The sequence below is a fragment of the Balaenoptera borealis genome (genome assembly GCF_965194805.1).
Source record: "Balaenoptera borealis genome assembly, chromosome: 7".
Classification (NCBI taxonomy): Eukaryota; Metazoa; Chordata; class Mammalia; order Artiodactyla; family Balaenopteridae; genus Balaenoptera; species Balaenoptera borealis.
In genome coordinates, this window is record NC_138864.1 from 78,983,700 (window position 1) to 79,127,878 (window position 144,179).

Here is a 144,179-nt window from a genome sequence, read left to right on the forward strand (position 1 = left end):
TTTGATGTTTCAATCTGTTCTAGTTACTGTGGTAGGCAGAATAATGCTCCCCAAATATGCTCATGTCCTAATGCCAGGAATCTGTGAATATGTTACATTACATGGCAAAGAGGAATTAAGGTAGCAAATGGAATCAAGTTTGCTAACCAGTTGACTTTAAAATAGGGAGATATCCTGGATTACCTGGGTGGGTCCAAGTACTCACCAGGGGCCTTACAAGTGGAAGAGGGAGGCAAAAAGAGGAGGTGATGGGATGTGAGGACTACCACTGCTGGCTCTGAGACAGAGGAAGGGGGTCGTGAGCCAAGGAAGGCAGGCAGTCTCCAGAAGCTGGAAAGGCAAGGAAACTGATTTTTCCCTAAAGCTTCCAGAAAGGAATGCAGTCCTGCTGATGCCTTGGTTTTAGGTCAGTGAGACCTGTGTGGGCTTTTAACCTACAGAACTGCAACTCTGTTGTTTTTAAGCTGATAAACTGTGGTAATTTGTTACAGCAACATCAGAGGGTTAACACAGAGGGTTGCTATCCTTATTGATGCCCATATTGATCCATCCTTGGCCAGTGTTATCCTTTGCAAATTGGCTTCCAACTCCTTGAATTTTCTTGCTTTCTAGTATGACAAGATGCCACAGGCCCACCTACTGGTAAACTCATAGAATTTGGCTTCTATCTCAACTTCTCTTGTTCGCTTTACTGTAACCAATGATTTTAAACAGGAAAATCCAGTACTTATCATTTTTGTCTTCTCTGCACACTTTACTCCTTTCTTTTCCAAAAGGCTTCCATCTTTCCCTATGATATCACCAAAGAATCCTGTTCCATTGCCCTCTTTGTCTTCCTTCCTAACGCCCTAAGCCTGTCCTCGGGCCTCATTTCTTCTTTCTCCACACACTCTTCCTCAGTATCCCATCCATGCAATAATCCCCCGTTCCAAGGGCTCCTAAAGATTTATTTCTCTCCCTTATCTCTCCTGGTACCAATACAGGACATCATTTCCAACTGCTCGTTGAGAGCTGCCACCTGTACAAACAACCTACACCTCAAATTCATGGCAAAATTTTTATTCCCATTGTCCCCCAATGCTTTCGTTACTGGCTTTTTTTCTGTGAATAGTCCACTCAGATTCAAACTCTGGTGGCTATTTTAAACTCTTCCTTGTCCTCTGACCCTCCTAAAATAAGAAATATAGCTGCCACCAAATAATTATAATATTTTTACTTTTGTTTTGCTATAATAAATGAGATTTTTTAAAGTTTGTTTTGCCCTCGATTGTCCATCCACGGACACAGACCCCCGTGAGAAGCCAAATAATCATCAGAGGTTGCTTGTGAGCACAGAACTAGAGCACGGGGGTGACATGGTTTGAAGAGTTAATGTCTCCAGCTAAGATGGTGTGGTGTGTGGGCCTTCTCATGGGATTACAACACCTGAAGTCTTCGCTAAGGCTCCCTCTCCCCTGAGAAAGCTTAGGTGGTCCCTACCAACCTTTCTTTCTATGCCTCTCTGCCTGGCAACATTCTTTTGATTTCCCTAGAAATATTAATATCTTCAAACTGGTGGCAGACTATCTTACAGGCACATAAAGTCACAAAATTAAATGAGATGGGTATCTCTATCTATCTAGAGTTAGATCTACCTAGGAGAGTAGCTATGTCTCTGCTTAACACTTGGTATGACCTTTAAGAAATATTACTTGAAAACAACTATTTGCGTATATGCTGTGATGCTAGATGTGGGCCTGAGTGGCCTGTGCATCACTATGGAGCTTAGCGCCCTCTTGTGTTCACTACGAAGTCAAGCACAGAGGGCTCTCCATGATTTACCAAAAGTATTTTTAACTGCATCTTTATGGGAAGTGTCTGAATTTGGCTTCCAGTTTTTAAAAGGATTTGGCACCCTGAGAATCATATGTACACAGAGCCAACTTTAGGAAAAACCGAGAATGTAAAATTCTTTAGATACCTTATTCTCTTTCTTATTTTCTCTTTCTTTTCATCCCTTTTATTTTTCTTTCATTAGATCCTTATTCACCCCAACACTTTCCTTTCCCCCATTTTATTCCCTCCAGAGCTCCTAGATCATATTTGATCCTGTAACTTACTATTAAATAATCTAAATTTAAATTTGTGTAATTTTTATGCTTCCAAGAAATATTTTGATACATTAGTCATCAAAATATGTTGTTTAGATGGAAAGACGAAACTAAAGAGAGCTCAGTTGCATCAGAGAAATGCAAATCAAAAACACAATGAGGTATCATCTCACACAGGTCAGAACGGCTATCAACAAAAAGTCTACAAAAAATAAATGCTGGAGAGGGTGTGGAGAAAAGGGAACCGTCTTGCACTGTTGGTGGGAATGTAAATTGGTGCAGTCAATATGGAAAACAGTATGGAGGTTCCTCAAAAAACTAAAAATAGAGTTGCCATATGATCTAGCAATCCCACTCCTGGGCATATATTCAGACAAAACTATAATTTGAAAGATTGCAGCACTATTTACAATAGCCAAGACATGGAAACAACCTAAATGTCCATCGACAGGTGAATGAATAAAGAAGACGTGGTATACACATATACAATGGAATATTACTCAGTCATAAGAAAACAATGAAATAATGCTATTTGCAGCAACGTGGATGGATCTAGAGATTATCATACTAACTGAAGTAAGACAGACAGAGAATGACAAATATTATATGATATCACTTATTTGTGGAATCTTAAAAAGGATACAGATGAACTTATGTACAAAACAGAAACAGACTCGGGGACTTCCCTGGTGGCGCAGTGGTTAAGAATCCTCCTGCCAAGGCAGGTGACTCGGGTTTGATCCCTGGTCCGGGAAGATCCCACATGCTGCGGAGCAACTAAGCCCATGTGCCACAACTACTGATCCTGCACTCTAGAGCCCATAAGCCACAACTACTGAAGCCCGTGTGCCTAGAGCCCGTGCTCCGCAACAAGAGAAGCCACCGCAATGAGAAGCCCACGCACCACAATGAAGAGTAGTCCCTGCTCACTGCAACTAGAGAAAGCCCGCGCACAGCAAAAAAGACCCAACACAGCCAAAAAAAATCCACCAAAAACAGACTTACAGACATAGAAAACAATCTTACGGTTACCAAGGGGAAAGGGGAGGAGGATAAATTAGGAGTTTGGGATTAAAAGATACACACTACTAAATATAAAATAAATTCTACTGTATAGCACAGGGAACTATATTCAACATCTTGTGATAACCTCTAATGGAAAATAATCTGAAAAAGAATATGTATCTATATATAATCATTTTGCTGTACATCTGAAACACAATATTGTAAATAAACTATACTTCAATTAAAAAAAAATTTTTTTTAAGGTGTCACAGCTCTAGACTCCATTGGGAAAAACGTTTACCCTCAGAAATGAGTTGGGTTTTTAGTAAAAGACATGAAACTGATTGTGAAGAGAGAGGCAGATTCAAACTCTTCCAGAATCTCAAAATGGCAATGACCCCTACAAATCAAAGAATAGGGCATTTATACCCTAGCTCAATGTTAAGACCCAAACAATTATCCAGGATACACCAAACAGGATTAAATACACATAATCATGAAATTCTTCTGAGTCTCCCTTCAGATAACATAAATAAACATTTATTTTGAACCCTGTGTAAGGCACTTTACAGACATGCCAATCACAGGGCTGTCAGGCCCATCAACTACTTCCGAGGCAAAGTACCTTCCTGACAGCCCCGAGCTAACTGAAGTGGGCCATCCCTATGTTGTTTTTGTAGTAAGAGAAGCCCTCTGATTAGGACAGAAGTGGGCACCTGGAAACCTCTGAAGTGGCTTGGTTTAAAAAGCTCTATCTATCAGGGATAATAGAGCCAATTGGATTTTCTCCCTCAGGTAGTTGAATGGGGAAGAGTCAGCTAGTTGATAACAGGTGGTAGATAAGACATAAAAGAGAAGCAAAGTCCAAAAGAGGAGTCATATGAATAGCAGCATATTAATTAAAGAGCCAAAAAAATTTGCTGAAAGGGCAAATGTTAATCTGGTCCCTAAAGCTGGTTTAGATTGCGAATGGAGCTACTCTTGGAAGGGAAAGTGATACCAGCTTCCCTCTTTGCAATGAAGTTTATTCCAATAAACCCCCATTATCTGAGATGGTGTGAGATCTCTCGTTCATACAAAGAAAATTAACAGCAGTGTGGGGAATAAAAGTTAAAGGAGATAGTCTCTGCTATCATAGAATTTGAATTGTAGTTGGGAAGATCATGCATATTAATGCATGGAATATTTATTAGTTTCCTACTGCTGAGTAGTATATTAAGTACTAGAGATACAAAGATAAGTAGAACATAGACCCTGTCCTCCAGGGGCTCAGAGACTCCAGTGGGAAGTGGATGGTGTGAAAGTGATGTCCAGAATGCAGAGGGAATAGGGGAGGAACTGAAGATGCTTCTAAAGTCCACTTACTGCTTCCTACCATTAGAAAAGAACATTGCTCAATGTTTCTGTCCATGTGGAGGAAGCTCAGTTAAGATAAATCATGGCCTCTTCCATTCCCCTACTCCTTCCTCTGGGGACGTTTAATCTTAGGAAGAATTAAAATTGGCAGGTGTGGACCAAATCTTCTCTTCTTCCTTTTGGGATCTAGGATATTCTAACTCTGGTCCAACATTGCCTACAAGTGGTACTTAGGTCTGCCTAACTTTGGGGTTCAGTAAGTAGGCCTACTTGGCTCTTCGTCTAAGCTTCCCAACTTCATTTTCTCAGCAAATACAGTGGTATTTAATTTCCCATCTGCCTTGTTCTTGTATTTTTCCTTTTGTTCAGTTCCTGTGTGGGGAAGAGAAATTATTATGTGAACCCCCTGGAGGCAACAACCCACATGGAGGTCATGTGGGTTGTTGCCTCCCCAAGACCCCAATATGCACTCCTCCAACCACTGTTGTCTAGACCATTGGTGGAACTAGACCAAAGCCAAAACTGGTCAGGAATACGTGACTGAAAGTCTGAAATGAAAAAAATGAGCTTGGGCCAATTGTATTTTGTACTGAAAGCTAAAAAAAAAAAGAAAAAAGAAAAAGAATTTTCCAGTTGGCAGCAGGACAGAAGGACATGTGGAATATGGCTGAATCCCAATAATGGTAGTGCTTTAGCATTAAGAACCCCAAACTCCTGCCATCTTTTAGCTCTAGTCTCAGTGAATCCCAGCCTCATTCTTGGATTTTCATGAAATTCTATGAGTATGTTTGGAGGCAATTCTCCATGGGTCTCTCATGTTTCTACTTACTTTGTGAACAGAGGCACTGTTTTAAAGGACAGACCCTTTGCCTGTGCTTTTCAAGGATATTTGTATAATGAACAGCCTTGGAAGATAGAGATAGTGTGCCCTTCTGAAGCAAAGGGCAGGTTTGTTTACTGACTGGTAAAATAAAGACATTATCTCCCAAAGGTGCAAAGGTTAGGCAGTCTTTGGCCCATAATAAAAGATTTGGGTTCCCTATGTCCTGGGTCCTGCATGTAATGTAAACCACTACATGTGCAGGTTTTATCTGAGCCTCTTGGTGATGCCCTGTGGGAACTGGGGTTTGGGCAACTGACACAACAATGCTGATACTCCAGCTTCTGCTACTGCAGCAATTAATAAACTATCCTCTGCCTCTAATCTGGAAGTCTAATGTCTTTTTCCAGCATCCATGAAATGGCAGCAGGCTGACTTGTTAGCTTGCAAGTAGGGGAAAATCTCTGACTGTTCACTAGTGATAATATACCTTATAAAAACAAAACGAGCCTTCAAAACTTCCCTTTATCTGAGATATCTTGATAAAGTCTCTTTTCCTTGCTAGGAGCCCTGACTAGAACATGTTTAAAACAAATCATTCTGGCAAACTGAATGGGAGAAAGTATTTGCAAATTATATATCTGATAAGGGGTTAATATCCAAAATATATAAAGAAGTCATACAACTCAATAGCTAAAAAACAAACAATCCAGTTAAAAATTGGGCAGAGGATCTGAAAAGATATTTTTCCAAAGAAGACATACAAAACAGGTGCATGAAAAGATGCTCAAAGTCACTAATCATTTGGGAAATGCAAATCAAAACCAGAATGAAATATTACCTCACACCTGTTAGAATGGCTATTATTAAAAAGATAAGAAATAAGTGTTGGTGAGGATGTGGAGAAAGGAGAACTCTTGTGTACTGTTGATGGGATTGTAAATGGGTGCAGCTACCACGGAAAACAGTATGAAAGTCCCTCAAAAAATTAAAAATAGAACTACTGTATGATCCAGCAATTCCACTTCTGAGTATATATATATATCCAAAGGAAATGAAATCACTATCTTCAAGAGATAAATGTACCTCATGTTCATTACAGCATTATTTATAATAGCCAAGCTATGGAAACAACCTAAATGTCCACTGATAGATGAATGGATAACGAAAATGTGGTATATTTATCTAACGGAATATTATTCAGCCATAAAAAAGAATGAAATCTTGCCATTTGCAACAACATGGATGGATCTTGAGGGTATTATGCCAAGTGAAATATGCCAGACAGAAGTAGACAAATACCATATGATCTCACTTACATGTGGAATCTAACACCCCCTACACACACACAAAACAAAAAACCACTGCCAAACTCATAGATACTAAGAACTGATTGGTGGTTGCCAGAGTGGGGTATGGGGAGGTGTGGGGGGCGGGCAAAAGGGTGAAGGGAGTCAAAAGGTACAAACTTCCAATTATAAAATAAGTCAGTGGGGACTTCCCTGGTGGTGCAGTGGTTAAGAATCTGCCTGCCAATGCAGGGGACGTAGGTTCGAGTCCTGGTCCGGGAAGATCCCACATGCCGCGGAGCAACTAAGCCCGTGCACCACACTACAGAGCCTGCGCTCTAGAGCCCGCGAGCCACAACTACTGAGCCCGCACACCACAACTACTGAAGCCCACGTGCCTAGAGCCCATGGTCCGAAATAAGAGAAGCCACCGCAATGAGAAGTCTGCGCACCTCAACAAAGAGTAGCTCCGCTCTCTGCAAAAAGAAAAAGAAAAAAAGAAAGCCCATGTGCAGCAACGAAGACCCAGCGCAGCCCAAAAAAATAAATAAAAATTAAAAAAAGAAAAATAAGTCAGGGGGATGTAATGTATAACATAGTAACTATAATTAATAATACTGTGTTGCATATTTGAAAGTTGCTAAGATAGTAGGTCTTAAAAGTTCTCAGCACAAAAAAAATTTTTTTGTAACTATCTATGATGATGAATATTAAGTAGATATTGCAGTGATCATTTTACAATATACACAAGTATTGAATCATTATGTTATACACCTGAAATTAATATCATGTTTTGTATTGATTGTACTATACCTCCATAAAGAAAAATCATTCTGGGAAAAAAGGCAATTGTAACTACAGGAATGACATAAAAGTTAATTAGGGTTAAGAACTAAGAGCACAAGCAGACATACCCAGAACTGAGCCCAGGGTCTTCCTAATAGTATTTGCGTGAGCCACAATTTCACTTCCTCACCCACACCTTTTGCTCCTCAGATTTGCATAATCCAGGTAAGGCCAATAGTTCCCTTAGACCCCAACAGCAAGTCACTAATGTTTGTACCAAGAACCTGTATACAGTTGACCCTTGAACATTATGGGTTTGAACTATGTGGGTCCGCTTATATGTGGATTTTTTTCAGTAGTCAATACTACGGTACTCCTCGATCCATGGTAGGTTGAATTCAGGATTGCAAAACTGCAGTTATGGAGGAACCGTGGCCAAGAGAGCCAACTGTAGGTTATATGCAGATTTTCAACTGCTTGGAGGGTCAGCACCCCTAACCTCTACTTTGTTCAAGGGTTTCCTGTATTTTTCTTTTTAGAGACCACAAGGTACATAAGAGCCTCCAATCTTCTTCGTGTATTCTCAGTCACTAACTAGTTCTTAGGCATTATATTCTTAAATTTTATTATTGGCCTCTAAAAATGTTCTGTGCGTCATTGCATTTTAACTGTTCAGTCAAGGTGATGGGCTATTCAGAACCATCCACAATCTAATCAGGGGCCCACAGGTGCTTACAATGACTAGGTGGGGTTGAGGTTAGAAATTGTTTGTGGCATCAGACACTGAGAATTACAGGTCAGGAGGTAGAACTGTATTAGAAAGATTAAGGGCTTTGGAGTCAGAGAGACCTGTCTGAATCTTAGCTCTACCACTCACTGATGAGGAATTTAACGTCTCTCAGCTTCTTTCCTAATAAGCAAAGTGCAGTCAATAATTACCACTCTACCCTCCAGCCCTCCAACCCCTGCGCTCTCTTGCACAGGATTGTTGTGTTAATTAAATGAGACCAGGCATAGAAAACACATGATACTCATGCCAGTGAAGCACAAAGTTTCAGAGCTATAAAAAGCTACCATTATTGTTTTTTTAATTAATTAATTTGTTTTTATTTTTGGCTGTGTTGGGTCATCACTGCTGTGAGTGGGCTTTCTCTAGCTGTGGTGAGCGGGGGTTACTCTTCGTTGTGGTGTGCAGGCTTCTCATTGTTGTAGCTTCTCTTGTTGCAGAGCACGGGCTCTAGGTGTGTGGGCTTCAGTAGTTGTGGCACGTGGGCTCAGTAGTTGTGGCTTGCGGGCTCTAGAGCACAGGCCCAGTAGTTGTGGCACACGGGCTTAGTTGCTCCGTGGCATGTGGGATCTTCCTGGACCAGGGCTCGAACCCGTGTCCCTTGCATTGGCAGGCAGATTCTTAACCACTGCACCACCAGGGAAGCCCCCATTGTTGTTTTTTAGTAAGGATCTTTGACCCTGCTTACCAAAATTGTCACAAATCACTCATTTACAATTCAGAGGAAAGAGAGCAACCTACAAGAGTGCTTGCTATCAAGGCTTATATTTGCAGAATAAATTGAAAAACAGAATGCAATATATCTGGGAATGTCAAAATGAGCCTTCTTTAACGACCAATTTGGAGCTGGCACAGCACTTAGTCCAGAATTATCAACAAGGAGAAAGGAGTTAGAGAGCCACAAAATAAAATCACAGGATTTAGAAAGCAGGCAATCCTGATTTTCAGGAAAACTAAGAAAGCCCAAGTATTATACACTCTGGCCTGGGATGCAGAATGAGGCTAGTTTGGGGGTTGGGACGTATAAACAGTACCGAGATGCTGTTAGATTGTGGGGAAAGAGAGAATGTCATCCCTGTTATAAAAGCAGAGCTCAGATACCAGGCAAGTTCTTTACCTGAAGGTCCAGGGTAGAGAGGGCGAGGGGAGCAGTTGAGGAGGCCTGGTATCCACTTCTCTCTCGTGTGTGGAGCTAAAATGAAGTCGCTTGCAGCTGCTGTTTGAAGATAATGTGGAAGCAACCAAGACTTCATAACGTAAAATCTTGGAGAAGAGAGAACTGCAGGGAAAGGTAAGGTAACAGCCTGCAGCTGCATTTTCCCTCAGAGCAATTAACCATTCTGGGTGTGGGGCAAAAATCTAAGAAGCCAAGAGAAGGGCTTGGGCAGAGGGCCTCTACTAAAAGGCAGAGAAACTTCTCAGGGAGGAAGAAATGAAAAACAGAGGCTTGAAAGGTGAAGGTCTCAGTAAGAAGGAAGGGGTAAAGTATGTGCCCAACACCCAGCCCTTAAGACATTTGCCAAATTTTCAAATTGAACAAGGCAGGAAGCTAGGAAGCCAAGCAGAAGGGCTCTGAAGAACAGAATCAAGTTTGTGTCAGTCTTGTACTACTGAGGAGACAAGGGTAGAAATCAAGACTCACCTTGGGATGAGCCCAGTCAACTCCCCAGATTCTGCTGCAGCCCTGGAAGGCTATACTTTTGGATACGTTAGGTTTGAGGTGCCTATGTTAGTTTCCCAATGCTGTTGCGAATTACCACAAACTTTATTATCTTGCAGGTCTGGGGGTCAGAAGTCTGAAATGGGTCTCAGTGGGCTAAAATCAAGGTGCTGGAAGGGATAGTTCCTTCTGAGATTCAAAAGGGGAATCTATTCCTTGTCTCTTCTAGCTTCTAGAGGCTGCCAGCATTCTTGGTTGTGCCCACATCACTCCAGTCTCTGCTTCCATTGCTACATTGCCTTCTTCTCTGACTCATCAAGCCCACCTGAATAATCCAGGATAAACTCTCCATATCAGCATCCGTAACTTCATCACAGTTGTAAAGTCACTTTTATGATAGGTTCCAGGGATTAAGGCATGGACCTATCTGGAGGAGGCCCTTATTCAGCCAACCACAATGTCTGGGTCGGGTGTTGGGGGGACCCAAATAAAGATGTCTAAAAGGCAGTTGAGTATAAGGCTTTTGAGCTCAAGGGTATTTGGACTACAGATATAGCTATGAAGTCACTGGCATGTGTGTGCTAAAGTCATGGGTGTGGATATTGCCAAGGGGACAAAATGTAAAGAAAGGCATAACTTTGGGGAACACTAATATAAGTGAAACTGAGGGAGGTCATCAGATCCCTTAAATCATAACTTGCTTGATAAATAATATCTTGTAACCTGTCTTCAATCAAGCTTGCCTCAATTGTTCTTGCAGATTGCATACCCTTCAAGCTTCATGTAGCTTAGACAATATATCACAAGACTCCTTAGATCACCTCCTACAGATAACACCTCTGATATATGAGTCACTATAGTAACAGTTGCTCAAATTGTTTTTCAGGAACACGGAGCTTGTCTTGCCCAGATCAAACCAGTCGAGACCATGGACTGGGTGACTGTCCAGTGGATAACCTTTTGACATCAGAAGGCCAAAAACTTCACCCTCAGATCATGTAAATGCCACCATTTTCTGAACATGCATCCCATGAAGAAGCACGTAACGCAGATATGCCTGTACAGAACCCCAATTACTGTACATTTTTTTTACCTTTAATCATCTTTCCCCACCCCTCAGACCACCCTGCTTCCTTATCCTGTAAGTAGCCTGTGCCCCTCACCTTCATGAAAGTGGATTTAAGACTTGTTCTCCCGTCTCCTCGCTTGGCTGCCTTGTGCATAAATCGTTTCTCTGCTGCAAACCTTGGCGTCTCAGCATTTGGCTTGCTGCGAGTCGGGCAAATGAACCTGGTTTGATAACATAAGGAGTGGGTGTATCAGCTAGGATTAGAATCAGCTGCATGAAACAGAAACAAACAACAATGGCTTAAATAAGAAAGACGTTTATTAAATTGTTAAAGAAGTCTGGACTAGGATGGCAGCTTCACCAGATCACCTATACACCAGTTCCACCTATCTTTCTGCTCTGCCATTCTCAGGTGCATAGCTCCATCCTCAATGGTGCAAGCCAAGATGACTGCCAGAGGAGTTCTGCAATACCATCCAGGTTCTAGGCAGGAAGAAAAGGGACAAAAGGGCAGTTCTCCTAGCTGAGTCAGCTCTTCCCAGAAGTCCCACATGACTCACTTTCATTTGACTCACTGACCACACCTAGGGAGGCTGGACAGTGTAGTCTTTTATAGGTCCATTACCACCCTAAAAAAAAATAAATAAATAACCAAGGTTCTGTTACTAGAAGTGAAGAGGAAAGTGGATATCAAGGAGGCAAAAAACAGTCTCTTCCAGAGTGGACAAAAAGAAACCTACAAATGAAGTTAAGAAGGAATGTTCAGTGAAATACGAGAGGAACCAAAAGTAGGGAGCTTGTGGCTGTGTCCTGAAGGGCAGTTCCCCATCTTCCAATGAATTAAAAAAGAAGGTGGATTTAGATATGGCACCTGCTGTGAAGAATGCCAAAGAAAAGCATTACCTCTCCACTTTCAAGGTATTCTGCTGGAGAACAGGCTTGGGTAGAGGGGGCAACTGCTCCCCCTGAGAGGATCCATTAGAAAATCACATACTGGGCTTCCCTGGTGGCGCAGTGGTTGATAATCTGCCTGCCAATGCAGAAGGCGTGGGTTCGAGCCCTGGTCCGGGAAGAGCCCACATGCCGCGGGGCAACTAAGCCCGTGCACCACAACTACTGAGCCTGTGCTCTAGAGCCCCGCGAGCCACAACTACTGAAGCCCGCGTGCCACAACTACTGAAGCCCACAAGCCACAACTACTGAGGCCACGTGCCTAGAGCCCGTGCTCCGAAACAAGAGGAGCCACTGCAATGAGAAGCCCGTGCACCGCAACAAAGAGCAGCCCCCCACTCGCCACAACTAGAGAAAGCCCGCGTGTGGCAACAAAGACTCAACACAGCCAAAAATAAAATAAATAATTTTAAAAAAATCACATACCTTTCCTGAATTTTTTGTATTTACTAATATAGGGCTTGGTTGTGACCTGCCTGATTAACTTTAGTGTGGAAAATAGAAGAAAGCTATCAAAATCTTCAGGCATGATAGCTACAAAAAGAATCTGGCATATATTACAGCCTACATTTTGTTTTATTATGCTAAAAAAAGAGTACTCAAGACCTTGATTTATGATACAAAAGGCCCTTCTTCATTACCTATCTTGAGAGATAGTAGGTTGAGAAGGGGTGAAAACGGCAGGCCCTTCCTGTCTTTTCCCACTAAGCATTGATTCTTCTTTTTTTTTGAAAGCAAAATATTTTTATTCCATATTCTGGAGTTAAAAAACAGCTTTTGGTGTTGTTTTTCTCTAACATTCCACTACTTATCCTTAATAGAGTCTCCGTAGTCCCACTCCCGTTGAAAAACCAGTTAGCTCATCATCTCTCTGTGGTGATAAGGAAAAGAGGAGTATGGACAGCAAAATCTATTAGTAATTCTTAAATCTTATTTTATGCAGATTTTTTTCTTTTTTTGAAGTATAATTGACCTACAACACTGTGTTAGTTCCAGGTGCACAACATAGTGATTTGATTATTTCTATACATTACTAAATGATCACCATGATAAGTCTAGTTACCATCTGCCACCATACAAAGATATTACATTATACTGACTATATCCCCATGCCGTTCATTTCATCCCTGTGGCTCATTTATTTTGTAACTGGAAGTCTGTACCTCTTAATCTTCCTCACTTATTTCACTCATCCCCCACCACACTTCTGACAACCACCTGTTTGTTCTCTGTATTTATGATCTGTTTCTGTTTTACTATGTTTGTCCATGTGTTTTCTTTCTTAGATTTCACATATAAGTCAAATCATATGGTATGCGTCTTTCTCTGACATTTCACTTAGCATAATACCCTTTCGACCTATTCATATTGTCACAGATAGCAAGATTTCACTCTTTTTTTATGGCTGAGTAATATTCCATTGTGTAGCTATAGCACATCTTCTCTATCCATTCATCTATTTATGGACACTTAGGTTGCTTCCATATGTTGGCTATTGTAAATAATGCTTCAGTGAATATAGGGGGGCATATATTTTTTCAAATTAGCGTTTCTGTTTTCTTCAGAAAAATACCCAGAAGTGTGGAATTGTTGGGTCATATGGTAGTTCCATTTTATAATTTTCTGAGGAAACTCCATACTGTTTTCCATAGTGGCTGCACCAACTTACACTCCCACTAACAACACACACGTTCCCTTTTCTCCACATCCTTCCCCAACACTTGCTATTTCTTGTCTTTTTGATAATATCCATTCTGACAGGTGTGAGGTGTTAGCTCATTGTGGTTTTGATTTGCATTTACATGATGATTAGTGATGTTGAGCATCTTTTTTGCACCTGTTGGCCATCTGTAAGTCTTCTTTGGAAACATGCCTATTCAAGTCCTTTGCCCATTTTTCAATCAAGTTGGGTTTCTGTTTTTTTTTTTTATGTTGAGTTGTATAAGTTATTTGTATATTTTGGATATTAACATCTTATCAGATATATCCTTTGCAAATACCTTCTCCCATTCAGTAGGTAACCTTTTCGTTAACAGTCTCCTTTGCTGTGCAAAAGCTTTTTAGTTTGATGTTGTCCCACTTGCTTACTTTTGTTTTTGTTGCCTTTGCCTTAGGAGACATTTCCAAAAGAATATTGTTAAGACTGATGTCAAAGAGCATATTGCTTACATTTTCTTCTAGGAGTTTTATGGTTTCAGGTCTTACATTTAAGTCTTTAATCCATTTTGTGTTTATTTTTGTGTATAGTGTGAGAAAGTAATCCAATTTGGTTCTTTTACATGTAGTTGTCCAGTTTTCCCAATGCCACTTATTGAAGAGGCTGTCTTTTCCCCATTGCATATTCTTGCCTCCATTGTTATAGATTAATTGCCCATGTAAGTGTGGGTTCATTTCTGGACTCTCTATTCTGTTCCATTGATCAATGGGTCTGTTTTGTGCCAGTACCATACTGTTTCAATGACTGTAGCTTTGTAATATTGAAATCAAGGAGTGTGATACCTCCAGCTTTGTTCTTTCTCAAGGTTGTTTTGAGAAAGACAAAACAAGTTGGGGTCTTTTAGGTTTTCATACAAATTTTAGAATTTGGTCTAGTTCTGTGAAAAATGCCACTGGTATTTTGATAGGGATTGTATTGACTCTCTAGATTGCCTTGGGTAGTATGGTCACGTTAACAGTATTAATTCTTCCAATCCATGAGCACAGTATATATTTGTGTTGCCTTCAATTTCTTTCATCAATGTCTTACAGTTTTCCAAGTACAGGTCTTTTACCTCCTTGGTCAGATTTATTCCTAGGTATTTTATTCTTTTTGATGCAATTGTAAGTACGACTGTTTTCTTATTTTTTCCTTCTACCAGTTCATTGTTAGTGTATAGCAATGCAACAGATTTCTGTATATTAATTTTGTATCCTGCAACTTAATTCATTTATTAGTTCTAACAGTTTTTTGGTGACATCCTTAGGATTTTCTAGATATAGTATCATCATCTGCAAATAGTGAGTTTTACTTCTTTCCTTACAATTTGGATGCCTTATATTTCTTTTACTTATCTGATTGCTGTGGCTGGGACTTCCAATACTGTTAAATAGAAATGGTGAAAGCGGGCATCCTTGTCTTGTTCCTGAATTTAGAGGAAAGGCTTTTAGCTTTTCACTATTGAGTGTGATGTTAGGTGTGGGTTTGTCATAAATGGCCTTTATTTTGTTGAGATATGTTCCCTCTATACCCACTTAGATGAGTTTTTATCATGAATGGATGTTTAATTTTGACATCTATTGAGAGGATCATGTGATTTTTATTCTCCATTTTGTTAATGTGGTGTATCCCATTGATTTATTTGCATATATTGAACGAACCTTGCATCCCTGTAATAAATCCCACTTGATCATCATATATGATCCTTTTAGTGTATTGTTGAATTCAGTTTGCTAATATTTTGCTGAGGAGTTTTGCATCTATGTTCATCCGTGATATTGACCTGTAATTTTTTTTTTTTTTTTACAGCTTTGTCTGGTTTTGGTATCAGGGTGATGCTGGTCTCATTGAATGAGTTTGGAAGCATTTCTTCCTCTTCAATTTTCCAGAATAGTTTGAGAAGGATGAATTAACTCTTCTTTAAGTGTTTGGTAGAAGTCATCTGTAAAGCCATCTTGTCCTGGACTTCCGCTCATTAGGAGTTTTTTTGTTTGTTCTTCTTTTTTTAATTACTGATTCAATTTCATTACTGGTAATTGGTCTGTTCATATTTTCTACTTCCTCCTGACTTGGTCTTGGGAGTTTGTATGTTTCTAGGAATTTATCCATTTCTTCTCAGTTGTCCATTTTATTGGTGTATAGTTGTTCATAGTAATCTCTTATGATCCTTTATATTTCTGTGGTGTCAGTTCAAAGAGGCTTCTCGTTCATTCTTGATTTTACTTGGGCCCTCTCTCTTTTTTATTGAATGAGTCTGGCTAAAGGTTTATCAATTTTGTTTATCTTTTCAAAGAACCAACTCTTAGTTTCTTTCTTTCTTCCTCTCTTTCTGTCTGTCTCTATTTCATTATATCTGCTCTGATCTTTATTCCTTCCTTCTACTAACTTTGGGTTTTGTTTGTTCTCCTTTTTCTGGTTCCTTTAGGTGTAAATTTAGGTTATTTATTTGTAAGCATTGGTTCTTTAAATATCTTTTTTCCCCTTATTATTACGTGCATACCAAAAAATTAAGTCTCCTAAGCTAGTCTGATTCAGGAGGCTCGTAAGTTAAAAATCTTTCCCATAGATCTCTTCCCAGTCTCTAACCTGTGTACACAGCATACAGTGTTTGTTTGGTTAGCATAGTGATATTTTCTTATATCACACATGCCCCATCCAAGAATTATATGAGGTGCTGGTTTCCAGAACCAACATTCTTTAGCCCTATAACTACTGAATATTGCTCAAGACAAGTTAGCAACCATTGTGAGGTAAGAAGCTTACAGGTGGACCCTGCTATCACCTGGATTAAGCCTACAGATAAATCTTTCTGGGACAGGGAATAGTGGTGGGCTGGAGCCAGCCTCCTAAACATTTCCTAGTCTAAACTGCCTCTAATGCATGTATTTCCATATTGATTTGTCTCCTTTCTTGAGATTACCCTCAAAGGTTCAGGACAAGTTGGCTAGGGCTGGCATAATCCTAGTAAATACAGTATTAAAAACTATGTCTTTGTTAGGTTACTGGAAAAGTTAGACATATTTAGACGATGAGTCTATGGAAATTAGGTGCCCATTTAACCTTTTGACCAAATGTCTCAGACCCCCTCAAAAAAGCTCTCAAAGTAAATGGCATTGGTGAAGGTTGTACTTCATTGATTCTTGGTCCTGGTCACTAACAGAGAATGAGACATCACATAATGAGTGAGTTATTAGAATTATGGACCTGAGCCATGGAAATAAATCTCTAATTCCAGACACTTCTCTCCCACTAAATCACTTCAGTTAAAAAAGTCATCCCAGTAAGTGTCCTCTCCCTTCCACGCAATCTGCCCAACTGCTAATTTGACAAATTGCCCTGTCCAACCAGTTCAAAATTAGCTAACATTTAAGGATTTACTGAGTGCAAGGCAACACGCCAAGCACATTCACTTGTGTATGCCTCACAATAATCCTAAGGACTAATATAATTAAGGTCAGTTTGCAGATGAGGAAACTTAAGGCACAGAAGAGCTAATGTGTCTAAGATCCTGTTAAGCAGCATCAGCAGAGAAATCAGACCCTTAGGCTGTCTTCTTCCAACACTAACCAGTAAAAAGAACAAGAAATTCTTGTCTTACAGACAATACCGTATGCCCCAACTCATGCCATAGGCAGGTGACTCAGAAATCTATAGATTTCCCCTATCATCCCAAACTGGAAAGATTTGTCATCTCTTGGTCCAGACGTATTACCCCTGCCTGATTCAGGTAGGTGTCCTGAATTTCATTAAACTTATAAACTGAATAAGAAAAGCCATAATTTCCAGAACTTAGGCAGTGAATTTGTTCTGTTGGAGTGTAGCTCTCAATGCAAAGTTCCTGCACTGAAATGAAAGCAAGCATTTATCTCTTTCATTTTCTATGGGAGAGGGAGGCAGAGGACAAGGGGGTTGGGAATGGGTGTTAGATTGACCATGCTGGGGCGTCCGTAACATATGGAGCTACGTTTTGATGTAACTGAACATTCTGAATCATATCTGAATTAAGAACAACATTGTTGAAGGTAGGGACAAAGGTTTTATGATGTCAAAGGTTTTGACAAAATCCTTCCTTGTACTCAGGAAGTAGAGAATTCCTATCTGAAATGGGAGGCAAGGCCATCTGCTGTGAGAGCAGGGGAGACCAGTGAGATAAGCTTGAGGAGCATGATGACCTTCTAAATTAACCACGAGGAAAACAGGGAGAGAAAGAATATATAAAAGGACAATTGCACAGGGTTTCTGCTGATTCAGTTGAATCAAAGATAAGTTTACAGGGGTGCAATCAATAGAAGTGTGTGATTTTCTCAAACGGTACCCAGATCAGGTGTGGAAATGGAGAATGCAGATCTGGAAGATACCAAGACCACAAAGCCTCTGCTGTGGACAGTGTGAAGAACATGCAGACTCCACTTGTGAGGGCTGCATTACTGCAGAGGCCTGGAGAAAGCCCTGTCTCTAGCAACAAAAGGAGGTGTGGGAGTTCCATAAAGAGGCTAATAGGGACTTCCCTGGTGGCGCAGTGGCTAAGAATCTGCCTGCCAATGCAGGGGACACAGGTTCGAGCCCTGGTCTGGGAAGATCCCACATGCCACGGAGCAACTAGGCCCGTGAGCCACAACTACTGAGCCTACGCTCTAGAGCCCGCGAGCCACAACTACTGAGCCCGTGTGCCACAACCACTGAAGCCTGTGTGCCTAGAGCCCGTGCTCTGCAACAAGAGAAGCCACCGCAATGAAAAGCCCGCCTGCCGCAATGAAGAGTAGCCACCGTGAGCCACAACTAGAGAAAGCCTGCAAGCAGCAAATGAAGACCCAATGCAGCCAAAAATAAATAATTAAAAAGAAAAAAAAGACTAATAGAGATGACTCACTTAACGTAAGTTTCATAACCATGAAAAGGCAGTGTCAGTACGTGTGATACTACCAAGGTAATGTACCTGTGTCTGTGTGACCTCTGGCAGTAACAACCTGAGCCTATTTACTTAGCTATAAAATAGGGACAATTCTTGTTCCATATACCTTATGAGTTAGTGAGGATGAAATGAAATGTGAATATACCTTATAACTATAAAGCAATTTAGTGATGGGACTAGAATTTGGGTAAAATGTCATGCTGATTTGGATTACTAACAGACAGTTACAGCTATATGCGTATAAAGGTTTTATGATGCCCATGTATTTTATTCCATGAGTATGTGAAATTAATTTAAATGAGGGAGGTAAAAAAAATAAGAGCAGTCTAGGGTGTCAAATGTCCTAGAGTCATCAGAGCCATTTGAGAATAGAAAAGAAAGCCAGACACAACAATTAGGTAACTGCTAACCTAATTTTCCACTATGTGACTTTCAAGGAATTTGATGAGGATATAAAATAAACAAATTATTCCAGTGCTTACCAGTTAAGAGCTTTCAGAGGCCACTCAGTGAACAATCAACAGCAATCTTATGAGGTATAGGTTATTCCTATTCTCCAGATGGCAGAAAAAAAAGTAACTGCAAAGCTCTAAACCAGGGGCCGAGAACTTCTTTCTGTGAGCACCAGTCACGATTTTAGGCTTTGTGGGCCATACAGTCTCTGTTGCAACTACTCAATTCTGATGTTGTAGCACAAAAGCAGCCCTAGTTAAGACATAAATGAATAAATGTGGTCATGTTCCAATAAAGTTTTATTTACGAAAACTTTGGGACAATGGGCTGCTTACTAACCCCTACTCTAAACACATATTTTCCAATCCCAAACCCAGCATTCTTTGTTACACCACAAATAAAATTAACTAGTCCAATGGTCGTTTTTCAAAGGACACTGTTCCAGCTATAGACACATATTTAATGGCACCAATGTGAACACAGGCACATTTCTAATGAATAAAGAAAGAGCAAAAACGAAGCAGCCCATTAAAATGTCTGGTAAAACTGGGTTAGACTAAGACCAAACTGTGGTCAAAGTATCTTGGTGGTGGTTTCAGCTATGTCACTCACCTAGTTTTTTCCAGTGTGGACAATCTGTTTTTTTTTTCCTTCTTTAATCTTTCTTAGTATACATTTTAACATCTTTATTGGAGTATAATTGCTTTACATTGTTGTATTAGTTTCCGCTGTATAACAAAGCGAATCAGCTATACGTATACATATATCCCCATATCCCCTCCCTCTTGCGTCTCCCTCCCACCCTCCCTATCCCACCCCTCTAGGTGGTCACAAAGCACCGAGCTGGTCTCCCTGTGCTATGCGGCTGCTTCCCATTAGCTATCTATTTTACAGTGTAGACAATCTTTATTGGCAGGTGTTGAGTGCAAGAAAAATGGTAACAAATCCAGAGGGATGGAAAAGGAGGCAGTGCATGCTCCCCTCCCCTGAGGACTTTATAACCAGGTCACTGGAGCAAGAGCACCTGACTGTGGCCACTTTGGGTCCAGAACCCCTCAAGTGAGCTCCCAGGCAGGAGGGCTCCTCACATGTGGGAAGGGAGCAACACTCTGGAAAAGGGTATGGGCTATGTCCCACCCCAGGCTACTTGCCTCCTGCCCACAGCATACCTCAGCCCCTCAAGAGGAAGGCGTCACAGCTCACTGTAGGGGTGTTTCAGGACCGAGTTACTAATAGGTGTTACTAACCCTTTCCCTCTCCAAACCCAGGTATCTGCCATATGCCTCAGTTCCCCTGCTCTGTGATTTGCTAGGTTGGACTACCAGGTCCTGTTAGTGGTCCAGCTCAACTGAGTAGTTCCCATAGTTCCCTGAGCCTAAATAAGGTTAATTTCACCTCTCATCTGTATAATAGTGCAGTTGGAGTCTAAGAGTCTCTAAGATCTCTTCCAGTTCCAATACTGAGACCTCTAATGTGACTAAAATAGCCAATTTTAGTTCATATAGGCATCAGCCTTGCCTGTATGAACTGTACCTTAATAGCCACTCTTATTCTGTGCTCAGCAATCTTACTTGGTATCTCAAGGTACTCTAATATGAAGAGCCAAAAGACCTCATCACTAGAAATGAAGCTAAGCTGTAGCTAAGTTGGTTTTGGTTTACTCTTGTGTGACCTTGACTGATATGAAACAGCTTTAGCCTAGTCAAGTGGGGAGGGCGAGCCACTGGTAAGGCCTCTTCATAGACAGCATGTGAATTTCATCACACCCTTTTCAATTTACAACAATCTTTAGGGGTTAAAGCGAAAACGTACAATATAATGTCTATAAAGAAACTGAAGAAAAGTTTGAGGAAAAGGATGACAAAAAGGTGTATCACTGGGCTCCCCTGGTGGCGCAGTGGTTGAGAATCTGCCTGCCAATGCAGGGGACACGGGTTCGAGTCCTGGTCTGAGAAGATCCCACATGCCGCGGAGCAACTAGGCCCGTGAGCCACAACTACTGAGCCTGCGCGTCTGGAGCCTGTGCTCCACAACAAGAGAGGCCAATAGTGAGAGGCCCGTGCACCGCGATGAAGAGTGGCCCCGCTTGCCGCAACTAGAGAAAGCCCTCGCACAGAAACGAAGACCCAACACAGCCAAAAATAAATAAATTAATTAATTAAAAAAAAATATATATATATATAAAAAAAAAGGTGTATCGCTACATACCATGAGAATAACACCTAACTAAAATAAATTGCCAACTTATGAATGGAATATGTAGAATGTATGGTAAAATTATAAAGGTGAGCATATCAGATTTAGAGACAGGAATTGGAATCAGTGTTCAAGGGCACTTAGTGTACTTGTAAGAATCCTAGATTAGGAAAACAAAGAGTTCAGAGGAAGCACTTTTGTTATAGACCACGCATGGTTCTAGTTCTAGACCTGTGCTGTTAACACTCTCGTCATCTGTGGCTATGCAAACCTAAACTGATTAAAGTTGAATAAAATTAAAAATTCAGTTCTGTAGCCACACTACCCAAATTCCGTAACTACACCTGGTTGGTGGCTAACTGGACAGCACATATTCAGTCTGTCACCACAGAAAGCTGTATTGGATAGTGCTATTCTAGACAAAATCCAGAATATAGGGGGCACCTGGAAGAAACACTTCTTAAATACACCTGGCTCTCACTTTTGATACTACTCACAAAGCCACCTATGAAGAGACACTAGGAATGAAGACATGTGGGTTATACGGTGCTAGCTTTTTGGGTTTCTTTATTTCTAAGAGAGCACACACCCCTTACAGCTAGGAATGTCCCTTCTTTTGAATTAACTATAGGAACTTATAAATCACTAGAGGCACTTATTGAGTACAACTGGCCTAGAAAGCAGCAGGGACTCAGCAATCCTCTGTCAGCATAGGCCTTAGTTGACTTGGGAAACACAGAAATAAATCAGTTCCCTGGTCTCCATGTCTTCCCATATTGGTCCAGAACTCTCTCAGAAGCTAATTGCTACACCGTCTCTGGATATCACCTGAATTACAGCAGGCTTTCTTTTGCTTCCCCAAACTGTTTCTGCACATGTTTCCAGACTGACTGCTTTCTCACATTTCTCCAATGACTGAAAATAAGAGTCACAAGTTACAAAGTGCTTTGTCAGGCCTTACAGGCCTACCTACTCATCCCCATCACCTTTGATAAGGCTTCTTCCTGGTTTCCTCACTGTCACACAGAGATGGCTCTCACCACCGGCACAGACTTACTTCCCCCACCGAGAATTTCTCTCAGCATTCTTCATGGCTTAGTTCAAGCTCACCATTCCATAAAATTTCTAGGGACTGCTCTAAACATGTACAGCACAAACTGTGTATGAAATAATTTTGTACATATACTACAACCATGTACTGTACATACCACAAAACTATGGCCAGAAACACATTCTTCTTTCTACATTTGGCATAAATGCTGCAGTGCTCATTCTGGTCAAAGAAACTGGGTGGATTACTGAAGTGTTCTAGTGCAGGCTGTCCTAGAAGACCAAGTAAACACACTCTAGTACTATGACTAGTAACAATGCTGCGTATTTTGAGGTATTATATTTTTCAACCATTTTGGTATGTCAGTAAATCAAGCACATTAGAAAAATCATGATCTGTGACTTTGTTTTTAATTCTCAAGCCTTATGATCAGATAATTTACAAATCTGTGCTAATGATACAGCTCCTCTACCTTAACCCTTCTGAGTTGGCAAAAGCACGATTACCAATCACACATCTATAGTAGTTCTAGTTGTGTTTCTGAATACCTGTTTAAAAGACAATCCTGAATTTTAACTTAGTCTGACTTTGTAAAGAATTCACAAGCAAATTTCCCAACCTATCATGTCACAGTGAATTTTAAAAGCATCTGATCTTAAAGATCATCTATAAAATGTGAGAAGTACTAAATATTCTTTTATCTGATGCTATACATAAACCACACTAAAATGCCCTTAAGTAAAACGCAATAGTTTAGATGGAGAATTTTAATTAAATTGGCATAGTTAAGACCAAAAAGATAAAGTGGACATTGTCAGCGTATCTTCAGCCCTTGCCTTAACAGGTGAATGAACACAACTTGAAACACAGGTGAATCTTGCCGGTCTATGAGACAGTGAAGGGAGCTTCTCAATATTTAAATATATTAATATAACCAGTTATAGAAATCTAAATATAAAACCAATCTCCTATAGGGTTTGAGAAGGCATTCACCATATCCCTGAAAAGTTGAACATTCCTTATTCAAGTTTAATCATCTCTTTAGAAGGGGAAAACAGTGATAGTACTTGCTGAACCAGAATTACTACCAAATTCAAAAAGCTGACCATATTCATTTAGCCACAAGCCAATCTTATTTAAATCAGGACAGAAATATTACATCAGCTATTCATGATCTGAATTCTAGTGTATGAGATCAATTTAAATATGGTACACATAAAAAGTCATGAGACATTTGTTTCATAATAAATAAGGCAGTGGCCAACTATTACTCATTAGTAGCTTTTTTGAGATAAGCTATCAAGTCTGCCCTTTCTCCCTTCTTCTTAATGCCAGCGAAGATCATTTTTGTTCCAGGGATGTACTTCTTGGGATTCTCCAAATACTCCATCAGCGTCTCCTCTCCCCAGGTGATGCCTAAACAAGGAGGGATGTATTGTTAAGTATGTCACACTCCTGAAAAAGTGTTTACCAAAGGTTACACTCATGCAATTTGTGCTTGTGTTAGTTAACAATGGTCCCCCTCTTACCTTTGTTCTTGTTGGCATCTGTGTAAGAGAATCCGACAGCCTGACCTGTCTTTCGCCCAAACAGACCATGGAGATTTGGCCCAGTCTTGTGCTTGCCTCCCTTTTCCACAGTATGGCACTGGGCACACTTCTGAACAAAAATCTTCTTGCCCTTCTCAACATCACACATTTTTAAATCTAAAAATGAAAGACTCAATTAATTAATTTTTTCTCCAAGTAAAAAAAGTGTAAACCAATGATCAACTCCAGCCACTAACTCACTGCAAACTTATGACATTATATACCAGGTTGAATTTTGTTTTACTTAGTTCACTTGCAAAAGATTCTTTAATACAAAAAACACTATCTGGAAGAACTTCCTTAAAAACACGTCTGTGTGTGTGTGTCAACTAAAAATTGGCACTTGACATCTGCCTCTACAAGCATTAAGGCACAAGCCACTGCAGCTTTTGACCTTCAACACATCCTGAAGAGTTCAGTGTAGAGATCAGAAATGAGGCACTCTGTGGTCTGGGAAAAACTGGCAAAACAGGCCTTTAGATAAATAACCCCTGGTTGGGGAACCAAGATCCCACAAGAGCATGCTGGGGCCGAGAAAAAAAAAAAAAAAAGAAATGCTGTCTCCCAGGCTCTTGTCCTCATTTTGCCCCAAATAGAACTTACAACTCTTACGTTGTGCATTTTTTTCCAGTTGACATAAGTGATGAAAGCAAATTAGGAACCTACTTCAAAACCATTTCAAAAGATGACATCAAGGTCACAAAAAGTCACAAATCTGAATAAGCTGAACTGTGAATATATTACACCCAAACCACCAAAATTCCAACTTTTAAGGCGGTCTAATTATTCATACTACAATTTAAAGCCACCTCTCTCTGAAGATAAGGCAAAATACATTTTTACAAAAAGGGAAATAATGGTTGATTCAGCCTGCTCAGGTCCCTCTAAATTGCCTTGCTGTGGGTGGGAGGCCAGCAGCAGGCTTTTGAGGTCTCCCCGGGAATGCCCATTCTCCAAGAATGGGCTCTGGGATCCCCGGGGGAGACCACGAGGTCATCCATCCAAGCCAGTTTCAAGGAGACTGTGATGAAACCTACCTCTCCGAGGTGCCTGAGCAGGTTAAGGGGGGAAGCGACAGGTGGCCAGGAAAAGTAATGACTTATTGGAAGAGCAGCAGCTTTTGCTCTCTTGGAAAGAGGACGTGAAGCGCTGCGCACCGTCCCCCGACTCCCGCCCTCACTCCGGAGGAAATCTTGTCTATCATTGCCATAGCCCCGCAGTCCCGACAACGGAGGGCCCGCGTCTCGGAAAGAACCGCGAACAAGCCGCCTCCGAGCTTTCAGGACCTTGACCGAGACCACGCCACGACCTAGTTAGGGTCCCGACCCACCTCACGCCGCAGCCCGCCGGGCTGGGCGCAGTCCGGGGCCCCCCACTCCCTGTCCCCAACCCGGCCCCCGCCCACGGGCCTCAGTCCACCCGCGCGCCCCCCACGCAGGCGCGCGCCCTCATGGCTCAGTTTCTCGCCCGCCGTGGCCTCCGCGCTCCGCGCCCACCGTTCTTTCTCCGTGTACGACTAAGCCGTTCCCGCTCGCAAGCCGAACGTCCCACTCTCTAATCCCAAGGACACGCCGGTCCGCGCCTATGTATGGGTGAAAATGCAACCAAACTCGCTCCGCCCTCTGCCCTCCTGACGTGCGGCCCGGCGAACTGATACGTAGTGACGTCGCCGCCCCCCATTGGCTCGGGTCTGCGGGGCTGAGTCAGGACCCTGCGCGCGCGCTGCCGGCTAGCACTGTGAGGGGAACAGCGTGAATGCCCCTCCTCTCCCGGCCTTTCCTTCCCGGCAGTTACGACAGGCCATTAGAGGTACGACACCGAGGTTGTGCCGGGAGGGGCTGACATCAACCTCGGGCCTCAGGGTGCATGCGCGTGCCGACTGGGAGGGTGGAGCGGAGTCGAGGGGTGGATCGAGGGCATAAGCCTGTAAGGTAACGGGTCTCCTGCTGGTTGACGTAATGCTGTTTGAGCCGCACGTTTTGCCTGCTTAGAGGGAGACGGTCAACTCTGACAAACCTAGAGGTCTCCTGGCTATCATCCCTTCACCTGGCGACCTTTACCCAGACTCGGTCGTATTTCCGCGGCTGGCGCCAGCTGCACCCCGGAGAAATAATCCGGAACCAGGAGTTAAAGAGTTGGACACGAGCTCCTGACCTTGTTCTTGTTTTGCTTCCACCCTGTGACTTTAAGTCATCTTCTTCCAAATCTCCTCTTGATGGAGCCCAGAAGACTGGGGCAGGTGCGGCAGTTGAGGCAGAGACTGGATTATAGCTCTGGTTCTTCAGCTGCCGGCGTCTTTTCTGCCAACACCTGCTTCTCGCGTTTGTGTGCAGAAAGCGAGGAGTGTGTGCGAACAGCTTCCAGGAAGAAACATTTTTACGTGGTTAGAGAATTCTTGGAAATCTAGAGAGAATTTGCATCCCAGCTAACCTAGGCGAAGGTCATGTTCAAGTAAGCTAATGTGGTTGGCCTTTAGATAAATAACCCCTGGTTGGGTAACTAATATTAGAAATTCTAATTCTAATATTAGAAATGCAGTTTTGATCACTACAACTTCCGGTAATCATACTTTTCTCCAGAACTAGCTCCCCTTCCTGACATGCTCCGTTTTGTCAGTGGGAAATTTCTCGACTCCCTTCTCCCTCAAATTAAGTTCCCCCCGAGTTCGAATGCATTTTTCCTCCTTTCCCATATTCTGTCTAACGCTGCCGTATTCATTCAGTCAAGTGTTTATTGAATGCATATTATGTGTCAGGCACTGTCTAGAAACGTGGAGTAAATCAGCGGGGACTTCTTCTCTGGTGGAGCTAACATTCTACCATCTTCCTCTCGCCTCCAGAGTAAGCAATAGATACCAGGAGGTTAACCTAGATTGCCTCAGATCCCCCTTAAACCACAGTTCCTATAATTTTTGCTCCAGACCGTTTATTTTCCCATATGACTAGATTATTTTTATTGTTTTCTAACTGTGTCCCGATTTCCCATTTCCTTCTCTCTAATCTCACACACTGCTGCCACAGAAGTGTGCTATAAAACAGAGCAGAAATCACAACTTGAATATTCAAGACATTTTGTGCCTTTTGGAGGGGACCAAGATAGTGTTTAAGTGTACTACTGAAGTAGGCTCATTTGGCTAGGTACCCAAGTTTTTGAAAGACCAAGCTTAGCAACACTTTGCAAATTCAGCCTATAATTCTGAAGCCAAGTCCTGATATTGCCGCCCATATCCCTTCAAGGAATACTTGGTCCTTAAATAGGTAATTGTCCTATTAAAATCTTCTGTGTTTGTGGTATCAGAAGTTACTAGTCTTTGTTCAGTGGACTGATGGGGAGTAACAGCATAGTGCTGGTACTGCAGGTCATGTAGAAGTAGCAATAAATCAACTGGCCTAGTGAATTGATTGACATTTCAAGTTTATTCCTATGAGGGGGAGAATAGAAAACCAGAAGATCCTAATACTTTTAACTAAGGGAATTGTGAATTAAGAGTCTTGTTATTGAAAGTAATGGGAAAATGAGGAGAAAGAGAACAAGAGCAAAAATGAACACTTGGCACATTCCTGTAGTAAAGCAGATACCATAAAATTTGTGCTTAGTAGCCGTGTATTCAGGTTCTAAAGAGATTCATAATGCTTACAGTGTATTCAAGATACCTGAGAGAATTAGTTGAGGAGAACAATAATATTCTGCAAGTTGCTGTGTTTCATATTCATATATCTGTTCTCTCTACCTCCATCTTTTCCTAGAGTAGTGGCTGGTAAGAGGTATAACCATTATAAAACAAATGCCTTAGATTTCTCCTTCCAGCAACACAATGGGTGACATATTTTTAAAAACCTTCGTGATGAAAAAAATCGAGTGAAATACCACCCCCTCAAATCAAAATATAATGAGGTTGCAAGAAAGTGAGGGAAATCTGGTTGGGGGCAGGGGTGAGGCAGGGAATAAGAACTGAAAACTGTGATAAGCATAAGCTGATTTCTAGAGCCACCTTATGGACGTTTGCTGAAGTGAAAGAGCCTTAGGCTTTAAGAGCAGCTCTGTGGAATAGAAGTAAAGCTTATACAAGGGAGGAGTGGGGGAGAGGGGAGGGGAAGGTTGGCTGAGACCCCTGCGTAACGCTGGAACACTTGAATCTAAAGGATAAAATACAGTCTGCTTACTGGCAAAGGGAAGAAGCAAGTTAGTCTTGTCTGGCTTGGCCTTAGGTACTGGGTGGGAAGAAAAAGTATCCCCTGATAATTCATAACCACAGGTCTGCCCTCATGCAGGTTTAGGGTTTGATTTTATTTTACCTGCATGGTCTGAGGAACCTCTAGCAGAAAAATGAGCAAAGTAGTTGTGTATGGGCAGTGTATTCTGGTGTCTGGCAAAAAACAAACTCAAATTTCCACAGGAATGTCTCAACCCAGGCCCCTTGAATTCCCACACTCTTAAGAAATGCCAAGCATGAGATGATGATGAGAAACAACAAAGAGAAAAATTACAGTCCATAGGTGTTGGAATTATTAGATATTGTTGGGGAAGTAAAAAGCTTACCAACAAAGAGAGACCTCTTCACATCACTGTGGAAAGAAAGCAAACACATTTATTGTTGAATAAGCACATTATAAAATAGCTGTATATAGATAATCCACAAGAAACTACCAAATCAGAATAAGACCTCACACAATTTTTACAGGTAAGCTAGTTATAATCCTTTTCTCTCACGCTATTTTTAGCTAGCATATAACATGAGGCTTTGGGATCAGTAGTACCCTATTTTCCATTTGGCAGCACGATTATCACTTATTATTTGGATTAATGGTAACCTGTTTTCCATAGGAGGATTTGACATCACAGTTTGTGGCCAGATCCTTCTTAGTTAAGTTTTTATTTTTTCACATTCCTTCACCCTAAGTTCACTTGGAATTTGTGGTAGCCATTTGTTTAATTAGTTGTCCTCATCCAAAAGAAAAATAAAACTTTTATTTTACTGAGAAACAAATGGTTACATCTACATTAAGCTCCCAAGGTGAAGCTGTATCTTCCTAGGTGTTTACATTTCAAAACAGTTGAAGCCCAGGCCTTCAGAGAGACTTATTTACATTCCAAAAGGTTAGAGTGAGAATTTAGGCTCTTTAGATTTTCCTAGGAAACACTCTTAGAAGGAGGGAGAGAGCGGAAATGGTTTCTTTTTCCTGCATAAACAGAAAAAAAAATTTTTATTTATCTTTACAATGTATAGTATGAAATGACATTGACATTTAGATAAACAAAAGAAACAAAAACATGTGCAACAAACAAGGGACTATCAAAAATAATGTGGCAGATTTTAAAAAGAGCCAAAGATAATTTCAATAAATGAAAGTTATAATCATTGAAATAAACTTAATATAGTATGATAAGCTTTATAGAAAATTCAAGGACAAGCAAATCTAAGCCATAGCTACAACTAAAGGAAATGATAAACACAAATACATAATGTAATTCTGAGAGAGCAAGCCAGGGAATGGAATGAGGAGGAGTATATAGGTAGATAGAGGTTTTAGATAATATTTGAGTGATTGGATTATAGATTAATTGGTTTTTAAAAAATATAAAATAAATAAATATGGCCAGCCATCCCACATTAAAAACTCAAAAGAATGGGCCACAAAGCACATTTTAAAAACAGGTTAAAAAAAGACACAAATGAAAGAAATAATGAACTGGAAGGTAGATATAAAGAAATTACTACAGGTAATATAGAAAACAAATGGTAGACTATAGAAAAGAGAAATTAGAGAAGTTAAGACATAGGAAAGATAGAACAAGGAGGTCTATTTAGAGTTCCAGAACAATAAAGTGGAGAAAACTGGGGAGAGACCTATGTTTGACAATATAGTGTCTGAGAATTTTCCAAAACTGATTAAGACATGAGTCTCAGATTCAGGAAGCGCATGAATGCAAGCAGGATAAACAAAATCAACATTAAGACACATGTTGGTGAAACATCAGAACCCTCAAGACAAAGAGAAGTGTTTAAAATAATCAGGTATAGAGACTTCCCTGGTGGTCCAGTGGTTAAGACTCTGTGCTTCCACTGCAGGGGGCACAGGTTTGATCCCTGGTCAGGGAATTAAGATCCCACATGCGGTGCGGCCAAAAAATTAAAAAAAAAAAAAAAAAAAAATCAGATGTAAAATACTATCTACTTAACAAATCACAAATAGACGTATAACAGGTTTCTCAATAGCAACAATGAAAACCAGAAGTCAGTAGAGTAGCTGAACAGTAAAGTAAAACAGTAGAGTAAAAAATAGAAGTCCTGGGCTTCCCTGGTGGCGCAGTGGTTGAGAATCTGCCTGCCAATGCGGGGGACACGGGTTCGAGCCCTGGTCTGGGAAGATCCCACATGCCACGGAGCAACTAGGCCCGTGAGCCACAACTACTGAGCCGGCGCATCTGGAGCTTGTGCTCGGCAACAAGAGAGTCCGTGACGGTGAGAGGCCCGCGCACCGTGATGAAGAGTGGCCCCCACTCGCCACAACTAGAGAAAGCCCTCACACAGAAATGAAGACCCAACACAGCCAAAAATAAAAATAAATAAATAATTAATTAATTTAAAAAAAAAAATAGAAGTCCTTAACATCTCAACTGATTGAAAAAATAGGTGTAAAGCCAGAATTATGTATCTAGCTAAACTTTTATTCAAGAATGAAGGCAAAAATATTTACGGAAAAGCAAAGTGAGAGTTTATCACCAACAGATTCTTACTAGAAAAACCTCTAAAGAATGTACTTCAAAAAAGGTAGAAAATTATCCCAAAGGAAGCCTGAAATTCAAGAAGGAAGGGTGAAAAAAGTAAATACGTGGATAAATCTAATGAAAACATTAACTGTATAAAAAATAAAAATGTCTAATTTGGAAAGTAAAAGCCAAAGTAGTTAAAATATTCACTATAACATTTAAGATGGGAGAGTATGATCAGAGTTTAGTTTTAAGTTCAGTATATTGTTCTTGAAGTAGTCATGTTAAAACTTTAAGCATAACCACTAAATGGATAGGAATAGAGTGTATAACTTCTGAAACACTTAAAGGTAAAATGGAATTTAAAAATTTACCCAATCCTGAAGATGTTAGGGAAGGAGAAAAATAAACAGAATGTCAAAAGTTCTGCTTCCAGGAACAACAAAGTAGTTAATGCAGACGAACTCTTTGCTGAAGACAATTTGAAAAGCTGGGTGTTTTAGTTATCTACTGCATAACAAGTCACCCTAAAACTCAGCAGCTTAAAACACAAACATATTTATCATCTTACAATTTCTGTGGGTCAGGAATCTGGAAGCAGCTCAGCTGTGTTCTGATTCTGGCTCAGGGTCTCAGGAGTTTGTAGTCACAAACTGTTGGATAGAGAGCTCAAATAGGACTGGAGAATCCAATTCCAAGCTCATTTGTATGGTTGTCAGGCCTCAGTTCCTTGTCGGCTCTTGGCTGAAGGCCTCTGGATGGGACTGCTTACACTGTAGAAGCTTGCTTCCCCCAGACTGAGAGATAGAGACCCCAAGACAGAGGCCAGTCTTTTATAACCTTTTATAATCTTATGATATACCATCACTTCTACCATTGGTCACAGAGACTAACTCTGGTACAATATAGGAGGGACCTTCCCAAGTGTGTAAATACTATGATGCAGAGATCACTGGGCACAGTGGGTGATATAACCACATGCTTATTTATCTAGAAATCTACCTATATCTCTATAATACCAATTCAGCTCTTGCAGAGGTTGTGGAACCTGGTACCTGGTAAACAACTCTTGCATTAGGTCAGCATTTCAAAGGGCTACACCCTGGGTGTGAGGGTGAACTGGAAGGAAAACAGTTCTTACGAGGTCTGTAGCCTGACTTCTTTTCTGGTTGGCCAAGGGAAACCTAAAATTTTGAATTTGGAATAAGGGATTCTGTTGCCTTCAGCCACCTGGCAGAACCAAATGAAAATTCTCTCTGGAAGAAGATAAAATCAGACTAGATCTCAACTTATTTCTACAATAAAGTTTTAAAATAAAGTGCTCAGCAAAGAAAGAAAGATAACTAGATACACAATATGAGTGAGAGCCAGCAGAAGCAAGGAAGAGATCATAGGGACTCCAGATTTTGGAATTATCAGACAGACTATAAAACATTTGTTTATTATGTTCTAGAGATAAAAGCCAGGCCTGAAAATTTTAGAAGGGAACTGGGAAGTATATTTTCAAAAAATATGACATAACAAGTGTGAAAAAGAATCAAATAGAAATTTTGGAACTGATAAAAAACAAAAGAGAATACAAGATTAAAAATATAATACAAAAAAAGAAAAAAGAAAAAATTTTAAGAGGATACAGTGATAATGTATAATGTACTTTTCATGGGGTCCCAGAAGGAGAGAAGAGAGAATGGGGTAGAAGCAATATTTGAAGGATGTAAGTCCAGAGATTCAAGAAACCCTGGGATTCCCAAATCCGTAAAACACCAAAGACAAAGATAATAACTTAAAGCAAAATGAGAAAAACACATTCGAAGACCTTTTAGACAGTTAAGTTTTCTACAGCAACAATAGAAGCCAGAAGACAGCTTCAACATCTGAAAGAAAATAACTTCAACGTGGATAGCTTCAACGTACTGAAAGAAAATAACTGTCAAATTAAATTCTTTATCTGGCAAACATATCTCTTAAGAATGAAAGAAAAATAAAGACATTTCAAACAAAAACTGAGCTTGCAACCAGCATATCCACACTGAAGGAAATTCTGAAAGGTGTTCTTTAGACAAAAGGAGAATGATTCCAGATTGAGAGATCAGAGACGAAGTTAGAGATTAACTCATTTTTTTTAATACATGATCGTATTGGCATTTTATTTATTTATTTATTTTTATAAATTTATTTATTTTTATAAATTTATTTATTTATTTATTGACTGTGTTGGGTCTTCATTGCTGCACGTGGGCTTTCTTTAGTGCAGTGAGCGGGGGCTACTCTTCGTTGTGGTGCACAGCTTTCTCATTGCAGTGGCTTCTCTTGTTTCGGAGCACAGGCCCTAAGTGCGCGGGCTTCAGTAGTTGTGGCATGCGGGCTCAATAGTTGTGGCTTGCGGGCTCTAGAGCGCAGGCTCAGTAGTTGTGGTGCACGGGCTTAGTTGCTCCGCAACATGTGGGATCTTCCCAGACCAGGGCTCGAACCCATGTCCCCTGCATTGGCAGGTGGATTCTTAACCACTGCGCCACCAGGGAAGTCCCGAGATTAACTCATTATTGACCAGGGGATTTTTGCAGAAACTAATGCCCATGACCAGCGATTTTTATTTTGGCCAGCCAAAAATTAATTCTGTTATTTCACTATCACTTTGCAGGTTATTTACATTCAATAGTTACACCTGACACACCTGTAAAGTCTTCTAATTTTCGTGAAATGTTGTCTTCAATCCACTCTTCTGTGGAAGCAAAGGAGCATTCTCTAGCACCGTGAGTTTCATTTTCACTTTCCACATCAGAATCAGTCACTAAGGTTTTTTGTCTTTTTCTTGGCCTAATATTCACATCGTTGGAATCAGAACTATATTCCGAAGAACTATCATCTTCTGAGACATTAGTATATATGTTGCTCAGACAATCAGAGAAAGTATCTGCATAAAATTCACTGAAAACTTCTCCACTCAAAATTTTGTGATGTGTCATTTTTGAAAAATTTATTTTATAATATACACAAGGTTGGAACAAAAACCTAATGGGGCAAAATGTGAATGATAACGACAGTCACAAGTTGTATAATGAACCCTTGATAAATGTTAAGCTCTAACAACTTCGCATGGTGATGTTAATTGTGTCACTCTCTAAAAATGTATTAATATGTCTCCAGTCAATAATGTGTTTAAGAGCAATAAAATAGGTAAATATGTGGTTGAATCCAAATGAACACTGGTCAAATAGTAATGTCCTTTGTAGTTGAAATATATACATGACAGCAATAGCATATAAGTCAATAGAAAAGTAAATAGAATTGAAATATTCTAAGATCCTTGCATTATCCAGGAAGAGGGTATATTTTCTTTCTTTCTTTCATTTTTTTTTGGGCCATGCGGCTTGTGGGATCTCAGTTCCCTGACCAGGGATCAAACCTGGGCCCCTGGCAGTGAGAGCGATGAGTCCTAACCACTGGACTGCCAGGGAATTCCCTATTTTCTAGGGAAACTAATAAGGTAATATATCATATTAAAATAGTATATTTTCAAAGTAATGGGAAAAATAAAATGGTGCTTAATTTTTTTTAAAAAGACAAGAAAAAGAGAAAAATAACTTAAACAGGCAGGAAAAAACCCCCACCATATTGTAAGATGGTAAAGTAGAACCCAATTAGATAAGTTGTTATATTAAATGAACTTAATTCTGTAGTTTTTTGTTGTTGTTGTTTTGTTTTGTTTTGCTTGTTTTTTAAAATCTTGGCCAGGCCACACGGCTTGCAGGATCTCAGTTCCCTGACCAGGGATTGAACCCGGGCCATGGCACTGAAAGCGCCAAATCCTAACCACTAGACCACCAGGGAACTCCCTAAATTCTGTAGTTTTATTTTTCTTTTGAGAATTTATTTATTTATTCATGGCTGCATTGGGTCTTTGTTGATGCTCACGGGCTTTCTCTAGTTGTGTCGGGTGGGGGCTACTCTTTGTTGCGGTGCGCGGGCTTCTCATTGTGGTGGCTTCTCTTGTTGTGGAGCACAGGCTCTAGGTGCACGGACTTCAGTAGTTGTGGCACGTGGGCTCAGTAGTTGTGGCTCATGGGCTCCAGAGCGCAGGCTTGGTAGTTGTGGCGCACAGGTTTAGTTGCTTCGCTGCATGTGGGATCTTCCCAGACCAGGGATCGAACCCGTGTCCCCTGCATCGGCAATGTGGATTCTTAACCACTGTGCCACCAGGGAAGTCTAATTCTATAGTTTTAAGACAAACGATTTCCAAAAAATTTTTTTTTCCAAAAATAAATATTTGTTCTTTACAAAAGTGTATCTAAAGCATAAGAATGTTTGAAAGTAAAAGAATGGACTAATATAACAGATAAATGTCTGGTAAGAAAGATGAAGAAAAAAGGCACTAAAAATTCATGTGAAAAATGACAAATCATGTAAACACTGAAAAAAAATAAGCATTATTTTATTGAAGATTTAGATCAAATGAAAATTCCTTGAAAAGTAGAATTTATCAAAACTGACATAGGAATAAAGAGCAAACAAATAATACTATTTAAAAAAATAAAAGAGGGGACTTCGCTGGTGGTGCAGTGGATAAGACTCCACGCTCCCAATGCAGGGGGCCTGGGTTCGATCCCTGGTCAGAGAACTAGATTCCACATGCATGCCGCAACTAAGAGTTCTCATACCACAACTAAGGAGCCCACATGCTGCAACTGAGGAGCCAGCGAGCCACAGCTAAGGAGCCCGCCTGCTGCAACTAAGACCTGGTGCAACCAAATAAATAAATATTTTTAAAAAAGAACAGAAAAGAAAAAATTCTTTAAAATTAAAGAAATTGAATCCATAATTTAAAGTCTTCCCACAAGGAAAACTCTAGGCCCAGATGGCCCCAGTGGTAAATTGTACCAAACATTTAAGGAAGAAATAATCCCAGTAACTAATAAATTCTTTTGGAGGACAGAAAAAGAGTATACTTACATATATATATATGGAACTGCAGCTTCAGTTAGCATTATAGCCTTATTAAATTTAAAATAATATATTCTCATTCTCCTAAATCCATCTGTCTTGTGAATATGCCACATAGGTGATTTAAATGGGATGTGACAGGAATAATTACCCCTGCATTTTTCAAGTCTTGGATGGTGGCACTGATACTAGTGTGCCTTCCTCACCCCCTTCCGCAAGATTTGACATTAACTTTATTTTGGGGAGAGTGGGTGCTCAATATGTTACTGAGTCCAAGTTCATACTGCTCACTGCATGATAGGCCAATAAATCATGAGACTAGTCGCTGGGGCAAGAAATAGCGACTTTATTCGGAAAGCCAGCAGACAGAGAAGATGGTGGACTAGTATCCCAAAGAACCATCTTCCCTGAGTTAGAATTCAGGCTTCTTTTATACTAAAAGGGAAGGGGCTAAAGTCCTGGTTCTGGTCAGACTCCGGAGGGGATGTGTTAATTTCTTCCTGCCTGCAGCCATTCACAGATAGGCCTGGTCAGGATGTTTCCTGTGAGCAAAACAATTTGTTGTTACACTAAAAAATTTTAGCTTAACGCTCATTACATGGGAGGCAGGATTCTCAGATGTATGCCATCATGTATAATTTAAGCTTATAGGCAACATCCCTTTTGTGATTAACTTGTAGCAATGGCAATAGAATTCACAGCTTAAAGTAAAAGAAACAGATCCAATATGGAGTCAGATTTGTTCTTCCTTATTACAATGATACTTCCACTGACCTTTTCTTTCTTTATGGGTTAGGGAGCCAAAGAAGGGATTCTGCCAGTTGCTGAGTTTATCTGTTCCAAAGACACACTCAAGAACTGGGGAAATAATTACAATTTGGTTCTTATCAGCTCCATCAAGAAGTAAACTTGGCCTCCCTCCTCTGACTTGTGGCTCACAGTGGTCTTCTGGGTCTAAAGGGATTAGTAAGAGCCATTGCTTAATAGTCTTGAAATGAATAGGTATTTCCTTTTTTGCAGTGCACAGTTATCCCTTGGATTTCTTTGTGAAAGTTTAGGTAGAAGATTTAGAATAGATACTTGTTATTTGCTGGGTCTTTCCTCACCTCATTAATCAGTTTCACCCTCATTAATCATGCTCAGGAATTGTGAACTAATTCTGACCTGAGTTTTGGCAAGGGATTATGACTCTGTTTTGGTGACTCAAGTTGGATCCTTTTTACTTTTAATGTTTTTTTGTTACACACAGCACATAGACCTTACTGTGCTGCTTGTCTGTTTCAATCCTGAGTAACCCAAGAGCAATTGACCAGTGCCCAACATCCTTCTGTATCAAACTGCTCTGATTACCCTCCCATCCTGCTGCCTATTACAGTAGCCATTCCTATTTTGCCTCTGAAAGTTAGTGGTAAGCTTGGCTTTTGCTAACCAGGGATTCTATTATCCCCTTTAAAATCAGGGAACCCATTTCAATTCAGTATTCTCCCTTCAGTTAACAGATACCTCATTGTGTTTCAAAGAAGTTTGTAATCCCTTCACAAATTTATTTTTTAACCTTATAATTTATTAAGCTGTAATTCACATTCCATACAATTTAAATTATATAATTCAGTGATTTTTAATATAGTCAGAGATATGAGTAATCACCACAACAGTCAATTTCAGAACATTTTTATCACATCAAGTAGAAAACCTCATATATTTAATTATTACTCCTCTGCCCCTCTATCCCCCCATTCATATCACCCCAATCCCCCAGCCCTAAGCAACCATTAATCTATTTTCTGTCTCTATAGCTTACTAAATCCTGGATTTTTATATCAATGGAATCATGTAGTATGTGGTCTTTTGTGGCTTCTTTCACTTCGTATAATGTTTTCAAGGTTCCTTCATGTGGTAGCATATATTAGAACTTCATTCCTTTTCATGGCCAAATAATATTCCATTGTATTGATATACCACAATTTGTTTATCCATTCATCCATTAAATGATATCTGGGTTGTTTCCAATTGGGACTATTACAAATAAAGCTACCATGAATATTCATGTACAGGTTTTTGTGTGAACATAGTCTTCATTTCTTTGGGATAAATGTCCGTTAGTACAATTTATGGATCATACGGAAGTTGCATGTTTAGTTTTTAGGAAATTGGCAAACTATTTTCCAGCACTTGCTAGCAATGTTTGAATGATTCAGTTTCTCCATATCCTCACCAGCCCTTGGTGTTTTCACTATTTATTTTAGCCATTCTCATAGATGTGTCATGATATCTCATTGTGGTTTTAATTTGCATTTCTCTAATGGTTAATGAATGATGTTGAATGTCTTCTCTTGTGATTATTTGCCATTGTATCCTCTTTGGTGAAATGATTCTTTATGTCTTTTGCCCATTTTCTAACGGGATTGTTTGTTATTTTACTGTTGAATGTTTAGAGTTCTTTATAAATTGCAGATATTAGTCCTTTGTTATATATATGGCTTGCAAAATATTTTCTCCCAGTCTATAGCATATCTTTTCATCCTTTCACCAGCCGAAGTTTTAAATTTTGATGAAGTTCAATTTGTCAGTTTTTTCTTTTATCGATCATGTTTTTTGTGTCAAGTCTAAGAACTCAAGCCTGAATGAAGCACAGACATATTTTCTCAGTAAGGTACATCACAGACTTCCTGCACTTAGGAACAGTGCACATGCACTATCTTGGGCCATTTTACACAGCAAAATCACCAACAAAGGGCACAAAAGGTAAAAAATGTGGCAAGAAGTAGACTGCAAAAAGGACACATGTTTACAATATGAGAGCTGAGACAAGAAGGGAGAGCATTGCCTTGTTCAACCTTAGCTGGGAACTCTTTCTCCTGGAGAGTTGATGTCTGTCAGTTTTCTGGTAGCCTGTCGGGGAAGGGAGCTGCACCTCTCTGCCCTCAGGAGTCACTGTGCTGGTTGTCCTCTTTTTGCCTCTCTAGATCCATTTCCCCCTTCTTTGCCTTAGGACATTGTTATCTAAGGGCTGCATCACCTGGGTCCCCTTGCTCTCTGACTTCTGGTTGTATTTGGCTAGTGGGAGGCACTGTAACAGTGGGCCCTTCCCTTTTCCTGAAGGGATGGGAGTGGTCTTACAATTGCTAGTTCTGGGAACCTCATTGGAGTCTCCCTTAACCCTGCCCACATCTTGTAAAGGGTCCTTTTGCTAAACTCCCCTCAGTGAAATCCTTTGAGGGTCTGTTTCCTGCTGGGACCCTGACTGATACAAATAATTACTCCCCTGTTTTCAGAACAGTATCCAGTCCTCAGCTATGCCTGGTGTTCTCCACACCAGGAATACTCTTTTTTACCTTTCTTTGGAAAATAATCCCTCCAGACTTCTATCAGGGTGGGCACTTGTCTAGCACTGGGGAGTGGGGTAGGGTGGGGCAGGGAGAGATTCTAAGAATCAATTGTGTCTTAGCTTTCACCCAATCTTCCTTAATTTAGCAACCCTCTATCCCTGCCCTACCCCCTGCCTTTACTCCCAGACACGGTCACTCCTGATACTGAGCTCCAGAGCCTTTTGAGGATTCTGCTGTATAAACCGGGCTGTTTTGCCCACTGCCAGTATAGGGTTCTAGTGTCTTTAGCCAGCAAGGATCTATCTTTCATCATCTCCTTTCTAAAATGTTCCTAGTGTCCCAGCTCTGCTCCCCCAACTGACCTGGCTAGTTTATGCTTTGGATAAAACAAAAACAAAATACAGTAAAAACAAACAACAAAAACCAAACAAACGAAAAACAAAGCCAAAAAACTTTCCTGTAGTTTTAATGTGCTCTTTGGAGTGAGTGAAATTAGACGCATGGAGTCAATCTATCTTAATCTGGAAGCCTCCATAAAGATTTTTCAAAATTGAGTTTATGATGAGCAAGACTTGGAGTGTAGATATTCTCTGCCACCAAATGAGGCCAGATCCATTAGCTTTAACAACCAGCAGAGTTAGGAGGAGAGCTGACAACCTCTTATGAGAGTTGAGGAGGATGTCTAGGACAGATGTCTGAAGAGAAGGTTGCATCTCTTCTGCATAGAGGTGGATGGAGTGAATACCCGTAGTCAGAATGCAGTGCTGCAACCCTGTGCCCCAGTGCAATTCAGGGAAAAATGTTCAGTTAAAATTCCAAATTCCTATACTGCAGAGTTGCATCTTCCAAAGTTTTTTCTTTGGGAGTCTAGTCTGATGATATGCTCTGTGATAAAAGCATCAGATTAGTTTGAGAAACATGTGCACTCTATCCCCCTCACTTTAGACATTTGCAAATATGTTTACATGTTAAAGGCTATGGAGAATCCTGTGATTAAGTCATGTGATTGGCTTTCTTGCCCCCAGTTTTCCCCAATGTTATTTTATCATGTAACTTTTTACTTCCCACAATACCTAATATAACTAATATAACTAGTGCTGTAGAATAAAATTTGGAAAAAATTCCATAATTTTAGCCCAGAATAGTTGTAAAGAGGGTGTAACCTAACGACATGTTGGTCATGAAACAAAACCAAAAATTTAGAAAAAATCTCAACAAAACACTGATAGAAATTCCTCATGAACTTTCCATGGTAAACTGTGTCTAAAATGTACCTCTTGGCATAGTAAATGAGTTGACTCACATTTAGGGGTTAACTAAACTCTTGGTGGACACTTTCTAAAAATCATGATATTTAGGGACTTCCCTGGCAGTCCAGTGGTTAAGCCTCCACGCTTCCACTGCAGGGGGTGCAGGTTCCATCCCTGGTCAGGGAACTAAGATCCCGCATGCTGCGCAGTGTGGCCAAAAATTAAAAAAAAAAAAATCATGATATTTGGCTTTAGAATAATTGATATCAAACCATCTGCTATGGTCTGAATGTTTGTGTCCCCCCTAATTTATATATTGAAATCCTAACCCCCAAGATTATTAGGAGGTAGGGGTCTTTGGGAGGTGATTAGTTCACAGAGGCCGAGCCCTCGTGAATGGGATTAGTGGCATTATAAAAGAGGCCCAGAGAGATCCCTTGCCCCTTCTACCATGTGAGGTTGTGGTGAGAATACACCTGTCAATGAGGAAGTAGACCCTCACCAGACACCAAATCTGCCAGTGCTATGACCTGGACTTACCCACCTCCAGAACTGTGAGAATAATGTTTGTTGTTTATAAGCCACCTGGTTTATGGTATTTCATCATAGCAGCCCAAACAGACTAAGACACCATCCTTTCTTGCCACAGAGTTCATCAGTTACTAATTAAAGCCATTGCTACGTCTTCACAATGAAATCATTTTTTCTTCATAAAAGAAATGGTTATGTTTCTCTATCAGAAGGTTAAAGGAAAAGAAACATCCAACTTAGAATGCGTGCATGCAGAGCATTTTGGGTTTCGTCTTTTCTACTAACTTATTTTGTCCACATGTTTTTACATAAAGGAATAGGGCCCACACATTTACTTTATTAAGGTAATGTAGTTTGTAGAGCAGTCTGTCCCTCAATTAACTAGGTTTTGTCTTTGTACCTAATGTTATTTTGTACAAACATTTACATATAGGGACAGTGTTCATATATTTATTTTATTAAGGCACTATAGTTTGTATAGACATTTGTCAATTATTGGGAATTTGAGTTTTTTTCAAATATTTTTTGTAAAACTTTGTCATACACATTGTTTATCATGATTTTGGAAAAATTCCTTGGTGTATAATTTGAAATGAGATTAAAGACTATAAATTTTTCTGGTTCTAATATTTTATTGCCAAATGGTTAAACTTTTGAAGAAGTCAGAACATCACCTTTTCTGGGTTCTTCTGACCAGATCTTAAGTTCCTGAAAACATAAACCTCATTAACAAGCTCATTATGGCTTCTCCAGAAAACAGAATCCAGCAATGAGGAAGAAATTGTTATATTTTTTTCTTTCCTTGCAAGAAGCTGGGTTTTGAAGGGAAGGATGAATATCTCAATTATAGAAATAATAGGAATTATAGCCATAGAATTGGTGTTTCTTCCCTGAATGCTGTTTATCCCTGAGGTCTTTATAGTCTTCTAGAATTGATTTATGGAAACATTTTTGTGCACCAGTTTTTGACAAAGTGTTCTTAAGCTCCAGCAGGTCGGTCTGAGGCTTGGCCACTCCAGCTCTAGGAATCCAACACAGAATAGGTCTTGTTTCTTCACCATTTTCCATATTCAAGGTCAACCGTTCTGGCTTACTTAAAAAATGTTCTAAATCGGAAGCTCCTGAGTCTGGTTTATTTTGTAAAATGCTAGGCTTACTAAGGCTAACGGGGTTTTGGCAAACATTATACTGATTTAAATGTTCATAGGGAATGTAATGGTCTGGGTTGCAGTAAGGTATAGGTTGGGGTTTTAATGACAGCTGTCTCCAGTACAAATCTTCTGTCTTTTCAGTATCTGTGATTTTTGGAAATGGTTTTATGTCATAAGTATTAGCCAGATCTTTTGTTGGATAACAAGATGGGAGTGCATAGGTAGATAGCAAGCTTTGTTCTTCCTTAATCTTGTCTTCAATTTCCTGGTTTTTATGAGTCACACCCGCAGGTATGTTATCACTCAGAGCCATCATTTCTGTAGAACTGGATACAAAGGTATGAAAAGCACACAAAACTCTAGGAGTACAATCTGGACAGGAAGGTGGTCTTTGCTGGACAATAGCCTCCAGAGGACGTCGGTTCTGAATCAGTCGGGCAATTCGTCCTTCCAAGGGTCTGGTGGGCTTTAAGGCAGGATGGAATTTTTCTTGCTGTGGTGGCGGGATAAAAGAGAAAATCAATTAATTAATAGATCTGGCATAGTCAGGATACTGCCACAAATGGCAGGTCAAAAGTCATACCCATTTTCACTGTCTGAGTAAACATATGATGGGTACGAGCATACATTGCAATGTTCTTTGATGTTTATTTAAAGACATTGAAATTTGGATCCTAATAAACACATGTTTTTATAAGGAAAGGGCACATTTTTACTTGGCTATAGAGAAATTCCTCCACGTAGGAACTCTTTGCTTTCAAACTTTCCAAGATATAAAAGAACTACTGGAATAAACCAGATGATGTTTTATGATGATTATGCCCATCACCAACAGATGATGTTAAAAGTTACGTGCAGTTATTTAAATCTCAGCCAAAACCTTCTTTATTAGGCCAAGGCAAGGGTTCTTAAACCTCGGTTGAATCAGAATCAGCTTTGGAGCTGGCAGAAAATGGGATTCCCAAGCTTGGTCCTCTGAGATTGTGATTCAGAGGGTCTGCAGTAGGGCTCAGGAATCTGCTTTCTTAACAAGCATCTTGGGTGATGCTAAGGCCAGTGATGTGTTATGTATGCTTGGAGAAACACTGGTCTGAGGGGGGTTTGTCCTATCTGGGCTTCTTTTTGAGATGTTTTATAAATATTTTGAACTCAATCATGTCTGGTAACTGCAAAAGCAGTGAGTGTATTTAAAGAGCTATTAATAGATATATGTCTGTGGGCGGGGGGAGGAGGAAGAGGGAAGAGTTGACTTGGAAGGGGCATGAGGGAACTTTCTGGGATGATGGTAACGTTCAATATATTGATAGGGGTTCGGGTTACAAAAGTGTATGCATTTGTCAAAACTCATTGAATGTTAAGATTTGTACAATTGTATTGAATGTATATTTCACCTTAAAAGACTAACTGAACTCTGATTAATGATTTGCATACTGAATGTTTAGGGTTCAAGTATACGAGTGTCTGTCATTTACACTGAAAGGCAGAAAAAATAAAGTGTTTTTATGGGTCTTTGGCGTGATAGAGAGATGGGTAAGTATGTGATAAAATAAGTATAATAAAATGCTAATGGTAGAATCTAGATGATGGGTATATAGGTCTTAACTGTAAAATTATTTAGACTTTTCTGTATGTTTGAACATTTTTATAATATGTTTAAGAAAAAAAAAGAATGGATGTATGACAGTGATGGAATTGATAGCAAAGATAATAAAAATAAGAATGGTGAGAAAATAATAACTCTAGTTTGGACTTAGAAAATAAAATGGATTTAGGAACATCCTTTTGGAACCTAATCTGTTCATAGTTGGAGGAGTTTCCATACGGTTATCAACAAATTTTTTATATCTTTTAGCTAATCAGGTTTGAGTAGATACTTTGAAAAAAAGAAAAGAATTCTAGCTCTTTGGAATGCATTGTTAAATCTGTCACAAACAAAAAAGTATATAGTATATCATATCCTACTTTGATAGTATCCCTGTATGCAAGAAGCAGTCTTTAGTACCTTTATTGTATTCTACTACAACAAAATATTTCATACACATATTTATTACCATGAAAACATGCCTTCCCAGGGTCCATTATTTATGTTTTAATTAGAAACCAGCAAGATTCACTGAAACTTTCTTTTAAACGTGCAACTATTTTAGGCATATTTTATCTTGTTATTGATAAAAATTTAGGTGTTGATTTACTTGCATGGTAATTTTGCATATAACATACTTGACAAGCATCCTTTGTATAACTGTACATGTATTTCCTTGTAAAAATGACAAAGCTGCTTCCTGAGGGGTGGACTCTACAGGATCAAATTTGTGGAAATCTGGACAGTTGCTGAACACACCTGACAATGTTAGAGCATACGTATAGTCTTTTCTAGCCTTAGAGACTGCTTGTTGCAAGTGAAAAATAAAGAAAATTAAAAACCCTTTAGTGAATGATAAAGCACAGTCTGTGGAACTACCCTTGGTGTTAACGATTTATATCGCCTTGGGAAATACTGAAGCTAACGTAAAATAAATGTGTTCAGTCTAAGAAGAGTTCATATTGAAATACCTTATAGTTGTTTTTTAGGTATCTTTACACAATCTACATCTTTGAAAATATTAATCTTGTTTAAAAAACTGAGTTTTAGAGGATAATATTTAGGTCCCAAATAAAACAACATAAATACTATTAGGTCATTTTTTTCATTTACATAATTAAGCCAAGAGATTATAACTTCTATCACTAAAGGGCTTGATCATTTCTTTCAGGCCATTTCACATAATCTAGTAAGAAATCTCTTGATATTTGCAGAGAATTTATTGGCTTTTGATTGTAATTCAGCCAACTCAATTATTGTGGATATCAGGAAGAAGCCTTTATCTCTTCAAAAGCAGTGATAATGTGCAAGATATAAAATATGCAAAGATTCACAGAATTTATTAAGAATCACATTACATTACTAGGTAAAGTTTCATAAACCAATTCCTTTGTAAATTTTAGCAACAGTAGCATAGTAGAAAATCTGTAAAAAAACAAAACAAACAAAAAACAAAACCAGCACTGTGATGAAGAAAAGAAACCTTGCTTGTTCTTCAAAATAGTGAAGTTTGAATCAATTCAGAATTAACTTCTGAATTGAGTTAAATTTTCCCTTTGCTGGCTTGGTCACCAATACTCAGGAAGCAAATAAGAAGTGGGCAAAGCAAGAAGGACCTCAATACCTGGATACTTTCCCCCTAAATAACTGAGAGTTGACTGCAATTACTTACAGGCTCTGGGTCAAATCCTATCTGTCCAGTTAACTCTGCTACCTCCTTTTCATGGTAATCATCCAGTTCAAGGGGATTCATGGGCCCCAGACCTTAATGGAAACATCACACATTATTTTGTTAGAGTAAGTGAAGAATGGTACTTAAATTTAGACCTTTTATAGAAAAACTTACCTGTTCCCCTTTATAATTAGAACCGATAAAATGAAAACCAACTTAACCTCCCAATTACCCGCTACGAGGAACTTACCACCCACCTTCTTTCTATTAGTACTTAGATTAAGAAACAGGGGGAAATAGTAGAAGATAAAAGCTGTAACAGCTCTAGTCAAAATTCCAATTTTGTTCTTTTTACTCATATTAAAGTGAACTCATACCTGTAAAATCATGATTGTACGAAGTGATCCAGTGGGACCTCTCAAGATTTCTTTGTATGTTGGCTTCTTTTAGAGAGTTAATAGGGTCCCACAAATTTAAAGAAGTGTTAGGAGCGAAGGTTTTAGGTGGTTTTGGGTAGAATACTGGCTTGTTTTTCTCAACACATTTAGGAAGCTAGAATATGAATATAAAAGATCATTGCTGTTGATGTCATCTAGTAAAATGAGGGCTAATTCACTGTCTCAGCAGGAAAGAGGGCAAAGGAAATTTCAGGCTGAAGTCAGATACTACTTTTTCCTTCATTAATTACTAATATTCTGCAACTGTAACCGTATTTAGAGTTAAACACAATATTTTATCAAAGGAGGTCTTTTCTAAAAGTCTTTTGCTTTAGCAGGGAGTCTGAAAATATACTTTGGAGAAATGTCGCTGGAAATCCTCTACCTCCAGTGAAATTTTATTAGAGATATAAAGGTCTCTGAGGTACTCCTTTGGCTCAGCTTAGCCAAAATTGTGTGCCTCCCACTTCTCCTTCCCTGCCTGAAATGACACCATATGATATCTTTTATGGATTTCTGACGAAGGTTAAGTCACTCAAATTCAAATAAAAAATTTCATTCTGTAGACATAACTGCTTTACAAATAGTTTGTTTTGTATTTTCAAAAGGAGGTATGAGCATAAAAGTGAATGAATGAGTTTCATTGTAGTCTTTCTTTTTAGTTTCTTAGAAATTCCCTTTTTCTCAGATTGATGATTCTCAGTAAATATTTACTGACCACCTACATGTGTAAGGTAGTGGCAGAAACAAGGATGGATCAGAAACAAATCTTGCCATCTAGGAGTGTATTGGCTAGAAGAGGCGATGAGGTGTGAACGCAAATGACTGTAAGATGAAAAGTAACTCTTTGCTATAAGAGAGGTTAAGACAAAATAATCTGGAAGATCAGAGGAGGGAGAGATTGATTCCAACTGAACAGGGAAGTGGAGCTGGGAGCACAGAGGGTGCAAGGAGAGAAGAGGCCATGTTAGGTTATACCACAGAAAGTAGGCCTTGAATGGCATGCAGAAATGGGGAGGCCAAAGGAACAGTAAGAGCAGAGGTATGGATGGTGGTAGAAAGTATGGAATGAATATTTCTTGAACCTTCTGAACTTGTTGTCCTCACAGTCAGGCCTACCCTTAACATTTGCAGGTCCTGGGGCTTTAGTACAATGAGAGCCCATATTCCATTAGTCTAAATAGTTCAATTTATAAATCAAGCAGATAAACTGTTAAGTAAATATGTTTCATTCTCCTACCTTGACAAAATACCTTCATAACAACCTGGAAGACCAGGTTCAAATTTAGTCTTCTTAGACTATCCTGAGTTCTGCACTGGGACATGGTGGTTCAGAAAGAGCCAACCACGGGCTTCCCTGGTGGTGCAGTGGTTAAGAATCCGCCTGCCAATGCAGGGGACACGGGTTTGAGCCCTGGTCCAGGAAGATCCCACATGCCATGGAACAACTAAGCCCGTGTGCCACAACTACTGAAGCCCGCGTGCCTAGAGCCCATGCTCCGCAACAAGAGAAGCCACTGCAATGAGAAGCCTGCGCACTGCAACAAAGAGTAGCCCCCGCTTGCTGCAACTAGAGAAAGCCCGCGTGCAAGCAACGAAGACCCAACGCAGCCAAAAAAAAGAAAAAGGAAGAGCCAACCACTGGCCCCTGGCCTCAGCACCCCTTACTGCTTTCTTCCTACCCCCAGTTCCATCCCAAACTATGAGGTGCCTTGTACATGAGGGTACCCTACCCCTCAAGTTCAAGCTCCATATACCTATTACCTCTGCTTCCAGCAAACAGCCGTCTCTTGGCCACCCGTTTGGCCTGGAGGTATATACTAGCTTGGCAGCATTGTCAACGAGAATGGACCTGAGGAAGAGATCCCGTGAAGGCCCTGAAACTGGGTTCAAAGCCATTTGTCAGGGAATCTGCAGTCCAACATCAGTCCGGGGCAGGAGACTGGGGAGCATGGGCTCCATATGGACATATCCTCTTGTCCCCATAAACTTCCTGCCCAATAGGGAGGGCACAGAGGAAGCCCAGAGCTGTGACTTATACAGCATGGGGCCTTCTTAAGTTCCTGGGCCTAAGGAGGCTGCTGCTTATAGCAACCCTGTGAGGTTGGAGGGAACCCCATTTTACATACATAGAGTAGTCATGATAAAAGGCACTTGGTAAAGAACTGTCTCAAAAAGTATTAAATAACCACCTCTATAAACCCTTCATAAATATGTGGCCTGCTTACTCAGGGGTAAAGAAAGCCCTCTTTATTTTCCTTATCTTTATCATGATTTGCAAAGCCAGCTTACTTAGAAATAAAAAGGACTTTTTTCAAATATTGTTCTGAGGGGCTGGATTAATTTTGTGTCTTAATCTGATCTAACTAACAGTGGTGATCTACTGATACGCAGTCAAAGGCACAGAGGAAGAAAATAGGGAATGTGAAATTTTATCGTAGCCTAAGGTGTCTTGGGAAGAGCCAGGAAATATTTGAGAGTGGAGAGCTGGTCAATTTTCAGTATGTTAAGGTAATGTTATACTGAGAGGACAGTGAGAAGAGGGGCTGCTGGTGATCATCCACTCAATAGGTATTCATTGGTTAAATATACTATTCACAGGGTAAGGTTAGTATCTGATATGCAAGGTAAGTACAAAGCAGGAAGGAATTCCGATTCTTGAGATGTTAGTATCTCAGCAGACATTCTAGTCTACAAAGGAGTGATGTTAGTTGTTTTGAATTTTGAATACATTCTCAGAGGAGTAGTGCTATATAAATGGTTGTTACATTCCTAGCATAGCCCATAAAATCTGTGTAACTCATAAATTATTTAATAAACATTTACTGAACACCTAATACATGCAAAACTATGTGCAAGCTTTTGAGGGCCCTGGGCTAGGCACCAAAACTTCATAAATTGCCATAAAATAACATAAATTAATACAGCTATAACGTGTTAAATAAAACAAAAAATTAAATGTAGGGTTTTGTTTTAGTCTTGAGTGATGGGGCTTAATAAGGTTTAATGGGGAGCAAGAAAAGGTTTATTGTGGAGACCACTTTGCCCTTTGGAGAGACGTTAGCATTGGGGACACTTATTGAATCTTTATTGGATCATATTTCACTTAATTGTATTGTATCAGCACCATTTTCACATTAAGAAGTCATGATTAGGAACTTTGTCATTTGCATATGAAATGAGTAGAGGAGGGAGAGCAAATAAGAGACTGGCAGAGATATGTTTCTTTGGTATCTAGTTAGGACTTTGGAAGAGAGAGAGTTAAAGGCATTAGAGGATGTACAGTGGGAGGAAGGCTGCCTGGGACAGAATGGAGGAAAAGCAAAGGCAGTAAGACAGTGGATAGGGAGCATGCATGGCAGGGAAGAGTGTGCTCATTTGTTTCCTCTTCCGGATACGCTGGTTGTTGTTGGGGACGAGCAGGTGGGAGGGTGGCGATGGAGAGGTGTACTGTGGGCAACCAGTTATTTGATAAGATGACATGTTCCTAAAGGAGGTGCCTGTGTGCTTGCCCAATTCATTATCGGTATTTGAGGATGAGTGTGGATTATGGGCGCTATTGTGGAGAGACGGAATCGTCCTAGGAGTGAGGAATGTATCTCTATGAGGAGGAAAGACACTTTAGATTGGAAGATGGCAGCTGGTTCAAGAAGGAAAACCACACTCCTTTGTAAGGGTGACACAAGTGAATGCTCTTTCCAAGGGAAGCCAAAGATCTTTCCAAATACTTAGAGTTAAGGAAAATTGGTAGTAGACTCAATTAGACTTAGAAAATGGTTAAAATATTTCAAATAGTCCAAGATTAGGGAGATTTATGGCACTTGCCCTCTGAGATTATATCTCATCTTACTCAAAAAATGATTACAAGGTAGATTTCATCCTAAAGAATATTTTCATATTGCAAAACTAAGACCAGATGCTTAATTTCTTGAGAAATAGAGAGGACGGGAGTCTTTGGCCACTTGAGCAAGTAATGACCAAAAACAGCACAGAAGAGTCAAATATTATCACCTCTTTGTTTGCCAATTATAAAAGGAAAAGGAATGTTCTGATTGGCTTCGTAATGGCTGGAAATGGCCAATGGGAAGAGATGGCCAGGGGAAGAGAGTGGTAGCAGGAGAGGCGCAGGTTAGACTGGTGAGCGCAGTGATCAGTGATGACTGGTGGGGAAAACTGGGCCAGGCCAACGAGAAGCACAGGCTTCACATACATGTAATGTAAAAGGATGAGGGCAAAATGACATTTAAAATACTCTGTCAAAATGAAGCCCCAGCCCTTAATTTTTAAAAGGTTAAACCCTTTTATTTAGAATATTCTCTTTTCCAAGACTACCCATTTCTTAATGTCATAGGTCAACAAAGTGTTACAATCATTAGAATAAAAATACTTAGAGCTGCTATCATTTAGTATGTGCCTACTATGTGCTAATATGGTACTGAGTGCTTTTACATGCATTTCATTTTCAAGACAGCCCTATCAGTAGATTTTATTATTATTCCTGTTTTATCTGTGAGGAAACTGAGGTATGGAAGGGTTAAGTATATTAGCCAGGGTTATACAGCTGATAAGTTTTAGAGCCATGATGAGTTAATAGGTACTCCCTTCCAGCTCAGTATCAATTTTATTTTTATTTCTTTTTCCAGGGAAGTACAAAACTTGATTAGGATTAAGGATGAGCCAGAGGAATGACTGAAAGTTTGAAAATTAAGATCAGTTAGAATAGATTAAAAAAGTGGGAGGGCTTCCCTGGTGGCGCAGTGGTTGAGAATCTGCCTGCTAATGCAGGGGACACGGGTTCGAGCCCTGGTCTGGGAAGATCCCACATGCCGCGGAGCAACTAGGCCCGTGAGCCACAACTACTGAGCCTGCGCGTCTGGAGCCTGTGCTCCGCAACAGGAGAGGCCACGATAGTGAGAGGCCCGCGCACCGCGATGAAGAGTGGCTCCCGCTTGCCACAACTAGAGAAAGCCCTCGCACAGAAACGAAGACCCAACACAGCCAAAAATAAATAAATAAATAAATTAATTAATTAAAAAAAAAAGTGGGATTAATCATTAGAAGAAGGGTCAAATAAATCAGTCAAATATTTACATACAAAGTATTGTGGGGAATATGCATATTATATTCTGTTTTCAAAGAGCTTGTAATTTAGGTCAGGAGATATAAAATACACGTGAAAAGTTACTGGTTATAAGTGTTGTAGAGGCAGAAGAGAGAAATCACTTCTGTTGGAGCAACAATGCTTTATAAATGATAGCACTCTCTGTTTTCCAGGGTGCTTTCCTATCTTTCCTATGATCCTCTTATCCTGTGAAGTTTGTAGGACAGATCTTACTGAAATGATACAGATACATCTTATTAAAGCTCAGAGAAGAGAAACAATATGTCTAATACCACTTAGAGAACAAACGGCAGATACAGCAGGAACTAGAACACAGGCCTCCTAATTTGGTTCACTTTCTGCTGTGCAACAGAAACAATGAGGGTTGAGCTGAGTCTTGAAGAAAGAGCAAGTCTGAGATAGGCAGATGGGCCGGAGAAGACAGCATTCTAGGAACAGGAAGTGGCCATGAACCTGGTCAGGGACCAGCGAGCAGAGCCAGGCTGTAGGAAGGAAGAGAGGAAGGAAGGCCAGAACCGAAGGTTTTTCGTAGCCCAGTAAAAGCACTGGGATTCACACTTAGGTAAAGGGGAGCTAATCAGAATTGCCAAGGGGGGTGACATGAGGACAGCAGCATTCTAATAATCAGGTAGAAATGAGGGGAATTGGAAGAATAACTTCTCTTATTTCTGGGTTGCTTGGATATAGATTTTGCTTGAAAGAATGAAAGAGATCCAGTCGAATAGATGATTTTTAAAGGATTTTTCTTGACATATAACTTTATAAAAAACAAACAGGAAATTGCTTACTTCATAGATGACTGAGTGACATTGAAATTACCACCATACTGTGACTTGCCACAGTGGTCTTTCCAAGAAAAATTCAAGTGTTTCCAGCCTTCCATCATTATTTCTTGCCTACCTCATAGATTGTTAGATGCAAGGAAATAATATATGGAAAACACTTGGCACTGCCTCTCACAAACTAACTGGCCAGTGAATGTCAGCTACTATTATTTTCAAATGTATAGATATTTTCCTTCATGATTTAAAAATGTTCTCCTTTTACTATGTAGATTCATGGTACAGAGGTTAAGAACAGAGACTAGAGTCTCATGAGCCTGAGTTCTGTGATTGTGAGATAGTCACAAACTCCCTAAGCCTCATCTATAAAATGGGAATGATGATATTAACCTTTTGAGGGTATTGTAAGCACTGAATGATACACTATATATAAAGGAGTTAGTGTGTAGCAATTTCTTACTAAATGGTGGCTATTGTTTTATTTTTGATTCTGCACAAATGTAATAGTTGGGACAGTAAACTGCAGATCTTTCTGTAAACTTCCCATTTACTCTGTTCATATTTGGAGTTAGATATATTATGAATCATAAGAATAGAGTTGGGGGAAACAGTGAGTGATCTACAGTCCTCCCCTACCTTCCTTTGGAGGGAACTTTTTGTACCTATGGAAATGTAACATAAAGCCAAAAGTATATGAAATCAGCTAAGAAAACAAAAAAATGTGATTCATGGTCAAAAATCTCAAATTTTCCATCCGGATAGAAAATAAAAGCAATCTATCTTTTGGATTTTTATAAACATATAAAGTAAAAACATTTTACTTTACATTTTAAACACACATTTTAAAAGATACTTACGTCATAATATACACCCTGACCTGGCCAAGCCAAGGCTTTCTTCTTTGAATCCATGGGAAAATCAAGCAGTTCGTATCTGTAAGGATTACCTGAAATTTTCCGGAAAAGCAGTCTTCTAATTAATGGGATTTATGAGTGCAGTAAATAAAAACAAGACAATAGGAGGTAGAGAGGAATTTGGGTACACACTTTAGCTATAAAGTTATAGCTTTGTTTGAATTCTTGCCCTTAATGAGCAGCGTGTGGGCCACACAGAGTGAGAATGAGTCTCTAACCCCAGTGCCTTCAGCAGACCTAGGGGGCACCAGTACTGCACCTTTCTTGTTAATGAAAGGAATTCTTAGGTAAGTTATAAATGTTCCTAGATCCTCTTTCTGGTCTCTGAAGGCTCAGCAAATATATTTCTATACTACTACCTGTTTGGGGTTTTCTCTGTTTAAATATCAAGATACAGAGTTAGTACTTGCTTACCAAAAAGGTATTGAAAAAGAACATTTAAAGAATACAGCTTTTTAGGTATTGGTGGTAGTTGGATAAACTTTACCAAACACAGCCTGGCTTCCTCTGGTGCTATGATAAGTTCCACATTAAAGTATGCTCTGAACACCCATCCCCATATGTAATAAGAACAAAGGTTGGCATTTATTGAACATTTACTATGAGCCAGTATTGTAGTAAGTGCTTTATATATATCATCACATGCATTTTTTGTAACATTACTATGAGGAAGGTACATTATTTCCACTTAACAAATGAGGAAACTGAGGCACAAAGAAAATAAGCAATTTTCCCAAGGTCACACAACTAATAAGTGGAATAATTCAAACTCAGGCAATCTGATTCTACAGCCTGCACTGTTAACCTGTATGCTACTTATTTCTAATAAAGAGTTAAAAGAAGTGGAAGAGTAGAAAACTCAATGTTGTACTAGTTCCTGGAAAGCTCCTTTATAAGGCTTATTAGAATATACTCATCTTTTTAAAATCCCCTGAAGGTGACTAACTGGTCAAGGACAGGTAGTTGCCTGAAACAGAAGATTAAGGTGGTAACTTACTTCTTCAGTCCCTGGTCTACAACTGCACTGAAAAGTGTTTTTATAAACTCAACACACATTTCTGTGATTTCTTCCTAACTGTATGCACTTCATGTAATTTCAGAAATTATCTAATTTAGGGCTTGAAAAATATTAGTTTACTTTGATGATTTACCTAATAAGATCATAAAAATTTCAACTGCTTAGATATCCTATCTTGTATACATCCTATACATATATACATACATGTATATATATGTATGTATCATTTAGTGTCATACCTATATATGTATGTATCTATATATACATATATTTGATACAGCTTTCACTACCTTTTATCAATGGAAAGGTTCAGCATGCTGCACACATACAGAATCATTATATGGTAACAGAGTATATAATAAAAATAGTAGCTGCTAACACTTAATCTCTGTTATCTGTGAAGTAGGTACAAATATTCCCATTTTACAGATTGGGAAGTAGAGGCGGAGAAGTTAAGGAACTTTCCCATGGTCCATGGTGAGTAAGTGGCAGAGCCAGAATGCTACCCATGCAGTTGGACTCCCTAGTCCATGCTCTTAAACACTCCACCATAGTATCTCTCAAAAGTTATTGCCTCCTAATAGGATGCTTATGTTGATATTGATGATGGCATTACTGTGTTTCTATATTTGGGTTCAAATATTCATGTACAGAGGAGCTGCATTATATAGCACAGTTCTTGTGTCTAACCTGCCTCACAGCCTAAATTCATTCAACAAATATTTATCTCTGTCTACCATGTACCTCTTCTGTCACCTTCAGTTATCTTCCCTCTAGTGTCTTGTCTTTCTCCATTGGTTTCTTCTCTGTTTTGAGGTGTCTAGTGTGCGATGGAATTGATGGCTAGTGTATGAGCTTACCATCCTCTCTAATGAAACATACCTGGGAAGACCCCAAGGTTCGCATCCACGAAAAGACACTCCAAGGTGTTAAGAGGAATTGATCAAATTGTTCTCATTACTTCCTGAGTCTTATTTCAATGATGATCTTTTCAGTTTTATCACAACAGCTACACCCATGTCTAGACTCTGATGCTCTGAACCAAACATTGACCTTTGTGCTGATCACTTGAGCTAGGATGGAATTTTTAAAAGCTAAACCATAGAGAGAATGGTAAGGAAATAAGAATTGAAAATACAAGTAGAATAAAAACAACTAATTCTACAACATTTGGTTTCTGGTTCTATCATGGGAAGCTCTGTCTAAAGAAGAAAAGGGCATCTGCAGAGAATCTGATTTCATTGGTCTGTGACGGGGTCCTTTCTTTAATTTTATTATTGAATAAACTCCAAATATAAAAAGAATTAATGCTGTTCTGATTTCAAATCACATTTTACCTCTTGTCTTCAAAACTGCTGCACCATAAGGCCTTGCTGGCACAGTGGGAGGAAGTGGCTGTTGGCTTTGGGCTTTAACGCCAGTGTAGAGACTCTCAGGTGATGGAGACATCGGGAACGTGGCTCCGCTAGAGCTATGTGTGTGGTAGAGGTGTTCAGGCGGGTACGGGCAGCAGATTTCTCTGAGATTTAGTTGAGCCAACAAAACAAAACAGAATACAAAGAAGTACAATTGAAACAACTTAATCATCAAATATTTATTGGGACCCTTTCTTTGTGGCAGGTATTGTTCTAATCCCTGAGATATGACAGTGAGTCAAAGTCCCTATACTCATGGAATTAGCATTCTGGTGGAATATATACCATAAAACATATGAAATTTTCTTAATTTTTCTAGATAAATAAAAAATAAGTTTTATTTTTAAAATAAATCATACTGAATTCTTTATCATTGCATAACTTTTGCAACTGATATAAAAATATGAAGTGGAAGATGTATGAATTTTGTAGTTTTTGGAACATTACAGGAAGAATTTCTAGTTGCTTTCCATTCCTGCCCCTTGTTTTTAGAGGATCCCGGTACTTTATTTTATGGAATCCTGTTAGGCATTCAATTTCAGTGTGCAAAATGATCCCTTACCATCTTGGACTAAACTTTCAACCAGGCCATCTGTTTCTTTAAGCACTCAGTCAACAAAATATGCCACCTGTTTATGTACACAGTGTACACAGTAAGTACTGTTTAGAAGTCAAAAAGCCAAAAATAGCTCATATACTGAAAGGAAAAAAACCCCAACGATTTAAAAAGGCCATGGGGATACAATTTTCCTATCATTTGAAGAACTAGCAGAGTTCTTAAAAAGAACTAGGAGAGGTTTAAAAAAAAACTGTGTGAGAGCTGTCTAAGTTAGAAGAGAATCAAGATTAGGAAGTCCATGGAATAGAGAAATGTTATATATAATTAGAAAATAAAGTAAAAAATCCAAGACCAGTGTTAGTGGGTGAATTATGTCCCTCCACCAAAAAAATGTATATGTTGAAGTTGTAACATACAGTACCTCAAAATGTGACCTTATGTGGAAAGAGGGTGATTGCAGATGTAATTAGTTAGTATGAGGTCATACTGGAATAAGGTGAACCCCTAATCCAATATGACTGGTATCCTTATAAGAAAGAGAAATTTGGACACAGACATGCACACAGGGAGAATGCCATGTGAAGATGAAGGTAGATCAGGGTGATGCATCTGTGAGCCAAGGAACACCCAAGATTACCAGCAAACTGCTAGAGGTCAGGGGAGAGGCATGAAACAGGGTGTCTCACAGCTCTCAGAACGAACCAACTTGGCTGAAACCTTCATCTTGAATTTCTAGCCTCCAGAACTGTGAGACAGTAAATTTCTGTGTGTTTTTTTTCCCCCAGCAAATACAACCAGAGAGAATTCAGACTTCCAACAGAGCACATGCAAGCAGTGAACAGGAAACACACACCAGGAGTACAGGTGCTCCGGGCTCTTAAAGGAGAAGAGCTAGAGAAAGGGTTTCAAAGATGAACTGCATTCCTAGTGCTCACAATAAGAGCCCACAGAAGCTATGGGAAAGCTGTGTAATGTCTGTATTTACCAGGCCAAAATAAATGTACAGGTTATGCCGTAAATGTTCATGTTAGGGTCTTGTTACAGAAATTTTTCTTTCACTATTACCCATCTAAGTATTGGCAGAGTTTATATAATAGCTTCTACAAGTCACTATGGATGGTGTGACTATGAAATAATGAGAATAATTTCTATAAGAAACATATTTTTAAATGTCTCATTGCTTTTCCATCATATGATATTTTTCAATCCCAGTCATTTTTGGTTGGTTTGGCCATGTGTTCTCATGACGCTGATGCAAATCGGTACTGAATTTAGCAGCCTTAGCATCTTGGTGGGCTCTCTGAAATACCTCGCAGTTCAAGATTCTTAGCAAGTTCCTGGTCTCTTACAGACGCCACAAGAAGTTAAGATTGATTTGTAAGAGAAAAAGCCTGGACTCCAGGCAAAAGTCATTTCTGAGGCCAGTCAGCTCTTTTTGTTTTTGTGTAAAGTGATTCGGTTTTCTTGCTCTTGTCACTTGAACACATTTTTGAATTGGGTATAGCATTATTTTACCACTAGTCACTAAACACTTTCCCAGTTTATTTACTTTGCTTAAAAAGTGCCACATCAAGTACTAGACAGCTTGGTACAAGGTATTGAATATAAGGTTGTCAATTCTGTGATGACAGGAGAACACAGAATCAGGGCATTCCTGAATTCCAACTGACTGATGTCCCCGGGAGTCAAGAAAACACTGGTGTAGTGACTGCTCTTTCATTGAAGCAATACTGGCTGTACTTCATTTTATATGCTACACAATGATTTTCATTTGTTCTAAATAAATATTTCCAGTGTCCAATTCAATGGATTCTATGGTGAACTAACCCCCCTTTGTGAGAGGAAATTATTTCCTCTTAACAATCTGTTTGAAAATAAGTGAGCATTTTTATAGTTTGAACAAACTGTTTGTGTGAATAAAGCAGGAACGAACATGTCTGTGCTCATGGAGAGTGTCCAGTCTACTTGAGTCAGGAAAGGACGGAGTTTCCTGTGGTCTAGTAAAACCCATCTTCTAAGGGAGGTCTTGCACGTGCAAAGCCTTGGAGGCTTGCCTCATTCACCTTCAGGTAGAGCAGTCAGGAAGCAGGGAAGAAAGAAACCCTAGGGACGGTGAGGAATGAATGAGAAAGGCTGGGCTTCCAATATTGTCCAATAGCCAGGAGACACTGAGTCATAAAACACACTAGAAAGAATGGCTAATGGAGTAAATCGAATGCGAAGATTGTCTTAGTGCTAATTAACTTTTTCTGGGCAGAAAATTCATTTTGATTCTCTTGGGTTCTTCCCAGTATGTGCCAGGTTGAGCTAAGGTGTAAGAATCAGTAGTTATGTGAAATCAGTGGGATTAAATTTTGAACTTCTGATACCTTTTCCCATGGGCTTGATGCGGTTTAAGGAAATGTGGTATGAGTACTTCACCAAATGGTCATGTCTGCCCACTGTCCCTAGAAAATATCTCAGTAGGTAATCTGGGAAGGTCCTCAGACATTGTAACTGCTGCATGGGCAGGAATTATACTCAGAGGACATTGCCTTTAAATGTTAACTACAACAGTAACTATGATGCTAATAAAGCACTTATGTGCCAGGCCCTGTGCTAACTGCTTTATCTACAGAGAATAACCTGCTGATATGCATTTAGCCCCAGGCCAGAGTCCAGGGCAAGGTGACCCCATGTTTTACTAATTTGATGTTGGTAAGAACTTCCTGAACAAAGGCCATTACACTTGTTTCCATTATATCTTGTTTTTGTTACAGAGACACCAAAAAGTAGAGATTAACTTGTTAATTTAGAAAATAAGTTCTAAAGGCCAAGAGCATGTTAAATCACAAAAAAAGAACCATGAGGATTCGATAAGCTATTTCTTTCTGGGGATTGGTCCCCTTGATAGGAAGTAAATCTGCAAAATGTATATCGGTAGTTCTTGGGATCTTCTGGTTTTGTCTGTGTCCTGGATTTTCACTTTGTGTAGAAGGGGTAAAGGTGGGAGTTAGGAAGGTAGGGAGAGGCCCCAATTAATTCTTATCACTTGGGAGTGAGGCCAAAATATTTTTCCCCTCAGATTCTAGAAATGTATATTTCCTAGCAAATAGCATTAAGTTATAGCTGGTAATGATTTAGGAAAATGTTTTTTACTTTTAAGACCTGAAAGCTATGGACTCCGCGTGTCTTGTGTCTATTACATTATGAAATTTAATTTAATATCCTGTATATATTGCAAAGGTTATTTTTGTTTGTTAAAAAAATTGCAAATTATACCTTCAACTAAATTTTCAAGTTGTAACCCATTCAAGTTTTGAGTACAATGACCAGAATGTATATTTATTCCTTTAAATTAAGACTGTGTAGAAAATAATTATATTATATTCCTGTTGTATTAAATGATTTATACATATTACTTTTCATTTTGAGTCCCTAAATAGAGAAGAAATAATAAGGAAAAGGCAAACTATCAAACACTCACTTAACTACATACACATTTAAAAGGAATTCAGTTTCTCTTTGAATCATTCAGTTAGAGGCATGGGCTGTCTCTGAACTCAATCTTCCCTGTTGAGCAGGTCTACCAAGATTTTTATCAAAATCTTACGCAGCTCTTCCAAGGGGATGTTTGAGGACTTGAGGTCAAAGGAAGAGACTTTGGAACTTATCAGGCTACAAGCAGAAATGTGATCCGAGAAAAAAAAAAGAAACAACAAAAAGGGCTTTACTTTTCATGTCTCTACAAAGAGAATTTGAAAAGTCCAAAACAAAGGTCTTCACATAGTTGCTTTTTAAAAAAGAACCCCAAACAACCTAGACTTTAATTTTAATAGCCTTTTGAGCAGATCTTTGCTTTAATTGAAACACAGTTTTTAAATGCCAGCTTAGTATTTCTGGTTAAGATTGACAGGGACTCCAGTAGTATCAGGCACACCTAGTACTCAGATTGTGGATTCTCATACCATTCTCCAGTGGAAGGAGCTGCGCTCCTTGGAGAAATGGCTGGTTCTAGGGCTGGGGCAGGACATATATAAGATGAGCCTGGAGCATCTTGTAGTGCCAGAAAGTAAGGAAGTGCTAAAAGGAAAAAAGAAAGAAAGAAAGAAAAAAACCCCACAGTGATAAGTGATGAAGTACTCAAAAACAAACAAAAAACCAAAAATAATCCCTTATACACAAAACCCCACAATGATAGGGGTGTGGATATAGGAGCCAACTGAAAGAGCTCTCAGTGGCCAATTTGAGTGACAAAATTAACAAAGTAGTACAGGACTACTACTAAAGTGTCAAAGTACAAAATAAAATCCATGAGTCCATACTGATATAAATAAGTGATTAAATAAATAAATGAGGGAGAACACACACATTTCCCTTACAAAAGAATACCAAATAATTTATGTTGGTACTCTGCCCTCAAGAAGGTGGAGTATAATTCCAGACTTTTAAGTGTGGGCTGCACACAGTGACTTTCTTCTAAAGAGTACAGGATGGATAAAGGAGAAAAAAAGGTTAACTGCACACTGGGGGAAACTGGTAAACACTACCTCGGCTAGGTAATCAAGGTTAGTGTCAACAGTGATGTTATGTTGATAGCATGTATACTTTTGACAGGATGTGATGAAAATGGTAGTTGACCTCTGTGGTCTTCATCCCCCAAACACACTACTCCAGTCTAATCATGAGAAAAACACCAGACAAATCCTAATTGGGGGACATTCTACAAAATATCTGACAGATAATCCTCAGACTATTGAGGTCATTAAAAAAAAAAAAAAAAAAAAGGAAAGGAAAGTCTGCTAAACTGTCACAGCCAAAAGGAGCCTAAGGAGACATGACTACTAAATGTAATGTGGTGTCCTGGATGGGATCCCAGAACAGAAAAAGGATATTAGGGAAAACCTGAGGAAATCTGAATAATACTAATGCATGAGTACTGGCTCATTAATGTGACAAAGGTACCATACTAATGTAAGATGTTAATAATAGGGGTAACTGGATATGAGGTAAATAGGAACTCTGTACTATTTTCCCAGTAATTGTGTAAATCGAAAATAGTACTAAATTTAAAAGTTTATTAAAAAAAAGATTAGCAGGGAATATAATTGGGGGAAATCAGTAATACTGTTACTTTGGACTTGTACCAGCCTCTTCTCCTGCTTGTTTAAAAAAAAAAAAAACTTCTGTGAAAAGGCTCACTTGTCCTCACACTGTCTGAGATATACAGATGGCCAATATTTTTTTCTTGATTATAACAGGGAAGGAAAATATAGTTGTCTACTTACCCTACTGTTGAATTAGATGGTGTGGGCATCCTAGAATAAAAACAGGAAACAAACCCTAATTTATATTAAGGACTTTTTAAAGCTTACATTCCTGTTAGAAACTTGCTTAAGAATAAAGATGTATCCCATTTGCAAACTACAGTGTCTTTAAGATAATGATTTTGCATTTCTAACTTCTTCTAATGATAATAGAGCTCTGGTTCTTACTGACGTTCACTCTCATAGGCAGAGCACCATTAAGTGTTCTGAGGTAGCCTGACACCATGCCTGGGGTACAATTACACGACCTAAAGTGATCTGAGTGTGGCCTGGTTGGAGAAAATATATAAGTACGGTGTGTGCTTTGTCCCTTTGCCCAGGATTGCTCATCTCTCATGATAGTAAATGTTGCCCAGTTGCAGAGAGGCTAGAACAAAAATTAACAAGTTCCGAGAGGCATGCCTTTTCTGAATCACTTCATTCGAAGGTTGTGTACTTACTAATTACTCTGAGCCCTACATGCCAAGAAATAACAATGCAGCCCAGGGACAAAGTCCACACTAGAGAAGGATTGTCATCTGCTTTCAATGGATTTCAGCAATTAGTTTCAGCCTATGCAAATATTTCTGAAATATTTCAGTTATGAAAAATGAACTGACTGTTATCAGTTAATAGTAAAGGCAGTAAAATTGAATATACTGTTTGCTTTTTTATATGTTTCTCTGTTTAGAAAGTGGTACATAAGCCATGTAATTTTATTAATCCATAATGTATTATAAACAGACAATTCACGTGAACCTTAAAAGGTTTATATCTTTCTTTATTTGGACTCTAAGTTTGTTGGAACTAAAAAAAAAAAAAAAGCATGTTTTCCAGTTATATTTCTGGTTGAGTAGGGGAATGGGAAGCAATGACTATAAGAATCTATGAGATCTAGAGTTACTGGATTGGCTATTATATATGAAACATTAAATCAGCATCTAAATTTTTTCTCATGTGACAAATTTAGCTGATATTGACAAGTACATGCCTAAAATTGACTTGATTCAACATGGATAAAATTATACATATATACACATATATATATGTATAACTGCATCACTTTGCTGTACACTTGAAACTAATACAACATTGTAAATGAACTATAATTTTTAAAAATGGAAAAATAAGAATAAAAATTAAAAAAGAAAAGCTTTCTTAAAAATTCAAAGTTTGAAAGGATAAAATGAAAATAAAAAATGCTCAGAGACAGCAATTCCTTGACCTGAACCTATCCATGATTTTACTGCCACTCTAATACTTTTCAGTTTACTAATCCCAAAGGGATATACAAGGCCCAGCAACCACGGCCCAGCAACCACAAATTTCATGTCTTTTTGGCTCCCTCTTGTGGCTGAACTCTATATTAACTTCTTACCTACAAACAGATTCCTAACAATTCTAACAAAGGTAAAAACTAATGTTTTCATTTTTACTTCAGTGCTGTTGGTGTTTTATTTTTATCTGAAAATTTAAAAGTATGCCTTTGTAATATATACAACAAACTATTTCAAAGAGCAAAAAACAATATAGTAGAAAATAATTCCTGTAAACAAAGGGTAAATTAAGTATTCCTTATCCAAAAAAGAGACTTAGGGAGTAATTTTATTAAGAGTTATTTGTAGATTGTCATAACAAACCTCTCTCATAAAATTCTGATTAAAAATTTTGTTGAGGGCACTGGGGCTTTTTCTATGAACCTTTTAAGAAACGTAACAGATTCTTATTAGATTGAATAACTAGGTCAAAGGCAGGGAAATGGGCCAAGATGATCTGTATGAATCTTTTCAAACATTACTATTCCATATTTCCTACTTTTTTCTTTGCTTAAATGCAACAAACTGTTAGTGGATTTTAGTCTATTTGTTTTATTTTTGTTGTTTTGGTCTTGGTTTCTATATTCAATTATCTCTATTGAAAAAAAAGGAACACTTGTTTTTCTATAAGTTCCCACTTAGGAGCTTTTATATTTTGCATATAACTCATTTCCACTTGAAAATGTTATTTGATCTCATATAAGGAAAAGAAACCTCAAACTTACAAAGAATCATTTCCATAGACGTCACTTTTTTTGTTCTGTGACAAATAATAAAATTGTTCAAGAGGAAGCTTTCTGAAAAGAAAGAAAAGATTAAATTGAACATCTTTTTAATAACACAGTGTAATGGTGAGATAGTAAAAGATAAAAATAGACTAATACGGGCTTCCCTGGTGGCGCAGTGGTTGGGAATCCGCCTGCCAATGCAGGGGACACGGGTTCGAGCCCTGGTCCCGGGAGATCCCACATGCCGTGGAGCGGCTGGGCCCGTGAGCCCGAGCCACGGTTACTGAGCCTGCGCATCTGGAGCCTGTGCTCCGCAGCAAGAGAGGCCACGATAATGAGAGGCCCGCGCACTGCGATGAAGAGTGGCCCCCACTTGCCACAACTGGAGAAAGCCCTCGCACGGGAACTAAGACCCAACACAGCCATAAATAAATGAATGAATGAATGAATGAATGAATGAATGAGACTAATACAACCATGTATATATGGTAATTCAGTATATGAACAGGAGGCATTTTAAATCAGTGGAAAGAGTTTACTTTTCAATAAACAATGCAGGGGCTTCCCTGGTGGCGCAGTGGTTGAGAATCTGCCTGCCAATGCAGGGGACACGGGTTCGAGCCCTGGTCTGGGAAGATCCCACATGCCGCGGAGCAACTGGGCCCGTGAGCCACAACTACTGAGCCTGCGCATCTGGAGCCTGTGCTCCGCAACAAGAGAGGCCACGATAGTGAGAGGCCCGCACACCGCGATGAAGAGTGGCCCCTGCTTGCCACAACTAGAGAAAGCCCTCGCACAGAAAGGAAGACCCAACACAGCCAAAAATAAATAAATTAATTAATTAATCAAAATAAGAAATCTCTTTATAAAAAAATAAATAAATAAACAATGCAGGAAAAATTCACTAGCCATTTGGAAAAAAAGATTTTTATTTCATATTACTCACAGAGATAATTTCAGATGGATTAAAAATCTAAAGAATTAGGGAAAAGCATACAAATATTAAAAGAAAATATACAAGAATATGTTTTTTTCTTGGTGGTAGGGAAAACATTTTAAATAAGATTTTTAAAAAGTCAAAAATCAAAAGGAAGTTAGATAACATCAAGTGAAAAACTTCTCAAGACAAGACAGCATAAAAAAGCTCAAATAAAACAAAGATTGGAAGAAATGTTTACAATAAAGATACATAAGGGATTAATATTCAGAACATAAAGAACCAATAAGAATCTATAACTAAAAGACAAAGAATAAAAATGGGCAAAGAATAAGAACAGAAAAGGAAATATAAACGGTCATACATAAGAAAACATAAATGTAAGAAAAAAAGTACTTAACCTAATCATAGAAATGCATTCTGATAACCATGATAACATTTTTATTCATTAGATAGGCAAAAATTATACAGTTTGATAATATAATACAATTGGCCAATAGTATGGTGAAATGGATACTTTTAGATACTACCATGAGAATATAAAGTATTTGGGCTATATCTACTAAAATTAAAAATATTCATATATTGTGACCCATAACTTCGACTTAGGATTTTCCCTAGAGAAACATTCATTTGTGTATTGAACTCAAGGAGGCCTGTACAAAGATATTTATTACATTCAGTTAATACAAAAGAAAAAAAGAAAAAGAAAATACAAGAATGGCTAAATAATCTGATGCATCCATAATGTGGAACACTGTGAGAAATTAAAAAGAATGAGATAGATTGTATTTACAATCTTTAGATTGCAGTTTTAGGTTCACAACAAAGTTGAGAGGAAGGTAGAGAGATTCCCAAACACCCTTTACCCTGCACATGCTTAGCCTCCCCCATTATCAACATCTCCCACCAGAGTGGTACCTTTGCTAGGACTGATGAACCTCCACTGACACATCATTATCACCTGAAGTCCATAGTTTACATTAGCCTTCACTCTTGGTGCTTGTGATGTTTTAATATATATTGTAGTGCTGAACTGTTCCTCGCTGCTCAATATCTTTTGAACACCCACACTGCATCTCGTCTACCCAATGTAGATTCCAAAAAACTTGCTTTCTCAGCCTTTGAGATTGGCCCTAAAGTATGAGGGTTATTCATACCCCACGAGAACGCTCAGCAACAGAACCCCACATTGAGGATGTTCGTAATTAGGTGGATAATATGATCAAGTCTGTGGGCATCAGCCAGGCTTTCTCCAGTCACCCTGGTGCTTGCTCAGTGGCTTCATGAACTAAATTATCATGGGGGCAGGGGCAGAAGTTCTTATTTATGGACTCAGCAACATGACCTCATCAAAACTGACCTGGCCACATGTGAGTTTACCAGCAGAAGTTACCAACCCTAAGTAATTCATAGAGAAAAATCTCTCTGGGTGTACTGGTCAGCCAGCTGGTGGGAGGCTGATTACATTGAACCCCTTCCATCTTGAAAGATGATTTATCCTCACAGGACACTTCTAATTATGGATTTCCCTTTCCTCCTCACTTCACTTCTGCCAGTTACATCATCAGTGGAATGTAACTGAATGCCTTATTCACTGCATGCCATCTTAAACAATATTACTCTTGACTAAGGAACTCAATTTATCACCAAAAAAAATAAGGCAGTGGTTGAATTTAAGGGTTCACTGGCCTTGTCATATTTACAGAATGGTAGCATAGCCTACTGACAATTCAGCTATGGCTGAATGTTATCCTGGAGTGTGGCACATGCTGTGAAGCGGTGACCAATAAATAGTTTCCCCCATAGCCAGAATGCATGGTCTAAAAAGCAATGGGGGTAACTGGGAGTGATGCCTCTCACTCTTATTATTACACTCGAGGAAATCTTTACTTCCTCCCCAGCCACCTTGAGCTTTGCTGGTTTAGAGGTCAAGGGAGAAATGCTTCCATCAGACGACACAACAATGGTCCCATTGAACTGGAAGCTGAACTGATGAGGTCGTAATCTGGGGCTCCTTATGATTCTGGAGAAAACAGCCAAGAAAGAATTATTCCAAGTAGGCTGGGATGATTGATCCTAAATATCAAGGGTAAGAGGATTGCTGCTATACCATGCTGGGGGAAAGGAGTATTTCTAGAACCTAAAGCATCTTTTGGACACCTCCTAGCATAACTTCCAGTGGCATAAAATTAATAGAATACTGTAGTATTCTATTACTGCACACAGGCAGAACCACTAAGAGCTTAGATCTCTCAGGAACAAATTTGGGGCTGCCCCACAAGGTAATGAATGCCTACCAGCTAAGGGCAAGGGAACTTGAAATGGGTAGTGGAGGAAGGAAATTATAACACCAATAATAGCCTCATGACCAGCTGTAGACTGCAGTCACTTCCCATATTTCCTTCCTTTCTATGTCCTGTATACATATATATATATATATGTATATACATATATATATATAAAACTTTTCTTTATTTCCTCTCCCTTTTCCTTATTATTTCATATAGGGTGTGTTGGCGATGGTTTACTTTATTTAATGCCTAAATGTGGACTGACTATCAGGACAATATTATGACTGAAATAGAGAGGAGTGGCCATCACCAAGTGATCCTGGACTTGGAGCTGGATGCAGGAACTGATGAGACTTTGGATCTCCCCTTTTGGGGAGGTGAGTGCATTTTCATTTGTATGAAAAATGTTGCATTTTCTTACACTGGAGCAGCAATTCTCAAACTTTGCCGCACGTTAGAATTACCTGAGGGATTTTATTAAAATGCATATTCTGTTTCAGTAAACCTGGGGTGGGGTCCTAGATTTTGCATTCACCATTTCCTAGGTGATGCTAATGCTGCTGGTCCGTGGGCCACTTGTTCAATAGAAAAGCACGTTACTGTTGTTGCTGCTGTTGTTTAAAGTGACAGTCAGCTGGCACTGATGGCTATCTAACATCTTTACCATATCCTCTGTACATTTTGCTAGTTTCCCACATTTTGAACACCCCACTTCCCTAGGTAGCATCCAGAAAATCCACTTCCCAGCCTCCCTAGCAACCAGGGTGCAAATGTGTACCCTAAGTTCTGCTGTCATCCACATCTGCACTAGACTTTGAATGTGAGTAGCCTCAGAACACAGGCTTCAAGTGGGACATCCATATTGCTCATAAGGTAGAATCAGAGGTGTCCACTTTTAGCAGAGGCACTTCCCTGGATGAGGCCAGTCCTGGGAATGAGTCTGGCTATTATTTCTGGAAGCATAGCAATTAGCCTATTTCTCTAGCCCTCCTACAGTTTTGTGAGTTAACCTATTATCCTCTAATAACCTCTTCTTAAATGAGCCAGAATGGATTCTGTTATTTGCAACTAAAAATCCTAATGCAGACAAATGAATAAGTTGTACAATTAAAATTTAATTAAAAAAAGGAACTTCCCTGGTGGTGCAGTGGTTAAGAATCTGCCTGCCAATGCAGGGGAAACAGTTTCGAGCCCTGGTCTGGGAAGATCGCACATGCCGCGGAGCAACTAAGCCCGTGAGCCACAATTACTGAGCCTGTGCTCTAGAGCTCATGAGCCACAACTACTGAGCCTGCGTGCCACAACTACTGAAGCCCGCACGCCTAGAGCTCGTGCTCTGCAACAAGAGAAGTCACCAAAATGAGAAGCCCGCGCACTGCAACAAAGAGTAGCCCCTGCTCGCCGCTAGAGAAAGCCCACAGGCAGCAACGAACACTCACGCAGCCAAAAATAAATAAATAAATAAATAAATTTTAAAAATTCATTAAAAAAAAAAAGAGGAGTGAGAGAAAGGGGCAGAAAAAAATATTAAAAAAAAAAAAGAACAAAGGTAGTTTTATTAGAAACATGAACTTTAAAAAAGCAAATGTAATTTGGTCTAAATGAGATAATGTCTATAAGACACTTAGCGCAATGTGTGGTATATAAAAGTTCTTGATTAATGCTGCTGTTTAAAAAAGATATTTTCTTATTTTTATGGAAATGGCACATCCTTATTATAAACATTTCAGTAAGTACAAAAAAAGCACAAGTAACCTCATGTAGAACATGATTCTAGATATCTCGCTAAAAAATAGATGTAAAGAAGTAAAGAACAGAGAGATGGACAGCTCTAGTCAGAACTAAAGTTTCAAGAATTGGATCAAAGTTCATGCAATTTCTAAAAGAAAATTACATTTTTTTTTTGTTTTCTGGCTGTGCCATTTGGATTACGGGATATTAGTTCCCCGACAGGGATTGAACCTGGGCCCTCAGCAGTGACAGCATGAGTCCTAACCACTGGACCACCAGGGACTTCCCTAAAAATTTTTAATTTTATTAGCATCTAACAGATGAAAAGGTAAACCTGAAGGAATTCCTGAACTATAGATAAATATCTCTTTATTACATAGATATAATTTTATACAGATATTTTAGAAATTTAAGAAAAAGTTTTTGAAACATTTAGGATATTGGCATCATCATTTTTTAGATAATATTGACTCTCAGGCATGAAAGATAAGATGATAAACCCAGTTTCACTTGCTTCTGTTTCCTTTCCCTGATCTCCCCATTTTGGTTGTTTATATAATCTGTACTTTGCCAGGGTTTATAACATTATTGTACAACACTTGTTCTACAATAATAATTTTCCCTCTACGGGGGAAAATCCCTACTCCTTCCAGTCAGGGAAGTGCCCATACCCAGGGCTTCTGCTCATTCCCTGAAGTCATCACTGCATTCCGGAAGAGCACACGTTCTGCAGAACTTCATCTCTCTTGAAATCCTGCTGTTTTAAAATAGGGGCTTCTACTCTTGAGGCTTTTTGTCTTTTCTAATAGGATTATCTACTCAATCTTTTAATCTCTTCAAATTGGAGAATTAGCATATTTTGTAGACTTACCTTGCCTCAATATGCATTTGGAATGTAGGGGTGGGGTTAGGTATAATGCCTCTCAGCCAATAGTGTGGCTTCCCCCTGTACTCCCAACACTTACAGGGAGAGTTTGAAAATATGTGTGAGTGGTTTCATTTTGGTTGTCACAATGAATGCAAGATGCTACCGGGTATTTATAGGTAAAGGGCCAAAGATGCTAAATATCTTGCAATGTGTGGGACAAAGAACTGCCCTGCCCAAAATGCCATCTTGAGAAACACTTAGGAACTGGAATAAACTACACAGAATTATCTTTCCTTGGCACATTAAAATTAATGGCATAATTTTATGGCATCCTTTTATTGTTCGGGGGCTGCTGGTAAATTTTGTATTTGTTTCATTTTTTAGGCAATAGGAGTGGGATATTCTGTGATCCTATTCCCCACGGGTAGTGGGGTGAGTTGTATCACAACACCCACTAAAAATCTCCTCCGGGGAAGGTGACAGGGTGTGGTTATGAGAACAAGCTTTTACATGGGCCAGATGAGGCTTGACCCATCAGAGAACTGAAAAATACTCTGTTAGTTTGTTTAAAAGGCTCTTCTTGGGGAAAAAGAAAAATATTGTGATAGAAGTTATTCCCTGTTAGGAAATAAGATAAAACCTATTGTGTGGTTGTTTGCCAAGTGAGTTACGTTGTATCAGACGATATTTATACTTTGTCTTAGATATATTTTTAAGAGATAAATATGCCAAAATGATAACATTTAACATAAAAGGGTGTGAAGAGAATCCGAATACATTAACCTGCATTTCTGAATCAGGGATGGCTGACATTTTAATTGGAACAAATATTTTCTCTCCCAGTATCCTAGGGCTGCATTCAATAAGATACTAAACACAAACCTCTGCTTTCAAGCTGGGTTTCCCTTAAGAAGCTAGTCTTTTGCTTTCTTTTTACACACTGGAATTCTGTGAGTATACTTCTAATTCTTTTAGAATATTGTGCATTTTTTTAATATACAAATTTTGGGGACCAGGGCTGTCCTTATACCCTTAGGGGGTATAAGGAGCTATACCCCTAATCTCTAGACCAATGCTTGCTATACTCAAATTACTGAATAAATGAATAGCTAGAATAAGCGAATGAATGCATAGATGAAAAGAATGTGGGATATGGAGTTAAATAAATCTGGACTCAAATCCCTATTCTGAAACTTCATAGTTGTCTGACGCAAGGAGAGGTAATGAATCTCTTGGGTCTCTATTTATTGTAAAACCAGGATAACAATATCTGCTTTACAAAGATACCATAAATCTATATTATATTAGAAAGTAAGTTCCATGAGAGTGGGGGCTTAAACAAATCTGTTGGATGAATTAATGAACTTGAAGTCCTATCTATAATGTGTCAATATTTGCATCTTTCCAATTGGACTTTTCATTTGTCTACTTTTTATTGGTTTATTGAGGCTTTCATAAGGCTGCCACATGTCCCTATTGTTACTGTTTTTCTCTCTAGCTGCGGCTTGTCTTTCCTGATTTATTTCTTTTAATCTAGTTAGCTAGATTGTTAGTACACTGGGTAACCAGGATTGGATAAAGCAGGAATAACCAGGCTCTGTGTGGAGAAGTTTCGATGGATTTTGCTTTGAGTAAATTTCATACTTCTTAGTAGTAAATGTGACATCTAATTTACTGCTCAAATTTTTTTTGTGCTTTCTCTTCAGTTTTAACCTGTACTTTGAATAAAGTTGCTGAAAGGGTAACTTTAAGACTTATAAATGATGACTGAAATATTTTAATACTTGAAAACAATGCCCAGTAGATTCTAATTGATAAACAAATTAGAAATCAAAAGTTAAGAACATCTGGGTGACTTCCCTGGTGGTCCAGTGGTTAAGAATCTGCCTTGCAATGCAGGGGACATGGGTTCCATCCCTGGTCGGGGAACTAAGATCCCACATGCTGCGGGGCAACTACTGAGCCCGCGAGCCACAACTAAGACCCGATACAGCCAAATACATAAATTAATTAATAAAAAATATTAAAAAAAAAGAAAGTCAAGAACATCTGTAAAATTAGGCCAGCTATTTGCTCAAGCCAAGAAAAAAAAAATTAATTTAATCTCTCTCAGGAGCCTTCCTATTTAGTTTTAGATAAAATGTGATTAGCAAGGGAATTAAATTAATCAAAATTTCTGATCACATACTTAAACATCTCTAAGGAAAGCAAAGACATTTATAACAGATACTTTTTATTGACTTCACAATTAGAAATTTTATAATTAGTGTTCCCATCTGTGTCTTTTCATAAATAGTAAAAATTTGGAAGTAGATTTAAGTTAACAAAGGACTCACAATAGAAATATAGATAATCGAATAATAATGACCTCTGTGTGAGGGACTGAAAGTTTATTTACCTTGGCCAGGTTTCTCCACCAAATCCATAACGCTGGTGTCCTTTGCCCATGACACAAGGAGGTTCACATTTTGGCCTGTGTTCCTCAGGGAGTGAAACGGGTATTATGCCACCATATTCCCTTTCAGTGCCCCACGGAAGCCTACATCGTTGGAGTGACTCCCTTAATTCCTGATACCTGGGAAAAAAGAGAGACTTTTGAAATAGCTTCAGCGTGGAATGCTATGGTCTGAATGTTTGTGTCCCCCAAATTTATATGTTTAAATCCTAATGCCCAGTGTGATGGTATAAGAAGGTGGGACCTTCAGGAAGTGCCTAGGTCATGAGGAGACCTCATGAATGGGACTAACGCTCTTGTAAGAGAGACTCCTGAGGGCTTGCTAGGCCCTTCTACCGTGTGAGGATACAGTGAGAAGGAGCTGGTCAGAAATACATATTCTCAGGCTCCATCCCAGACCTAGGAATCAGAATTTGGGGGGAGGGGGTGGAGCCCTGTAATCTGTTTTAAACAAGCCCTCCAGATGATTCTTTTGCATGCTAAAGTTTTAGATGCACTGCTCTGTTCAACAGTTACCTTCCATAGAAAACAGGTCTCCAATAGTCCCACCCTTTACAACTGTACCATTCAGTAGGTTGGAGACATAGAAGTTTCCTAAATTTGGCTGGTAGGGCTACTTTGATGTTGAAAACTGGTAGTTCAGATGACTTTCTCTGTTCTTTCTTAACAAGGGAGTAAACGGCAAGGATACTTACTCACTGTTGTAACCATGTTTTACAGGAAGTACTCAGTGGATGTCTGTTAAATGAATGCATGCCTGAGTGAATGAGCAAGGCCAAAGAGACTGATTTGTTTCCTGGACTGCAACTTATGACACAGAATGAAAGCTTCAGGCTAGGGAGAAGGCCTCACAAAACTCTTAAGACTATCTGGCTAAAGATCTGCATCCTAATTAGGAAGGATTTAATGTCTTCCAGTTTCCACTAACGGCAGTCTGAAATATTTGGACTAACCTTCCCACTGAAAATAACTAAAAATGCTAAAAAAGCAGCTTTGGGGTTGGTGAACATGTGGAGATGGGGGGGGCAGTGGAGCCCTCAGACCTCATGTAAGTTCTGAACCCCTTCCCACATACCTTGCCCTATGCATCTCTTCCATCTGGCTGTTCTTAAGTTATATCCTTTTATAATAAACCGGCAATCTATCACCAAAAGATGAACAGTACAGTGTTCTAGAGAACAAAGAACATTGATTCATCACAGTTTCCACAGCACAGCAAAAAGAGGACAAGTCATTGTAGACAAGGACTCTGGCACACTCACCACGGAATCCCCAGGATATAGCATAGTACCTTGCAAATATATGGTGCTCAACAAATATTCATTGACTAGGTGGTTTTCCTAGAGAGCAGACAATGACATGATAATCTTAGAAAGGGAACCAATTGTACTTTGGGTTAAATTTTCTTGGAGAAGTTGAATTCTCTTTTTATTAGACTGTTTTGATTTGCTGGAAGAAGACAAAACAAAACAAAATGCTGAAAAGAAAAAAAAGAAAAGCATCTTCTTAAAAACAACTCATTGTTAATAAGACAGAAAGGGATACCAGGGCTCCATAAGAGGAAAAACAGAAATCCAGAGAGGTAAACAAGCACAGAAGCCACTTTTGCCCTTAGGGCAGTGCCGATTCTGGCGAATTTTTGTTTTAAGGGTTTTGCAGGGTGAGGAGCACAGAAATCAGCCAGGTGAGGAACTGAAAGGACACCATCTCCGCAATAAGCTGGGACCTTAAAAGGCTTCCCTCTCATGTTAAAAGAGAGTCAGGAATAAACCAGCTCTCTCGTCTTCTGCCCAAGTTTGCACCTGTCCATGACTTGAACTTAGATTTAAGTGGTCTGGGATACCTCCTGTACATATATATGCAAGACCAACAGGATTCCCTTCTGGAGGAAGGATTCTTGTGGGAATCATTGTCTAGGATGAGTTCTAAAGGATGAGTAGGACTTATCTAGGTGCAAGAAAGGGAATACCCTAGGCAGGGGGGAATAACATGTAAAAAGGCCTAGAGGTTAGAAAGGTTATGGAACTGAAAATTCCTGACAGTGTTGGCTCCAGAATCCTTCTTGGGGAAGGACTTGCTTGTTTTATAAAATATTTTGTTAGGTCGCTTGGTAAAGAGACAGAGACTCTGCAAGTACGGGTGTTGCTAACGACTCAAGCAACCCAAGATTTGTTAAGCTGCTCTGCAGTGGAAGGGATTTGGTTTTTTGCTCTCGAGAGAGGAGGATGAGAGGAAAGGGAAGTAAAGGGAGAGGAAGAAAAGAAGCCAGCAGGATGGTAAGGGATTGCATTGGGTGAAAAGCCAGTGAGAGAACTCTGGTGACAGCTGGGCTAAAGAAATTTTAAAAATACAGAAGCTATGGCTAATAAGGGGCTTTTAGTTATGTATTGTATGGTGTGATATGATTTTTCCTTTTGACCCCTAACTGATTAGTGAAATTTACCAGGCTCACAAGTGCTCTGTGTGGATGGGGTCTTTGGAGGAACCTAAAAAATTACTGAGTTTCACACCTGGGTCAAAACGTTGTTGAACAGAATCAGTACAGGTGGAACCAGTAACCCAAAGTCAGTAATGACCAACCCCCCACCCTCATCCCGGGAATCTGGATAAATTTTGAGGAAGGCTTTGGATTTCCAGAAGGCATGGAATAAAGATTTGAGTGGAACTTATCTGGATCTTAAGGGCTGAGAAGACAGAGTTGAATTTTGGGTTATATCAGTAGAGCTGTGTGAGAGGGGAAGCAAGAGAGGAAGACAAGGACAATATCCTGCACAGCCTTATAGGCCCTTTGGACTATACCATCTTAGCAATGGGGAGCCAGTTAGAAACATGGGAAGGGAGCTCAGAGAGAGAGGTGTGGACTGTAGAGCTGCTTTCTTCTTTGTACCAGGATAGCGCTTGGCTTAATGTAATCCCCCTGTACATATTTGCTGAATGAAATGAAGGAATAACACTTGGGACTGTCTTATATGTGGAATGCATTAGCTCATAAAGTCACTAGACAGGGGTTGCACTAGATAGGCATTGGCAAATTATGGCCCACAGGCCAAATCCAACCTACTGCCATTTTTGTAAGTAAAATTTTATTGGAATGCAGCCATGACCATTCATTTATATACTGGCTACTGTCTATGGCTGTTTTCACCCTACAACAGCAGAGCTGAGTAGTTTGACCGAGACTATAGCGCCTGAAATATTTACTATCTGGTCCTTTACAGAAGAAGTCTGTCAACCGCTGCATTAGCTAGTGAAGGAGAATCTGGTGACCACTGGTTTGGGGTGCTGTAGAAGGGATGCAGGATTCAGTTCTCAGACCTCTGAGGTATGATCTATGACTGTGATCAACAGCCACGGTTTGGGGGGCATGACAAGCAAAAAATATTTAAACACGTTTGATTAATGACAACCTAAGCTTTAATATCTAAGTTTTTAAAAGTTACATTTAAATTAGATGAGTTAATTTCTCAGCATCTGACCCTCATATATTACACTAGCCAAGGAAGATGAGCCAGTAGCATATGTTAATCAGTCATTTGGGTTGGCATTCATCTAAAGCCAGTAAGTTGCAGGAAACCATTTAAAATAAAAGGCAAAGCAAAAATAAGTCGTATTTCTCTTTCATTTTAGGGTCTTACATTCCCTGCCCCGCCCTAGCTTTAATATTAACAGAATTTATAGAAGGAACTAATTAAATTAAATATTGAAGTTTTAGGATTAAATAACTTCATAGCTTAAATGATACATGTCTCCAAAGCAAATAACAATAAATTATTAGTGCTGCAATCTTTAGCCACATAAAATTAATGTTTACTTGTTTTTGAGAAACATACATTCCCTATGGATGAACCAATATCTTGCTTTGGAGTGACTGTACAGAATTTTGACTCAGAGGGGCTGAATTTGGCCAGTAATTACTGGAAGGCATGATTAAAGGAAAGCCTAGAACAAACATTTTTAGACAGGAATCTAACAGTCAAAAAAAAAAATTCAGGAATCAGAAAGCAATGGGATGAAGCCAGAAACAAAAATGGGAACTTATATTTAATCTTAAGCAATTCTCAAGACACTTCCTTAATTGATGTTTATTTTCCTAATGGACTAGGGAACTTGCTAGAGGTAAGGAGATGTCAACTGAATGGAAAAAGGAGATAGGCGTCTGTGATTTTGAGTATCTGTACCTGCCATTCTTAAATTTTCAATGGAAGAAATATAAAAGAATACCACCTGCTTATTAATATTTTTAAAGGAGAGCAAGTAATTATACATAATAGTGACTAATATAATTGTTCCAAAATATACCAGTGAAGAAAGTAACTGAAGTACAAAGATTAATTTGCCCTCGGTCACTGGGTAAGCCAGAACTGCAATCCTGGTTTTCTTCTTGTTTACAGTGCTTTCTGCTAGCCCAGCGGTTCTCATAATAAGCTGAAAAACTTCTAAAAATGCAGATTCCCTAGCCCCAACTCAGACCCAGTGAATCATAATATCTACAGATAGAGCCTGGGAATCTGTATTTTCAGAACACTCCTCATGTGATTTTGATGTGCCCAGTTGTCAGACCAATGCTGGGTAACAATGGAGTTAGACTGTGTTGCCTATTCTGGAAAGAAAAAAAAAATAGGTGGATGTGAGGAAATAATTTTGCATCTCTGTAAAATTGCCAAGTTAGTTCAAAATACATTATAATATTTTAAAAAAATCATCCTTTTAAGTACATCCATGTTTAGAAAATAAAGCTGCTGAGAGCTAACACATTCTAGGACTCACGTTCATCCTTACCATTATGAAGGTAATCCCTAAAAGCCAGGAGATTTTGTTTTTCATTGTTTTGTTTTGTTTTTGAGATACCTTGAGGTTTGAGCTGGGAGCTACAGACCCTGAACCTGGTCTGTAAGAAGTAAGCCTCAGCATTGATAGGGCAGAGTTGCCAATATTACCCTGATGACATTTTCCAGAGCAGTTCAGAGGAATACCACTGTGAGAAAAGAGAACTTCTATTTCTGTAAGCTGCCCAGCTGCTTTTTAAAAGGAAGTTAAATGGAGGGGTTCTGAGAATACATGATCATCCTGGCTTTCGCATTTGGGGACTATGAAAGGAAAAAGTTCACATGGAATAAAATGGAAAGCAAATTTTATTTATTAGGAGGTAGGAACATGGTTGTACCTAGATATTGCTTCGAATAATACCTTATTATAGTTTATAGGTAATTGAATATATGCTGTGTTTAATTTTGTAGTTAGTTAATGAAAAGCAATATTTTCTCAAAGATGTTTCTCTTAGATTTCATGCCAGTTAAAGGGTTTTGGAGCCAATTACTAACCAACCATAGGACCACTTAGGTAGAGGGGATCAAAATTTCAGTGAAATGCCTATACGAGTGCTTTTGAGGGCATAGTGAGTTCAATCAGACATGGCAGCGCTAAATTTCTACTCAGATCCCTTTTGGCCAAATATAAAACCTCACATTGCTGCTTTTGATCCAGGGACAACTGCCCATCCCCAGATCACACACGATCTGCTAAGGGTTTCCTCTGACTCCAGGGAAGCCCTGTCTAATCTGATGGTCCTCGGAGCTGAGTAGGCATTTAGGGCTCACAGCCACTTTTGGGAATCAGGTAACAGCAGGTGCAGCAGGGACTGAGTCAGTAGAAGTGAGCTGAGCCCTCTTTCCCACAAATATGAAAATATTTCTTTTCATTAAGTGAAAATAGCAGTTTGCAAAAAATATGTTGAATATGATCTTTAAATTTAAAAACTGGAGAGGACACATATTGAGATATTAACAACGGTTATTGTTTCTGGATAAAGGAAGTACAGAGGTTTTCTTCCTTGTGCTTTAATTTCATAATTTTTCCTTTGGTTGGAAAAATGGAAAATTTGTTTTCTTTGTGGACTTCCATGATTTCTATATTATTTACATGGAAATGTGTTAGTTTTTGATTAGGGGGAAAAGCTATCTTTTTATTTTTTCATATAAAGAGTATGTTTACAAATTGGAGTAGATCCATGGAAGTCTGATCAAGACAGTGAAAGCCTCGATACAAGAAGAAAGAGTAAAGTCTGTTGAGAACCAGTGTTCGTCTGGCAAAGAGAACTTAGAGACAGCCAAAAGAATCTTTAAACCTTTGAGGGCTGCTATCCTGAAGATAACAGATTATTCTTATTTTGCATGGCTTTAGAGGGAAGAACCAGGGTCAGCAGATGGAAGGAGGAAATATTCTTAGTAGAAAGAAAATGATGTAACAATCAGGTGCATTAATGTGGTAGTGATGTCCCATTTTGGAAGTGTTTAAACTGAAGCCAGGTGACTTGTCTGATTTGTTAAGAAACGAATTCTTTTTTAAAAAACAATTGATGTATAACATTATATTAATTTCAGGTGTACAACATAATGATCCAATATTTGTATATATTGCAAAATGATCACCACAATAAGTCCATCCATCACTATACATAGAGTTTTTTCTAATGATGAGAACTTTTAAGATCTTTTCTCTTAGCAACTCTCAAATATACAATGCAGTATTATTAACTATAGTCACCATGCTGTATGTTACCTCCCCATAACTTATTTATTTCATAACTGGGTGTTCGTAACTTTTGACCACTTTCTTAAGTGAGAAAGACTTCTTAGATGAGAGATTTGAACAAGTGAAATTATAAAACAGACAAACAAGCAAAAGCAAGAAAACAATTACACAGGCTATTTTTCACCAAGGATTTTGAGATTTTTTTTTTTCTTAAAATGATTCAAATAAATCCAAGACAAAAAAGCTGGCACTAAGATCTTGGAAAATTACTTGTTTGTACCTGTTCCTCCATATGTAAAATGGGGGTAAGAATAGTACTTATAGGGCTGTTGTGAGGATTAAAAGAATTACTACATACAAAGCATTTGGTACAGTGCCAACACACAGCAATCACTCAGTATATGTTAGATGCAATTTTAAACATAATCTGCAATTAATGTGTTACAGGAAATTTGGTAAAGCAGAAGTTTAGATAGCAACTCTGAATAACAGATTCTAGGAGTATTTCTGAGCAAATGATATTAGCAGATGATAAGAACCCACTCTACTACTCTTTATAAAATAAAAAAAGTTTGATTAAAACATTAACTTACAAATGAAGGAACTGATCATTCTAGAGTTCTAGAACGTGGTAGATGAATTTGATGTTTGCCTTTTAAAAATACACACTAACTTTTTACTTCTTGCCAAGTTCCTAACAGATGTGGGCACTTCAAGGTTTTTAGTTAATTGTCAGGTTATGCCTTCCCTATCATGTGATAAACAGAAGAGGCCCATAACCTTAAATGCTTTTTCTCACATAACAAAAATACACTAATATATTAAAACCCTTCTTAGTTGTTTGCTTTCTCTGGTTTTTGTTTTACCTGTCCTCTGAGGCAGTTGGGCGAGCAGCTGTTTGTAGTGGGGTGTGCAATTCATTAGAGTAAAAGGTGTCTGACGGTATGTCAAGCTCCTTCAAGCTCCCTGCAGCAGTAGGGCCTGCCATGAAACACCTCCATGCTTCTTGGCTAAAAAGGCACAATCTGGAAAAAGAAAAGGAGGGCACACTTGGTTAGGGAGTCAACTGACTTGGTTGCTATCACACTGACCCTCCCTCAGGGCAGGCAGGAAATGAGCTTTGTACTGCTAAATTGTTCAACCCAACGCTGCATAGAAATCATGGGCTTCCTTCCTCAGGGAGGGCCCTATCTATGGACCGTGGGGTGTCATGGCAGTAATAAATAGCAACTTAAGTTCTATGGAAATGAGTTTCAACTGAAACAAATCCACAAAGTGGAAGATGTTCTAAAGTAGAGTCTCAACACTAGGTGGATGACATGTGGGCCCATATAAGGCCTCTACCTCGCAGACATCGACTGACATTCCAGTCTTGCCTCAAGTTTAAGCATAACTATTCAAGAAAATTCAGCTGATCCCCGCCCCCCGCCCCCCGCCCGCCCAGGTCTTTTTAAAAAGCAGGGAAACTCATCATCCAACGGAATCAACAGCTGTGCTTCTAAAACCTTCAGGGATTCTGAACGAGAAGTTCTTTGCAGAGAGGTGGAGAATCAGTGGTGCAGTATGAGCGGGACCCCAAAGTGAGAATCCCACCCCTTCCTGGGACTTGGACGGGGAAAGCCAAAGATGCACCTTGGCTAGGACCGCTGAGGCCTAGCCTCCAGGGCCAATCATCAGCGCCCCGCCCAGCGGTGCCTCGGGGGTTCGGATGCACCTGGGACATCAGCCTGGGAACCGCAGGCGACAACGCCTCCTCTTCCCCTCCCCAGAGTTGGCGGGCCTCAGCGGGGCGTGGAATTACGCCGTCGTCCGCACCTGCGGCCCGGGGGAGCTTGCGTGCAGGTGCGGGTGAAGGAGAGAGGGGGACCGCAGGCAGGCCAGGGGTGGGGTTGAGGGTGCCTGTGACGGCGACCGTGACCGTGGCATTAGGTAATGCATTCTTGCGGGGCGGCGGGCTTCGAGGAGGCGGGCAGGGGCGGCGGTTAGCTCTTAGAGTTTTCGGAAGAAGCCAGCCCACGAGCTCTGGGACCCGTAGGAATTGGAAGCCGGACGGAAGGTGGGGAAAGAGGACTAGACTCCCAGTTCAGGGCGAAACGGGCTCTTCGGCTGCCCCAGGCCCTGGGCCCCGCCCCTTGCATCGCCCCTGGCCCTGCCCCGCCCCCCGGCGCCCTCTGCAGGCCGCGTCAAGCGCTCCTTCGAGGGCTCATTGTCCCAGCGCTGCTCCCGGCCAGGGCGTTCTCTCCTGTGCACTGGGTGGTGGACGAGTGCAGGGCCAGCGAGACTCTGGTGAGGTGGGAGCCTCTGACTCATCCGTGTTCCTTACCCACACCCCCGCCCCGGTGGGGAACAGTGCGGCCTAATCGAGGGTGGCTGCCGCAGGACTGAGCACGTGCAGCCCCTGGATTGCGCCGGGCAGAGCCATGGCTCTTCCTCCCCTGGTTGGGTGCGGACAGGGCAAATGGGCAGTTGGCCTGCGGTTGCCCTACCCAATCCCCAAAGACCTCGCCCATTACCTCAGTTACCCTCACCCCCCTGCCAGATCCTCTCCAAAGAAACGAGTGCGCACCACCTTCCTGCACCAACAGGACCCTGAGATTCTGTGATGGCCGAGAACAGGGCCCTTGAGGAGGACCCGGGTGTGGGAAGGTTACCTTTTGGTGAGAGGCTGGCACTGATCCTGAGGGAACGCAGGAGAAGCTGGGGGCAGGAGTGAGCCCCTCTGAGAAGAGAGGTGTAACAGAGCCGTTCTCTGCCTGTTTTAAATCAGCCCGCCAGTGAGTATCGATTTTGTGCTGTGCCTTCTAGGTGAGTGTTAGCTGACGTGAGAGAAAGAGTGGTATGTTAGAGGACGCAAAGTGGTAATTTTGTATTTCTGGTCTGTTTCTTAGTCCCTGCACCTCTCCCCGACTCCTGTACTTATCAGCCACTAAGCCTGGAAGAGTAGATTTTTCTGGAGGTAGACTTGTGAATTAGGCGAAGTTTGACTTTCTCTTTTACCCCTTTAACATATTTTTTTTGGTTTTCAAAAATTTCTCCTAGAAGTTCACCCTAACCTTTTTGCTGCTTTGTGTTTTCAGGGTCTCCCATGAAATTATCTTGCCAGCCCAGCCCGTTTTATATACCTAGCCTCCCAGTACTTTCCATACTCCACGTTTTCCCATGCTTGACCTTCATCCAGTTTCCTCCTGGCTTGATTCTTCCTGGAAGGTAATAACTCAGTGTAATAGATTCAATCGGGGATATCTGATGAAGCTGCGTCACTAGCCACGTGTTAGTATGAATGTGGATGGTTGTGATACGAGGGAAGTTGAAGCAACTTCAGGTTGACTGACCAGGATATGTGGTGATAGCCTCCAGGTTGTAGTGCGTTTGAAATTTTATTTTCAGTCAAGTGAGTGTAAAGGGTAGGAAAATGTAATTACTTTTACCTTTGTTATTTTCAAATAAAATTTACAGGCAAGAAAATATTTGTTGCCAGATCTTTGTGAAACAATTGTTTCCTTTGGAAATGCCTCTACATCTGGAAGATGCTTAGGGATGTCAGGATTGGTTCTATTTGACCAACACTCCTTAATGTAGGCTTTTATGATTCAATTCACACTGCCTCAGCCATCAGGTGATGTGTATGTGACCCCCCAGCAACACATAGTAGCCTCCTATCCAGGTGTGCTCAAAATGATTGACTTCTTATATATGTCGTGGCCACCATTGGGGTCAGTAGGCTCAAATCCCCTTTCTATTGATACTTCTCCTGCCATGTTGACCTCTCTTTCACTACCTCATTTACCTTAATGTATTTCTTGTTTGCTTTTTTGCATCACTAGTAATCCTTACAGCACGGAAGATGAAATTCGGAAATGAAAAAAAATGTATGCATAGAATATTGTGTTTGAGTTGACAGAAATCCCAAACTACTAAAGCCAGACCTTTAACCTTTAAGAAAGGAATATGCAGGAAATATATAATAACGTAAAGCATGAATTATAGTCTATAACCTTTTTAAAAGTTAACCAAGTGGAATTTGATAATGAATAAAATAAGGTTTTGAGGGACTTAGTACCTATTGGCAGATATGAATTTTTTTTTTTTAATGTGGACCATTTTTAAAGTCTTTATTGAATTTGTTACAATATTGCTTCTGTTTTGTGTCTTGGTTTTTTGGCCACGAGGTATGTGGGATCTTAGCTCCCTGACCAGGGATCAAACCTGCACCCCCTGCATTGGAAGGCACAGTCTTAACCACAGGACCACCAGGGAAGTCCCAGATATGAATATTTTTATTTTGATCTTTTTTCCAGTTTTATTGATATAATTGACATATAGTACTGTATAAGTTTAAAGTGTACAGCATAATGACTTGATATATATATATATTTTGAAAATGAATAAAGGAAAACCTCATTCAAAATGGAGTTGGGAAGCTGTAAGGGGGAGCTTTCACACACATACCTCTCATCACAGCTTAGTTTACACATCCCAGCCAGAAGAAGCTTAATTTACAGCAGGAAGAAGGAAGATTTTTCTTCTTGCCTAGAAATAACCCAACCGATGAGAAACTGCTACAACCCTGAAATCTCTCTCCTCCAGTGAGCTTTTAAACAAACAACCCCTCCCAACTTCCTATTTTCCTCTATAAAAGAGCACTCCTTCCTTTGTTCTCCAAACTGTGGTTTGCCATAGTTTCCATGGCCCAAACTGCAATCACGTGCTGTTCCCAAATAAACTTGATTTTGCTGGCTAAACCGTTACCTTTTTATTTTAAAGGTTAACATTACTTGGTGTCAGAAGGGGGATCTGAAGGAGATGAACCCCTGAAGAATTAATGATCCCTGGAATCATGCACGGTACCCCCTTGATCCTCTTGTGCTCCCCACTTCCTTTTGGTTCGCTAAGTCTCCTCTCAGATTCAAACTCCCTCCTTTTGATTGAGCTCTCCAACTTTATTTGTGATCTGTTTTTGTTTTTGTGAAGGCATTGCCCTTTTGGTGAGTACTCATTTGTTTTCTGGACCTCTGGTTTTGAAGTATGGGATCCCAATTCTCTAAATTCTCTCAAGAGTCCTCCTTCTGGGACCACGGCTGATTGTATGTTCAAAAACTATGGTCCTTTCTTTTGCATATTTTTAACTAAGTGGACCAACTTAACCAAAAATAGTTTATAACTCCAGGGGTCACTTTTGGAAACTTTCGACCTCTTCAAACTTGTTTTTCTCAGAACTAAATAGAAGACCATGGCTCTAAAATTAAACAAACCGAATAGGATGTGTATTTTAATTGGTACCTGGAGGCTTCCAAATGCATTCAGTACTCTGAAATTGCCTCTTTACAAAATATCATTTCTGAATTAACTAAGGCAAACAAACAATTGCAAAAAAATGAAAGTCTTCTGAGGCCTCTTTTACTCCTCCTCTTCGTCTTCAGCACCATATTCTTCTTTTCCTTCTGCACCATCCCCCTCCTGTATACCTTTGTTTCCTCATTCTAATTCTCTCACTGAACTTCCCTATTTCTCTGAACCTCTGCTTCTCTCCCCCTCTCCTGAACCTATTAAAACCTGCCCCTTTAAAATCAGACCCTCTGAGGATCCAAATGCTAAACCCTTAATTTCTTATGTTCCCTGGACTAAAGCTGAACTATGTGCCATAGTCAAAGATTTTTCTCAGAGTAAGTGAGGATCCCCACAGGATTGCTGAGGAATGTAATATAGTCATTCAAACTTACTTTTGGTTTCTGGTTTCTCTGACTTACATCAGCTAGTTCAGGTGCTTGTTGGCGAAGGCCAGGCCCAACACTGGATGAAACTACTAATTGGGATGGTCCTGAGACCTGCAGACAAACCCTTGCTGTTGCTTTTTTATCATATGATCAGGCTCAGGGAATCACCAGGTGACTCCATTTGGCAATTCCTAGGGCTTTCCCAAAGCGAGTCGATTGGAATAAAGTTCAGGCTTGTACCCAGAAACCCAGTGAGCCTGTGTATGACTATCATACCTGGCTCTAAATTGTCTTTAAAGAAAATTCTGGTCTTCCTCTGAATGTTGAACCCACTTGGGTAACCTTTATCTCTGTGTTCAGTAACGGGCTGAACCAGGATCTTTCTCTTCTAGTTGAAAGGACCAGGATGGAATGAGAAACTATGTCCATTCCAGATTTAGTTAATTTAGCAAACTAGCTTGCCCACACCCTAGATGATTCAACTAAAAGGAAGACCACTAAAATCCTCAGTTTTCAACTCCAGCAAATGGAGGCTTGTAAACAAAAACAAAACCTTCCCAGTCTTTGCCATTATTGCAAAAAGCCAGGACACTGGAAGAAAGACTTATAAGCTTAAGCACTCCAGGTACCTTCAACCCTCTAACCAGCCTTTCCCATGCTCTCTTAACTCCCAGTGATGGGACTGCGAGGAATTACAGGTTTTTCCTCTCAATTTTCCCCCTTAATTGACTTGGAGAAACTACTCTCCAGTTTAGGAATGAACCTCTCTCTGTCCTTATTGAACTGGAGCTACACCCTTGGTGCTCAACCCACTGTTATTAAACAGCCCCTCCCTTGGAATACTAAAATGGTTCAAATAGTGGGGATCTCAAATAAATCTCAACAGATTTCTGTTACTAAACCCATCCCCTTTTGTTTAAGCCCTCTAAGAGATAATCACCCCTTTCTCTTTAGTTCCTCTGCCCCTATTCATTTATTGGGCCAAGATTTCTTAGAAAAATATCATCCTGGAATTTCTTTTTCCTAAAAGAAGGAAATAATTCTAGAATTTGATAACAGCCAAAATAGCTGACTGGGTGAATCAGCTGACCCTTTAACATCTTTTATTTGCTCTGTCTCTGGCAGCACTAGAGCTAATTCTAAGGACACTAATCATTTGTCCCTAATGGATCAGCTACCACCCTCCTTATGGGCAAAATCTTCAACTGATATTTTCAGAATCCCCAGTGCCTCTCCCATTAGGGTACAAATAGATTCCTCAAAGCCTCTCCGCAGAATCAGTCAATACTCTGTAAATAAAGAGACCCTCCAGGGCATTAAGTTGATAATAGAAGACTAAAAGACCCAGGGCCTCGTTATTTTCTGTACTAGGCCCTGCAACATCCCTATTTTACCTGCAAAGACATCCAGTGGTGGAGGGTGGAGATTGGTCCAAAACTTCTGAGTCATAAACAGTGTTGTCTTCCCTTATCACCCTATTGTTCCTAATCCCCATATTTTATTAGCCTCCATACCCATCGAAAGCAAATTTTTTTTTTACCATGATTGATTTATGTAACATCTTCTTTAGCATCCCTGTGGATAAAGCTAGTCAATATCTATTTGCCTTTATTTGGGAAGAACAACAATACACCTGGACAGTAATGCACTAGGGTTTTACTGAGAGTTGTTCTTACTTCTCACAAACCTTAAAAACAGATTTAGATAATACAAAATTTCCTAGAGACTATTTTATTGCAATATGTACACTTGCTTCTCTGCTCCCCTTCTCAGGTCTCCTCACAGGAAGACAGCATCCACCTGTTAAAGCTTTTAGCCTCAAAGGGGCATAACCTTTCTAAGGATAAACTGCAGTTTGTTCCAACCCAAGTTATTTCAGGCACCTGATCTCAGAACAAGGGCTGCACCTGGATCCAGATAGACTTCATGGCATCTGGAACTTACCAAAACCCCAAATTGGATGTCAACTACAAAGTTTTCTTGGGTTGGCTGGCTACTATGGGAACTGGTTTCTGAGCTTTTCTCTCATGACCCAGCCTTTTTATGCCTTACTAAGGAACACCAAACCTGACCCGATTACTTGGGAAAATCAGGATGACCTAGCTTTTAATACCTTAAGGGAAAGCTTGATAATCCTTCTTTCCTTGGACACCCTAATCATCAACTTCACTATTTCCTCTTCATATATGAGGAGGGAAACACTCTTGGAGTACTTACCCCCAAACATGAGTATCACCATTGCCCCATAGGGTACTACAGTCAGCAGGTAGACTCTGTGGCATGTGGATACCCCTGGCCTCAGAGCCATTCCAGCCCCATCCTTTTAGTTAAGGCTACTGAAGAATAGTCATGGGATCCCCTCTAACGATCTTGATCTTTGTACTCCATACAGTAGAAACCCTCCTGAATTCTCATCACACTTATCACCTTTCAGCCAGTTATCTCACCTCCTACAAAAATCCATTTGCTAACTGTACCCCACATAGCTTTCTTGCTGTAATAGCTTTAACTCTGCCACCCTTCTTCCCTCCTCTGCAGACGATACACCTCATGACTGTTTGACTTTGATAGATAACATTTTGACCCCTCGTGATGATTTACAGGAAACTCCCCTAAGGCTGAGTTTTCATGGTTTACTGATGGTTCTTATTTAAAGGATGAAAATGGTAAATTTTGTGCTGGATATGCAATCGCAACTCCTTTTGAAGTTATTGAGGCAGCACCTTTGCCTTTGGCTACCTTGGCCCAATAGGCTGAATTATATGCTCTTACTCGGGTTTGCACTTTAGCTAAGGGCAAAACTGCAAACATTTATACTGATAGTATGCCTTTGGGCTTGCCCATGACTTTGGAATGCTATGGAAACAGCAAGGTTTCCTTACTTCTAATGAGAATAAAATTTAAAATGGCTCTTGTGTCCAAAATTTATTAGATGCCATACTCCTACCAGCTGCTTTGGCTATTATTAAGGTCCCTGGGCATTCCAAACTCAACTCCCTGGAGGCAAAGTAAAGCATGCCACGGATATTTCTGCCAAGAATGCTGCTCTCAAAAGACCAACAATCAAACCTCTGACATGGTCCAAAGTGGTGTTTCCCCCAAATAATAATCTGGAAAAATTGACTAGAGGTGCCCAACAATTGGCTTCAGAAAAGGAAAAAACAATACTGGAAATCTAATAACTTCGTTCTATAAAAAGAGAGAACTCTGGTTTGGGCCAAATAATCTGGTCTTACCAGAGACTCTAAAATTCCCATTACTGATAACTTTACATGCATTAAACCATTGGTCTGTGGATAAAATAATAATGTTTATGAATCAATACTGGTGAGGAAATATTAATAAGGCTGCACAAAGTGTCTACTTTTCTTGTCCCATCTGTCCAAAATACATTCCTGGGAAACTGTCTGCACTGCCCCCAAACACTTTATTTATTTATTTTTTAAAGATGAAAGTTACTTTAATTTATTTTTACTTATTTATTTATTTTTGGCTGCGTTGGATCTTCGTTTCTGTGTGAGGGCTTTCTCTAGTTGCGGCAAGCGGGGGCCGCTCTTCATCGCGGTGGGCGGGCCTCTCACTGTCGCGGCCTCTCTTGCTGCGGAGCACAGGCTCCAGACGCGCAGGCTCAGTAGTTGTGGCTCACGGGCCCAGTTGCTCCGCGGCATGTGGGATCTTCCCAGACCAGGGCTTGAACCCGTGTCCCCTGCATTGGCAGGCAGATTCCCAACCACTGCTCCACCAGGGAAGCCCCCCCAAACACTTTAAATGGCCCAATAGACTATTCGAGTTTTGGCAGATGGATTTTATACAACTTCCCCTGTCCCATGGGTATAAATATATGTTTTATTTTAAACATTAAAATATGTTTTAGTCATGGTTTGTTTGTTTTCCTACTGGGTCAAAGCCTTTCCATGTAAATAAGCTACTGCCTCTTAGTGGCTAAAATGCTATTAGAGAAGTTTACCTCTACCTGGGGAACCCCTCCTGAACTCCATAGCAACTGGGGAACCTATTTTACTAGTTAAATATTACAGCAAGTCTGTGCTCTTTAGCCAGTCCTATAGCATTTTCCCAGTGCATATCATCCTCAGTCTTCAGGACCAGTCGAAGGAACAAATGGCACCATCAATACTCAATTGGCAAAATTTGTGGGAACGCTCCAACTACCTCAGGCAAAAGTATTGCTGTTGGTCCTTCTAAATCTCAGATCCACCCCGACTGGAACTCATAAACTCTCCCCATGGGTGAAATAATTGCTGGGTGCCTCATGCATCTAGCTCCCGCTTCCTTTGATCCACAGCTAATAAAAGGAGGTATACTTCAGTATTACAAAGTATATACTGCAGTATTTCGTCCATTGAAAATAACCATGCTTTAGTAGAGCAATCTTTCCACGGTGTGCTCTCAGGAGATGAAGACCTCAAAACACCATACTTTGTGGCCTGGAGATTTTGTTTATTGGAAAAGACATATCCATTAAGACTCTCTTCAATATACTCCAATGAAGATGTTAAAAAAAAAAATTAAAAAAAAAAAAAGACTCTTTTCAGCCACAATGGAAAGGGTCTTATCAAGTGTTACTGATCAATTCTTGTGCTGCCAGACTTCAAGGAGTTGACTCCTGGATCCATGTGTCTCATCCAAAGAAAGCTGACCCCCTGCCTCCCTGCTCACCACCACCCAAAAGAAAGCCCTAAACCCTGACTGGACCTGCACACCAACTGATGAACTCAAACTGAAGGTTTCCAAGAATCAAAGCAGACAAGAGCTGAAGGAAACAGCTTTCACAAGATGACTGGACCAGGCCTGTATATCCTTTTCTCACCATTGCTTCTTACCTTATTTTCTCCCTCTCTTCTTAGAGAAAGATAATGCTCTTATTCCAATGCATTTCCCAATCTATTGCAAAAAGGAGAAACCTTTCTGACTGTTGGATCTGTCACCAGAAACTCTGATCTGTTCATGAGGTTGAACATCCCTTGGTCTTATCTGTAACCAATTTCTCTTTAATCGCAAGTGTTATTGCTGACTATACCCATAAGCCTATGTTTGTTACCTATCAGGCTATTATGACCAAGTGTTCCCATACTTTATTTCAATCTTTCCCCAGTCATACTAAACACCTCTACCTTGGTCAATTGTACAGTCTTCACTCCCCCACATTCTTTTCTAAATATGATCTGTCCCCATGCACCCAAGGGAAATACAAACGGGCTGACTCCTCTTTGCAAGGCTTTTAGAAAAGACCCTTTTAGGATGGGATGGACCTTCACAGAATGTTATCCCAATTCCTTGTATCCCTGGCTTGAAAAGGTCAATCAGGAAATTCCAGCTAATGGATTTATCAATAACCAGACCTTAGCTGGAGTCCTCTGTGCTATAGCTGTAGGTACTAGAGGCTTCAAATTCCTCTAGTGTCCTTGATTTTGTCTCCCCTATTGACTTTGGGTTTCCCTAAGAACTCCTTCTTAAATAGAATCTACACCTTGCAGCTCTTTCAGATGTTATCTGTTATTATTATACTAGAACTTGTTGATGTGGTGGTAAGGTGTGGAGGAGGGGAAGTGTTCTATAATATTATGATAAAATCTCAGTCTTATAGTGGGCTTGTGTTCCTGGACTGTGGCCTTTACAAGTCCCCTCCCCCCCACCCCCCCACCCCAGGTGGGATAAGGCTCTGGTAAATTCTTTCCTCCTAGGGAGTAGTAAGCATTTGTTACGGAGAACACCCTGGGCATATTTTTAAATGACTACTTTTCCCCTACCCTGGTCAGAGCCAGGAGGGAATCTTTCCTGACTCTTTATCATGAAAACCTGGTGGGGTTCCTAGAGACAAAATTCACAAAAGATAAAACCCTCTAAGACTGCAGCCTCAAGAAGTTTTTCACTCTCTTGCTAATCCACACTCAGCTTCCAGAAACTCATCACAATTATTGTTTAAGTATTACCACCAGTTTATGGCGCCAATAGCTTCTGCTCCAGGTAAGCAGAACTCAGCTATAGTTTTTTGTATTTGTCTGTGTCTTCAGGTTTTAGGATGATGGTTTTCCCTGTGACCTCAATTCTCTGATGGGTCCAAGAAAAGTCATTCGTTTTTAGTTCAGACTTTTTTTTGTAAGGACAGGAGTAGGAACTTCTAAGGTCTTTACATGTCAGAGTTGAAACTAGAAGTCTAGTGTATTTAAAACATCTTGACCACAGTTTATTTTATACCCATTGGCTCTAATTTATGAGTCATTTCCGCATCTGCTTTATTAAATTACCAGCATATTACCTTAAGTTTTTTGAGGCTTGGTTTTAGACTTTGTTAGGGTGAGCCTTTTCCAGTTTTGTCCCCACTCCTAGAGCGTGGCCTTTTAAAAAAGGGTCTCAACTGAATGGCCAGAATGTTTACCAGAATCTGTCCACTCTAGCTGGGCCTGAACGCCAGTGTCTCGCCAGCACAGTTCAATGTCCAGAATCTCTCTTCAGCTCTCATGCTCCTAGCAGCTGTCCTCTTCTAGGCCTCCTAGAGTCTTGCTATGTGGCTGAGACCACCCCCCCCACAACCCCCACCTGCTAGTGTTCTGAGTCCAAGATCTGTGGGTTTCCTTTGAGCTTCCAGTATTTGATGCTCTTACTTTTTTCCTCTGTTTCCCCAGCCCTAGGGGTGTAACTGCTCACTGTCATTGGTTTTTTTTTTTTTTTTTTTTTCTAGTCTCCTTTAGCTCATTCAGGCCTCTAACATCTGTGTAATCAATTTCCTACATTAAATTCCCTCTGCTGAAATGCCTAGTTTGGTTTCTACTTTCCTAACTATACATATCATACCATGCATAGTTAGAAAAGAAAAAAAATGTTGAAAAGTAAGAAACAGAATGAGATCTAAAGCACCATATCATTTACTTAAATTAAACACAGGCAGAAAGACTGTTATAATCAAGATAGTGACATTGGTCATTCCCAACATCAATTCCCTTCACAAGAAGCCCAACTAGTACAACTATCCATAGATAAGACACTGTTGTGAAGATACCCAGAACCTGGGGTGAGGCTGAAGCACCCCTGTGTCCACAGAGACTGAGAAGAATCATATTAGAAGGGTAAGAGGAGCAACTACACTCTGACCACGTTGCCCCTCCCTGTCTGGCACAGTGCCACACTGAGAGGACCCCACAACAGAGCCCAGCCTACAGCGCAAAGCTCCTTGACATTGGTCTTGGAAACAATTTTGGATAACACCAAAAGCACAAGCAACAAAAGCAAAAATAAGTGGAACTACATCAAACTAAAAAGCTTCTGCACAGCAAAAGAAATGATCAACAAAATGAAAAGGCAACCTATGGAATGGGAGAAAATATAATATTTGCAAACAATATATCTGATAAGGGGTAAATATCCAGTGTATATATAAAGAACTCATACAACTCAATAGCAAAGAACCCCAAATAATCTGATTTAAAAACTTGCAAGGCACCTGAATAGACATTTTTTCCAAAAAAGATGTTCAAGGTGCATGAAACGGTGCTCAACATCACAAATTGTCAAGAAAATGCAAATTAAAACCAAAATGAGATATCACCTTATACCAGTTAGAATGGTTATTATGAAAAATACAAGAGATAACAAGTGTTGGTGAGGATGTGGGGAAAAGGCAACCCTTGTGCACTGCTGGTAGGAATGTAAATTGGTGCAGCCACTATGGAAAACAGTATGGAGGGTCTTCAAAAATTAAAAACAGCTACCATATGATACAGCGTTTTCACTTCTGAGTATATATGTATCCAGAGCAACTGGAGTCACTATCTTGAAGAGACCTCTGTACCCCATGTTCATTGGAGCAGTATTTACAATTGCCAAGAGATGGAAACAACCTAAGTGTCCATTGATTGATGAATGGTTAAAGAAAATGTGGTACATATATATAAAATGGAATTAGTGAAAGGAATTTAAGCATCTACTCTTGTGTGTGTATTTTAGTTACACACATATCACTTTATCAATATATATCATAAATATGTACACAACTCCTACACATATTGTTGTTAAAATATGCACATTAAAATGAGACATTTTACAAACTTATGGTTACCAAAGGGGAAAGAGGAGGAGGGATAAGTTAGGAGATTGGGATTGACATATACACACTACTCTATATAAAAGAGATAACTAATAAGGACCTACTGTATAACAGGGAACTCAACTCGATATTCTGTAATAACCCATATGGGAAAAGAATCTAAAAGAGAATGGATATATGCATATGTATAACTGATTGACCTTGCTGTGCACCTAAAACTAACACAACATTGTAAATCAACTATACTCCAATAAAAAATTTAAAAAGAGACATTTTATATGTTTATATATGCTACTAACCAAGTTTCTTCATTTTTTTCCATTCATTTATTCCATAAATATTAATTGAACAACTACTGTGTGTCCAACACAGGGCATGGAAAGTTGAAAATGTCTGCTCCCTGATTTCAGAAAAATTCTCCTGTTTAGTAAACCATTGCCTTCCGAAGTGGGGTGAACCATCACCAAGATGACACAAGATGATTCGATAGAGCATGGAAAAAATTTTAGAACTTCTGTACATTTTTAGCCCAACATTTATAATGTCTGTTTTTGTTATATTTTATACTGGACTCTATTAATTCAGTGATACAATAAAGGAAGAGTATGAGGACATAGGCGCTCATATATTTTTCAAGGGAGTATAAATTGGTACAATATAAAAAGAAGGCAGTTTACCAACATCTATCAAAATTATGACTAGAGCATTATGGACTAGGAATCCCTCTTCTAGGAATTTTTCCTACATGCATGCACACATAGGGCTTGAAAATATGCACAACTGGGCTCTAATGCACACACAGATTATTCAGTGTAACACTGTATGTAATAGGAAAAGATTTGACATAACTTAAAAGTTCACCAAATAAATTGTTATTTCTATGCAATGGGATACCAGGCAGCCATTAAAAAGAATGATGATACTTTTTATATATTGTCTTGTAACAACCTCTGAGTTATATTTTAAGGTAAAAAAAAAGTACTGGGGCTTCCCTGGTGGCGCAGTGGTTGAGAGTCTGCCTGCCGGTGCAGGGGACACGGGTTCGAGCCCTGGTCTGGGGGGATCCCGCATGCCGCGGAGCAACTAGGCCCGTGAGCCACAACTGCTGAGCCTGCGCGTCTGGAGCCTGTGCTCCGCAACAAGAGAGGCCGCGATAATGAGAGGCCCGCGCACCGCGATGAAGAGTGGCCCCCACTTGCCGCAACTAGAGAAAGCCCTCGCACAGAAACGAAGACCCAACACAGCCATAAATAAAAAAATAAAAAAATAAAAGTACTGAACAGTTGTGGAGTATGCTACCATTTGTGTAGCAAATGAAAGAAATATGTTTCCTTATAAGTTATGTGTGTGTGTGTGTGTATATATATATATATATATATATATATATATATATATATATATAAACATTTCTTATATATGCATACTATTTCTAGAAATATGCACAAGAACCTGGCCACGTTGGTTGACTTTGAGAAGGGGAACTGATAACTGGATCTCAGTGGAGGGAGGGAGGTGTTTCACCATATTCCTTTTTTGCACCTTTTGAATTTTGAACCATAGTACCTATTTGTTGCAGATTGGGTTTTCTGGAAGCAGATGCTGAGATGGAGTTTGGGGTACAAGCTGTTTATTAAAGATCAACACCTGTGGAAAGAAGGAAAGGAAGCAGGATTGGGCAGAGGGACAAGTCCATCTGTTATATAAGCCTGACAAAACCTTGGCTAACCTCTGGGGAGCTCTGGAGCACTGATGGCCTCTCAGAGCAGTCCTAGGTTGGGTGGAAAGGGTCTTTTTACCCCTGCCTCAGTCAGGCATTGGATGCCTCTGATCTGGGAAGGGCGTTTTGGTGGGGTCAGGTAGCTCTCTGCAGCTGAGGCAGTCCCTGACAGAGCTGACATCTTGGGTAGCAAGTCTTATTTTGAAGGGAGATCAAGGTAGTGTGTCTCAGCAATGTCATTACTTTTGCTACCCGTACACTTTGTGAGAATTTGGATGGATGTAAAATCCCAACAATGTATGAAGGAGGAAAAGTCATTTTCAGATGAATAAGTCTTCAAACAATGTACCTTCCAGGCACCTCTTTCTACCTGTTTAAGTCAATGATTTTACCCCCGGTCTTTGAATTCTAATGCAGTTTAAACTGATGCAAGTAGTATAATCATGTTTTTTGATTTTTCTTAGAAATTTGAACCCATACAGAAAAAAATCCTTAACGTATTAAAAGTAATTGCTTCTGGGAAATAGAAATTGGGGGTAATGTGGTTGGGACTTGAGACAGTGGTTTTTCATCCAACTGGAACACTTTTGAGAGTGAAAGAGGGGGCACTATTAATAATTATACTGGGATAAAAGGCATAAATCAGAACTGTCCCTGGAAAACTGGGATGCAGTCACCCTAACTATAAGCCTTGCAGAATTCTTTTGACTTTTTAAACTTGCGCATGTATTTCTTTGCTAAACATAAAATTAATCTTAAAAGAACATTGATAAGGTTTTGGAAGTCAATTAGTACAGCTTCACACTTGCAGAAATGACATCTGTGATAACTCATTTTTGATATTCCTATCTGTTGTATAACTATCCAGTCTCTGCTCAAACGCCTTTCCGTTGCACGTGTGGGTCAGATCTATTCCTGGGCAACTATAATTGTTAGGAGCTTATTTCAAAACTGCTAGTTTATAACTTTTGCCAATAGGTCATAATACAGAAGGCTTTCTGACTAGCTCTGGTTTTAGATGTGCATCACTTTCATTAGTCCAAAAGAAGTGACACCTCCTCAGCTTTTCTGCACCACTGTGCTGTGTTTATTAGTATTAGAGTGAACAGTGCACACAGACCTGAAAAGTGGGGAGAGCAGGTTTGCTTAGGCTAAGAAAGAAGACTTCAGAAATGATTTAGTGTCTTGGGTAAGGTCAGGAATAACTCTACAAGGTAAAAGCCTTATCAGGTTTGATTGGCAAGTGAAAGGCTCATGCATCAGAGAAATCGCTGACTTCGTTGTTGTGTAACCTCTGGCTCCATGCCTGCTCCATTCTTCTATCAGGCTGCCACCATTGCCCTCCTGCTGTCCTCTATGATGTAGGACATGGCCAAGATTGACACAGAGAGAAGGCTGAAGGGACACTTGTTAAAATGTCACCCACACAGACTGAAATCCAAATGGCTTAATTCACCTTGTTACGTTTTAATCAATGAGAGTGAAAAAGTAAAGAGGTTGTGGTTTCTAATCAAAGGAAGTAATGCTTTAGTTACTGAAATGCAAATGGCCTAATCGGGAGGAACAAAAATTAAGAGAAATAATTAACAAAAATTAATCAGGTCAAAAAGTTATATTAAGAGGAAACTTAAAGCATCTCTGTTGCAGTTAGATCTGCAGTTGGTTTGTGGTAAAAGAAAGTATATATAGAAATTCAAGAGTCAAATGTAAATATTTTAGCATTTGATCAATTTGTGACTTCAGTTAATATTTCAATTTTGTGATAAATACGACCTTTGCATTCCATTGTAGATATTTTAATGTAGAGAGAACCTTGCTGATTCTTAATGGGTACTGTCTGTTTTGTTTGTTTAAGTATTCTGCCTTTCCTTAAGGATGTGCTGATTCCCTAATGCTAATAATCCTTAACTCATAGGTAGGCTCAGGCTGCAAAAATGTTTACTTTTGCCTACTATAAGCTGTTGAATTGAGATGATTGTGCATTGGTTTAAAATTTTAAAGTTGTTAACTGAGCCTTTAGTGTGCAGTATATTGTACAGTATAAAACAGGATCTTAAAGACTTTTTGTTGTTGTGGTGGTGGTGTGGTTATTATTGTTTTGGTTTAAGAATTTAAAATTAGTTACGTACAAATGTGGAGCATTTTCTTCCCTCTAGTGGTTAAAAATAACTTTGCAATATCAGTTACCATTCAGTGCTTTAAATTACAAGGGAAAAGCGATGTGATATTTTAAAAGCAGTTTGAAAATTATGTAGGTGCATTGCCGTAGCTAATTAGTATTGCTGCATATTTTAAGAAAGTGAAACAATAGTTTTATGTTTTATTAACCACAATATACCAATGCCTGGAAATCTGCCAAGAGGTAAAATAAATTTTGAGACAGTTTTTCTTCATGATTAAAATAATATTTCTCTATCTCTACAAAGAGAGTATTAATTCCACATTAATCTCATTATAATATTATGCCACTCCTCATTCTAATAGTGATTTTCCTGTTGACTCCTGTAATACATTAGTTCCTATATTTAGGAAGAGAATAATGGGTGATAATACTTCCCATTTCCTAAGCTACAAATATGATAATGTGTATTACCTTTGTGTTACATTGTGAGAGGAAAACTTCATGATATATGAAAAACAAAAATGGGCTATTAGGAAGAATGTGATAGAGCCCCGAAGTTCAAAGAGAAGTGCTATGACACAGTAGGTGAATGGCTGTTGTCCATCCTCCATTTCTCAGGGAAATTAAACTAATCAAATGCTTCATTTTCATTACTGTTCTGAAATAAATGTGTTCTCATATCTGACTGGTAACAGAACCTTTGCTGTCCCAGGTATTTCTAAAGAAGCACTAGCTTCTGCCCCAGGTGAATACAAAATAGTATGAACTAGTGAGATGATAAAATACTTCAGGAGAAAAACAAATTAGCAACAATTACTTTCTTTCAAAATAAGCTTCAAGGGAATTTAGGAAAAATTTAATGTTCTGGTGAAAAAATGTAATATTCCTAAGTAAGTCTGTCAGAATCAGAGCATCTCTAAAAAGCATCAACCTTATTGTTGTCAGAGGCATTTCCTGGCAGGCAAAATAATGTTAGAGCTTTGGGTATGGTTACTTAAATATTAGTAATATGAGTATAATTAGAGAATAGTTCCCGACTATGTAAAAAGTAAGTGAAATGGACTTAATACCACTGAATGGTACACTTAAAAATGGTAAATTTTATGTTACGTATATTTTACCATAGCAAAATAGAATACATTAAAAAAGGCAAATGAAATCTCCCTGATTTTTTAATGTTAATACTTCTAACAGTGAATAAAATGTGCAACGTCTAATAAACATTTTAGGAACTCAAGGCCACTTAATAAGTAGTAAGATAAAATAAACATTGGGTATAATGTTCACCAGGTAATATTTTCCTAATTCAGTCTGACTCCAAACAGCAAAGTGATTATATTTTCCACAGGGCTTTCAGTAACAAACATCAATCTGTGAGAAGCAGGGAAAGGCTGCAGCACCCGAGTACTCCCACAATTCATGTCGTCGGGCTGGGACAGGCTTACTTTAGATTTATTTTAATTCCCTTATTGCTTTGTCCCACTTCATTAATGGGATTGGTAAGAAACTGCAGACAACCCAGGGAGTGAGAGACCTAACCCGGCAGGAGCGTACTTACTGATGCCTTTCTCCCACGCCACTTGCCAGTGACTGTGTAATTCAGTGGCTCTCTTGACCTGTACGGTTCTCCCACTGAAGCAGAAACTGATATTTGAGATTCATCAACAACAATAGCACTTTGTTTGCTGTAAGGAAAAAAAATCATTAGTTGCTTCTTTAGAGTCTAAGTTAAAAATGGTACAGTGTTTCTTCTGTGATGTTTTTACCCTTTATGGTCATTCATTCTGATAAGGTAGGCACCTCCCTACCTGCTCTTAAGGTAGATACCTTAAGGAGTGGCTAGGTTAAAGCTGTCTAGGAATCTAAGGTCTTTTTTTCTCTCTCTCTTCCTTTCTTCCTCCCTCCCTCCTTCCCTTCTTCCCTTCCTTCCTTCCTTCCTTCTTTCTAAAATCTGTATATAATGTTTAAAACAGTGAGACTTTCTTCCTGGGCTCCAGTGCACTCATATTTTCTATTTAAAGCTTCATTCAACAAATGTTTCCTGAATGCTTACAGTATTTGAGGGCTGGATGGGAGGTGGTTGACGTGGTGGTGGATAGGATAGTGGATGGAGGAGGAAGAGTGTAAACTTTGATGTGAAACAGACCTCGGTGGAGCCCATTTGTTAGCTCCCGTTTTTTAGAATGTTCTCTGTGAGCTCAGTTCTCATGTGTAAAAATGAGCATAACAGGAGTGGTTAAAACAGCATTAAATGTTAAAACAGAGTTATCGTAACAATCAACAGTCATTATTATTTAGCTGGGGATGGGATACAAAGAAGATTAGGACAGTCTAGTTCAGGGGCTCCTAATTAGGGATGATTTTGCCCCCCCAGGGAACATTTGGCAATGTCTGGAGACATTTTTAGTTGTCCCATTTGCAGGGTGGCATCTAGTGGGTACAGACTACAGGTGCTGATAACCATCCTATGATGCATGGGGCAGCCCCACAACAAAGAATTGTCCAGCCCAAAATGTCAGTAGCGTTGACCTTGGTCTAGTGAAGGAAAAAAAATTAAAATATGCTATATATTTTATACAACAAGGAAGTGAGCTTGAGGAGAGGCTGGGCAGACCCTTCTGGTTGCCTATCTGATACCCATGCTCTATTTTTCTATCATCATCGTGGTTGAGGCAATGTGCCCAAAGGAGAAACTACATTTCCCAGCTTCCCTTGCAGATTGGGGCAGCCAGTGACATGAAAGAGGAAGTTGTTGGATGGGGCCCTTTGGAAAAAGAGCACACCTGTGCTTTGCCCCTTTGTTTTTGCTGCGAGATGGCCTGGTGGGAACCTTGTGCTTAGGATGATGGAGCAGATTTTTGGTAAGTATAAAAGGGGCCTTTGAGCCGAAGGAATTAGCATGAACAAAGGCACAGAAATGTGAAAGTGCATGTTTCCAGGGAATAACATGTAGTTTGGTATGCTTATTAAATAAAATGATAAGTTGCATAGGAAGAGTGTCACGTAATGTTTGCAGGAAGATCTTTAGGGAAAAAAATGAAAAAGAAAAAACACATGAAGTAAGTAGAGGCCAACGCTTTCCTCTTTCTTGACTATTTCATTTTGTTGGACCTTTCATTTTTCTCTCTGAGAAACTGGTCCCAGAGCCAGTACATTTTTTTTTTCCTTTTTGTATTTCTCAAGGTCACTGTCACAGTATGATGTATGAAATGTGGACTTGAGAGCACATGGAAGTTCCCTTCCCTGAAAATCATTGACGTATAGCGTGTGTCATCCCCAACTTTCCCCTGAAGCTCCACACTTTGCTCACCTTTACAGACTGGCGGAGGTTTAGGTTAGGCCCAATCCAAATGGAATTTCCTTGAGGAAGTGAAGTGTTGGAAGAGAGGAGGAGGGGTGGAGAATGAAGTATTTGGGAGGAGGTGCCTGGGAAAGCACACTAAGGAAAAGAGCACAATTACCACCTCGCTTCTATTTTCTGCTACTATAAAAAGCCAGTATTTGGAGGAAAGTCAGGCTAAACCACTTGAGTGATTCTGATTGTTTTGGCACGTTATGTTCTCAGCACTTAAATGGCCAGTCAGATAACAATATTCATTTATAAATTGAATTAGATGTTAATTTAAAATAATTCTAGAAATAAAAATCTTCTGTGGCAGTAATTCTTAAACTTTATGGGTTACAAACTCTACTGAGATGTTACCCTAGAACTCTGAACTCTTCCCCCAGAAAAATGCACATATATGTGTAATGACGCAGAGACAATGTCATTTTTAGCAGCTGTAAGCATTCTTTACAAGTAGAGATCCATCTTTGTTGCAAAGAATATCAAAAGTGAAGTTTTAATCAAACACCAAAATCTGACAGATGTAAAATTCCAAAGCCAGATCACTGTGTGCAGACTTTTTAAAGGAAATGGTTGGAAAGTGATTCCACTAAGTCCTCAATTTTCTCACCCATGTGGAGACCATGAAAGGATAAGATTTGGGTTTATGAAGAGATTTCTTTGGAGAGCATTGTTACCCTACTGCGAATGCCCACCCACCCATGCCCACGTGCTGGGGATTACTGAGTCCATTACTCTTCAGGGAGGGGCTTCTATACGATGAGGAAACGTGTTCCACGTGGTTGAGAGAAACCAAAAATTGGTGCTCAACTCCAGGTCAAAAAGCTAAAGAGTCTGGGGGCAATAAGATAGAAGAGGCATGTTGGGATCACACCCAATGTGGAGGGCGATCTGTGGATAACCAGGTATGAGCTACAGGGAAGAGAGATTTGCAGAAGCTCTTTCGAGTCCTACTCGAGAGGACCCCTAGAAGACCATGTCCCAGGGCGAGGGCTGAGGCCAGCCATGATGGGTGGTACCATCCTCTGGGTCCTGAGAGTGAATCCATACACCCTGGCAAGAACTGTTCTATAACTCCTTACCTCTCATCTCAAATTCTCTTCCACCCCAGAAGAGTCCAACAGAGCCAGAGAGTGAGGAAGCAGTTGAGGTTGGAAAAGAGAGCGGAAGTCGATCTCATTCCTGTCCCCCAACTCAGACCTCACATGGGAAGTGTTGAAGATGAATGAAAGAATGTAGATTGAAACGATGATTACAATGGAATTGAGACTGTGCGTTTTGACTTAGGCCAAAGAACAGCTAAGAGCATCAGGGAATTTCTTGGCATCTGGCCAAGTTTCCATCCAGGGCCAGGGGAAGATTTCTGCACATCTCCTTCCCCACTCTTTACATTTTAAAAGGGGTAGTGAGACACACACAAAAAATTGCATTTTGACTACATTTCATGAATTGTGCAGTTATATTTTTTACCCACTGTGGGATGTAAGTAGACCTCTCAGGCCTGTGTGACAGCCTGGCCCTTGTGTTTCATGTAGAAAACGTAAGCTGCTCTGATTAATAAATCGGTGGCGGTGGGGGGGGGGCACTGGATTTTGGAAGAGTAGGCAGAGGAGCCAGCAGGGCTGAGATGGGGGGGAGCAGGACAGACTACGTAATTTGTAGGGCCCGATGGAAAATAAAAAATGCAGCACTCATTCAAAATTATTAAGAATTTTAGGGCAGTGACAATAAGGCATTTAACCAAATGTGGGGCCCTGTGCACCTGCATGGGTCACATGCCCATAAAGCCACCCCGGTGAGCATCAGAGGTTAGAAGAGGAGGAGACCCTGCTAGGGGTCCAGGTAAAGAGAGACGGGAGAAGAGGCTTGTCTAGTCAAGACTTTTTCAGTGTAATGATGTGCAATGTGATCGCCTCCTTGAGATCCCACAAATCTGCAGAGAGATCGCAAACTTCCTTATGCGAATGGATTTCTTGTAGAAGCTGGTGAAGGGGGTGGCAAGTGGCTAAAACAGAATAAGCTACCTGGTTAAGGGGACAGCTGACACCTGGTTATTCACCTAACGTTTTCCATAAATTTCAAAGGTTTAGGTAAAGAACCCATGTTCTACGACAAGAAATTTCCTTGTGTCATGTAGTATCAAGGGATCGAATGGCCTTTTTGTTTATTTATTAGTGCAGCAGGATGTTGCATACTTTTCACTTTGCTCAGGATGGGCAACTGGGGACCAAATCTGGAAGTACAGAGGCTCTAAATACTTGACATTGTAATGGAAACCATGGATGGCAGGGGCCAGACACCCCTTCTGGGTTTACGAAGAGATGGCAGAGCCACATCAGCCCCTGCCGTGGCCCATCCCCCTCCCAGCGATGTATGAGAGGTTGACTGGAAGGGGGCTGCTGCAGCTGCCCCTCACCCCGAAACCAAGCAAGAGAGGTTCCTAGAAAATCACTCGTACAGAGCGGGGTCATGAAGCAGGTACTGGCGGTTCATTTCCGATGGGTAGTTTGTATAGGCGTAGGCTTGCTGATCTGCCTCTGCCCCTCCTAAGCAGGGCAAAGGGGGTTGGAGACAAATGGGGGCAGTGGTGGGGCAGCCGAGGAGCAGCTTCAGTCCTGCCTTGGCATGACAAGGCCATCTGCCTTTTCTGTAGATGAAGTGGATGCTGAGAAGGTAGCTGTCTTGAACCTTTCTTTCTGGCAATAAGAAGCCATGGAGAGTACAGGTGGGATGAGGGTGGTTGGAAGAGATCAAGGAGTATCCAGGTCTCTTAGGTCACTGACCTAGGCAGTGTGAGGTTCCCTCAGTGCTTCCCGAAGAACTCCCTTATAGAAGAAGCGACATTGTATAGAGAGGATGAGGCAGCGACTCTTGATTCCCCATCCCCATCCTGCCCATCCCCCTCCCTTGCCCACCCAACACCCTGGAGAAGATAGGAGAGGAGATTTTTTTCCAGAGGTCTACCGTTTTCCCTCCCACCACCCTACCTCGGGGGTGAGAAAGGGGCGGAAGAGAAAAAGAGCAGCCTTGCTCCTTTCCCACTTCACATCCTTCCAGCCCCCAGCCCTGCCAGCAATGGGGGAGGAGAAACTTTGCTTTGGATATGAGGCTGCCATCTTCAGCTGGACTTGACTGAGTTCTTTAATATCAAGAAGTGACGAGGAAGTTTCAGTGTCTGTCCAGGGTATCATTAAGGCGGTCTCTACCCAGCAGGAAAAGGAGATTCAACACAGCCCAGCTGGGGGCAGGATGGGAGAGAATTAATACCATTTCTGGCTTGCACCCTAAGGAACTGAGGTTGCTCAATAAACTGATTAATATCTGACTAAGGACTGCTCATTCTATGACAGAAGTTGAATCACTGTGCATTCGCGTGGTGGTGTACTGTGTTTATAAATTGTTAGTTTTAAGAGTGTGATTAGATTTCCTCTGCAAATCAAAAACTTGAAATATTAAGTGAGGAGAAAAGAGACACACCAGAAGGCAAATTTCCAGATATAGATAGAAGAGACACTTAGAGAGGTATCTAATAACTGCCTTTTTCTTTTATCTTTCTTTAAAAAAATTTTTCAGTCTATCATGGATTCACTAACAGTTGATGCAATGGCAGAAATAGGTGTATAAAAATATTTGTAAATGATTTATTATTCATGTTCATTTATTTGTCAAACGTTATTCTGTTAAATTATTTAATATTCATCATAAAATTTGCCAGGCTACTCCTCTAATTTTTTACTTAAGTGTGACTGTGTTCATACGATAGTGATGTGGCAATCAGTCTCTCTCTCTCCTCTTCTCCCCATTACTAGAGGCTTCTTAAGTATAGTCAATGCTCTTTTTATTTAGACAAAATTATTTCATCTTTCATTTCATCTTTACATTATAATATTCTTTACATTTTTTTAAAACTTTCAATATATTAGCTGTACTGAGAGGGAAAAATTGCTGTGAATGATAATCTATTAAGAGAGGGCAATGACTTCATTCCTTGTTATCTTCACCTCAGAGTTGTTACAGCTTTATGTCATCTTTAGGAACAGGCTCCAGATTTCTTATTTTTCTTGTTTCAATTCTGCATCATCTATTTTCTTCAATCCCAGTCTCCTAAAATGTAAGCAGTACAAAATATTCTCATCCATCACAACAAGAGCATGTAAAAGAAAGCATATGCAAATGCAGGTCATGATCCTAATTGCCTAATTATACCTGAATTGAATTGTGTTGCACTTGAAATGAGTGAGATGTTGACGGGATCCTGAATTTGTCATGGGCACTTAGAATGACAATGTTACCGTTGACTCATCTCTCTCCCTCATCGCCACCCCACTCCCAACATCTGATGAGTTGCCAACCTCTACCTGTACAGTATCTCAGGACCTCAGCAGAAACATCAGTGGTTCTCCTTTTCCTGATAAACAACATTCAGAATATTTTATGTGGCTCCAAATATCTGCACCCTCTGCTCTTACCCCACCCTTCTTGTCTTCTTTCCTCTTCTCACCAAACTGAGCCCCAGCTCTTCTTGCCTCACCTTGCTTTAGTGCCTTTGCTCATACTCCTGTCTGCCTGAAAATACCCTCTCTCTTCCCTCTAGTCTCTGAATGTTCAAAATAGAGTCACCACTCAAAGTCCAACTCATGAAACATCCCTGGATTCCCACATGAAGAAACATTCTTTTTTTTTGAATCTCTGTAAGACCTTATTAGTGCCTCTCAGATCATTTCATTTATCCTATCAAATATTGAGGGCTTACTACCTGCCAGACAGTTCTAGGCGTTGGGAATATGACAATGGACAAAAATTATGGGATTTATAGAACTGAAGTTCTAGTAAAAAGGATGGACCCTAAATATATAATATGTCAGATGAGGATAAGTACCATGGTAAAAATAAATCAGGAGTGCTCTGAGAAGCTCTCACTGATAAGATGTCACAACCTGCCTCCTTATTTCCTTCAGGTCTTAAACTAAAGGGTCAGGTTCAATTTTATATAAAATTTTTTTTAACATATGCTCTGTACTAGAACATAATAGGTAGGTAGCTTATTAAATTTTTGAACCTCTTGTGGTAGCTTGTGCTCTGATTTGTACTAGTAGATAATTCAATAAATACATACCAATATAAAGAATGATTATAATAACAGGAATTACTTATAAAATGAGATCCTGGAAAAAGAAATTTTGATTTAAAGTTGAGGAAAAAGATCTTCTGAATTTGAGACCTGGGTTATTGAGATGGTGTCCTTTGTACCTGCAGGCAACTCCCTCATGCGGGACCTTTTATGCTAGAGAGGTCAAATGTTGGAAAATACGTCATAGGCATGAACTCCCAATTCTGTCATCGCCTGTTGCTACTTAGTGAGTGGCTGTAGAGTAATGAGAGGGATGCCCATATGTGGCTTAGGGGAAGCTATCTCATTATTTCATACCTGTAGTCATGTTTATAACTGACCTTCTATAGCTCTCAATTTACAGGTGTTTATTTCCCTGTGCCTTTTCCTTTTTCCTTCCAAGAAACTTAACTTCCTTAGAAACTTCTTTTGAAAACATGTAAGCCTTCTTAAACTTTCTGGATTAGCTCTACATAACTGCCTATGCATTTTAATTGGTATTCAAGTATTTACCTTAGGTTCTTTTGATCAGGATTCTGGATTTCTTGGGGCTGGCAGGTCACGGAGTAAAGTAACCCATTGGCAGATGGTGAATGCATGGATTGTTGGAGCAAATCACTCAGTGTCTTGGTGACACTTTTGGCTATTGCTGTTCTCCCAAACCTTTGGGGCAGGTTAGGAACACGTCTCGAGATGCTGTCCTCTGTATTGCTTCCAAATCTCAGAGGCGGGTTGGCCATTGCCCCAGTGCTTCTTTCTTCTTCCACGGTCCTCCCAAATCTCAGTGGCAAGTTGGCTACTGAGGGTGGCATTTTGTTGACTGCAGGTGTACTCATCTTAATGACGTTTTTTGGACCCCAATCTTTTAATTCTTCAAAATTGAGACTTCTTTCTTTTTCCCAGCGTAGATCTCCTCTAGGCTATAATTAGAAATAACCATTAAAATAACATTATTATTATAAGCAATAGATTTAAACCCCAAATTAAGTTAAATCCAGACTTTAATCTGTAGACTTGTTAAAGCTATGAACAAAGTTTGTGCTTTCATGTGCAGAATTTTTAAAATAAATAATTTGTATTAAGCTTCTTAAAGCAATCTAGTTTCACCGTCCCTGGACTATTGTAAGACAACTATAAAATATTAATAAAATATATACAGTGCATGCAGCAATATGTTTGAGCAGCAAGAACATAATGAAGTATTGAAATGAGGCAAAAGTTTATTTTACTGCAGTTATTCTCCTTCAGTTTTGATTCATGTTGTTTATGAAATATTTCATAGATTTTTATATTTTGCTTTTAGAGACACCTCCCACTGCCTCTCCATGTCTCTTGTTTCCCTCCTCTTTAAAAGCCAAAGTGGTGGGCTCATGAAAGCAGAGATGCTAGCCACATTTTGGGGTACAGGTGGAGGAGAGTTCTTTTTTACCTGCTCATATTCAGAGTTCCACTCTAAAAGCATTTCTCAAGAAACTGATTGTATTTTTGCCAGTATGTAAATTATATTAGTAAAACACTGATTGGTTTGTGGGTTACTACACCACTACTATACCAACTTTAAAGCAACCACTTAAAATACAGCAAATATTTAATTGGATTTAGTTTTACCATGAAAGTTTGTCCATATGAAGATTTTTAAATAACTGTTTTCTGATTGTAAAAAGTAATACCTACTCATTTCAACAAATTTGGGAAATTATATAAAGGCATAGAGAAGAAAATAAAAATAACGTGGAATTCTATCATCTAGGGATAAATATTTTGCTTTGATATAGAAAGACAATTCAAACATCCAGCTGAAATGTATCCAGTACTTATTTCTGCAACTACTTATTACAACTGTGCACTTCTGAGTCAATCGAAAATTAATGTGCCTTATGCTTGCAAAGTATCAAACTCTGCACTAAAATGGTCATGAGAGGCCAGGCTGTGTGCTGTTGTGCTACCAAATACAAGTTAGAGCCATACACTGCCATGGGAAGGCTGAAGTGTGACAAAAAACAAAGCACAAACTTCTTCCTTACTCTTTACAAAAGCACTGGACTCAGGACAAATGTTCAGTAGTTAATGCTAGTCATGTTAGATAGAGTTAAAAAACTTACCTCAGAATATTTGTCATAATTCTTTTTGCTGTGAAGATTGGGGATCCTTGATTCATCTGAACAGAAGATGTTTGATGTTAATAAGCTTGAAGTGGCTAAAGTCAGTAAAATGAATTGTTTTGATGAAATAATTTCCATTTTGTCCAAAATCTAGAATTAAGTTTATATGTGCAGCCCGATGTCTACATGAAGCGAAATTGTGGTCTTTTTATCCTGTCCAAAAACAAAGGAAAGTTCACTTTCACAGAGAACTCAATCCCACGTGTTTTAAGCACCAACATTAATTAGTGTTTAACTGAAATATGTATGTAAGGAATGTGGGTAATTCATTCTAGGAAGACAGCAATGTTTCTGCTTGCAAATTCATTAACTTTGAAAATAATTTTCTTCATTATGAAGGAGCATTTAATTAGATAAGTTTGGGGCCATCATCATTAAGATTCCAAACAGAATGCTTCATTTCTCTGAGCTCAAACAAGAAGTATTTTCTTTTTGGTGTTTACGTCAATTCTTGGGAGAAGGAAAAAAAAGTATTCAATACATGCTAGCTCTGTTAAAAAAAAGTGGTTTTCTTCACACAAAAGAGTTAGGCGTAGTATTTTCAAAATGTCAGACAAAATTACAAGTGTGAAAAGAATTCCAAATCACATAAGACCCAAATAAAATGCCATTAATTAACTTTCTGTAAAATGCTGTTTGGTTATTAAAAAGCTTCAGGAGTAAATGTCAACCGTAACGTGAAGGGTGTGCATAAGACCCAGTGATTGGCATTTTGACAAACTGGCTGTCTCAGGAGAAGCTGGAGGCAGCTCAAGGCTTTTTGTATTTGCCCTGTGGGCCTTATTTGGCAAAACTGTATAAATCACCGGGATTTTATTTCTATGACGATGACGCATCCTACCTTCCACCTCAAACCCCTTAAGAACCCTGGCAGAGGATTGGTAAATCACGCACGTGCTAATTTTGTTGCTCCCCTGGCCCATATTATTTAGGTAATGTTGTGGTCCGTGCACGGGTTGGAAGAAGAATTTCCAGACACGAAGTATTTTAGAAAAGAGTGAGTTTATTGAGAACGAAGAGCAGAGTTAGTGACGGGCACTGCAGATACAGCCAGTCGGCTCTCCCTGGTCTGGCAGGAAGTCAGCCCGCTGTGTTGGCAGCGGCCCTCACTAATTCTGCTCTCTGTTCTCAATAAACTCACTCTTTTCTAAAATACTTCGTGTCTGGAAATTCTTCTTCCAACCCGCGCATGGACCACAACATTTTGGTGGCCCGTACGGGGATATCTCTTGGGGAGATCTCCCCAACCGCCTCTCCTCATGCCTTGGGACCCTCTGAACAGGCAAGTTGCCATGGAAGCAACAGAGGACTCTGGCCAGGGCTACACCCTGGTGTGTTCCGAAGTCTCCATGGCTCACTTCGCCCCAGTAACTGCCTCCCAGAACAGGTGAGGGTCCCTCTGTCTTCCCTCTGACTGAGGGCTAGGCCGATTGATATTGTACGGGCACGGGTCAGGCATTTAAAAGCCATCAGGGCACTGGGCGCTTGAAGACTCCCGTGAAAGGATAAGGGGGTCACGGAATAGACCAGGCTGTTAGAGCGTCTGCCCCCAGCAAGACAACTTCCATGTACCGTGAGGCACGTATTGGTTCAAGCAAAGAACACTGAGCCCCCTCCCCTTGGCTGCTGCCTTCCCGGCAGGACTACGAGGCGGACTCCTCAGCCTGTCTTCTCTGTTACTTTCACCTTTTTCTCGGTCCGGATTGACTTACAGGAGCCTAGGTGTTGCCTCTGAGCCATCCCAAGAGTGCCTTTTCACGTTTCAGGGGATTGCCAAACGGTGAGTCACCCGGTGGGTCCCAGGAATCTCTCCTTTCTTTCTTTCCCTGCCCAAGTCGCATGGTGCCTCAGTCGCACGGTTCATACCTCAGTTGCATGGTTTGTGCCTTAGCCGCACGCTCAGGGGTCACCTCTCACGGTCAGACGTGATTGTTGGGACGGTCGGCCCATTTTGTGCCTTAGTCGCACGGAGAGATCACTGGGACAAAGGGGATGCCTTTCTGTCACCCGGTGACTCTCAGTACCCCCATTGTACAGCATACAGGCTAAGAATGGGTTCTGGTACGTCTCGGGAGCCTCCCTCAGACTCACCCCTTTGCTGTATCCTTAGGAACTGGAAAAATTTGACCCTGAAAATCTCAAAAAGACGAGGCTCATTTTCTTTTGTAACATGGCTTGGCCCCAGTATAAACTGGGGGACCAAGAACAATGGCCTCTTAATGGCACACTAAATTATAACACCATCCTCCAACTTGATCTCTTTTGCCGGAAACAAGGAAAGGACTCAGAGGTTCCTTATGTCCAGACCTTTATGGCCCTTAGTCAGAATCCGGATCTCAGGGACTCATGCCGCATGTGTCTTTCTGTTGCTGCGTCATCCCCCTGACCCCCTCTGTCTCCCTCTCCATCACATCTCCTAGACGACCCTCTACTCGACCTTTCCTGTCCCCCACCCCATGAATCCCCTTTGCTTCAGCCCCTGCCCCCGCCTCAACCCACAGCTCCCCAACAGCCACCCCCTTATCGGGGCGAAAGCCCCCTCTCCCCACACAAGATCAAGAACTGCCCAATGCCAGGAAACAGATTCTAATATGCTTCCCCTAAGGGAAGTAGCAAATGGAGACATGGGCATTATTAGAGTCCATGTTCCCTTTCCCATGTCTGACATTTTCCCAAATTCAAAACAAGTTAGGTTCCTTCAGTCAGGATCCCACCACTTTTATTAAGGAATTTCAGTCCCTCACTGTAGCCTTTGACCTGACCTGGCAAGCCATTCACGTAGTCCTGACCACTTGTTGTACTCACGAAGAGAAAAACAGGATATGGGCATTAGCCCAAGCTTGGGCAGACGAGGCACAGCTCTGTTTCCAAAACCTGGATGGATGGGGACGCATTTTGGGCTAGCTAAATGACTCTCTTTGTAACTACACCCTCAATTTTAATCAGACTAGCCTGGAGTGGAATCCCTGGTCAGAGGAAAATAAATATGATGTACATGAGGGTAATTTCACTTTGTATTGGGGAAATTCAAGGAAAAATGAGACTAAGAAATATATTAATGAAGACCATATACCCATAAATCGCTCGGCCCTGGGAACTAAATATGTGGGGATCGGTGTGACCACCCGACACTTACTTAGTTTAACCTCCCGACAAGACTTTCCTCCAAAATATAACATTATTCAACTAATATTTAGAAATTTGTTATGCCAATCCCCCCATCACACTCATAATCAGTCAGAGCCTGGCTTCTCCCCTTTATGTATAGATGATTATTTCCTCGGTGTTTGGTCTTCCCAATGTAATCCTAGGCCATGGGACCCCAGTCTATTTCCAGAGGAAAACTCCTGAAACGTCAGGGCCTGGCTCTGGGGACCCACAACAGGGGTATCCTTGAGGGGCACCAGATTTTCATTTCTGTGCAGTAACAGGGTCTGTTTGGATCTTCCCATACTTTGGAGGGGCTCCTGCGCAATTACTGTGGTGGTCCCGGAGGCGACCATTATGACTACATTAGCTTCCTTAGGAGGCATTCCCAACCTTGGGTCCTTCCTCGAGGAGGCCTTCAGACCTGTCTGGGAGAGACAAAAACGAACCACTGACTGGGGGGACATGCTTATGATAACCCAATTCTTGATTGGCCCGAAATAATATGTAGCATCTTTAGAGGGCTCTCCTGGTTTGCAGGCATACCCCTCTTAGAGAGGACCGTTCTCCATCTCACCATCATGGTCCAGGAACCTTGGAAGGCTATGGTAGCAGCCACTGAAGAACAGCAGTCAGCCCTAGGCTCTCTGGCCGAGGTGGTTTTACAAAACAGGAGGGCCCTGAATGTTATAACAGCTGAGACGGGGGTGTCTGTGCCCTACTAAATGAGACATGCTGCTTCTATTTTAATACTTCCGGCCAGGTTGAAGAAGACCTTCAGATTCTAAAGAAAAAGATCAAATTAACAGAAGATTTAAAAGAGAGAGCAGAACAGAGCTCCAGGTGGCTTTCCAGCCTCCTCTCCTCTATGGGGATCCAGATATGGACATGGCTATTTCCCTTGCTGGGACCATTAATCCTGTTAGCCTTTGTTTTGTTGTTTGGCCCCTGCATATTAACACATTATCTAAGTTCATCTCCCAAGAGATTCAAAAGATTCAATTCCAGATGGTGCTACAACAAGGATACCAGCCAGTTGGCACATGGACTACGTTGGAACAGGCCGCCTTATCATTCCGCGGGCTCTCATCTCCCTCCGTAAATACACCCTGACAGAGAGCAGGCATCGGGAACCCAGGGCCCCTATGACGACGCCCCGTCCAGCAGGAAGAAGCTAGGAACGGTCATCGCCCCTTTCCCTGATAACCTGGGTTCCTCTGGCTGGAGATGGGGATAGGTAGATAGTCAGCCATGAGCGGGGTGTTAAGGGGCCAAAGATTTGGCCCATAAATAAAAAGAGGGGAGAATGTGGAGCCCTGCATCAAGGACACCCTACATCAAGGACACAGGACAAAAACTCTGGAATTAACGAAGCCCCCATAACAACTGTTGCCATGGGCTCTCCTGATCTAAACTGGACAGCCCCCCGACTCCATATTAGGTAAAATATTCACCGTGTAGTAACCTTATAGCATCCTGACCAATCACCTAATGCCATCCTGCCAGCAGGAATTTTCCTTGTCTTGAGGCTATAAAAGTTGGCTACTAGCCCACAAAGGGGGTCGACTTTCCCTGGCTACCAGGAAGTCGGCCCGCTGTTCTTGCAGTGACCCTTCTCTTTAATAAACTCTGTCTTCCTTACATTCTGCCTTGTGTCTGGAAGTTCTTTTCCAACCTGCGCTTGGACCACAACAGGTAATCTTGCATTGCCACAGGCGCACGGACATCATGGCATAAGAAAAGAATTTACAGAAATAAATGCTTATTTACTGAAATGCCAAAGCAGGTCTCTTTTGGAGCAGCTGACTGGTATTCTATTTATTTATTTATTTGCTTATTTATTTATTTATTTGGCTGTCTTGCGTCTTTGTTGCTACACCCGGTCTTTCTCTAGTTGTGGCGAGTGGGGGCTACTCTTGGTTGCGGTGCGTGGGCTTCTCATTGCGGTGGCTTCTCTTGTCGTGGAGCACAGGCTCTAGGTGCGCAGGCTCAGTAGTTGTGGCTCACAGGCTTTGTTGCTCCGCAGCATGTAGGATCTTCCTGGACCAGGGCTCGAACCCATGTCCCCTGCATTGGCAGGCGGATTCTTAACCACTGCGCCACCAGGGAAGTCCCTGACTGGTATTCTTAAAGACCTCCTTTATCACTAGACTGCCTAGGTTCTGGAGAAATCATTACTTGTTCCCACCTCTCCATTCAACCCTCTCAGGAGAAAAAGACCTTGCACTGATCAATTTCTAACACTCCAGCTACTTCTAGATATAGGCACTTAGAGGTGAATTCACAAAAGAGCAAGTCATAAAATTGCACCTTTCATGTCAAGAATTGTACCACCTCCAGCTTCTCTCACCAACCTACCATAATTTGAGGTATGAGATGGGCAGAAGTGAAGACCTTTCTCTCTATTAAAGATCTACAGAATAAATCAGAAAGTTGAAAAACAATTGTGGGTAAACTCTTGGGTACCCCAAGGTCACACTTGCCTGTGGCCTCTCTTAAGGCAGTTGACATCATTGGGCTCATTTATTTTGGACTCTGGTAGCCAAGAATCCCCACAGTAGGAGGCAATTAATTCAATTCATAGTCTAATGTTAATTTTGTAATGTTGTTATTGGATTATTTGGGTTTAATTTCCCTGAGGATTTAATACATTTCTCTTCCAAATTGTTCCTTTGCAAACTGCTGATGGAACTTCCTGTTTATTGTGGTCAGTAGATCCAAACTTTTGAGAAATGGGTGAAGCAAAGAGCAAGTTATGTTGGCTGAGTTCAGACTCTGGAAAAAGTGGAATGGATCAGCCTGGGTCTCTTTCAAAACATGCTTGTATGTAGTTGTTTCAAACTTTAGCAATTCACCAGTTTTCAGTGCTGCTACTTGGGGTTTTGGCACATCAATTAATTATTCTCACTGCAGTCAGTATCCAGAGTAGCTGATGTGACTAATTACTCCCTTGCCTCGACTGGGTTTAAACTTCCAAGTTTAGAGTGTAATTAGAGTTCTAATCTTATTAATATAGGGCTTGGCTTTTTTCAACTACATCTTCCGTTAGCTTTGAAAATGTTAACAGGTATAAGAGAACATTACCTAACATACACAATATGAAATCACTGTAAATCTTTTGATGAAATGTGCTGCCATATACATAGCACATTTAGAAATTCTTGATGAGACATATGAGCATACAAAAATAAAATCTATCTCCCTGACGTGTGGCATTTACACACATGCTTCGTTTACTAAGACTTTAGAGAACTTAAGGCTACTCCCTTCTAAGCTTTTCTCTCCATCCTGGACACTTCTGAGCTTTGGAAACCCCAGATACTTAGCTTCCTACCAGACAGTGCCGTTGGGATGTCCCACAAGCATCTCAGGTCCAGTATGTCCAAAATGGAATTTATCCGTTCAATACCTGTCTCTCCTCCTGTTTTCCATTTCAATGAATAGTTACTGTATTGGTCAGGGTCCAATCAGAAGACAGAAAACACGCAGTAATTTGAATAGGAAATGGTTAATATAGGGAATTACTAGTTATAACAGGAGATTAGCTATAAAGGGGTAAAGAATACTTGAGGGCCAAGGGAGAGTATCCAAGGGAAGGACAAACTGACTGGAATGCAGCCTGTATTGGAGAAGGTGTGGATAGTAGAGAAGTCTGCTGGGTCACCCCAGGTCAGAGCCTTGTCCATAATCACAGGTGTGAGACATGCTTCTGCGGTGCAGATGGGCCAGTGCTGGGGAGGCAACTTCTGGGATATTCCTGAGACTTGCTGAGAATCTGCCTCTGAAACTCGATGGGGGTGAGTGCTAATGGATGTCCCCTATGTGGATTGCTGGCAGCCACGTGTAGGAGCGCAAAGAAGCAAACCTGAACCAGGAAGAGAAGTCCCTTCCTCCGGCAGTATCCCTCTAGTGCCTTCTACTGACAAAGCTTAAAATTGTGCCAGCTGCAAAGGGGAAACGCTTACTGGGTCCATCTCCATGATCAGTGAAGGAATAAAGGGTGGATTTGGTGCGGAGAGGCAGTAGATAACTGGCACAGTTACAATCATCCACCCATTTATCCAAGCTAAAATCCTTTGTGAGATCCTTGACTATTTCCTCTCCTTGTCTTCCGCATCATGGTCTACAGTTAATTGTGTTGTTTCTAGTTTTGAGCTATTGCACTCAATAATAATGGCCTATATTTTTTGACCACTTGTCATGTGCCAGGAACTGTTCTGTTAAAGTGCTGTTAAGCACTTTGTGAATTAGCTTGTTTATCTTTCATAATAATCCCATGAGCAGGTACCATTATTGTTCCTATTCTACGGAAAGGGAAACTAAGACACAGAAAGAGTAAGTAACTTTCCCTATAGGTGGCAGATGCAGGATTTGAATGCAAGCAGTCTGGACACTTACTCCCTATGCTGGTCTGCCCAATCAAGCCTGTTATCTCCTAACTTCTAGATAGCTCTTACAGCTGTTCATTTGTCTCCATCCCCATTGCTTTTACTCACTTCATCGTTTTCTCTTGCCTAGACCTTTGTCTTTGTCCTCTCCAGTTCTTCCTCCACCACACAATCAGAAAAATTTTTATAATACAATATGATTTCTTCCTTAATATCTTCCAATGGTTTCCCACTTCCCTCAGAATTCCTAAGCCCACTCTTTAGGACCTGTTCTCTGCTTATTTCTCCAGCATTCTCTCTCACCACGCCCTACCAACTCTGTTTTATGATTAACTTCTTTCTGTTCTTCCAAATGGATGAGGTTTCTCTTGCCTCCAGGCCTCTGCCCATGAATTTCCTGTGCATGGGGTATGTATCCACTCCCCTCTGTCCTTCTTACACCGATTCATTGTTTGGGTCTCAGCTGAGGCATCCTACGTTGGGAGAAGACTCTTCTGACTTCGTGTTCCGTCAATGGCTCCTTTCACTGACTTGCTCTGTTTCTTGTCTCCTCTTCTGCTGCTCTGTAAATTGTGTGAGGGCGGGACCTTGCTTGTGCAGATCATAGGAGTATTTCTATTGTCTATCTCACAGATGCTCAGAAAATTTTATTTCTAAATAAATGAATACATTTTTCATTAGTATTGGGAATAGGAGTTAAAACTGAAGTTGCTTGTTAATTATTTTTCCGGTCTTGGCCACCGACCAGAGTTTTCTCTTTACTGAGACACATATTTTTAGACCTTAAGTTTGTGGCTTATTCTGAAATCATAACATCTTAACATTCTCTTGCTGAGGATTCGCATCGAGGGCTTTCCCAGACTGGGACCTCTACGTGGACAGTCAGGGATAGGTAGGTTGAATGTGAATTTAGGTTTATTCTGTTGTAGTGGAGCATACAGCTTGATAAGTTCAATATGTCCTGATGGATCCTGCTGTGTTGATGGGCCAAAACACCAGGAAGGGTGTGAAAGGGGACTGCACAGCCCCAAGGAGGGCTTCCTGCTGATGCTTCAGGGTCTCTCACTAGGCAGACTTCTTAGGCCCATGGGCTGAGCACAGAAAAGGGTTCTCTGTTTGCTTATTATTTGTCCACACCCACTAGCTGCACCCTAACCTCTGGCAGGCAGTTAGAGTTGGGGACAAATCATTTCCATCAATCAGGAAGTGAGCTGACTTGTTTTGGGTTTAGGACTTTGTAAGGCTCTGGTTTATCTGAACTCCTAGTAAAACATTTCAAATAAGAGACTGTTTTTGTGCCATGGGCTGTATGTTTTTATTTAAATCTTTATATAGAAGGGCCAGCTCACTCCACACATTGACCCAGGCCCCCTGAGGCCATGGCAAGATCTACCAAAGAGGTGATGAATTTTAATATCCAGAGGAGCCTCATTATAGAGCCCTTCTTCTTACCCTCAACCCAGCCATTTACTTTCCAGGCACTTGCCTTTTTACACTGTTTATTTCTTCCTTTCTCTCTAAGCATAATCCAATTGTTATGCTATGCAGAAGAATTGATGGCCATTATAGTCTTATTTTGCATTTCATGTTTGCAAAGTATTTTGCAACCATTTGTTAACTAATATCTAGCCCTCTTTAGAGGTGGGTGGTGGTATTACTGTATAATTTATTTCAGTATTATGTGTGCAAAGAGAAAGAAATACCTGCCGTGGTTCCAAACAAAAATATCCCTATGCAAATTGTGTAAAATTATTATTTTTAAAATGTGTGGTGGTGCCTTTGTTTCAAGATTTATGAGTGGCTTGTTATAATGAGCTTGTCATATTTTGGTAGCAGGGTTGTATTTACTTCCCTGTTTGTGATGACAGATTACAATGCCAGGGCCTTGGAAGGTGCCGATGTGAATGTGAGACAAAGATTACTCCTTTATGTAGTAAAAGCAGTTGAAATTCAATTCTGGTTGAAATAACTTAAAGAGTCAAATTGTAGAATACAAGAATAAACATTAAGTATTTATAAAAATTAATTCACATGATTTATTCTAGAAGGTTGATTAAATGGCAAGGTCGCTATATCTAAAGGACGTATTTTAGAACAATACATTGAACAAACTTGCAGTATCAGTATTAGATCTTTCAAACAATATGGTGTGGTACTGTTTAAAAAAAATGTAGGGCTTCCCTGGTGGCGCAGTGGTTGAGAATCCGCCTGCCAATGCAGGGACACGGGTTCGAGCCCTGGTCTGGGAAGATCCCACATGCCGCGGTGCAACTGGGTCCGTGAGCCACAACTACTGAGCCTGCGCGTCTGGAGCCTGTGCTCCGCAACAAGAGAGGCCGCGACAGTGAGAGGCCCGTTCACCTCGATGAAGAGTGCCCCCCGCTCGCCGCAACTAGAGAAAGCCCTCGCACAGAAACGAAGACCCAACAGCCAAAAATAAATAATAAATAAAAATTAAAAAAAAAAAAAGTAAAGCAATTGTGCAAGGCTGATTAGGAAGCAGACTCTCCTCAGTAAGGCCTTCCAACTCGAGCTTTTATGGTTTTTAATGTTTCATTTTTATTGACATTTTTTCCCTTGCAGGAAAAATGTGTGATTTTTACTAGCCTGGCAGGGGGTCGTGGTACCTCTTGCCAAAGCGTCAAGAAAACTACGAATTCTCTACATGAGGGACAAAGGCCAGATGTTTAGTTAAAACAACACATAGCGTTTATACAAATATAGGTAATGGAAACCAAGACCTTTACTGGGATTTCTTTTTTTCTCTGTTTTTGGCCAATCTTGTCTTTTGATATTTTTAAAATAAGCAAGCAGCCATCTTGTTTTTCTAACCTGAGCAGAAGAATTTAGTTTCTTACAAAGTGTGTGCTTTTTCAGTATCTTGGGTTTTTTTGTTTTATCTTTGTTTTGAAGGATTCTGCTCCAAAATGTGGAACGTGTTCTTCAAATAATAATTTGCTTTAATAAAAAGAAAGTGTGAGACTTTGAATAGTTTAGGAAGGACCTAGACTAGTCCTTAGGCTGACTTTTTCCACTATCCTGGCCACACCTTCAATGGGGAGGAAATCTGTTGCTTAAACCTACACCAATGTGGGTTTTGGAGGGTATTTAAAAAGACAACTGTTTCTCATCGCAAGCAGAGGAATAAGGACAGATGGGTGACCAATAAAAATTAGCATCATCATTCAAATGGACCCTCCTAGATGCTCTTTCATCTCTGATGGAAAAAAATGAGAAGGGGGTGAATTGAATTATGCATATGAATGGGTTGTTGTTCATTTATTTTTTTCTTCCTGATTGGGGGTCACGTGGTTTCTGTGCTCCCGTGGGCTCTTGGTGAGAGCTCCCACAAGGTCTGCAGGAGCCACGCGATTGCCTTGGTTCTGAGCAGAAGCTGGCCTGGCTCTGACCACACTTGCACTAACACACGGGCATTTGGACTTTATTCTTTTCTGTTACCAGTCCTTTGGCTTTGGCCATACTTCCTGCCTCTTTGCTCTAGGTCTGAGCTCATGTGAGTACCTCATACCAGTGGGCCCCTGGATTACACTGGCTGGACTTCATCACTGAGAAGGGGGTTACACTTCTCTTCAACACTGGTTTTATTGGACCCCCAAAGGGATGTGTCCATGACATAGCCAGGAATTACAGCATGGAAGTTTTGCTGGCTAAACTCAGGTCCATGACATATAAAATGCAACCAATTCTGAGCAAGCAAATGGAAAAACCCTCGGCCAAATAGTTGTATTTGGAGGGGCACTTAAAAACATACTTTTAAACCTACAGTGACTTTGGGTATAAATTTAATTAAAGGAGAAGATTTTCTGGTAATCTTCTCATTGTAAAAGGTGAGATCTAGACAGAAAATTCTGTACTTATGGAGGTTAAATGAACTAAATGTTAACCGAATCCTATTAAATATCAACTGGATTTAATTCTATACTGGGTTTTGTACCAGGTGAATTTAAGAAATCAGATATTTCCTTTTTGAGTACCTATAGTAAAGAAAATAGACAAAGCTAGTAAAGGTTTCAGAATATATTTAGATGCACAAGCAGGCATACCATCTCTAGGGACAATAGCCGACTATAAACACAGGCTTGAATGACCCAGAGCAGTTTAAGAACAGTGGGCTTTGGCTGATGGGCCCTGGTGGAGCCCCTTCTGATTTAATGATAGCAGTAGCCAATGATCCATGGTCTAGAAGCATCAATGTGGATCTTCCAGTAAATACCCCCTCTGTCTGTGCCCCATTCCCCAACCTCTACGTCAAGAGCAGTAGAATAGCCCTTCCTATGTTTTCATATACTTTAGGCTGAAGTTTATTTAAATTTATCTCTTTAAAACTTTCCTTAATGAATATCTTGACCTGATCTCATTTGGATTAAAATATCAAGGGGGGAAGGAGTCCTATAATCCTAGGCAGTCCCTGATACACAGGCTAAGCAGGGCTTGGTGAGAGGTGGAATAGAAGAATACTCACTGTGGGCTCACTTTGGACCGCCCTGCCTCTTGAGTGGTTTCCTGTTTGTGTAAATGTTTTGTAGTTGAGGCTTTCATTATTGAGGACAGCTGCAAAACTAGGCTCTCCTTTACCTGAGAGACTACTCAAATCCTTTGTTGCATATTACTAAAATTTCTAATGTGTTTAAACAAAATGGGGAATTTATTATAAGGGTACTGGGATGTCTTATGAATGAGACTGGGGCCTATAGAACATCTGGAGCCTAGGACTCAAATCACCATCAGGACTTTCTCCTGCATCCTCATTTCTTCTCTCTGTGCATCAGCTTCATTATTTCCTCCTACCGCTCCATCTTGATCTTTCTGCTTCTCTATCTGTTTGCCAATAACTTCTGAGTTTACACATCCTCAGTTTCAGCCACCCTATGAGAAACTGCCTTGTCTGAGTTCCAGATTCAACATGCCAGGGAAAGATTATGATTGGCCCGGTCTAGATAAGGTACCCCTTCCTGAACCAGTCATGTGTGGCGAGGGTGGGTCACACTGCACTAACATAGAAGATCCAACTGCAAACCTGTGGAAGAGCTGGGGGTGGGTGGTGCTACTGGGAAGACAGTACAGTAGGTGTTCAAAAGAGCAGGAAAGACAGAGTATACGGGAGAATCTGGACTCTTCTCTCCCTAAATCCAATTCACTTTGCAGAGGAAAGCTACTTCCCAAGCTGACGAAAAACTAGTTCTGACATGCAGTCAAAGGGCATCTTAACCATCCTGCGATGGTGTGGCTATTTCTGTTTCTCTCCAAAGGTGCTGAGGAGGTCTCTATCCTAGCCCAGTGATACCAGCAGACAGTGCTTTCATAGGTGCCATCTGGATCTTTGTTTTTGCAAGCAGGTGTTCTTGTGTGATATTTTTGTGGCTCGTTTGGGGCTTTGATGATAAAAACAAAACAAAACAAAATAAATTCTAGATCTTCCTTCCCCAGGGGCAGCCGAGGGCACAATTCCCAGCTATTTCTCCATATATCCATGAAAAGCGGTGCCAACTTCGAGAGCCTGTAAGATTCCCTTTCTCCCCTGGCAGGTGAGAGCCCTGGCTCAAGTGTTCCTCTTTGGCATTTGGAGGCACTCCTGATTCCAGCATTATGCTCAGCGCCAGATATGAAGTACTGTCCTGAGAATTTCAGGACCAGGTGGTTTGGTCCCTAAATGGTCCTCTTTCCTAAATGTTTCACACCCTTTATGCTGCTGTGTGATACTGGCTTGCTTCATTTCTTTGCACTGAGTTTACTAAGGTCAGGTGAGTTCTGTGACCCAGAGTAGAATGGTTCATTGCCCTCTGAGCAAGAAAGTTTATTTTTCTATTAAGTTAGGCAGATATACCATTCTTTGCCTGATCCTTGGGTAGTCTTCCTTGGAAATACTCCAAAATTTCCTCTCCTTATGTAATGAACTACGTAGAGATCAGCAAGGAGTGTTTATTTTGGAGACAGTAAAAGTAAGACTCTTGTGTATAATTCCAAATATAGGCATATATTCTTTTGGTAATTAGCTTCATTGTTCTCTGTCATTTTTTTTTTTTTGACAGTATTTACACTAAATTAGAAGTAGTAATAATGGGATATCCTAGTTCAATCCTACAACCATATCTGTCTACAATAAAATATTTGCTTTTAGTGACAGAAAGTATTTCAGAAGTGTTCATTAAAACAATTTGATAACTGTGTATCCATTATTGATAACCCAAGACGGGGATTACATGCTACGTGACTCGTAACCCATAAGGAAGCTGCCATTTCCATAATTATAAAGAATTCATATCACATCCATTTTACTATTCTGTATCATTTGACCCATTTATGGCTCATTCTGAAAGAGTAAGATTTAAAAATTTATAAAGTTTTTCAAATGAAAAATCTGCCAGGTAATTTCTCCCTTCCATTGCTGGCAGTCGATGCTCTCCATCTAAGAGGCTGAGTGTTTGGTTCCACAGCCCTCTCCTCTAACTACATAACAGTAAAGAGAGTTCAGGATCCTCTGAGTTATGCTGACCCCTCTCCCTCGGGAGAGAGCCTGGGCAGAGGGCATACACCCTCCTCCGGGAAGCATTCTGAGGTGTAAATTGTGAAAAGGGAGTTGGGGAGGGTGATGTCAGTTGGCTACGTCTGGAACAAAATTAAGCTGTGGGGTGAGGGGTAGCCACTCAGTGTCCACATGCTCTCTGTTCAGTGGTCCAGTCAAAGGTTCTGACCAGCCCATTTGGAGAAAAAGCTGAGCAAATGCTCTGCAGGGCTGGCTGAGTCATCAGCCCAGAAAGTTCCCCCAAAGGGTTGGGTACTAGTTGCTTCTACCACTGCTGCTATTATTTTTACTATCTTCTAGAGTTCACTGTGGGCTGGAGGAAGAGAAGGTGGGGTGCAGCCTGGGAGGGAGGAGAGCATAACTGGAAGGTTGGTAGAAGATGGACTTTTATCTTCTAGGTTTTCTTTCTGGCACAGAAGAAGGAATCAGGCCTAGTGAATGATTCTTGGCCTGTTATTCTTCTCCTTCACCCCCACTCCAAATCTCAAATGCAGTTCAACTTGGAGCGTCTTGTAATTAGGGTCAAGGAGATCCCGAGATTATTGTTACACCTGGGAACCTGGGGCAGCATTGTTCCTAATACACTGCAAATTAGTACCGAGAGACTAACTCCTTTCCCACATGATCTGATTGCATCACCCTCTCTCTCTCTTTGGACAGGCATGTTGAACAGCAGTTGCTGAAGTGATTTTGATGAAATGTGACCTTTGAAGACTGTGGCCACTGACCAAAGAATCTGAACTACAGTATCCAACATTTTACAGGCTACAAAACATAAGCTGGCCAGCATTTATTGCTTGTACTAACAGCTTGAGTCAAGTTTCCTAAACCTACAGAGAAGACCTCTTACTGCTGCTAATTTTACTACCAGCAAAGAAAAGGGAAATAGGAAACCGTATGGGATGGCTGAATGAGAGCATTTGTGAGAGCAGTATGAACTCGGATTATCTGAAGAGAGGGCAACTTTTTTCTAAAACTAAAAAGGGCTCAATTTGCATAGAAATAAAGTGGGAAAAATGTAATGTAGAAAAAGTTATAAGCAGAGATTCTGCTCTGGCCTCTCAGGATGGCATTGATATACATATTAAGGCAGTCACCAGGGAAATGTTAAAAACCCTCTAGGGAAATTTCCAATGTGATGGATAGAACTTTAATATTAATATAGGATTCATCATGATAATGTAAGTCATAGATCTAAGTCTCCCTTCATCAAATGAATAGTCCCTTTCCAGCCTATTATACTGGCAGCACATGCTTTAAATAGTGTCATATGGGAGACTTGAAGTCTTTCTTTATCTGCAGTCTCTGAAGTTTTGTTCACAGGAATAGTGACCCACCGGGTCATTCATCTTTAATTACATCATCTAGACCATTTTGCATTTTCCCCTTTTTATTAATATTTAGTGTTCCTTAAAATATACTTCCATCATACTTTTTTTCACAAATAGAAAAAGCATAATTCAACACATACTATTTCATACATGCAGTGAGTATGAAGGGAAGATCTGATTCTTAATCTATTCATTGATCATTATATAAGGAAAAAAGTGATTTCTGGGTTGCTATTTGATTTAGTTATCTAGTACATAATTATCAACCATATGCATGTGTATTGTTCATCTTACTCCGGGTTTCCTAGTCTTCTAACACTGACACCCCACAAAATGGTGGCTGAGTCTCTCTAGAATCCTATAAGACAATGACAATCTTTTTGGAATGAGAATGATTGCAGTGTTGATACCAATATAATAAATGCCAGTAATAATAAATGTTAAGATTCATCTGCTGCTTTTTTCAGGAGAAATTTGAATATTCATTAGTGGAGCATATAATCACCTTTTCTTACCTTAGCCCAAAACACACATGAAAATAAATTCATAAGTACAGACTATGAATACAGACATAAATTGTGTACACAGACAAGTAGACCCTCAAGTTCTATAAGGAAGAGGGGGCTTTCCTTAAGCCTGGAATCACTGCACTATGTCTTTTAAATTCGTGATGTGCATTGGTTTCATTCTATTCCAGTTCTCCGCTCATGGAGTAACCAATGTCAACATTTGGGGTATCATTTCCTGTATGTAGTTGGTATCCATTTTGGGGTATAAAGGCTCTGAGAAGTCCTGTTGTAAAGAAAATTATTTAATGGGTAGACTCTAGCATTCCTAACTTTCTTTTGACAATGAAATCCCTATTTTCAAATAAGATCTATAAACACATTTGGAAATGCTGGCCTAGTGGAGGTGTTCATAAACTGGGCCTCCTCTATTTTTTTTTTTTTTTTTTTGGCTGCGTTGGGTCTTCGTTGCTGCACGCGGGCTTTCTCTAGTTGCATCCAGCGGGGGCTACTCTTCGTTGTGGTGCACGGGCTTCTCATTGCGGCGGCTTCTCTTGTTGTGGAGCACAGGCTCTAGGAGCGCGGGCTTCAGTAGTTGTGGCTCGCGGGCTCCAGAGCGCAGGCTCAGTAGTTGTGGTGCACGGGCTTAGTTACTCCGTGGCATGTGGGATTTTCCTGGACCAGGGCTCAAACCCTTGTCCCCTGCCTTGACAGGCGGATTCTTAACCACTGCGCCACCAGGGAAGCCCCCCTCCTCGATTTTTAAGCTTTGGTTTTCACTGGGAACTTTGAGATGAACTCCAATTCATCCTTTAAGTTCTGACTCAGATGTTACTTCCTCCGTGAAGATTTCTCCACTTGCCCTAGAATGAATATGTAGTTCTTCCCTTCGCCCCCTACCCCCATAGCATTTTTTTCAAGTCCATATCAGTGTTTAGATCATGAGTTATTTATTTTTAATTTCCCCCTTCTAGTCTACAATTTCCTTTATTTGAAGGAGTGTGTTTTTACTCTCAGTGTCCTACAGAACACCTGGCTCATTGTAAGAGTTCAACAAATAACTGCTGAAGGAATGAATGAGTAAGTAAAGCTTGGGAACTTAAGCAGAAAAATTATCTCTCTGGGGTGTTGATATGTGATTAATGCATGAATCCTTCTGAGTTAAGTACTTTTTCCATTATAGTGACTAATTCCCATACAGTTGATTAGATTGAGATTGACTCTGATGTGAAATGGTTAATCATTTAGTCTGCCAAAAATACAAGATTGACTGTTATTTAGTCTGTTTTTTCCCCTTGTATAGACATGAGTAGTCTAGTATATATGAAAAATTCTAGTACCCATTCATAACAGAGATATTTTTCATATCTATACTCACTATCAGTCCATAACTCAGAATTTTCCTTTATTTAACTGCTAAAGGAAAAAAAAATGACATTTATAGACCCTTTTACTTTTCCTCAAAAACCTAGCATTATAGATTAAAAGAATTGCAGATTAGGCTATATTATGCTTTTAGCCCTTTTATTTATAATATTTAAAACATTTTTCTGATATACTCTTAAGTTTCAAGCTTATAAATTTTATTGTGGTTTAGGCATATTTTCCTCCCCTCCTTCCTTCCTTCCTTTGTTCTTCCTTCCTTTCTGTTTTTTTTTCCCCATCTTTGAAAAGATAAAGATGGGCTAGAATAAAGACAATAATCTCCCTCCCTGACTCTACCCTGCTCTAGTTCAATGCCAATGTTAACCCTTTGGTGTATCACTTCGTATATTTGGTTGGCATAAATTTTGGAGGGTGTAAGGACCCAGAAGGCTACACTTATAACAGTCTTTTCTACACTACCCTGTTCTCTTTTGAAGATGTTTCACAAAGCCCCAACCTACTAAGGACATTAAGAGGAATGAATATGCCCAGGAAACTTAATTATGTTTCTGTCATAGATACTAGGCTGGCAAATTAGCTGGGGTTAAGAAGCTCACTGTGAAGTGTTGTCAGAATGTAAAAAAAGAGGCAGCACACCTGATTGGAAGAGGAGGAGGAAAAATAGGGTTAAGCCAGAAAGGTTGTTAGACTGGGGTCAGGAACACCTGCTCTCTCCCCACCTCCCCACTTAATGTTTTTATCAATGAAGACTACCACTGCAGCTAAGTGACACTCATAGGTACTGTTGGCACCACGGGAGGCCTAAAACAAAACCAAAAGGGATGACCGTAGTTGGGGAGGGAAGGGAGGAGGAAGAAAGAGACAGAGGAAGAGGAGAGGGAGACCATGTGATGTAATGGGAAAAGCACTCAATTTAGTAAACTCTGGTTTCCCAGCTTCCCTGTAACCTTGGCAAGTTAGCTAGCTCAGAGTTTCTTCAGGTGAAAAGTTTGTGGATTGCTGATGATCTCTAAGGGCTCTCTACCTCTGAAAGTTTACGTTGGTGATGTGAGATAAAGAATTTAAGAGAGCTGGAGAGAAGAAAAAGATATGTGTGCACAGGATTGTTAAAGCCACCCAACTCAGGTGCACCTGAATTTGCTCAGGAGCAATTCCTGCTTTCTCAAATCTGGGGAACACCTGATTAGACCTAGAAGTTTCTGTTCATTAGCTGGGGTGGAGATGAATATCTGGCTTACAAAGAAAGGAGCTGTTTTATATATAACCCCTGCCAGGAAGCCAAAAGATGGTGGGCAATAGATAGGGTCCTTGTTTATCAGTTAAGTCTGGCACCTGCTGCTTCATCCCAGGAAACCAAGCATGGAAATAGTGATTGGATCTTCAAACCCTCATCTTTAGATGGGGTAATTTTGACAGAGCACAAACTCCTTGGCTAAGTACCAGGGGTTCCTGGGAACCAATCCTCTGTAGCAGGGTTTAGACTCGTGACTATTTGAAGGCCAAAACAAAGAGAATGAGTTTCACATTCTCACGCAACTGCTCTGATGTCTGAATTCCAAAGGCATTCCAGAAACAGAGCTCAGACTTGGTCCCTTGACCATCAGAGTTCTCCCTGTAGCCCATTTCAGGGTAAGCCTGGGGACAGTCAGCTGTGGAATGTTAGAAGGGTAGAATAAGTTTCCAGGGCTGTAGGCTGTTAGTTGATTCCCCAGAAAGCAGTCCTGTGAAGCCATTCTTATTTTTTACACATGGCATATCTGAAAAAGGGATTATCTGGAAATTGCAACATTTTTTGTTTTATGTGCCTCTGAAGGCAAGATATGTTTTGTCCTCCATCAAGTCTTAAAAAATATTTACCCTGGCATCTTCCCATTTTTCTTTCCACATGGAAACTCTGATATTTTTAAGACTAGTTGTGAAATCATTCCTAGGTATGCACATTACATGGAGATCTTAGAAAAACTTTTAAAGAAAATGAATATAAAGTGATATTTCTTTTATGAAGCAGATGTTACCAACTATTCTTTTGTTGGGCTTTTCTTGATTAGCAAGATGTAATAAAATGACGTATATTCTCACCCTGTGGCAGGTACGCTTTGTCTAGTGGAACAGAATATTGAAAACAGCATGGAAGATAAGAAAAAAATGAGAATTTGAAAAAAATGTCCTCATGATAGCATCATGAAAGCAATGCTATCTTCTGGTTAAATAAGGCATGAACAATAATTTTGGGTTAGGTATGTTTTTCAATTATGCATTTGATTTTGATAATAAAAGACTCGTGTTTTTCAATAGTGTTTGGAATTTAAACATACTGTTCCTTTTTTCCAGTCTTCAGGAGAGCATTTACCAATGCAAAAGTTACCTCTTACCCATTCTTGTCCATTAAAAATTAAATGCTTTTACAGTAAATTATTAAAAGTGCTAGGTTGGCGGCAAATCATCAAAGGTACCATAAACCATTATGCAAGCAAGCAAGTGAGAAGTCTGATTAAATCTAAGGGATCAGAAGGCATATACATCCCTCGATATCCATCGCAAATTCTCAACTGCAAAAGCAACCATAAAATGCTACATTAAATTACTTTAAAAAACTCTTCCAGGATTTTCAACATTCAAGAGCAACTTGCTTTTTAATTAAGTATGAACTAAGAACTTCTACTGCAAAGCACAGATATACCACTATTTAAAGGTTATTTCCTCTTTCTTTAAAACGGCTGCAAAATTAGCCTCATTTTTCCAACTGATATCACTCACTTAATGGAATTGAAGCATTCTAGCAGAGTTTGCCGAAAAGCTAGTTATTAATTAGGTGCTGTTTTCCCACCAAGTGTCTTTACTATCATTTAATTACATTGAAAAAGGAAATGATGGGCCCTGAATGTTGCAAAATCATGTTGAAAATGTTCGAAGTATTTAAATAAGATACGTTTAAAGAAAAAACCCCATAACTCATGGTTTTGGTTTAAATGAGGTAATATACATCAAATGTGAAAGGCCTAGCATAGTGCCCGGCACCTAGGAGATACTCAATAAATGGAGGCTTTTCTTGCGGTTAACCCCATTTTTCATTTGAAAAACTCAGGCTTCCCCAAGACTAACTTGTCCAGTGCCATCCAGATGGTGTGAACTGAGGGCTGTTTGATTCTGAGGCCTGTGCTCTTTCTGTGTCCCACCAGGTGCTAAAATCTGCCGTGCAGGCAACCATCTAGCTACTCATGGAAGCACAAAATGTCTATTGAACCAACACCTTGACAAATAAAAAGATAGGAGGAAGAAAAATATAAACATGAAGGTAAAATTTTGTCAAATTGCGATAATTGTGGACAAGAGCAAAAGCAGCCCAAAGTGTTTATAATTGGGTTTTAGAGCAGGATCTACTCCCAAGTCTCCCACCCACTGTTCACATCTGCCAAGTGGGGTGAGGACAAATAATTCTGCAGCTTATCTGGTATTGGTTTGGGTGGCTAATAAATCTGAATGAATAAGTGAAAAGCAGACACTTGAAGGTCAAACAAGTGTCAACTGATTTCATCTCTGTCAGTGGTTCTCAAATTTTAATGTAAATCAGAATCACCTGGAAGGCTTTTTAACCAATGCAGCTGGGCAGCCCCAGAGTTTCTGCTTCAGTATGGGGTGGGGCCCAAGGATATGCATTTCTAAGCAGTTGGCAGGTGATGCTGGTGCCGCTGGGCCAGGGACCCCACTTTGAGAACCACTGACTTAGGTTATCTAATTTAACCGTCACCACAACCCTGTGATGTAGGTGTTATCGGCCCCACTTTATAGAAGAAATAATCGATGAGTTTGGGATACATGTCAGAAGAATGGTTTGAATCCTGGTTAAAGAGAAGTTGAGAAATTGCCTTCAAAGAATCTTCAGAATTTCTGAATCACTCCATTGGTGACAGTAAAGCAAGACTACAGCTGTTCATCTCTTCTCCCACCACCGTCCAGAGGCAAAGATATTATCAGAATGAGATGAAAACCCACTGATAACATACTCAGCACTGCATGGTCCCAGAGACAACAATGAAAACTGAAGCCATGCTTTCAGAGATCCTTGAGCATTCTAGATGGGGAAACTGAGGCACGGAAAGGTTTGATGACTTGTTTAATTTGACTTAGTGTGTGAGTGGCAGCACTGAGATATCAGATATCCTGAAACCCAATCAAGGTTTAATTATAAAGGAAACACTTGGAGCTTCTATTTGGCACCTTGATTGCTGTCTGCAGTGAGCACCATCCAAAAAAGTGACTGAATGTAGAGGCAGCCTAATGAGGTGGAATAGGTACTAGGACAGGAAGCAGAATTCATTTGCTGATTGTATATTTATTATCTTTCACACGCTAGGCACTATTCTAGGTGTGGGGATAAAGTGGTAAACAAGATGGACAAAATTCTTGTTTTTGCATTCTAAAGGCAGTAAGGTCATCAACAAAGTAAAAAAAAAGGCAGGAAATTTAAGAGAGTAATAAATACTAGGAAGAAAATTAAAACCAGGTAATGTTGGAGAAAATGACCACAGACTCAGAAATTTATAAACATGGGTTTGATGGTTTACTAAAGATACAGAAAGAAATGCAAGGGATTGACTACTAGCCAGAGGTTTGAACTTTCACACCCCACTTCTCAACATTTCAATTTTATGGGTTCTTTTTAATCTATGAGTATAACCCGGTATTTCCCCCCTAGACTTCTCCAGAAATTATTTTAGGATCCTCAGAGGAGGGAGGCTCTTGTACTGCATGTAAACAAACTATAAAAAGTTGATAATATACACTTGAAAAGCTAAGCAGGAATACATTTCGAAAAAAGGGGAAATAATAGTATGTGAAATCATGTACAGAACTAATAAAAGATTCAGATATGTACTTCAAAGTCAAGGGCAATAATCACAGTAATAATTGATTCAAGTAAGAATTACCAATGGGAGGTTTAGCAAGTGGTGATTCATCTCTTCCCAACCCTGACTTGAACGATGTCACAGTGGTAGCTTGAAGTCAGCCATGGTGGGAGTATTTAAACCAGGAAATCGGTAAATGAATGCTACAGTGCAGACCTTTTAAAATTATTACTTTTCTCCAGAGGGGTGGTTATTGTTGGGAGAAACACCACCATAGGTCTCTCCTGCTTCTATGCATCTTGCTGAGTATGCCAAGAATGGAAGGCTCTGACCTCTCTTAACCCAGGCTATTTCTTAGGGTTGTATCTGCAGTGAACAACTTTGAAGGACGAGATAACGTCTCCCTCTGGGACAAAAAGCGAACTTGCTTACTACTTGCTATAAAATTGGTAGATTTTTGAAGGTAAGTGTTTCTCTCGCATAACACAGCACACTTCATTATTTGGGCACTATTCGAAGCGGGGAAGGGTAGCTAAAGTGGCCTACTGGGTGAGGCTCCTGCGTCAATTCAGTGTACTGTTGTGGTTTCCACTGCTGAATGTCTAATTGGTAATGATGCTTTATATGCATGTATTGTGGCTTCATATGTGGGTACCTATCTCGGTCCTTCACATTGCTCTCATGGGATTTGGGGGCAAGGGGAACCCGGTAAGCATGCTAACACTCATGATGCTTGCTGTGCTGTGAATAATCAAGCCTGTGGTCTCACTAGAGTTATCTAGCTCACTGATGGTTCAGCAAAGTTGAAAGTTGATGGTGTTCACTAGGTGGCAGCAGCCATCCAACCCCAATGACAATTCTGGAAGACCAAATACAGCACAATGTGCTAAACCACCTTTGCCTTGGACAACACTCTTAAGGACCCCTAATGACTTTTGGGTTATTTACCAATGGGCTAGCCAGTTGGTCTGCCACTTGGAAAACTAAGACTGGTAGATTAAAGATATTCCTCTTTGTGTCATGAACTGGGTAAACACATCGTGTCTGCCCATCAGACATCACTTGGGTGATGGTAAAGGTCTGTTTTTTGCTCAGATGAACTAGAATTAGGCTATTGATCAAGATCGCCACCATTGCCATCTGGTTTCATCATTGTACTGGGCATGGTAGCACATCCACCATCACAGACTGGGCACACTGTAAAGGATGTTTCTCATGGATGCAGAAGCTTCCACTGCATACCAGACAAGTGACTCCTGCAAAAATTTGGCCTATTTGTTCTATGGTGATGGAGGCCACATTACATGGAATATTAGCTCTGTCTGTTCCTGGCAGATTGACTACATTGAATCTTTGACCCCGTTTTGGGACTACTGATGTTGCTTCTCTGCTTTGACGTTTTGTCAGGGTATGGTATTGCTATTCCAGTCCAATTAGCCAACTCTAGCCACATCATTGTGGCCTTTACAACTAAACTGTGTCATGTGTTGTTAGGCTTTCTGGATCATTTGCAAAGACCATCCAACAGTGGGCTAATAGTCAAAGAATTTGATGGACATTCCATATTCTCTATCATCCGCAGTATTGTTGAGTGCTGGAATGGCAGTCTTAAAAATCAACTAAAAAACGTTTCTGATTTTTTATCTCTTATCTTTTCCTGGTCCACACACTTAAGTAAGGCAATTTGGTCACTTAACGTGGCTGTTTGAAGAAGGATTTATTCCTCTTGGCCACTCCTGGTCAGTGGTCATGACAAAAGGAGTAGAGAGTTATATATACCTATTTCGAAAATGTGGGATTCCACCCTGGATATTCCCGGGTTTGTTATGTGTTTGTTTTCTCTAACAGCAAACCCAGGTCAGCTTGGTTGGTATGCTTTACAGGTAGGCGGTAGCCTGGGCAAAAGAGACCTTGGACATGATTGGTTCTGAACTATTCTGCAGTGTCTGATGCCATCGATGGTTATAGACACACAGCCTGGCACAACCTTGTTTCAATTTGACTGATAGAAATTTACATGCTTCTCCCTGAGCAGTCTTGGGTTATGCACTGTATGGAGGCTAAGGCTGAAAGTACTTGGTGACGCCGCCTATGTTTCTTTTCTGGTTTTTTCTTCTTTTATTTATTTATTTGTATCTTTGCTTGTTTATTTTTTACTGAGGTATAGTTGATGTACAATATTATATAAATTTCAGGTGTACAACATAGTGATTCACCATTTTTTTTTAAATTAATTTATTTTATTTTTGGCTGCATTGGGTCTTCATTGCCGTGCATGGGCTTCTCATTGCGGTGGATTCTCTTATTGCGGAGCACAGGTTCTAGGCTGGCAGGCTTCAGTAGTTGTGGCTCGCGGGCTCTAGAGCGCAGGGTCAGTAGTTGTGGCGCACGGGCTTAGTTGCCCCATGGCATGTGGCAACCAGGGCTTCCCAGACCAGGGCTCGAACCCGTGTCCCCTGCATTGGCAGGCAGATTCTTAACCTCTGCGCCACCAGGGAAGCCCTGATTCACAATTTTTAAAGGTTATACTACATTTATAGTTACTATAAAATATTGGTTATATTCCCTGTGCTGTACAATATATCCTTGTAGCTTATTTATTTGATACATTGTCATTTGTATCTCTTAATTCCCCTAACCCTAACCCTACTCATCTGCAAACATGTGATACCTTTCAAGAAAAAGAAGGAATTACTCCAAGAGCAAAGCCTCAGGCCCAGAGGATTATTCCCATGCATTGAAACCTATTAGAATTTGCCCTGCCAGATTTCAAAATCGCTTGGAAGTGGTGACTTCTTCCTTCTTTTCATTTTATTTCCACAAAATGCTTTTTATTACACAGCAAAAGAATAGTAACTACAGTGGCAAAATCTAGCCCCTTTAACCAAGTAATGAAAATTAACATCACCAGGAATGGGATAAATGGAAATTGTGTGCTACCTGAAAAGATGCACTGAGAAGAACATAGTGTCTGTGAGATTCCTGTCAAAAAGATATAATCTGAATCTAATCTTGAGAAAATATAAGACCAACCCAAATTGAGAGACATACTACAAAATAATTGACCTATATTCTTCCAGATGTCAAGGTCATGAAAGACAAAGATATACTGAAGAATTCTTCCAGACTAAAGAAGACTAAGGAGATTTATGATCTTGGATTGGATCCTTGAGTAATACTGTACTGTGGTTATAAGAGAGCATGTTCTTGATTTTTTGAAAGAAATACATACTCACATATTTATATCTGTAACTTTCCCACAAGCTGTTCAGGGGGAAACACACACATAGTTACATATATACACACAGCATAATACATACATGTTGAAAAGCATTAACATTTCCTGGAAAAAGTTTAAAAAGAAATGAGGAATCACAATAGACAAGGTAAAATATCCACATTCAAAGAAGATTTGGACACAATTTAAGAAGAAAGGGGGTCACGGTCATCCTAGTCTTCCTTCAGGGGAGTAGGACTTTGAGGGACTAAAATATTAAGGATATTTTTATTCATTGAGTTTTTAACTTTTAGAATATTCGACGTAGGGTTGTTTTAATTACGAATGGCCTGATTTTGTCATCAGCTGTGGAAAGGAAGATATAAAAGGCTTTAATTGGGACGATCAAGCAAAGTCTCTTTGACCAGAGCCCTGAAGGATGACCAGACAGCCCTGTAAAGATCTGGAGGCAGTGGGGAACTAAAAGAGCCAAAGGTCCCACTGAGCAAGATCTTGGTGTGCTCAAGACACTATAAGAAGACCACTGACGTTGGGAGACCTACGTGCTATTCCTAATTCTAATAGCTTGACTTTGAGCAGGTCATTTTACCCAGTTGTGATGTCACGTTCCACATCTCTTGTGCAGCCCAATCTGTCAGCACATTATAGTGCTGTCAGATAAATATATATTGACTGAATGAGTGGATGAAGAAATTAATCTGAAAGATGAGAGCAAGATTGGATAATCTCTAAAGACTTATAGCTCTAAAATTATATGACATTTAATATTTATTGAATGTTTGCAGAATGCATGCCATGGTGTGAGATGTTTTAAGTTGGAGGAAGTCGGCATGAACAATGCATGGTTTCTGCTTTTGCCACATTTATAATCCAGTGAAACGGACATCTAGGAAAAAGTGATTCAAAATTTGGCATTAAAATAAATTTACCGAGGAGTCGACTCTCTTCTCCTCTGCTTTAAATAAATGTATTTGTCCTCTTGGTGTAAGTTAGTTTGGTCCATTATTCTAGATTTGAAGATGTGTACAGGAAGGTTCAAAGCAAAATATGCTTGTACCTGCTTCTGTAGGTGAGGAGGTCAAATTCTACATTTCTTCAGCCCAGGCAAACTTTTTAGCTGAGCCAATAGCAGGCTTAGTGAGTGCAGGAAAGAATGATCTCTGCAGTGAGAGAGTATTTAGTTCTTTTCTCACAGGGCCTGCAAAATGGCTGATGATAATAATCACCTATAGAAGGCTACTATGTTCCAGGCACTGGGCTTGCCTTTTATGTCTGTTATAATCCTCAATCATGCTGCAAGACAGATATTCGTTTTCTCCTCCTCCTTCTTCTTCTTATTTAGAAAATTTCTTTAAAAATTAAAGGCCTTAAGATGCTTGCCCAAGGTTCAGAGGTAGTGAGAAGCACACCCAGGATTCAAACCCAGATTCTTCTGATGCCACTACCCATACCCTTTCCACTACACAGTGCTTCCTAGGTAATTTCAAATGTTCCTTCTGGTTCTGGCCCCTTAATACTCAATGCACCTGTTGTTTTAAGACTAGTGCTTCCATAGTCAGCTGCATAAGCAGATATGAGCATGTGCTAGGTGCTGGGGAAGTGGGTTGACCCAGTGTGTGATATAATCTCAGATGAATTGTTTACCCCTATTTCAGACAGTGCTTTGGTCCTACAAGTGTAGAGCACAGAGTTGTATTGGTTAGAATGAAAACTAAGCTGTCGTAAGAAAGACAGTGGCTTAAGGAACAAAGATCTTTTTTTTTTCTCATTCACGAAACAGTCCAGGATGGATAAGTGGGCCCATCTGCTTTGTGCAGTCTTCAGGGTTCCTCCTTCTATCTTGTTTCTCCCCACCCCTTAGGGCACTGTTTTGTTCTGCATAGTTGAATCTAGTTTGCAGGCAAATCCACGTTCCAGCTCATAAGAAAGGGCAAGAAAGCATAGAACACCCATGCAATGTTTTAAGGTCTAGCTGTGGAAGTGGCAAATGACATTTCCAACTTGTATTCTTGATGGGGAGACCTTAGTCACATGACCATGCTTAGTTGCCCAGGAGGGAGTTCTGGGGGTGGGGAGCTGGCGCTACACTCGGCTTAAACTCTGTTACTGGGGAAGAAGAGTGGAATCGATTTTGGTGGGCAGACATAAATCTTTGCCGTGAGTATCCTGTGTAAATCTCTATCATAATATTTGTAGCATACATTTATTTATTTATCTTCCCCTACTAGCCTGTGAGCTCCTTGAAGACCAAGGCCTGTGCTTTCACTTCTGAATCCCTAGTATCTAGCTCACTGCCCCTCCTATATGAAGCACTCGTTATGTTTCTGTTGAAGGATGAATGAAGCAAGTAAAGTGTATGAATGCGGGGGAGCAGGACAAGGGGAAGATGAGCGATACTTTCATTACCTAATTCAGAAAGCAAAGCTGGCTTACCTAGGGCCCTGCTCTCCAAGTTTACATAAGGCTTTTGATGAAAAGCTTTGCTGTGAAAAGAATGAACTAATTCAGCCAAAAAAAAAAAGGCAAAATTCAAATGTGAGGTTCTACAGCTCAGCTCAAAAGAAACAGTTGCCTGATTGTCACCAGGTGACCTCACTTTTCTCCTCGGTCATCAGCAAGGGGAAGATATAAAACAGGTGAACCTGTGACTTTACACAATTTTTAAACAGAGGTAGGTGATGTAAAAGTAGTTTTGAAGCATGTGGGAGGAGCTGCTTATACAAAACCTGATTTCCCAGCCACAGGGTGAGATGAGAGCAGGGACCAGGGACCTCTGTCCGTTTGCAGACCCCACCCCCCAATCCCTATAGAAGGAGAGTTTCCAGCTGGCCTAAGTCAGCAGAACCAAGCAGGGGTGCTCACCCTGGCCTCCTGGAGATAACAACAGATGGCGAATAGGCAAAGCAAATTAATCAAGCCACCAAATGTTCTCAGATTTGGTTTTCAAATTCACTAGGCTAGTTACATATGACCACTGTTGCTATTGTGCATTATATTTATTTGACAGCCTTTTCCAGCCCTTACATTTCTCCCTCTGGCTCAGGCTAAAGAACATGTGCATTGCATTTCAATTAGCACTTCTCAAAATTCAAGGCAGTTCTGAGGCTAAGAACACCAGTGTGCCAGCAATTTATGCACAGAGGCTGTCCATGGGGCCCATTTTAGTGTTCTAATATAACCTAAAGGTCAAAGGCTTGAGCTCAGTTTTTTGAAATACAGGTTTAGAAAACTTCCTTGAACATGTCCAAGTTCAAGGAACTTCCTTGAATGACGCCCTGTTGGCCTATCTTGTCCATCTATCTGGAGGAGTCAGTCATGACTTTTGAGATCTCTTTCCGTAGTCCATGTGAGATCCTAGCTTAGTATGGAGCAGACTCTATGACAGTCTAACAACCCATCCATCTCCGCATTTGTAGTACTTACTCCTCCACATGAAAGGCTTTTGGCAGTGAGTCGGCAGCCAAATGTCAACATGGCATCGAACTCCAGAGAAAGCCCTAGTCTACTCGGATAACGGCCAGCAAAACACAGGGCGTGGGTTCTGTTCCTACAGCATCTGGATGTATTATGTCACTTCTGCAGGATATTTTTACCACCGAAAGAAATGCCTTCTGAGAAGAGCTGTCTAGAGGGCAATATTGTCCAAGGCACAGAATGAGGAGAAGGGGTGAAATCAAGGTATTGGGCCCGGTAACGTGGGCTTATTACTGACCCTTTTGAGTTGGGCCCCAACAAGGGTCCTTCTGCCCATTTTCGTTCAAGCCAGTAGAACGAGACGAAGTTTGGTTCAGAAGCAAAGGAAAGCTTTATTCTTTTGATTGGAGAATGGAGAGGGGTAAGCTCAGATTCTAGAGCACACACCCTTCCCGACAGGCCGTGGGCAGGGCTGCTTTATAGGGCGGGGCAGCGGGGGGAGGGGGCGGAGCTCTCGAGGGGTGGGCGCGGCTGCACGGCTCAGGCTCCACATCATCGCGGTGCTGGGCGCAGCCTCTCTGCGCACAGCCCGCCGCCGCCATCTTGAGTCGTGTTGTCCAGTGCGCGGCGCTTCTGCACACGGTCCCGAGCCGAGGTGTCGGCAGGGCGGTTCTGCACCAGGAACTCTGGGCTGAAGGGCTGGGGTGAGGCCTCTGCCCGTGGCTCCCTGTGAGCAAGTGAAGCTAGAGGAAGCGCCAAGGCGAAGAAAAAAGGTTAGACTTTATTTTATTACCCAGATTCTATTTTTATTTCCCGGGAACTGTTAATGGGCTTTGCCAGTAACAGGCACATGCCTAAGGACTATGAATTTGTCCCAAAGCCATCTTCAGGTGCATTTGGAAACTGACCTTAAGGCAGTGTGATGTACTGGGTTGAGAGAAGATCCAGTCTTAGCTCTGCTCGGACCTTTTGTCACTTCTGTGGAACAGTTTTCTCTTTTGTCAGGTAGGGGGGTACGACTCCCTGGGTGACCCCCAGTAGGCCACATCCACATGGTGTGACAGGTCTAATGTTGAGGAGAGAGAAGGACAAAGAGGATGAGCTGCAGGCAGGGCCAGCTGTGGGAGCTCCAGCCACCCTCACCAATCAGAGGACATGTTTGACATAGACTTGGCTGGAAGGACCTTAATCAGAATTTTTTGCTTGCTGCCGGGAGAGTGGAAATCAGGAGAACAATGGCCATGATATCTTTGAATCAGGGCTGGTCTCGAGATGAATCATAATAACAAATTCTTTTTATATACTACTTTTCTGTTTCTGAAGTGCTTTGAAGTCCTGCTTTGGGAATAAATAGGGATTATTAATTCATTTTAGAGATAAAGTTGCAGAGAATTTCAGATCTGCTAGCACATGGTTCAGTCTAGACCTAATGATGTGATTGAGAAGGCCAAAGCTTTCCTTGTCTGTCCCAGAATATGTCCTTTAAAACTGCCGAAGTGTAAGAAGTACCTACTCATTAACCCTCTACCATGGATTCCTCATCAGGTGAAATTGATGAATGTCATCTAATGAACAGCAAAAGCCTGGGAATATCAGGCACAGATGAAATACATTTTGTTGGACAGGAGAGTGGATGGAAAGGTCTAGATGCTCACAGAGTGCTCATATGGGCAGGAAAAGTCCAGGCTGGAACTTCAGGGGAGGCCCAGGAGCAGTGTGAGTGCACGGATACATCTTCAGGGCCGAGGGTTGCAGGAGGCATTTGGGACAGTAGGTTCAGGGGCATAAGTGGGTCCGCAAAGCAGGGATTTGAACATATTTAGTAACTGCATGTTTCTGCCTGAGATGGGCCCTGTCTGAAATATAGTGAAGGAAAACAGAGCAAATACTTGGAAGAATGGACAAGAATGCCCTCAATTGCTTATTACACATCCATATTCCAAGGCTCTGTCTCCAGGATTCTGACTGTATAAGTCTGGGGTGCTGCCTGGGAACCTGCATTTGCAAATGATCGTTCCTGGTGATTCTGATGCAGGGGGCTGATGGACTACACTTAGGGAAATAGCCAAAAGATGAACAATGAGCATTTGCTGTAATTCTTGAGTGGTATTTAGGTCTTCCCTCTCCTGTGAGTGTTTTGTGCACCATGCATTATTGCTCCTGGGAGTGATCAGTGCTGGCCAGATCTGGGGGCAATGGATGGACATTTTACCGTATTTATATCTGCTATGAAAGAGAGGTTTTGCCGCCATAATCCTGTGCCAAGTCCTTGGATTGGGAGGGTTATGGGGACCTCCTTCTGCATTTCCTCAACAAAGATGCAACTTAAATAACTGTCACGCTTTTTGCCTCTGAGGCAGATCATGAAGTAGTTAGGGGGCTTCCTGGTGTGACTGGAAGGGAGTGGAAGCCAGAGAGCAAACAGGGAAAGTGTGCAGGAGCCCAGTCCTCCAACACCTCCATTAGAGAATGGAAAGAGCTGGCAACTTTGAGTTATGGGGCCATAATTCCATCTCAGGATTCTGGCAATAGTATAAGCCACTTGAGTTCTTTCTTGTTAGCTTATGAACATTTCACCGTCCTCACCCCCACCCTACGCCTGCCTTGGAAGATTAATAACTCCGTAAATTACAGTTGTATTACAATACACATATTTTTACCTCAATATGAGGCTTTCATATGGGTATGGAAATGCCCTCAACTTACATGTCCCAGGGTGACCTGTCCTGCTCTGTGCACTAATGCAGTTTCAGTTTTGCAAAATAAAAAGGGACTTCTGCTGACATAAGCTTCACAAAAGGCTGTGGTCCTTGAGTCAGACCAATCTGGGTTGGAAAAGAGCAAATGAAAAAGCATGAAGGTGAGAAAACGATGGATGTGGGAGGAAACCCAGGAGAGAAGTGTGGCTAGAGTAGAGAACTTGAGTGTGTGGGGTGTGTGTGCGTGAGAAAGAGATCCCGAATGCACGAGGTATGCAGACGTTGAAGGCAATATACCTTTGAAGGTTCATACCTCTGAAGGTATCTTTGAAAATTTCTGTGTGGGGAGATGATATGATGAAAATGATACCCAAAATGGATTGGTTGCCCAGGATGGCCCTAAGGATGGCAGGCTGGTTGGAACAGGGCCACGAGGGGAACAAGGAGCTTTATCTTGAGGCTGCCTTTGCCTAATGAGCATTGTTTTTGATTATTTAGAGTGTGTGTGGGGGGTGGCTTACCAAGGAGCTGGCTAGGTGCCCTTCTGCTTTTCTTTGCCGAGGGCAGAGGAACCCACTTTACCTTCCTGCCTCCTGCTCCTCTGTGAAGTTGTGCTTATGTCCAGGTTTCTTGATTTTCATACAAACATGTTACATCCATATCATATTCCAGGAACAGAGCCAAGGCCAGAGAAATCCACATCTCCCAATTTCTTGTTCAGTGTCTGCTAGGATCTTGATGTCATGGTAGTACCCCTTAGGGTGATTAGTCTTTAATGATTTATTGAAAATGTATTGTCTGAATTCCTTAAACCAGAGTTCAGAGCTTCTCCCCTGGCAGAGGGTCTGTACTGGTTTTAGCCCTCTTGGCTGGGCTGCATAATAATAATACTGTGGATAGCTCTGGAATGCAAGGGGAGGGGAGAAGAGGGGAAGAAAAAGAAAGAAGACAAAAGGAAGGAGAAAAAGAAGAAAAGGGGGATGGAGGACAGAGGGGAGAGAAGCAGTAAAAAGCAGCTCATGGATAGGACAATGGTGAAGGGACCAGATGCTCCAAATACCCTCCCACTGACCTAGAAAGAATGAGGGGGGCGTCCTGGAAAGTGAGAGCAGCCTCTCACTTTCACCACGTGGGGGCAGACTCGACTTACAAGAAAGAGCAACAAGGTGCGAAGGCTGCAGGGAAAACGCAATCGACCTGGTGCAGAGAGGATTCAGCGTTGACCTCATCTTTCACTCCCTGTGGCCCTTCATGTCCCTCAACAGCTAGAGCCCTATTTCTGGGCACAATGCCTGGGTGGATTAAAGACAAAAAAAGCCAGCTTTGCTCAAACTCAGATTCTCACGTAATATGGCATATAGAATTACAGTTAAACAGATATCACCTACAAAAAAACGCTTTGACATCTCACCTGCTTATTTAAAGTGTAGAATCACCCAAGCTTTTATGCAGGGCTCTCTTTTCTGTTTGTCTTTTTTTTTTTTTTTACTGGAGGGTTATTGCCTATACATTACATGTGCATTATTATTTCAGGCATTTCAAAAGGTTGCAAAGGGCTCTTCTGTATTTCTTCCAGCTCCTTTGCAGTCTTTGCTTCTCTTACACTTTCAGTGCAAGGTGATCAAGTGGATGGAAGTGTGTCTGTCAGTTTCAAAAAAAAAAAAAAAAAAGAAATAGTCATAAACTCTGAGCCTTTGTGTTAAAGGAATATCTTTATTTGGAGAACGGATGGAAACAACGAAATTACTGCAGCTAGTTCCTTGGTGCTTAAAAAGCAATTGTCGTATGCATGTGATTGTTTCTGAGCATAATGTGACTGACATAGTGATAACAAAAGGAAGTCTGAGCTGAGATATTAAAGAGGAACTACTTTCTCCACCTCCCCAAGTTGTTAAGTATTATTATCCCAGATAACTGCATTCCAATGTCCATGCTATTTTCCTTGTGGTAGAATTTGCCCTTTTTTGAATCATATAGATTGAGTTAACTCCAGCGAGAATGTACATTTTCCAAAATAGACTTTCTAAGTAGCCAATTAAAAACAGAATCTCTTAAAAATAAAAATCTTCTCTTTGAAATGGTGATTGGGCCTCTGAGATAAAGAATCCCATTTGCAAGTTTAAAAGGAATAATAAGAACTTTCTACTATCAACTGGTTGAGTAAGGACTGAGGAAAATGCAACTTTGCTCTTCTAAAAAAAATTTAAAAATAAAGAGATAGCAAATTGATCAAGTAATTATGGGAAGTTTGGCTCCATTAGTCTCATGCTTTTCAGTATGCCCCAGTTAGCAATAAAAGTCAATTTATGTGAGTATGCGAGGCCACAGTTTTATTTAAATTGTCTGTTAAATTTGGTGGCACAAGAAGAAGTGAAGCAAAGGTACTGTTCTGTAGTAAGGTCTTGGGTCTCACTATCTCCTCATCCCTAAGTATAATGAGAAGAGCATTACCTCCATTTAGGATTTACCTACTTTAGGACTTCTCTGGTGGCGCAGTGGTTAAGAATCCGCCTGCCAATGCAGGGGACACAGGTCTGGGAAGATCCCATGTGCCGCAGAGCAGCTAAGCCCGTGCGCCACAACTACTGAGCCTGCATGCTGCAACTACTGAAGCCTGCACGCCTAGAGCCCATGCTCCACAACAAGAGAAGCCACCGCAATGAGAAGCCCATGCGCCACAACAAGAGTAGCCCCCACTTTCCGCAACTAGAGAAAGTCCGCGCGCAGCAATGAAGACCCAACGCAGCCAAAAAATTAAAAAAAAAAAAGTAAATAAATAAATTTATTAAAAAAAAAGATTTACCTACTTTATGAAACACCATCACGCTAATTTAATTGACGGCCCCTTTAACATTTATAATCCATTACAGTGACTGGGAGATGATTATTTCTGGGTGTGGTTTCGGTTTTCTCCTTCTAGTGTTGCAAGCTGCATCCCAATGTTATGAAGCCCTGGCAAGAAAAAAAAAAGAAAGAAATGCCTGCTAAAATGAGTTGTTCTTATAAAATAGGAGAACTAATGATAAAGAATGATTTACCATTGGTTTCTGTCTTTGCAGCAGTGGAAAATTGGGAGAGGATCAAACATCCTCTCCAGTTTGGCCACCACCTTCTTGGTTTAATAGTGTTTTTAAATGAAATCTCTGACGTGGTCTTTGTCAGGGCTGTTAATTTGTACCTTGCAGAAACATGATTCAAACTTTTCTGGAATACAGACTGAGGAGAAGTTTCAATAATGAAGAAATACAGGGACATCTGGAATTTCCTCTGAAAGCTGATGTGATCTCTTAACTGAAAATCAAAGGCTTTGCCTCAGACTTTGAGTTTCCCTCTCTTAGTTAATTAGTGTTAGGAGAGAAGGTCTGATAGATGCAGAAGGGCTGACAAACTCATGATGTCTGTTTTTTTCAACTAAGTGTAAGCGCCAAGGCTTTGGGTTTCTCTTATTTGGCTCCATCCCCTGAGAGCCTCGTTTGTTTTCAGTACATAATTTTAGTGTTCATTCTTACCAACCATCAAGTCTGATGCACTTTAGAAAAAAGTAAACCAAAAGTAATTGCTTGGAGAACACAAAGGCCATATCTATATATGAGATCAAACATTTCCACCTTTCCCTTGCTATTTACCTCTGAACAACTACTCTTCTTTTTAGAGCTTTCCACTTGTTTTCTTGACAAACAAAGAGCAAGGAATATCTTCAGGCTAATTATACAGGACCGTTATGGGATCCCGCAGGGACCAGGATGAAGCAAAGCTCCATCTCCGCTTTAATTTTAGGGGGAAACTAAACCTCAAGGGAGGTCATGCCTATGCTGACTTCTCAGATGGCAGGTAATCCTGGTCTAGGCGTCCTTCCCTTCCACTAAACAGGAGGACCCTAGGTATCCAGAGGATGGTTTCTAGCATGTCATGGATAGGTGGCTTCACGTGGTCTAGGGTTGTTACATGACCAACCCCTCCCTTCACCTCAGCCGGAAGGTTGAGTGTGGGTGTGAAAAGATGAGAAACAAAAAGGAGTAGAAAAAATAAGAGCAGTGACCAAAAATATAGACTTATCTTCTTTTTTGAAAAGAAATCTCAACGTAAAATCTGGCAGTCACATAAAGAATTGTGAGGAATTCTCAGAAGACCCGGTGTTCTGCCCATACTACAAACCCAGCCCCAGATTCTGCCAAGTCTTGCTTGCTCTCGGGAGCAGTCCATGTTGGCCTCTAAGAGGAAGGACTCCTTCAGCTGCAGGTGACAGACACCCAATTCAGACTTCTTTTAAAAGGAACTCCAGGGATGCCTCTTTCTTTAGGGATCAAGTGATGTTACTGGACTTCTCTGCATTTTTCACTTGCACTTGTTCATTCTTTAGCCAAGTAGGCAGCATAGCTGCCAGATGCCTGAGACTTACAATCGACCCCCTTAGGGACCTCAGCAGACTGGGGAGGGAATGTGAAGTCAGGTCAGGGTCACGTGCCCACCCCTGGAGCCAGGGGTGGATGAGGTTAGCTCCACCCAAACTACAAGGAATGGGCTTTCCACAGGAAAGGTAGCTTCCATTACTAAATCATATGGGGAAGTGATTCTGGGCACCCAACACCAAAAAATGTCCATTACATGTCTTTATCTATACACATCAAGAATGCTACTGCTCCAGGGAGTAATACTATCTTGCCATTGCCTTATAGTGTGAGATTGTCCCTTAAGGAAACTGTGATGCTGCTTTCTCTTTGTTGCCTTGGGTCTAGTTTGAAGCTGTACCTTTGGCTTCTGCCCCTGCCCTCACATGGGGCTTCCATGACAGGACATGATGCTCATTTTATCAATATTTCTTAATACTTGTGGATTCCTTAAATGGTGGCCCAATACCCCGTTTGGCTTCATCTCGGGCACCCCCAGAATCCAACACGTGTCTTCTAGAGTGCATGGGGTTCTCTGTCCTTGCTCTGTTGACGACCCCTTGCCTGTTTGGAGCACTGTTCCTCATGTCTGGTTACATTGGCCTGCTCTGTCTCACAGCTGGGCCTGACCAGGTACTGACGGGGAGATGGCTCGTTACACTGCAAAGAACCTGTGCACAGACTGCTGCCTGGCCGACATACTCATTGACTAGCCTTTGAACAGGGGCCTGGAGAATGGAGAGGACATGAGCTTCTAGATGACAACATCAGACATGAGCAGCAGGTACACTTTGCCCTTTCATGTGTGTGGAAAGTATTAGGAGGGAAATATTCCCCTCAGGACATATTTTACATCGGCAATCATGTTTTCCTGGAAATTGATTTAACTTTTAACACTTCAGAAAGGATCTGATGTAAAACACTTAATAGCCAGGGGAAGGACTATATTTCCTGTCTCTCAACACCACTACGGCTGTTAAATGCCTTTCCCCACTGACTGGGGTGTACTGTTCCATACATTGTGATCTTGCCACACTTGGTTCATTCACTCCCTCCTTCATTCATTCACAAGTGTCAGGCCTTGGAAAGCCACTTGGGGTGCAGAAATGAATAAGACCCTGTCCTTTCCCTCAAGGGTCTCTCAACCTAGTCAAAGTCCTGATGAATAAACACAGAATAGGAACGTGATGGAACAGATGTTCTTAGGTGCGTCTAGGACATCAGACGGGCTCAGAGGAGATAATGTTGTGGAGTGGTCCGGGGGGCAGGCAAGGCTTCAGTGGGGAGGCAGCCCTTGGGTTGAATCTTGTAGAATGAGCAAGACTTCATCAGATGGAAACAAGGAGGAAGTGTATTCCGGGAAAAGGAAGGTTCCGGGAAGCGTACTCCAGGAAGGATGATGTCGGATGATATAGGGCTTTGACTAGCATGGTAGGTTTGAGAGAGTAAGAGATACAGTAGACCATAGGGTATAGGGCAGGGAAGTGAGGGAAGCAACAGGACACAGGGTGGTAGGCAGAGGCCAAATCATGAAAGGTTTTTATATTATGGTAAGGAGTTTATATTTTATCCATGTGGAGGAGGAAAAATTAAAAGGTTTAAATGAAATGGGAGTATACCATGATTAGGTTTGCATTTTTGGAAAATCACTTTGGTACTCGTGGTAGTATTGCCTAGAGAGGGGAACAATGAGGCGGGAAGACCAGCTAAGAGGCTATGGCACTAGTTCGGGCCTGGGATGGTGAGGGCTTGAACTAGGGAAGTAAAGGTGGGCATGGAGGGAAGGGAGCAGATTTAAAGTACAACACATAAACGGTATCAGAAAGTGGCAGAGATGAAGGGTAAATGGCTGGTTTTAGCATTAGGTGATGGAGTATTTGGTAAAGCCACTGGAACAGTCTGGGGAATATAGACTTACTAATAGGTTTGGAGATAAAGGTATCAATTCAGTTTTAGATCTATCCATTTGGAATTGAAAGGGGGACATCCAGGTGCAGATGTCCAGGAGGTGGCTGATCTATGAACTTTGAGCACAAAAGAGAACTCTGGGCTAAAGATGCAGATCTGAGAGTTGTTCATCATAGAAAGAGTGGCTAAACTGTGTGTGTGTGTGTGTAAAGTCATTTAGAGCGAACATGCAGAGTGACAAGAGAAGAGGGCTAAGGACAAAGCCCTCGAGAATTCCAGCTCTCAGTGAAAAGCAGGAGTAACTGTCAGAGGACAGAGAGGGCAAGGGCAGATGAGGAGCATGAGTGGTCATAGAAATACGGGTAGAGCTCATTTTAATAAGAAAGGAATGGTGAACTGTGCCATGGAGAAGAAAGGTGAGATGAAGACCGATAAATGGTCACTGGATTTGTCAATGAAAATTTCTCCAGTGATGTTGCCTAAATAATAGCAGGAGTATGGCGTGGCAGCTTGATTGCAGAGAGCTGAAAAGTGAATGGAGGGTGGGAAAGTAGGGATATTGAATGCAGATTATTTATGTTGCTTATTTAAATCTGAGTTCTTGCTCCCAGATTGTAAGCCCCGGGGCAGTAGGGACATCACTGATCTTGGTCAACATTACAACCTTAGTACTGAGAACAGTCCCCATCAACAGTAGCCATTTAATAAATATTTGGTGAATGAGAAAAGAGAGCACAGTGGTAGATAAAAGGCATAAAGCACAATGGAAGATTTTAATTTTCTTTACTAAATTTGAGGAAAAATGTAGAAGAGCTTGAAAAATGCACATGAAGCAAGGTTTCAGAGAAAATATAAAGAGACAGACTTCTGCTGTGAATATT

The 144,179-nt window shown here is 40.5% G+C and overlaps 3 protein-coding genes and 2 long non-coding RNA genes across 8 annotated transcripts; 2 read left to right on the plus strand and 3 right to left on the minus strand.

Moving 5' to 3' along the window:
- Positions 1-22,873: 22,873 nt before the first annotated feature.
- On the minus strand, positions 22,874-25,335 carry CYCS (cytochrome c, somatic). 2 transcript variants are annotated; one of them, XM_082398694.1, is made up of 3 exons: positions 25,207-25,335; positions 23,651-23,827; positions 22,874-23,537 (listed from the first exon to the last, which is right to left on the minus strand). In XM_082398694.1, exons 2-3 carry the CDS (start codon positions 23,817-23,819, stop codon positions 23,389-23,391), a joined length of 318 nt encoding a protein of 105 aa, XP_082254820.1. In that variant the 5' UTR covers positions 23,820-23,827; positions 25,207-25,335; the 3' UTR covers positions 22,874-23,388. The 2 variants fall into 2 exon arrangements, with proteins under 2 accessions (XP_082254820.1, XP_082254821.1); XM_082398695.1 differs by lacking the exon at positions 25,207-25,335 and adding an exon at positions 24,748-25,009.
- A 71-nt stretch (positions 25,336-25,406) lies between these two features.
- On the plus strand, positions 25,407-86,407 carry LOC309631805. The gene is made up of 3 exons (XR_014246564.1): positions 25,407-25,519; positions 33,063-33,174; positions 82,034-86,407. It is a non-coding gene; the product is annotated as an uncharacterized lncRNA (long non-coding RNA).
- On the minus strand, positions 33,170-78,670 carry SPMIP4 (sperm microtubule inner protein 4). The gene is given in 10 exon segments (XM_082398714.1): positions 33,170-42,116; positions 44,878-44,969; positions 45,255-45,429; positions 52,076-52,164; positions 54,488-54,669; positions 60,392-60,421; positions 62,451-62,522; positions 70,682-70,858; positions 78,136-78,218; positions 78,220-78,670. Coding segments are annotated over 10 exon segments (1,755 nt in total). The 5' UTR covers positions 78,271-78,670; the 3' UTR covers positions 33,170-41,312.
- Positions 86,408-97,753: 11,346 nt separating the features above from the next.
- On the minus strand, positions 97,754-115,504 carry NPVF (neuropeptide VF precursor). The gene is made up of 2 exons (XM_082398715.1): positions 105,443-115,504; positions 97,754-104,260 (listed from the first exon to the last, which is right to left on the minus strand). Exons 1-2 carry the CDS (start codon positions 105,578-105,580, stop codon positions 103,850-103,852), a joined length of 549 nt encoding a protein of 182 aa, XP_082254841.1. The 5' UTR covers positions 105,581-115,504; the 3' UTR covers positions 97,754-103,849.
- Positions 115,505-116,987: 1,483 nt separating this feature from the next.
- LOC309631797 lies at positions 116,988-129,875 on the plus strand. Of its 3 annotated transcripts, XR_014246555.1 has the most exons (3): positions 116,988-118,583; positions 119,882-119,949; positions 120,242-129,875. It is a non-coding gene; the product is annotated as an uncharacterized lncRNA (long non-coding RNA). The 3 variants fall into 3 exon arrangements; XR_014246554.1 differs by having other exon boundaries at positions 119,882-129,875; XR_014246556.1 differs by lacking the exon at positions 119,882-119,949.
- The last annotated feature ends 14,304 nt before the right edge of the window (positions 129,876-144,179 follow it).

Coding starts and splice junctions, on each gene's coding strand:
- NPVF (XM_082398715.1), bottom strand. CDS start 105,580: ATGGAAATTATTTCATCAAAACAATTCATTTTACTGACTTTAGCCACT. Junction 104,261..105,442: donor ATTATGACAAATATTCTGAG/GTAAGTTTTTTA, acceptor TTCTAATTATAG/CCTAGAGGAGATCTACGCTG.
- CYCS (XM_082398694.1), bottom strand. CDS start 23,819: ATGTGTGATGTTGAGAAGGGCAAGAAGATTTTTGTTCAGAAGTGTGCC. Junction 23,538..23,650: donor AGATGCCAACAAGAACAAAG/GTAAGAGGGGGA, acceptor CTCCTTGTTTAG/GCATCACCTGGGGAGAGGAG.